This window comes from Oncorhynchus kisutch, linkage group LG26 (genome assembly GCF_002021735.2).
Source record: "Oncorhynchus kisutch isolate 150728-3 linkage group LG26, Okis_V2, whole genome shotgun sequence".
In the NCBI taxonomy this organism is placed as follows: domain Eukaryota; kingdom Metazoa; phylum Chordata; class Actinopteri; order Salmoniformes; family Salmonidae; genus Oncorhynchus; species Oncorhynchus kisutch.
Window position 1 is genome coordinate 4,484,959 of NC_034199.2, and position 121,896 is coordinate 4,606,854.

The 121,896-nt window shown below is 42.1% G+C and overlaps 2 protein-coding genes and 1 long non-coding RNA gene across 30 annotated transcripts; 1 reads left to right on the forward strand and 2 right to left on the reverse strand.

Moving 5' to 3' along the window:
• Positions 1-5,557: 5,557 nt before the first annotated feature.
• Positions 5,558-83,743, reverse strand: LOC109870911 (leucine-rich repeat flightless-interacting protein 2). 27 transcript variants are annotated; one of them, XM_031806078.1, is made up of 28 exons: positions 83,078-83,743; positions 51,865-51,951; positions 40,541-40,558; positions 40,203-40,271; positions 39,114-39,158; positions 36,881-36,931; positions 36,568-36,603; positions 30,129-30,188; positions 29,996-30,037; positions 29,491-29,556; positions 29,170-29,235; positions 27,180-27,254; positions 26,843-26,887; positions 26,398-26,460; positions 24,116-24,193; positions 23,027-23,128; positions 22,263-22,415; positions 21,998-22,069; positions 20,980-21,150; positions 18,912-19,004; positions 18,603-18,695; positions 18,263-18,355; positions 17,967-18,114; positions 9,942-9,991; positions 7,354-7,474; positions 7,117-7,196; positions 6,888-6,992; positions 5,558-6,542 (listed from the first exon to the last, which is right to left on the reverse strand). In XM_031806078.1, the coding sequence occupies exons 1-28, from the start codon at positions 83,165-83,167 to the stop codon at positions 6,435-6,437; spliced, it is 2,280 nt and encodes a 759-aa protein (XP_031661938.1). In that variant the 5' UTR covers positions 83,168-83,743; the 3' UTR covers positions 5,558-6,434. The 27 variants fall into 27 exon arrangements, with proteins under 27 accessions (XP_031661938.1, XP_031661919.1, XP_031661913.1 ...); XM_031806059.1 differs by lacking the exons at positions 5,558-6,542; positions 6,888-6,992; positions 7,117-7,196; positions 7,354-7,474; positions 9,942-9,991 and adding exons at positions 10,495-14,765; positions 14,898-17,018 and having other exon boundaries at positions 83,078-83,742; XM_031806053.1 differs by lacking the exons at positions 5,558-6,542; positions 6,888-6,992; positions 7,117-7,196; positions 7,354-7,474; positions 9,942-9,991 and adding an exon at positions 10,495-17,018 and having other exon boundaries at positions 83,078-83,742.
• Positions 83,744-90,446: 6,703 nt separating this feature from the next.
• LOC109870704 (ras-related protein Rab-17) lies at positions 90,447-104,221 on the forward strand. 2 transcript variants are annotated; one of them, XM_020461309.2, is made up of 6 exons: positions 90,471-90,734; positions 90,854-91,078; positions 96,474-96,625; positions 98,736-98,861; positions 99,199-99,292; positions 102,970-103,870. In XM_020461309.2, exons 2-6 carry the CDS (start codon positions 90,892-90,894, stop codon positions 103,104-103,106), a joined length of 696 nt encoding a protein of 231 aa, XP_020316898.1. In that variant the 5' UTR covers positions 90,471-90,734; positions 90,854-90,891; the 3' UTR covers positions 103,107-103,870. The 2 variants fall into 2 exon arrangements, with proteins under 2 accessions (XP_020316896.1, XP_020316898.1); XM_020461307.2 differs by having other exon boundaries at positions 90,447-91,078; positions 102,970-104,221.
• A 15,189-nt stretch (positions 104,222-119,410) lies between these two features.
• LOC109870723 (uncharacterized) lies at positions 119,411-121,554 on the reverse strand. Its single transcript, XR_002252210.2, has 3 exons — positions 121,323-121,554; positions 119,957-120,105; positions 119,411-119,654 (listed from the first exon to the last, which is right to left on the reverse strand). It is a non-coding gene; the product is annotated as an uncharacterized LOC109870723 (long non-coding RNA).
• Positions 121,555-121,896: the final 342 nt, after the last annotated feature.

The window sequence follows — 121,896 nt, forward strand, 5'->3', positions numbered from 1 at the left end:
GATGCCACTTTAATAATGTTCACATATGTTACATTACTCATATCACATGTATATACTGTATTTTAGACCATCTATTGCATCTCGCCTATGCCACTCAGCCATCTATCCATATACTTACATGTACATTTTCTCATTCACCCCTTTAGATGTGTGTATTAGGTAGTTGTTGGGGAATTGTTAGATTACTTGTTAGATGTTATTGTACTGTAGGAACTATAAGAACAAGCATTTCACTAGACTCACATTAATATCTGCTAACCATGTGTATGTGACAAATAAAATTTGATAAGCTGAAGGAGATGTGGTAATACATTTTGCCATGACCTTGACCAATAAGACACTAACAAAAGTGATGGTCCTCTGAATGGGCGACTAAGCTGCCTGACTAGAACTAACAAGAAAGGATGACTAGAATCAGCTGACTGAAGCTGGCCGTTTTTAACAAGTAGAGAAGCTCTAGCTAATTAACAAATGAGTTTTCATTATCTGTTCTGCCTTGATTAGTGTGCTGAGTTCTACAGCACAGCTGACTGCAATCTTCAACGTTATTGCATTGGCCAAATGTTACAAAGTAGCGAGGCACAGACTCAGATACATTTAGATTTCTGGGAACAGTCTCATATCGTTGGTGCCGTACACCTTCATCAACAAGCTGGCAAACTAGCGATCATATGGCCAGTCAGAAAAGCTTGTGCTAGGCTGCTGGCTGGAGCAAATTTGCTCAGCTGATCAAGCATGGTTTGCAGTAGTAGCCATAGCTACAGAGTGGAGTGATTTTCAGAATGATTTATCTATTGTGTGTGTGTCATTGAAGCAAGGATTACATGGCCAAATAACAAAACTACTGAGAGTCTTATTTGTTTCATGTAGATGTGTTTATAAGGGTACAAACACGACAAATTGGCGACAAGATTGAACCTGCAATTTACCGATGTGCCACCCGATGCATGCAACGTCAGAATGCACCGTCTATTATAGGGAGAGGGATGCGTGTGTCAAGTGAAAAAACACAGAATTACTTTGCATGAAAGTTAGCTAAAGAATGTGAAAACCTTTACCTGAATAAACATTTCAGGATATATTGGAACATTTGCTGCTTTTGATAGCAGCTGTATTGACGATTGGACAACCTATACTGGACAAAAATATAAATGCAACATGTCAAGTTTTGTTCGCATGTATCATGAGCTGAAATAAAATATCCTAGAAATGTTCCATACACACAAAAGCTTATTTCTCTTACGTTTTGTGCAGAAATGTGTTTACATCCCTGTTAGTGAGCATATTATTATTTGTCAAGATAAGAGATATGCTTACTTAAGTCATTCAAGTTCAACATAGCTAGTCAGCTAGCAAGCGATCCCCATTTCTTGCTAGCTAACCAAATGACACCAGCATCTCTAGCTGTAGCCACTGAAAAAAAGATGGGGAAAAGCTGGTCATTCACACACTCCTCCAATGACATGACATCCTCCCAGCAGCTAGCTAGCTAATGTTATACTCCATGTTTTTAGCTTGCTAAATAAATAGCTAGCTACATAAATACGCAAGACCAGGGGTGTCAAACTCAATCAGCTCACGGACCATATTGAAAAAACACATTGAATTCGCAGGCCAGACATAGCCTATTTATATATACAAAAAAAACATGTAACTGCGACCCAAACTAGCAATTGTTTTATTTGAAAAAATGTCCCTTTAATGTCCACTTATGTACATAGGATACTGTATATAGCATTTCCCCTTTCTAGTTTGATTGTATTGACATTCCCAGCCTTAGAGTCATCCATTTTTGTTCAAAATATTGAGTCATTGAAACTGAAAGTGCATCCCGAACGGTTGTGGCAGCAAACAATGTACCAGGCCAGCTGTGATTTACAATCTGATAGCAATATATTTTGACTACCAAAGAATGTATTGGTGAATTATATGAACTGCATCTATCTATTCTGCCAACAATGCCCAACTCTACATCATGGAATTTGTAGTCAAATAGTTGGTTTTAAAGCATAAACTGGGAATTCAATATTTTCGACTGATATGATTGTCTCTTTCATTTATGCAAAGTAGTTAAAACACTGTCAGTTCCACTTTTATAGGATGATCCCTTATAGGATACTTCAAAATGACTCAATCTCTGTTCTGTGGTGTCCTTCCATCTATCCTCGTGGTCAGGGGATGTACAACCTGCTGGCCCAGGTGACGGGGAGGGAGCGTGTGATGCTCTACAGCCCCCAGGATACATTGCACTTCAACCTGATGGGTAAGACCCCTGGAGGGAGATTTTATCTCCTTGTGTCAGGAAAATGGTATAATACTTCCACAGTAACGAAAGCAAAGTTTCTACATGTACATACCCATCTATTTACTTTCACTACTAACTTAGTATCAGGTGACAAATCTGAGGGTCTGGCCATAGACTGTTCAGACCTGGGGTGGTTCCCAGAGTTTGTGAAGGCTTGGTGGTACTGGTGTACTAGAACCTGGTTTTTCCAATCGCTGGTATGGGCAGGCTGGATGATGAAGGTAAGGGCTCTATTCAAATCTGTAAATCTGAAGAGTTACAGACTCTGCACTAGAAATGTAAAGGTCCTTTCCGATTGAGCTGACATATGCAGTGCTTACCGTGAATGCGGTCTACACTCAAGTGGGAACATTGCCTTTAAATTGCAATCACTCTGTAAAGCTGAACTTCTGCTATGCGGATTGAATAGAGCCCTAAATTCTGATTACACACAAGTCAAACAAACTGAATTAAATTAATTAAACACTAAATAGTATGGAATTTACTGTAATTACCAGAATATACACTGTAAACAGAAGTGTGCAGTTATTGTACATGAGTTACATCAGTTCAATATTGTCCCCGTTTCTCCATCAGACCTGTGATTTCATAACACCATGGCGTTACAGTTTGGCATGGGTGTCAACATCTTCTGGTGCCACCTGCCTGCAGAAGGTTACAACAAGAATGACCCCTATGGAAAATGTTGCAGTTTTACAGCTAATTTCCTGCAATGATTTGATTTAAACACTCAACTGCCGGTACAGCATGGTTGGACATTTTATTGCACAGCGATTACAATTCCTTGAGTCTTCTTAAACATTTTAAAGCTTTGTAAACAGTGAAGCAGCGTCTCCCCAGAGTGTGTTTGAGGGTTATCCTATTAACATTCGCCCCTTATTTGTGTAGTCTTCTTCATCACCATAAGCATCATCAGCAGCAGCATGTCTCAACAAGCAAGAGTATGTGAGGTGGCCTTTTTACATTATTGCTTGAGACAAACGTCAGTGAGGCTCTACCTGATTGGAGGGGGGGGGGGGGGTTACGCAGGCTGTCATTGACTGCTTTGAGGCTCACTCATAGCGGTGGCTGTAATAGACAGGTCCTAAACAGTCTGCCCAAACGAATGAACCAAACACCTGGGTCATATTCATTAGGGCACCTGCACACTGTAGCAAAACATTTCAAACCAATGGCAACAGAATTAAAATAAGCGTATCTTATTGGACAATTCTAGGTAGTCCCTCCTTGTTTGAGCTTTTCTTCAATTTGGCGCCTAATAAACATGATCTGGGTACATTCAAAGACACATCAGTCTTTCAATTCTATTATTTTGTCCCCCCCAAAAAACGAATCAAAAAATGAATAAATCTGAAGTAGAAAGCGGGTGAAATCACAGGTGAAGTTAAATACTGTACATTCTGTTTGTGTGACAATGATTATATCAATTGTGGTAAGAAAGAAGGTGTAGCTTGGGAAGGTGGGATGCATACACAACCTCCTGTGTCCTCTAGACAACACAAGCTTTTGGACTTAAAAGGGCAACTACAACTTTTCGACCTCATCTCCATATGGGAAAACACTTTTCTATGACCTGTGGTCTTAAAATAACGTTTCCTTGTGACATTACAGGGTAGTATTAAAAGTTTTTAAAAATAAATGGATTTTCAAAACCTCCAATGAGTTTCTAACCGAAGGTTGGGTGTTTTCTTGCTCCCCACGTCACCACAACTGTTTGAAAATCACTGTTTTTAAATAACTTGTAATCGGGTAGAAATTTTTACTTTATATACAGTTGAAGTCAGAAGTTTACATACACTTAGGTTGGACTCATTAAAAATTGTTTTTCAACCACTCCACAAATTTCTTGTTAACAAACTATAGTTTTGGCAAGTAGGTTAGGATATCTACTTTGTGCATGACACAAGTAATTTTTACAACGATTGTTTACAGACAGATTATTTCACTGTATTACAATTCTAGTAGGTCAGAAGTTTACATAAACTAAGTTGACTGTGCCTTTAAACAGCTTGGAAAATTCCAGAAAATTATGTCATGGCTTTAGAAGCTTCTGATAGGCTAACTGACATCATTTAAGTCAATTGGAGGTGTACCAATGCCTACCTTGAAACTCAGTGCCTCTTTGCTTGACATCATGGGAAAATCAAAAGAAATCAGCCAAGACCTCAGAAAAAATTGTAGCCCTCCCCAAGTCTGGTTCATCCTTGGAAGAAATGTCCAAACACCTGAAGGTACCACATTCATCTGTACAAACAATAGTACGCAAGTATAAACACCATGGGACCACGCAGCTGTCATACCGCTCAGGAAGGAGACACGTTCTGTCTCCTAGAGATGAACGTAATTTGGTGCGAAAAGTGCAAATCAATCCCAGAACAGCAGCAAAGGACTTTGTGAAGATGCTGGAGGAAACTGGTACAAAAGTATTTATATCCACAGTAAAACGAGTCCTATATCGACATAACCTGAAAGGCCGCTCAGCAAGGAAGAAGGCACTGCTCCAAAACCGCCATAAAAAAGCCAGACTATGGTTTGCAACTGCACATGGAGACAAAGATAGTACTTTTTCATCTGGTCTGATGAAACAAAAAACAGAACTGTTGGCCATAATGACTAGCGTTATGTTTGGAGGAAAAAGGGAGAGGCTTGCAAGCTGAAGAACACCATCCCAACCGTGAAGCACGGGGTTGGCAGCATCATGTTGTGGGGGGGCTTTGCTGCAGGAGGGACTGGTGCACTTCACAAAATAGATGGCTTCATGACGAAGGAAAATTATGTGGATATACTGAAGCAACATCTCAAGACATCAGTCAGAAAGTTAAAGCTTGGTCGCAAATGGGTCTTCCAAATGGACAATGACCCCAAGCATACTTCCAAAGTTGTGGCAAAATGGCTTAAGGACAACAAAGTCAAGGTATTGGAGTGGCCATCACAAAGCCCTGACCTCAATCCCATAGAAAATGTGTGGGCAGAACTGAAAAAGCGTGTGCGAGCAAATTCACCCAACTTATTGTTAGCTTGTGGAAGGCTACCCAAAACGTTTGACCCAAGTTACACAATTTAAAGGCAATGCTACCAAATACTAATTGAGTGTATGTAAACTTCCGACCCACTGGGAATGTGATGAAAGAAATAAAATCTGAAATAAAAATAATTCATTCTCTCTACTATTATTCTGACTTTTCACATTCTTAAAATAAAATGGTGATCCTAACAGACCTAAAACAGGAATAGTGAAAAACTGAGTTTAAATGTATTTGGCTAAGGTGTCTGTAAACTTCTGACTTCAACTGTATATGTTTTTTGTACAAATGCGCCATTGACACTGGTAATGTGCTGGAGATCATGAAAACGAGGTTGAAAAGTGGTGGAGTTGCCCTTTAAGAGACAACAGGTAAACACAAAAAGAGACAAACATACACACCCATGTGCTCATAATTTGGCTTTTAGGACACAGATAAGAGAAATGCAGGGTATAAGAGGGAAAAAAATGTAAATACACACAAAAAAAATGCTTTCACATCCACAGCACACCATGGTAACCCAGTTCAGTTCAGTCCACTGAGACTTTGGGCCATGTCCTCTCTGTTTAGTCAAGGTGAACATAGGGGTTTGAGTGAGGAGGAGGATAGTTCCGGACAGAGGGACATTCAGTGTTATTCTGGAAACAGGGGATGGGATAGCAAAATTATGTAGCCCAAGTAGCCAGTCGCGGTCCAAAGAACCCTATCCAGTCCCAGGTCGCCCCTAGTCGCACTGTATTTCCCCAAATTCTCTGGTGCAGAGCAGTGCCTTCCCCCAGAAAATAAGACATACAGACTTACTCTTCCCCGACAATTAGTGCTTGGTAAGGGCTTTCTGGGTGTCATATATACACCTATGAAGAATTCTCATCATTGGAAAAACAAACAAAAACAAAGACATTAAGAATATGGCACATTGCGCGTGTTTGTGTTCTGTGTTGTGTGCGCTAGCGATTAGGAGAACTGAAGTTACTTAAAGTTTTTTTTCATAAGGTTGCGAAGCAGATGGAGAGGCAAGCCCAATGCAAGGCAGGACACTCCTTCCAACGTGGGCAGCCATTGGTGGACAGACAGGATAGGGACGGAGTTATGCTGCCAGGTCATCATTAAGGAGTCGTTGCCGTGGAGCGATTGGCCTTCATCTTGTCCAACCGTTTAGAGAGGTGGCTGTTGTTCGACTCAAGTTCATCTATCTTGTCCAGCGCTGACCGCAACTGCCATCAAGGGACAGAAAGAACAATAATTTGATTTTATTCAGAGATTCATTCAAAATCAACAATGAATCAAAAACACAAATTGTGTACATTATAACCCAAGTGTGCACTTGTTCACTCCCCCTAAGATTCGAAAGGATTAGGCCATTCCTTTTAAATCCATGCAGGGAAGTCTATTAGTGCACACTTCGGGTAAAGGAGGGAGAAACTATTCCATTCTATTCCACATGACCATGTAATTCTGTCCATTTCAGAAGCAATGTTCTGAACATTGCAGACCCCTGACATCTGGTCTCTGCATAGGAGCTTGATTTAAGCCACATAACTGACAGCTGGGGGGCATACTTCTCTCTGCAGCTTGCGTTTCTCAGCCTTCAACTCGTCCTCCACTTTCTCTGAGTTCTCCGACGCACCCTTGTAGCGGGTCACCTGACCCTCTAGCCTAGTAACCTGCAGATTGGTGATTGGATATGAGTACATGAGAATCTCAGCCTATAACGAGTCAAATTAGCAGTACTTGGACCTGTGATAATTATCTCTTTCCAATCAACTAGGTTAATGACAGTACACTTACATTCTGTTCCAAAGCTGTCACTTCCTGCTCCGATTTGACAAGTTTGAACTTTAGGTCACTAAGTTGCCTGCTGGCATCTCCTGCAAATGTGGGAAAAAAGAAAACAAGGTCTGATGTGCCAATGCAGTAGATACTGAATATGAATCCTATTAAAATAACATAGTTAGGACTAACATACATTTTTATCTTGAGTTATTAATTTCAGTCATAACACGTTACAGTGTCTGTGAATCTTACTCTGCAGGTCTTGTATGTGTGGGTCTGTGCCGTTCTCCAGAACCTCGCCCTCCGGGCTGGAATCCTCCTCAGTCTCGTTCCTCTGTTTCTTCTGCTCTACTTGGGCCTTCAGTTTCTTCACCTATAGAGAGGACCACATTCAGGACAGTTAAAACCTATTAAAATGGTAGCTGTATAAAAACAACAAACATACAGGTAACTGCCAAAATAAAGGAAACACCAACATGAATTGTCTTAATAGGGCGTTGGGCCACCACGAGCCGCCAGAACAGCTTTATTGCACCTTGGCATAGATTCTACAAGTGTCTGGAACTCTATTGGAGGGTTGCGACATTAATCTTCCACGAGAAAATACACTTTTGGTGTTTTGTTGAAGGTGGTAGGATTGTTGTGAGAAGCTTGTGGAAGGCTACCCGAAACGTTTCACCCAAGTTAAACAATTTAAAGACAATACCACCAAATACTAATTGAGTGTATGTAAACTTCTGACACACTGACAATGTGATGAAAGAAATAAAAGCTGAAATAAATCATTATCTGTACTATTATTCTGACATTTCACATTCTTAAAATAAAGTGGTGATCCTAACTGACCTAAGACAGGGATTTTTTTAACGAGGATTAAAGGTCAGGAATTGTGAAAAACTGAGTTTAAATGCATATGTGTATGTAAACTTCCGACTTCAACTGTAAACCATGCCAGGAAAATGCACCCCATACCATAACAGAGCCAGGCCGCCCCCAGGTGGTAAGGGTAGGCAAAAACACATCTGCCACGCTGATGCTCAAAACAGGGGCCCCTCAGGGGTGCGTGCTTAGTCCCCTCCCATACTCCCTGTTCACCCACGACTGCGTGGCCAAGCACGACTCCAACACCATCAAGGTTGCTGACGACACAGCAGTGGTAGGCCTGATCACCGACAACGATGACACAGCCTATAGGGAGGTGGTCAGAGACCTGGCAGTGTGGTCCCAGGACAGAAACCTCTCCTTCAACGTGAGCAAGACAAAGGAGATGATTGTGGACTACAGGAAAAGGAGGGCCAAACACGCTCCCAGTCACATCGAGCGGGTCGAGACTTTCAAGTTCCTTGGTGTCCACATCACCAACTAACTATCATGGTCTAAACACACAAAGAAAGTCACGAAGAGGGCACAACAACGCCTTTTTCCCCTCAGGAGACTGAAAAGATTTATCATTTTTATTTTATTTCACCTTTATTTAACCAGGTAGGCTAGTTGAGAACAAGTTCTCATTTACAACTGCGACCTGGCTAAGATAAAGCACAGCACACATACAACAGAATAAACAAAACATACAGTCAATAATACAGTAGAAAAAGAAATATATATATATATATATATATATATATATACACAATGAGTGCAAATTAGGTAAGGGAGGTAAGGCAATAAATAGGCCACGGTGGCAAAGTAATTACAATATATCAATTAAACACTGGAATGGTAGATTTGCAGAATATGAATGTGCAAGTAGAGATACTGGGGTGCAAAGGAGCAAGATAAATAAATAAATACAGTATTGGGGTAAGGTAGTTGGATAGGCTGTTTACATATGGGCTATGTACAGGTGCAGTGATCTGTGAGCTGCTCTGACAGCTGGTGCTTAAAGCTAGTGAGGGAGATATGAGTCTCCAGCTTCAGAGATTTTTGCAGTTCGCAGCAGAGAACTGGAAGGATAGGGGGCCAAAGGAGGAATTGGCTTTGGGGGTGACCAATTGAGATATACCTGCTGGAGCGTGTGGTACGGGTGGGTGCTGCTATGGTGACCAGAGAGCTGAGATAAGGCGGGGCTTTACCGAGCAGAGACTTGTAGATGACCTGGAGCCAGTGGGTTTGGCGACGAGTATGAAGCGATGGCCAGCCAACGAGCGCATACAGGTCGCAGTGGTGGGTAATATATAGGGCTTTGGTGACAAAACGGATGGCACTGTGATAGACTGCATCGAATTTGTTGAGTAGAGTTTGAGGCTATTTTATAAGATTCCAGTCACCCAATTCATAGATTGTTTTCTCTGCTACCGCACGACAAGCGGTACCGGAGCGCTAAGTCTTGGTCCAAAAGGCTCCTTAACAGCTTCTACCCCCAAGCCATTAGACTGCTGAACAATTAATCAAAATGGCCACCTGGACTATTTGCATTTACGCCCCACCCCCTGTTTTTACACTGCAGCTACTCGCTGTTTATTATCTATGCAAAGCCACTTTACCCCTACCTACACATGCAAATTACCTTGACTAATCTGTACTCCTGCACACTGACTCAGTACTTGTATATAGCCTCATTATTGTTATTTTATTGTGTTACTTTAAACAAAAAACTAAAAAACAAATGTAACTTGTTTATTTAGTAAATATTTTATCTACTCTATTTTCTTAACTGCATTGTTGGCCATGGGCTTGTAAGTAAGCATTTCACTGTAAGGTCTACTACACCTGTTGTATTCAGCATATGCGACAAATACAATTTCATTTCATTTGCCTGATGCCTCTATGGCCAATTCAGTTGAAGAGTTCAGCTAGCGTAATGGGTGACAGACTATGGATAGATGGATGTCCTTACTCACCTGTCCTATCAAGTTCTCCCGCTCGTCAACCAGCTTCCTCAAGCGGATCTCTGAAAGAAAAAAATATTGAGCTGATCTGCTTACAGTATTAAAAATTTCACAGAACTTGTCACCATTATCTGTTTAACTTTGAGTAAGCATCTATAACCCAATCAATACACACTTTCATTATGTTCATGCAAGAACAATCATAAAAACAAGAGCATACAGTAAAACCAATGTTAACATACCAGGGGTGGGAGGAGCCAAGTACATGGATGGGGAGGGGCTGAGTCGGGGTGGGAGGAGTTTAGAGTCACTTGATGCATGCAATGGAGCAGGTGTCCATTGGGAGAGCGTAGGTGAGGGGTGGGGTTATGGTTAGCATGCAGAAACTGGAGAGGAGGGCACACAGCCTCTAGGGCATTTTTATGCTAAACAGCTAATGGATGAGAGAAGTTGACCTGAAGAGATTATGTTTGTGCGTCAATGAGATTGCTGTTGACAGGCAGACAACACATAAGTACTATTATACTATAACACTACATAATTAGTATTATACATTACTAAAGTGTATTTCTCAAAGTTTGTAATTACTTATTTTATTCAATCATGAAAAGGGTCAGAAGGTATTTCCTTACAAAAAGTGCACATGAAGAAACATTTAGACCAGTGATTAACAAGAGAGTCATATTCTTGTATACAATTTGTCTAGCAGTCATATCATATGAATTCAGGAACCATGGCATATGCTGAACACAAAGCAATTTTACAGTATGCGCATGATATCCTAGGGCATGGATTTCACCTGAGATCATTGCCTACATGGAATGGACTTGTAACATGGAGGATTTTTCGGCCAATTATTTTATGGCATAAGAAAATCTCAATCGGTTAGTTTCTCTCTTCATCAAAATACACCAAGCAAGAAAATATTTTTTGTTCTGGGCAAACTTTTGACTACGCTTGGTCGGTATACCGTATTTGGAAATAGCCAGGAGAAACTATTTCTTTTAAGTAAAAAAATAATAATTGCAATATGTTAGCAGATACAGTAGATCGCGTTCTTCATTTCACATTATGAAGCTTTACCGTAATTGCCCTGAGAACAGTTGAGGACATTTACAGCAATGTCCTGGGGATGATTGAGCCAATAGGAAGCTGGGGATGATTAGGTGGCGATGATGGTATAAGGGCCAGATTGGGAATTTAGCCAGAACACCGTGGTTAACACCCCTACTCTTAACATGTGTGTTTGTAAATAGCACAATGGGAGAAAGCCGGAGCAGTCCAGCTGTGTATTGACAAGGGTCGCGTTTTATATTTAAAGTCAAGTGTTTTTTGCTTCAAGCGCGATCAGGGAAGTGCAACTGTAGTTTTCCTTCACAGAAAATACATTAGTGCAGCACATTTGACAGAAAATAGCTTCCTTTTTATCAACTGAAGTGTAACGCTATTTGGCTGGCAGCCACAAAAGTAAATGAGCTTGCAATGAAAAAGCAAGGTCTTCCTTGCAAAAACGATGCATTGCCATCATACTGTATTTCGAATGTTTATCATAGAAAGAATGTAGCCAGCTACTTTTCCTAATGTTTCGCTTAAAGTTAATCTCGCATTTTACAAGAGAAAAGTAGTCTGGTTACACTAAGAAAAGGATCAGAAAAGTAGCTACACATCATTCAGAGAACTGTCTGCTGATAGAATGCTCGTTTGTGAATTCTCATCTGAGTGGAGAAGTGAAACTGAAGCACAAAAGTAGTCTGATGCCGAGCAGACATTTTAATAAGCATTTTAGATCTGCATTTACAAAATTCAGCAAGATATTTGTTATGTTTTATATTTTTTTCCTGCGTTAAAAACAGAATTCTGCATTAACTTAAGTTTAACTTGTTAGTTGTCTAAGTAAGTGGCTGAATTAATAAGGTGACGGGGCATAGTATGGTGTTAGCTTTCTGCTGTGTTTGAGAACTCAAAGCCCTTTGGACGAATTATCTGTAATGCTACCACTGCTGGATTTCCTTGCGTTTTTGGTCCTCTTCATTCACGTTCCGTCTGAGCAGGCAGGCCCCTTCCCCAGCGACTCCACACAGACATGCATGAGTCAAAACTTAATTTGCACAAAGTCTGCCATTCACATTTAGCTTGTAAATGTCCAAACTGACCAAAAAATTACATTTGGTAGCTCCTACGTATACCTCCTACGTATACATGTATACCTTTATGAGCTGGATTGCCTGTCTTTGCAATTAGTTTATTTTCATTTGGGATCATTAACATATTTAGCTAGCAGCCTCCATGGAAATTCACTATTGCTTGTGCCAATTATGTTAGCATTCTGGTTAGACAGCCAATGGGTTGTTTTTTTGGCGCCCCCTTGTGTACTAGGCCGGTAATTCCATAAATCACAGGATGAGAGAAGGACGGTATGACGATACGAATATCATGCATTGCAATATAAACATTGTGCCTTGAATAGATGAAGAAAAACATACTGTCATTCAACCAATCAATATTACATTATTACAGTATAGGTATATAGGTGCTGCAGATTTATACGAGAGTATGGGCAATGTACCCTACCAGGGCCAGGCAAGTAGTAACACATTTGATTGATTCTACTTATCAACTACTACTAGTCTTAAATGAATGGTTTTCTTAGTTGAATCAGGTGTGTTACTGCTTGTTTGTGGAAAAACAGCCTGCGTGGTAAGATTACCCACCCCTTATGGCAAACTTCCCCAAAAATGTGCTAAAATACACACATGCTGTGAAGTCAAAGTATTTGGACAGTGGCATATTTGTTGTTGCATGGCCATCATATGTCTAATGTTTATCATAGTCAGCTTTAATTTGAGGGTGTTTTCATCCAAATTGGGGTACCCGTTTAGAAATGACTGCACTTTTCGTACATTGTCCACCCATTTTAGGGAACCAAAAGTATTTGAACAAATTCACATATGTGTATTAAAGTAGTCAAATGTTTAGTATTTGGTCCCATATTCCAAGCAATGACTACATCAAGCTTATACCCAATAGAAACGTATGGTAAATAATGTATTGTGTCATTTTGGAGTCACTTTTGTTGTAAATAAGAATATAATATTTCTAAACACTTCTACATTAATGTGGATGCTACAATGATTATGGATAATCATGAATACTGATGAGTGAGAAAACTATAGAGCCATACACATCATCCCCCTCAACCTCTCCTGTTTAGCATGTTTTGGGGTTATGGTCTTGTGCCTCTAACTTTCTCACTCATCATTATTCGTAATCATGGTAGCGTCACATTAATGTAGAAGTGTTTAGAAACATTCTATTCTTATTTAAAATAAAAGTGACCATAGAAATGTAATGTTAAATAATGTATTGGGCACAACATAATCTGAAACAACAAAAACAAACTGCAAATACATCAAACAAGCTTAGTGTAGTCATTGAGTACTAGGAATATAGGCCCAAATACTACACTTTTGAGTACTTTAACACACAAATGAATTTGTCCAAATACTTTTGGTTCCCTAAAATGGGGGGACCAGTGCATGTACAAAAAGTGCTGAACAAAAAGTACGCTCAAATTAAATTAATGTGGATGCTACACTTTACCTCATAGTATAATTTCAAATCCAAAGTGCTGGAATACAAAGCCAAAACAAAATATATGTCACAAATACTTTGACCTCAAAATACAGTACATCGAATTATAACTTTGGAAGGAATTGTAATGGTACTTGCTTTGGCTGTATTAGTTGAGACTCTTTGCACTTTCATAAATATTTGCTGTTGTTTATATTGAGTGCAGACTTAAAAACTAGGACATTCGGCAGTCCTCTTTTCCCTTGCCTTTTACTTTCTTACTGCCTTTTTTCAAGCCTGTCCTAGATTGCTCGTTGTTGCCCTCTGCACTCTGACTACTTTCTCTTCTACCCTGCTGTGACCCATACTGGATTGCCTCTTCCCCCTCCTCTACTGGCAAAGCCTCTACCTCAGTTGCATTCTGCTGCCTCTCGCTCTCCCCTACACCTTGCTGTTCAACAGTCACACTCCCTCCCTCCTCTGCAATGTCTTTCTGGTTGTATGTTACACTAACCCCCTCCTCTAATGTGATTAGTTGTTGTTCTCCATTCACGTTCTGGCCCTCAACTATGGTTTGTGCTTTTTCTTCATGGCTTCGGAGCTCCTCTGGTGCATTATCCGACCCCCCTTCAATTGATTGCTGTGCCACTATCGTGCTAACTCCCTCTGTGTCCTGCGGTTTGTCATCCTCCTCTTCCTGGTTACCCTTCTCTTTACCAAGCTCTACCTCTATTTTGTATCCTACCGACATCGTTCTCATTTCCTGGCTGACCTCCTCTTGGGATGCTATTGGGAATACATTTGCAGGAACCACTGAAACTAGGTCAGAAAAGTCAAACGATTGACCCTCATTTTCATGCTCCTTGTCATTCCACGGCTTACTGGGTCCAGGTACCTTGTTACCCTCCAGCTTGGCCTCAATGGGATCATCTTGCTCTTCTGCTTTAGCCACCATAGTGCATGGTCCACTTTCATTGTGGCTCTGTTCCCTAAAAGAGTCAATTGTCACCGGAGTTTCTTTTACAGGGTCCTGTAGTCGTGTTTCTGTATAATTCAGCTCGGTCTCTGTAGAGATCCCTCCATTTGATGCCTCTTCTGCATCATTCAGCTCGGTCTCTGTAGAGATCCCTCCATTTGATGCCTCTTCTGCATCAAGTGTTTCTGTATCATTCAGCTCAGTCTCTGTAGAGATCCCTCCATTTGATGCCTCTTCTGCATCAAATGTTTCTGTATCATTCAGCTCGGTCTCTGTAGAGATCCCTCCATTTGATGCCTCTTCTGCATCAAGTGTTTCTGTATCATTCAGCTCGGTCTCTGTAGAGATCCCTCCATTTGATGCCTCTTCTGCATCAAATGTTTCTGTATCATTCAGCTCGGTCTCTGTAGAGATCCCTCCATTTGATGCCTCTTCTGCATCAAGTGTTTCTGGCTTGTTGTTTTCATACAAGTGCCTGTCAGTGACTGGACAACCAGGTAGATCCACCAATTGTTCAGGCAGTCTTATCGTCTCAGCAGCAGGGCAGTTGCGGTCAAGCGATATGCTACAACATTTCTCATCTGCTGAATTGTTGCATTTCTCTACATTTGCTGGCATTGCCATTGAAGTGTCTTCATGTTCAAGTGCATTTGTACGCTCTTCTGGGCTCCCATTTGGTTTATCTTGACCTGCCTCTTTTAGGTCTTGTGTTGCATTTTCATTTGCCTGGTCTGGGTGAGTAGCGACACCATCATGGAAGATAAGGTCTTCAGGTTCCACGCTCTCCTTGAGCTCTGGTCTTAGGACGATGGGACTGTGAAAGTTATTCCCCTGTTCCTTTGAGTTTTGGATAGTTTGTTCCTCTTCAACTGAGACCTTGATTGCATCTTCCTCTTTGACATTGTTTGAATTCCCAACTGTGGACTGTTTCAAGTCCAATGGACATTTTGGGTCAGCTGAAGAGTTCAAACAGTCTCCAAAGTTATCAGGGTTGGTTGTGTACCCTGACTCGTCCTTTTGGGTACCAGTATCTGTTGTCGATTCTAATTCCTCCATAGGGTTATAAGCGCTGGTTATACACTTGGAGTGATCAACAGGATCAGCAATACCAATGTTGGACTCAAGGGATAATACTGATATCTCGCCTTCTGATTTCTCTAATTCCATTGTAGGTTTGTGTTTGTCCTTTTTCATTTTCTTCTTTTTCTTCTTTGAGACAACTTCCTCACTCTTAGCTTGGTCAGTCAGAGATACTTCAATGGTAGGCTCTACTCGGTCTTCTTCTAGTTGTTCTTCCTTCAGGTTCAGTCCCTCAGCTATGGTTTGTACTTTTTGTTCAGGGCTTTGGAGCTCTCGATCTGGTGAACTACTGGTCCCCTCCTCTCGCTGTGTCTCTATTGTGATAACCTCCTCTCCTACCGCCTCTACTGGCTCCTTATCGCTTGGGGTGGAGCCCACATCCTCTTCTGTTGTGCTCATCTTATCTCCCTGCGTTTCATCACCTTGTTTCTCACCCTTCTTCTTGCCTTTCTTTTTCTTTTTGCCTCCTTGGGACTGTGGCTGCATGTCAGTGGTCTCTGGCAACACACATGCCTTTTTTGTTTTCTGAGGCTCAGGTTGAGGCTCAGGGTTTGATTCGACTGGGGTCTTAGGAGTATCAAGGTCTGTCCCTAGGCTAATCTGTGTGCCATTTGTCATGGAGACTACACACGTTTCTGTTGTGCTCTTCTTATGGTCTTCCTGCTTTACGTCGCTTTGTGTCTCTCCCTTCTTCTTCTTGCCTTTCTTCTTCTTGTTGCCTGCTTGGGCCTGTGGCTGCAGGTCAGTTATCTCTGGTAACGCTTCAACCTTTTTTGTTTTCTGAAGCTCAGGGTTTGATTTGATTGGGCTCTTACTAGTATCAAGGTCTGTCCCTTGGCTAATCTGTGTGCCATTTTTCATGGTGTCCTCAATGGTTTCCCTAGGCAGAGGATATGAGTCTAAACATTTCACGTCTTTACTCGATTTGTTTTTCTCTTGTTCAGCTGCTGCACCATATTCTGAGGTAGGCTCTTTTGAGGACATCTCTTTGGTGTCGTCACTGCTCTTGACAACTTTGGTCTCTGCCTCATCTGCCTTGTCATTTTTTATTCCCATTTCCCCTTCGCTTGCAACCTCTACTCTGCCTTGCCCTGTCCCCTCTACACCTGCTGCTTCATACCCCTCCCCCGCTACTGTAACCTCTTCCTCAGGACCTGTTACAAGCACAAGTACCTCAGAATCACAGACCGGTCCACTTTTGACCTCTACTAATGGTATGCCATTGTCAGAGTCTTTGTTGACATCACTGCCTTCAATTTCAACCTCCTCCCCCAATGTGGGTGAGAATGGCTGAGCCTCCCTTGATGTTTCTGTTTCAGAAACACCAACAAGGCTACAGGGGGTGGGCGAGGTCAGATGGTTCTCTTGAGCCTCCTCCTCGTGTGTATCCTCTTGCTGCCTGGACCTTCCTGGATCCACCACCTTATCTCCTCTACTTCCCAACTCCGTCTCCTGAGCTCTGCCTAGGAGACCATGAGGGATACCATGAGGGTGAAATAGGCCAAACACTGTGGCTTGGAGTTTCAAATAAACATTTTTCTGATGATCAAGATCTGCCAGTTGAACCTGGGCCAATTAGCGCAAAGCGTAATTTGAAAGAATTGGATAAAAATCAAACCAGCATGGAAGAGGTGGAAAAGGAAGAAGAGGAGGAGAGCACCAAACAAAACCTTGATCCCAGATTAATCTTCAAGGCAGATGAGCAGGTCAGAGGCACCTTGGCAAGCTGCAAATCTTAAACTCTGAAATGTCTACTGTAGTGTTATATTGCTTTGGGACTGGCCAGAAATTGACAGGTTTGTGACTTAACACAAACAAAACATTTTTTTCCTAATCATTTCCAAAAAATAAAATTGAAAACCTACATTGAATAGACCAATTAATGGATTTATTGATTGTGATCCGTGTAATGATCTGGTGTAAACACCAACCAACTATAACACCACAGCAAACACTTCAAACACCATTGACATTTATCAGGTTGAAGGAAAGAGTTTATAATAGACAAAACACAAAGTCAACATAATTTCGCCAAAGCAATCAGCCTAAGGACCCTGGACTTACCTCAAAATTAAACTACTATGTAGGATACACATTTTGGCACCAAAACAAGGGTGTTTACACCATCTGCTTTAAATCATGGTTCAGATGCATGGATTAGTTAACATGCATCAAGTGCAAGGGTTGCATTGGGTTGGGAGGAGAATCAGTGGAGAAAGCTTAGGTTTTGGACTTCTTCTGTGACTAACTTCATTGTCAGTCAACCAAACTCAGGTTAAGTCTACAGGGTTGCATTAGAACAGGTGTGGGCATGATTTGAGCTTAGAAGTTAGCTATAATTTGGCAAAGCTATGAGGTAAGCAGGAGATGATTACAACATGTAGCGATCTTTGTCCAGTAATGGTGCTTACCAAGCATGCTGTTCCCCCCTTCCATGGGCGACATCTGGGAGTCCTGAGCCAATTGAGAAGCTGGATCTCCACTGGCTGACCCTTCAGTTCCCAACTCCAGCATTTCCCCATTGGCAGTCAGGTCAGGTCCGAGGACAATTCCATGTTTCTGGGCATGACATGAACACAAACTGATGAGAGGCTTAAGAGAGTCTCACAACAGTGCATTATAGCTGCATAACTACAATAGAGAAACCCTGTTTAAGAGGCCAGCGTTGCATATTCCGAGCTCCGACTCCCTAGAGAGGACTAAATACCTTCAGAATGTCTTTCAGCTGGACCACCTCATCCCTGAGCTCATCCCGCTCATTTCGGATGGCATCCGAATACTCCTTTTGCCGCTCTAAGGCCTGAGCAGTTCCCCCAGTGGGGGAGGTGGAAGCGCAGGTAAAGAACAAAGATAGATATGGGTGAAGTGAAAGTGAGCATAGAGAAAGTGAATACAGTATCAAGCATTCATGCACTTAGCTAGCATCAACTTCTCTGCCTAAGTAACACAGGTGAACACAACACAATTATGTGTGGGGATTTCCATTTGCATCCACCAAATTGAACATGTACTAACAAAACGAATGGATTAGAGTTCACAGGGCATACCCCAATCTTTTTATCCTTCCACTCCACGGTTTCCTGCAGGTCAGCGATTTCCCTAACAAAGCCGTCCTGCTTGAGACGCATCTGACGGATCTCCTGGACAGCGGAAACGCAGGAAGATGTGATAGAATAAATAGGAGAAAATGAAGTGTGTGTGAAAGGTGAAAGCAGTGAGAACAATAGACGATCAGCATGGAGGTGAGAAGACAGGGAAGTTCAGAAATAAGAAAACTGAAAGGTGACAGGTAAAGTCATTTTGGCTGTCCTGACAAGCTTTGGGTTTTAATTTTGAGGAGGCCTTGGAGGACTCACTGTTAGTAACTCCTCGCTCTGTTTTAGTGTTTCCTTCATTTCCTTGAACTGGAACTGCAGCACGCCGTGGGCATGTTTCTCACGCTCAAAGTCCTGGGAGAAATGACAGAGGAGATGTTTTAATGGATTTGCAATATATGCAGTGATCATTGTGGCCCAAAACAGCTGCCTTATAATCCAGGTTGTGTTTGTAATCCAGGTCCAGGTTGTAGTTGTGGATGAAGTCAGTTTCAGTCTGTAAACTGATTCTTGATCAAAGTGTGTTGTACATATATTTTTTTACATAAATACAGTTTTACATGTATAAAATCGTACATATCATTTACGTACAATGCATTTGTAAAGTATTCAGACCCCTTCACTTTTTCTACATTTTGTTACGTTACAGCCTTATTCTAAAATTGCTTAAATATTTTTATATAAAAACATAATGACAAAGCGAAAACTTGACATTTTTGCAAATCTACTACAAATAAAAAACATACTTTATTTACATAATTATTCAGACCCTTTGCTATGAGATTGAAATTGAGCTCAGGTGCATCCTGTTTCCATTGATCATCCTTGATATTTCTACAACTTGATTGGATTCCACCTGTGGTAAATTCAATTAATTGGACATTAGTTGGAAAGGCATAGCCCTGTCCATATAAAAAGGTCCCACAGTTGATGGTGCATGTCATAGCAAAAACCAAAAAACCAGGTCGAAGGAATTGTCTGTAGAGCTCCGAGACAGGATTTTGTAGAGGCACAGGGTACCAAAAAATTCCTGCAGCATTGAAGGTCCCCAAGAATACAGCAGCCTCCATCATTTTTAAACAGAAGACGTTTGGAACCAGCAAGACTCTTCCTAGAGCTGGCCGCACTAGGAAGGGGGAGAAGGGCCTTGGTCAGGGAGGTGACCAGGAACCCGATGGTCACTCTGACAAAGCTTTAGAGTTCCTCTGTGGAGATGGGAGAACCTTCCAGAAGGACAACCACCTCTGCAGCACTCCACAGATCAGGCCTTTATGGTAGAGCGGCCAGATGGAAACCACTTCTCAGTAAAAAGGCACATGACAGCCCACTTGGAGGTGGCCAAAAAGGCACTTAAAGGACTCTCAGACCATGAGAAACAAGATTATCTGGTCTGATGAAACCAAGATTGAACTCTTTGGCCTGAATGCCAAGCGTCACGTCTGGAGGAAACCTGGCACCATCCTTACGGTGAAGAATGGTGGTGGCTGCATCATGCTGTGCGGATGTTTTTCAGTGGCAGGGACTGGGAGACTAGTCAGGATAGAAGGAAAGATCAACAGGGCAAAGTACAGAGAGATCCTTGAAGAAAACAGTCTCCAGAGCGCTCAGGTTCAACAGGACAACGACCCTAAGCACACAGCCAAGACAGCGCAGGAGTGGCTTCGGGACAAGTCTCTGAATGTCCTTGAGTGGCCCAGCCAGAGCCCGGACTTGAACCCGATCAAACATCTCTGGAGAGACCTGAAAATAGCTGGTAAGTGACACTCCACATCCAACCTGACAGAGCTTGACAGGATCTGCAGAGAATGGGAGAAGCTTCCCAAATACAGGTGTGCCAAGCTTGTAGCGTCATACCCAAGAAGACTCGAGGCTGTAATCGCTGCCATAGGAGCTTCAACAAAAGTACTGAGTAAAGGGTCTGAATACTTATGCAAATGTTACATTTCTGTTTAGATTTTTAATATATTTGCAAAAATGTAATAAAACCTGTTTTTGCTTTGTCATTATGGAGTATTGTGTGTAGATTGTCGAGGGAAAAAACCTATTTAATCCATTTTAGAATATGGCTGAAACGTAACAAAATGTGGAAAAAGTGAAGAGGTCTGAATGCTTTCCGATTACACTGTATATACATACAGTTCATGTTTATAATCATCCAGTATTACATTACTATAGGCAACTATAGTTTCCAAAAGGTACCACCTAATATCGCCCTCCTCAATACACTTTTCTCTTTCGATCCTAACTTTTCCCTTCATCTTACTGTAATTGTATATTTCTCATGATCTGGCCCTATCCCTTCTCTCCCTCCCTCGGATGTATCCCTTACCTTGCTCTTCCCTTCGTACTCGCGGCGTGACTCGGACAGCAGCTCCTCCAGCTCCATGAGCGAGTCCTTCAGCGTGTCCACCTGGTACATCAGGTTGTTCTTCTCGTTGTCCAACTGGGCGTTGGACACCATGGCCTTGCGGTACTTCTCCTCCACCTCCACTAAGGTATCCTATAGGAAGAGATGCCCGTTGGTGTATGCACATGGGAACACAGACAGACAGACAGACAGACAGACTGACTGAAAGACACAGACCCCAACACAGACACATCAATATCCAAGGGGGTATTGTTACACCGCTGCCGCTGACACTTCCATTTTCTATACTCCATTCTGATGGTTTCAACTAGGAGGAACGATCAGGAACATGATCGAAAATGGAGGGCATGGATAGAATTCAAATGGACATAATTCGTATTCAGAGGGAAATGATGTAATGATGTTAGGACACAAGCAACAGTTGCCTACTGTATGCCTGTGGGGTGGGGTTATTGAATTTGACATCAGGACAGATTAACTTGACTGCTTTGAAAGGAAGCTGAAAAATGCATAGGAAAAGGCAAGCAAGCCATCTAGTCTGAAAATAAAGTTATCATGCCGATCTGGGCTTTCAACATCACTAGTCTGAAATCATAGGTAATTATCACCTTAGTAAACGATTAGAGGAGTCCAAGATTCTGGCAACCATTTAATAGCAAGGTAGGAGTCTAAACCTAAATCTGTAGTTGATAATAAAAGGATAGGTAAGAAAATAATTCTAAAACATTCATTAAATATTAGTCAGGAGGACTAATCATTGCTTAAAAGGAGTCTCTCAGGTACTTTAACACTGGCGACTAAAACTGGACTAAAATTGGTTAATTCTAAGGAAGTTCAAAACGATTATTGGTTAATAGCAGGGTAGTCTTAAAGTTTAGACTCTAAACCTATCATTGGTCAACTCAAAAGCTAAGGAAGACTAAAATCATTTGAATATTAACAGGGCCTCAGGCTGGGTTGCGTCAGTCCAGTAATGTACCTTGACTTCTTTGAGGCTCTGCATGTACTTTGACTCCACATCTTGGATCTGATCCTTCAGCTCATGAATCTCCTGGGGTGAAGAGTGTGGCAGGGTTGAGGAGAGACAGAAGCATGCTGCGACAGGGTTCGACACATGAAGTGACAAGCACAATGATAGGTAGAGAATGACTTGCAGAGCAGTGTGTGCTGTACAGTGATGGGCTCTTAAAGAGTGGAATTGATGGAAGATGGTTCTAGGACACCCATGTTTTTGTAACCTTTACCTTGATCTCTCGTATGGAGGTTTCTGTGTCGCCAGTGATGGACGTTTCACCACTTTCTCCCCGGGAGGAAGACCCGCCCAGCGAGGCGAGGGTGGCTGCCGATAGGGTGGAAGCGGCTCGAGATCCCTTTTCCAGGTAATCTCGGTCCTCCACCTGGGAACAACGGGGAGATACTGTTAGAACAAGGGCAACATCATGACATTAGGGCCTAGAGAAGGTTCTGGAAGGCCATGGATTCACACTCCATCACATACAACATGTTACATGTGGCCATCAAACTGTTCAGAGTAGTCAGCATGCTATGTTAGGTATTGAAAGTGAACAATATGAGTATCAATCGGCATCAATACTGGTTACAGTACATTCTAAAATAGTTGTTGGTACTTCTAGTCCATGACACAGACCATAATGTTGTTAGTCCCATTCTACAAAGACTCAATCTATAAGAAACCAACCACCTGCATGCTATAGATTAGCAATTCATATTTTTTTATTCACTAGTACCCCTGTTGATGACATCTCTTCAGTGGTAAAAACACTTTCTAAAGTCTCCTCTCACCCATCTTCCAGGTGTGACAATGACCATACAGCAGGAGTTGACAACACAATCCAGGCTACCACTTCACACAGCAAGTCAGACAGTAATTAATCTCTTTAGGTCTACCCCCCCACTCCACACAGAAGAAGCCAGTCTTTATATGCAAGTTGAGACCACGCTGCCATGCCCTGGCATGACTCTGGGCGGGCAGTGCTGCCCCACTCACGTCCGATAAATTGGGGATGGTCATGTGATCCAGGTCTCTGGGCAGGCCACTGCTGGTGGCCGCGCTGCGCAGGAAGCTGGCCACAGAGTTGCAGTCATCATCCTAGTTGCCCACCAGGGGGCACAATAGGACAAAGTATATTCAGGTTGGGCACTGTCTGAAACCCTCTCACACAATGCCCTTTTCCAACCAAAACACATCTATGAATGAAAACACAATCATGGCCAAATGGAGAATCTGTGTTAAACGCAACAAGGATCGGCCTACAGCTGTATAGAGTAATGAGCATACTAAACAGGACACACAGTAGCCCACATGTTAATTCCTGCCTGTAAAGAAAGACCTTAAAGTTTGATGATTTGTTAAGGTAGGATGACCCAGCATACCAGATGTCAACTAGTCTTCATATTCTTGCCACTGGTTAATAAAATATCTGCCCAGATTTGACAATTAAAACCATAGGCTTTTTTATGGGCAACCTCTCAACACAAATATATGAGGTACAGCAAGAAGTTGTACTGGGTCTCAGATATCGGTTACAACAATATCAGTCTGAAAGATGCCAGTTATGTATAAAAATAACCGTCATAACATTTATATATATATTATTTGTATTATATGTTATTTTTATATTTCAAAACTATCTGTTACGTGGTTATACAGTAATTGTGTCAGCCCTAATAAATACATAACTGGCATCTTTCAGACTGATATTATATATATATATATACACATTTTTTGGGGTGGAACGAACAGCTGACTGAAGACGGGATGGCCGGTTATTCGACTCTTATCAACGTGATGAAACTCTGTTGCGCCTTTCTGAAATGAGCAAGGTGTTGTAGCAAACATTCTACATTCCACAGTAACGTCTCATTTTGTCTGTCATAGTTGAAGTGTACCTATGATGAAAATTACAGGCCTCATCTTTTTAAGTGGGAGAACTTGCACAATTGGTGGCTGACTAAATACTTTTTTGCCCCATTGTAACTAATCCAGTTTAAAAGAATACTCGGGTTGTGCTTGAGAGAGGGTCGTGCCACTTCAATGCTCCATGGCTGGACAGTGTGACTGAGAAGAGGGGCTCACCACTGGGCTGGCACGGGCTGAGCTGGCCCTGGAGGACGCCCTGGAACCGCTGCCGCGATAACTATTGTACTCTGAATGCTGGGGAGGGCACATACACCATCATCAGTGTGCACAAGAACACACACGTGCACGTCTGTAGTACCCACTCACATACGCACACCAGGCGACAAGTAGAGAAATCCTAAGCCAACAGAGCTATTCAGTGCACTGCATTAACGTTCACAGGGAACTGAACCCACGACCTGCAAGCACCATGCTCCAACCAACTGAGCCACTCCTCACCAAAGTTCCCAAAGGCACCAAAGTTAATGTGTGTCATATCAACAGCACAAACATAGCTAAACACTCTGGAAACTAAAACTCATGACAGAAAAACAGAACACATCATGCAAAAGCTAATAAAATAACCATGAACAGAACATACCTGTCATATACATTCCAGTTACTCACAGACATGCCCTACATACACATTAACCTAATTTAAAAACACTCGCATTGCAATTAGTGACATAATTTCCTCAACCTCAAAAGAAACATTACTGTGCAGCCGTATTCATTGATCTGGCCAAGGCTTTCGACTCTGTCAATCACCATATCCTCATCGGCAGACTCGACAGCCTTGGTTTCTCAAATGATTGCCTCGCCTGGTTCACCAACTACTTCTCTGATAGAGTTCAGTGTGTCAAATCGGAGGGTCTGCTGTCCGGACCTCTGGCAGTCTCTATGGGGGTGCCACAGGGTTCAATTCTTGGACCGACTCTCTTCTCTGTATACATCAATGAGGTCGCTCTTGCTGCTGGTGAGTCCCTGATCCACCTCTACGCAGACGACACCATTCTGTATACTTCCGGCCCTTCTCTGGACACTGTGTTAACAACCCTCCAGGCAAGCTTCAATGCCATACAACTCTCCTTCCGTGGCCTCCAATTGCTCTTGAATGCAAGTAAAACTAAATGCATGCTCTTCAACCGATCGCTGCCTGCACCTACCCGCCTGTCCAACATCACTACTCTGGACGGCTCTGACTTAGAATACGTGGACAACTACAAATACTTAGGTGTCTGGTTAGATTGTAAACTCTCCTTCCAGACCCATATCAAACATTTCCAATCCAAAGTTAAATCTAGAATTGGCTTCCTATTTCGCAACAAAGCATCCTTCACTCATGCTGCCAAACATACCCTTGTAAAACTGACCATCCTACCAATCCTCGACTTTGGCGATGTCATTTACAAAATAGCCTCCAATACCCTACTCAACAAATTGGATGCAGTCTATCACAGTGCAATCCGTTTTATCACCAAAGCCCCATATACTACCCACCATTGCGACCTGTACGCTCTCGTTGGCTGGCCCTCGCTTCATACTCGTCGCCAAACCCACTGGCTCCATGTCATCTACAAGACACTGCTAGGTAAAGTCCCCCCTTATCTCAGCTCGCTGGTCACCATAGCATCTCCCACCTGTAGCACACGCTCCAGCAGGTATATCTCTCTAGTCACCCCCAAAACCAATTCTTTCTTTGGCCGCCTCTCCTTCCAGTTCTCTGCTGCCAATGACTGGAACGAACTACAAAAATCTCTGAAACTGGAAACACTTATCTCCCTCACTAGCTTTAAGCACCAACTGTCAGAGCAGCTCACAGATTACTGCACCTGTACATAGCCCACCTATAATTTAGCCCAAACAACTACCTCTTTCCCAACTGTATTTAATTTTAATTGATTTATTTATTTTGCTCCTTTGCACCCCATTATTTTTTTTATTTCTACTTTGCACATTCTTCCATTGCAAAACTACCATTCCAGTATTTTACTTGCTATATTGTATTTACTTTGCCATCTTGGCCTTTTTTGCCTTTACCTCCCTTCTCACCTCATTTGCTCACATTGTATATAGACTTGTTTATACTGCATTATTGACTGTATGTTTGTTTTTACTCCATGTGTAACTCTGTGTCGTTTTATCTGTCGAACTGCTTTGCTTTATCTTGGCCAGGTCGCAATTGTAAATGAGAACTTGTTCTCAACTTGCCTACCTGGTTAAATAAAGGTAAAATAAAAAATAAATAAAAAACTCTCTCAATTATAGGCCCGGATGATAATATTCCTATCAATCTTTCGGTTGAGTACTCAAACAGTAAGGTTAGTGACCGCATGTAATTTATTAGGTGGAGGGGGGATATAAGATGTTACAAGTAAGGGAATGTCACGTATTTAGGACACGTGGGTTTACTGCCATACACACACAAACACAATCCCACAATGCATCGGGAGTCTTACACGAGAGCTGGAGCCGGTCACCCGTCGAGACCCACTGTACAGACTGTCCTCATACAAAGAGCCCTGCAGGGGTGGGATCGGACGTCACACACACACACACGATTGAAACAACCTAACATTCGCAGCAGTGCTCTCGGAGACATGGTCGCTCATCTACACGACAGTGACATAATCATAGCTTCTTCAGTGCACAGTAACTTCTCCAGTAAAATCCAAAACACCCGAAAGTAAATTGTCGCTACTATAAGTGCGATCAGAACTTCAGTGGCTCCTAAAGCCACTGTGAAACTAAAAAGTACTAGAGTGCTTACATTAAAGATGATCTTGTGATAAAAACAGTGTCTTTCAGGTGACAACAGGCAGAGCAACACGTGTGTTACAGGTAGCATATGAAGTATCATAATGGGTGGGGTCAAAGGTCACACTAATGAATGGCATCACAAACCCTGTGATGGCGCCGGTAGGAGATCTGGCTGAGTAGCCCGGGTGACTAAATGGAGTGTGGGTATAGTAGGGAGGGGGTAAGAATACTTGTCACAACATGTTTTCACTCTGTAGTCAGTGCCTGGGTAACAACAATGGTAAGACCATGTGATCTAGCCTGGTCCAAGATCTGTATGTGCCGCCTTGCCAACTACTACGGTAATTGTCACGGCCAACATGTTGGCAAGACCGCAAAAACTGATCTGGGGAGTGCACAGCTCAGGAGAGGTAATATTGCTTTGATACAGGAGTTGAGGTATATGTGTTTGGGTGTGTGCACGTGCATGCCGTGAACAGACCTCGTAGGAAGAAAGCCGTTGCCTAGAAGAGGACAGACCATTGTTGCTGTTAAGGTCAGAGGAAGCATAGGATGCCTAAGACGAGGGAAAGAGGGAGAGGGATTGAAAGAGAAACACAGCAAGAGAGAGGAAACAGAAATGACTAAGAAACCTTAGTTGAAATGTGTTTAGATGTAAAGGCAAAAGGCCAATGACAATACCATTCAGTGGAACTCCACACAACACTACAGAATGTACACGGAGTACACAAAACATTAGGAAAACCCTCTTGCACCCAGTTACACCCTCTTCTGCCCTCAGAACAGCCCCAATTCGCCAGGGCATGGACTATATAAAGGTGTTGAACGCTTTCGAACAGGGATGCTGGCCCATGTTGACTCCAATGCTTCCCAAAGTTGTGTCAAGTTGGCTGGATGTCCTTTGGGTGGTGGACCATTCTTAATACACATGGAAAACTGTTGAATGTGAAAAACCCAGCAGCATTGCAGTTCTTAACACACAAACCGGTGGGCCTGGCACCTACTACCATACCACTGATGGGTTCTGACTTCTAAACTTGAAATATTGTTCATTATCAGGTATCCTATGGAAATGAGAAGGGCCACAGTCGGATTTCAATACCAAAAGTTAATGGTTATCTGTAGAAGGAATGTATATGGTGGGGTCAATTCATGTTGGATATGAGCCAGGGCCTTGGAATGTACTGAGTAAAGGAAAGGCAATCACATGGTTGTGGTCACTGATAAGGGTGGAGAAATGTGGATTAGTGAGCAATGGGGCGGAAGTCAGGTCAGGCCAGATTAAGGGAGAAGGAACAATTTATTACCCACATCACTTAACTTCCTGCCTAGAAATAAATATATCATGTTTAGAGGGAAGGAGGAGTTCACCTAAATTGGAGTATGTGTATTTGTGCTGGTGGGAACATATATTTTTCAGCTGTCTGACCATTTGGGTGAATAAACTTGGTTTGAGCTTTTATAGATGTCCGTCTGTTATTTACCCTGTTATTTAGAACCTAGCACCCCGTTCAAAGACACAAATCTTTTGTCTTGCTTATCCTCTGAATGGCACACTTACAAAATCCATGTCTCAACTATCAAAGCTTAAAAATCCTTATTTAACCTGTCTCCTCCCCTTCATCTACACTGATTGAGGAGGATTTCACTAGTGACATCAATAAGGGATCATAGCTTTCACCTGGATTCACCCGGTCAATCTATTGTGGAAAGAGCAGGCGTTCATAATGTTATGTACACTCAGTGTATATCATGAATTCAAGGGGTGTCTGTCCATGACCATTATTTTTGTAGCCATAATTTCACATTCACACACATTTACAGTGTCTTTCCAAAGTATCAATGGTGATTCAATTGTTTTTTTTATTTTTTAAATGCTGACTCAAACACACTTCTGACATAAATACATTTGGCATAGATGCTGAACAAGAGAACATATCTCCATTTAAAGATAAAGGCTGCTACTCTAAAGACAGTGTTACAGCAAAATGAGTAAAGAACAAAAAAAACACTCAGTGAGAGGTGTCAGACTTTCTTATATCAATGGTTAGTAGACGAGTGAGTATAAAGTAAGATATACAGTACCAGTCAAAAGTTTGGACCTACTCATTCAAGGGTTTCTTTATTTTGATGATTTTCTACATTGTAAAATGATCCCAAGAGTGTGCAAAGCTGTCATCAAGGCAAAAGGTGGCTACTTTGAAGAATTTCAAATATATTTTGATTTGTTTAACACTTTTTTGGTTACTACATGATTACATATGTGTTATTTCATATGGTTGATGTCTTCACTATTATTCTACAATGTAGAAAGTAGTAAAAATAAAGAAAAACCCTTGAATGAGTAGGTGTGGTCAAACTTTTGACTGGTACAGTACATATCGCTAAACACATTTGGGGTCAGTAGTGGGATCCAGCATTCAGTAGTTAACGCCAAAGTGTTAATGCACAGTCAGTCACACAACACCCACCGGTTGCAGGTCCAGTCTGGAGGAGCGAGAGACCTTGCTAATGCTCTCATCACTGAGTCCGGAGCTCTGAGAGTGGGTGAGGAGAGAGAGAACCCCTGGTGTCTACATCAACATTAAAGCAAAGATGGCTACCAAACAGACCACTTTTTTGCCTCAATTCAAGCCCTTAAGAGTTACCTCCGCAAGTTCCGCTTTCAATCTTATACAGATCAATTGATTGAATATAAAAATGGTTCCTTATTGGTAGAATAAAGGCAGTAGGGCTATTGCCAGAACTCCAAAAGAGAGAGGGAGAGGGAAAGAGGAAGAGCGGGAACCCACCGGCTGCAGATCTAGTCTGGATGAGCGAGAGACCCTGCTAGCGCTCTCATCACCGAGTCTGGAGCTCTGAGAGTGGGCGAAGAGGAGAGGGAGATAAAGCCGAATTAACTGCAAGGCACTTAACTACAGCACACCATGCTAAATAGCACCCCTCTGCCTGCAAAAGAATAACCATAACTACCCTCACTGAAGCCGAATTTGAACAAAACGAAACAGTCAAGAAAGTATCTTGGAATAGTTCAATGTGGTCAAGAATGACCTTTGTCAATATAAACAATGGACTGATGGAATAAGGAATACGGAAACAAACAGTACTGAATTGTGTGGTAAGAAAACCACAGTATCCTGAAATTCTCTCAATGCGTACGTACTAAAACACACACATTTCGTCTCCAATCATTTAACTAAAGTCAACTTTAAACATGTCCACTTGAACCTATTGGCATTCATCCATTCACCCTGCTGGACACTAGCCAGGTACTACAGGTTAAAAGGCACTACTAACCCGACTGGATATAGTACTGTACTCATTGTCATAGCCGTTGCTCTGTAAGGGACAGAACACATGCAAATGAGCAACAAAACTGCAATCATTTTTCAATTTGGGCTATTCTTAAAAGGTCACAGTCTTTACATACGTCACGATCTTTGTGTTTGTCTTTGTGTTTCTTCTTTTTCTTGGACTTCTTGTCCTTCTCCTGTGAAAGTGAGGAGGAGCCATGGGAGAGGGGGATTGAGGAGGCGGGTAAAGGTGTGTGTCAGGACACCTTTCCAGCCCATGGGAAAAGACATCATGGAAACAGTATACGTGGAGCCACATCCACTAATTAGTGACATGTAAAAAAATACAACACGTGCAAGGCAGGATGGGAGGAAGACACCTTGCATTTGCCTCAGTGTCTAGATTTCCATCCAAATGGCAACAGATTTTAATGTGGATATTCCAAAATCCACAAAAAGAAAACATGCACATTTTCCCACAAGTGGTGCGTTTCCACCAAACTGACTTGTTGCAGATAAAAATCTGTGTGAGATTTACTTTTTTCGCTTCAGTTTTCATGTAGTGAATACAAATCAACTCGACCAATAGTTTTGTCACAAGAACTGTTGCGTTAAATAGCTAAATGTGCCTCCTCTGATCTTGACACGTGCTCTCTAGCAAACAGCTCGCAGATCCAGTGCGGGTAGGAAAGTCTACATAAAATTAGTATGGATAAGAATATTTGTATTTGTCAAAACGGCAGTCAAGCATCGATCCATCATGTCACCAGAATAAGACCCTCGATATTTATTGGAAAGGAGCATCTAGATTAGGGTGACGTCCCCGTTTTTGGTGGCCTGTCCCCGGCTGGAGCTGTCCCTGGAAAAGTCCCCGTTTTTAACTGTGCGTTAACTTCTTATGGCTGGGGGGCAGTATTGAGTAGCTTGGATTAATAAGGTGCCCAGAATAAACTGCCTGCGACTCAGGCCCAGAAGCTAAGATATGCATATTATTAGTAGACTTTAATAGAAAACACTCAGAAGTTTGTAAAACTGTTTGAATAATGTCTGTGAGTATAACATAACTCATATGGCAGGCAAGAACCTGAGAAAAAAATCCAACCAGGAAGTGGGAAATCTGAGATTTGTAGGTTAAGTCTTTGCCTATCCAAGATAGTGTACATTTGGTCTGATTGCACTTCCCAAGGCTTCCACTAGATGTCAACAGTCTTTAGAACCTTGTTTCAGGCTTCTACTGTGAAGGGGGAGCGAATAAGAGCTGTTCAACTAAGGGGTCTGGCAGAATGCCATGAGCTAAATCATGTGCGCGGCCGTGAGAGCTGCGTTCCTTCTCATTTCTAAAGACAAAAGGAATTGTCCGGTTGAATCATTATTGAAGATTTATGTTAAAAACGTCCTAAAGATTGATTCTATACATCGTTTGACATGTTTCTACGAACTGTAATGTAACTTTTGACTTTTCGTCTGGACTAAGTGCCTGCGCCTCATGAATATGGATTTGTGAACTAAACGCGCAACCAGAAAGGAGGTATTTGGACATAAATGATGGACTTTATCGAACAAAACCAACATTTGTGGAACTGGGATTCCTGGGAGTGCATTCTGATGAAGTTCATCAAAGGTAAGTGAATATTTATAATGCTATTTTTGACTCCACAACATGGCAGGTAGCTTGTTTTGGTGCCTGAGCGCTGTGCTCAGATTATTGCATGGTGTGCTTCTTCCGTAAACCTTTTTTAAAATCTGACACAGCAGTTGCATTAAGGAGAAGTAGATCTTTAATTCCATGCATAACACTTGCATCTTTTATCAATGTTTATTATGAGTATTTCTGTAAATTGATGTGGCTCTCTGCAAAATCACCGGATGTTTTGGAAGCAAAACATTACTGAACATAACACGCCAATGTAAACTGAGATTTTTGGATATAAATATTAGAGGTCGGCCGATTAATTAGGGCCGATTTCAAGTTTTCATAACAATCGGAAATCGGTATTTTTGGACACCGATTTGGCCGATTTTTTTTTACACCTTTATTTAACTAGGCAAGTCAGTTAAGAACACATTCTCATTTTCAATGACAGCCTAGGTTAACAGCCTGGGTTAACTGCCTTGTTCAGGGGCAGAACGACAGATTTTTACCTTCTCAGCTCGGGGATTCAATCTTGCAACCTTACGGTTAACTAGTCCAACGCTCTAACCACCTGCCTCATTGCACTCCACGAGGAGCCTGCCTGTTACGAGAATGCAGTAAGAAGTCAAGGTAAGTTGCTAGCTAGCATTAAACTTATCTTACAAAAAAACAATCAATCATAATCACTAGTTAACTACACATAACCATAAATGCCTTTCTTCCAATCAATACACAACTATATATTTTTAAACCTGCATATTTAGTTAATATTGCCTGCTAACATGAATTTCTTTGTGCCACTTCCTAGCAACAGAGTCAGGGTAAATGCAGCAGTTTGGGAGGCCTGGCTCGTTGCAAACTAATTTGCCCGAATTTTACATAATTATGACATAACATTGAAGGTTGTGCAAAGTAACAGGAATATTTAGACTTATGGATGCAACCCGTTAGATAAAATACAGTAGGTTCCGTATTTCACTGAAAGAATAAATGTTTTGTTTTCGAGATGATAGTTTCCGGATTCGACCATATTAATGACCTAAGGCTCGTAGAGCGTTGGACTAGTTAACTGTAAGGTTGCAAGATTGAATCCCCAAGCTGACAAGGTAAAAATCTGTCATTCTGCCCCTGAACAAGGTAGTTAACCCACCGTTCCTAGGCCGTCATTGAAAATAAGAACGTGTTCTTAACTGACTTGCCTAGTTAAATAAAGGATAAATAAAGGTGTAAAAAAAATCTTTAAAAGATTTGCCAAATTGGGGTCCAAAAACACAGATTTCCGATTGTTATGAAAACTTGAAATCGGCCCCAATTAATCGCCATTCCAATTAAATCGGTCGACCTTTAGTGGTCATATGCTTAACTGGTAGTAATGGACCAGTCGAGAGAGTGTTCTCCCAAATGAATGATATATGGACAGCAGCAAGAAATAGGTTCACTGTTCCTACCATCAAGGCCATGCTTATTGTGAAGACAAACTTTAACCTCACCTGCCAGGAGTTCATGGAGAAGCTGGCCAAAGACAGAACAATTTTGAAGAAGATACATTCTTCTGAGAAATATACAGATTAGGTTGGTATAAGTATATTATGTAGTTACCAATCTCATCAGCATCTTATGTCTTTATTATGTTGTTAAGTATTTCACATATACTATTGTCTGTTTTTTCAATTTTGCTCATGTTCTCTTCTGCTCTTAGTCTACCCAGACTACCAGGATCACTGAATGGCTGTTCGGACAGTTCTGTCTTGTCTGTAGTGTTTCTGTAGTATAGTTGTTTTCTCTGTTTCACAATGTGCCTGTTAGACTAAATACATGAAACCGGAATTATCCCCCTTTTTAATTTCATAGATAATAACATTGGATATTATAATGATATATTGACCGCCGAACTGGAAATGTCACCTTAATCTAGATCACCGTGCACTTTCACCACCCTGTCAAATTCATCTTAATTAATTTAATCTGTAGCCTAATAAACTGCATTAGTTTCCAGAGTCGTAGTGGGAGGATTATACACTGTGACTATTGCCATGTCTCGCATAATACATTTTCAGGATACAAAAAGATTGTTGAGAGAACAAATGATCTGTCAGCATTTATAAAACTTCCTGTTTCCATCACAGTTGCCATGATTTTTATACAGCATAAAAACTGTGGATGGATTCCCATCACCACCAAACTGATAAAGACACACATTACTTTCTTGTTTGGGTCAAACATGCAAACCATTGCAGCATTCAAGAAAACCCCAAACTCACAACCTTTTTCGGTTTTAAAAACTTGCGTCTCCCTTTAAGGACTTATTTCTCATTTAACTACAGTTCTTTAACACTACGGTATTTTCCATGATTACTCACCATAAAACATTTCTCTATGAGAACTCAGACAACAGTGCCTAAAATAGTTCTGAGTCGGTGTCTAAGTCCCAAATGGCACCCGATTCGCTATATAGTGCACTACTTTTGAACAGATCCCTATGGGCCCTGGTCAAAAGTAGTCGCTATAAAAGGAATAGGGTGCAATTTATGATGCAACTCGTGTTTGTTTTGGAACAGACAGTTGGCAGTCAGGCTAGCCAGCTCTATAAGTCGATTTACTCCATGGCACTAGCTAGGGACAAACATAGTTGTCATAGTTGTCCACTGAAAAAATTAACCATACTAACACCCAAGATCACGCTGTAATGTAACCAAACAAGCTAATTATGGTTTGATTAAATAAACATGTAAGACAAGTGCTTGTTTAGGGTTATTAAGCATTGAAGCACATGCCTCAGGGGGGGCAATCATTAGTGGTTCAGATGGGTAGTTCGAGCCCTGAATGCTGATTTACTGACAGCCGTGGTATATCAGACCGTATACCACGGATATGCCAAAAGTTATTTTTACTGCTCTAATTACATTGGTAACCAGTTTATAATAGCATTAAGGTACCTTGGGGGTTTGTGGTATATGGCCAATATACCACATCCCTCAGGCCTTATTGTTAAATATAACATTCAACTCAACTTTAGAACACAAACGTCAAAGTCAGGCTTTGTGTCACACAGCCATGTCAACATTCTCCAGAGTACACACCATGTCTGAACAACACGCTACAATAAGTCGTCCATGCTAACGTTTGTGACATACACAGACACACAAACCCAAGACTGTATGAAGTGGTTGATCCACTAAAAGTTGAGATTATGTTGCGGACTTAGATGTAATTTGTGGTTTAGTACGGTACCCTGCGTCACCACTTCATTACTCCAGAACAGCGCATGGGGGAGTTAGAGCACTGATTATGCTTTTGGGTCCTACTGTGTCTCTAACTGACAATGAATGGGCGACATAAACCTAAATAGAAACTGATAATTCTGCACTACTTCAGTATTACTTACTAAACCTGTTGTTACACTAAGGTTTTTATTTTGTTAGGATTATTTTGCTCTTACTGTAGTACTGTAGGCCACTCCCAGCCGGTCACATTGTACAGCGCCTGAGTGGTGCAACGGTCTAAAACAGCTGTGTTCCTACAGATGCTGGTTCAACACCCGTGCCGGCCTCGACTGGGAGACCCATGAGATTACCTTAGGTTTCTCCCCCTCTACAAACATAAATAAATGATAAATAACCAACTGGCCTTATTTACAAATTAGTAACAATGTCTCACACCATGTTCAAGAATGGTATTTTACCTCACTCATTTTACGTTATTTGAAAACAATAGTCTCCAAAATATTTAAGGGGCATTGCATGAATAATGGCGCTGACTAGGGAAACGTTCCCGCTGTTCTGTTCTTAGTGCCAGTCTGCACGTTCAAACTAAGACAATGTAACTAATAATGGCATCTTTATGCTTTCATTAATAAAATAATTATTTAAAAAACTTTCAAAATGCCGATGTGTATTTAGTTATGGATCCATAACGAATTACCATGGTAATAAATATCACTGAATTACAGAATTATCCTTTATTTGTAATTATTGCCGGAGAGTCACATCATATTATTCCATATACTGTAGGCCTATCATAGGCAACATGAGTCTCACTAGTGTTGAGTAATGTACTGTTAAAAGTGGTGTAGGTCTTATTTAAAGAGTATATTGAAGTTAGAAGCAACAGGATTTGAAGGAAAAGCCCAAAACTATTTTAGCACTGTTTCCCACTGCTCTGAGACAAGCTTTGGGGACTGGTCTTGATCAATCAATGATATTTTTATTTTCACTGAATCTTCATTTGGGTATTGGTTAGACTACAATTATACAATTAGGGTGTTGAAATGTTATGCTCTTAGTGTAACCTTTATTTAACTAGGCAAGTCAGTTAAGAACAAAATCTTATTTTCAAGGACAGCCTACTCCTTCCTCCCCGTCGTGGAATTGAACCCCGGTCTCCCGTGTGTCTGCATTCACTAGTACAGCCACTATTGAAGGCTATCAAATACTTCTCAAAGATGCCCTCTGGTGGTCAAACTAGCACTAACAAGCATTAATGGTACCAGTGGTTCACATTTAAATAACGTACCATAGAATTCTGAAAGACCATGCAAGCTGCACCGCAGTAACGCTGCATCTTTAAAGGACTGTAGGTTAACAATGCATTGCAATCTTCCCAACACACATTAAACCACGATTAGTAACTATCACATCTGCAGTTAATCAAACTGATGAGTTAACAACGTAAATAATGAACCAACATCTACCAAATAATTTGTAGGCTTTCCTGTGAAACTATTCTACAAAATTATATGGTTGGTGCCTGATCCTGGTATGCTTAATTTTCTCCAAAGAGGACTGTCATGTTTTGGTACGTCATCGTTGCCTTGTTCTGAATAGAGTTTAAATGGTAAACTAACAACTACATGTTGTTACTAAAAACTGACATAAAGACCATTATGGGATGCAGTAGGGTTAGATGACCACTCCAGGTTAATCTCACAGCAGGTTAAGTCTTACCCCTCTTCCGTAGGCCCCTATTGCATCAAGATCCGACTGCTCAAAGACATAAGAGCATCGTCACCAAGGGTTTATGTACCAAGTGATGGTTGTACTTGTTACCCCTTCTGAGCAGCTATGGAAACACACATGCTTACCTCTTTATGCAAGTAGGTTAGAAATTCCCCTAACCACTGGTTTTACCGTCCCTATTGGTGTCACTTAGGATTTGTAACTGGAAAATCTGATCCAAGACCTGTGTTTAGGGGCAACTTCCACCTCAGCCTCTTTACCAATAGTCAGAAATTCTGCAATTGAAGTGAGTGATACTGACCCTCACACTGCCTCGGCTGCCCACAGACATCCGCTCATCATCGTCTGAGATCTGTGTGGGAAACAAAACAATTAAGTAGATGTTCTTCGATTTTCCAGTACAACATCTGTACTTGGGAAAAGATTCAATATGTGGTTTCACAGTCAAATTAACAAACAAAAATTCCAATTAATTTTTTGATACACAATGAGGAAAATTGAATTTCAATTTACTCCATGAATTAAAATGTAATTTCACCCCAACCCTGGTGTTTAACATGGTTCACTGAAACACCGCAGAAATGAAATCTCTCCCCTCCGTCTGTAAATGACTTGACTGTGACCTCTTTCTCTGTGCTCCCCAGACTGGCTGTACAAACCAGATTATGTGCCTGAGAACACAGCACAATGGCCCAGGGCAGTGGAGTCAGAGTGGGCCACACTGAATGACAGTGTGTGAATTATTGGCACCCTTAGCAAAAATGATAATTACTATACTGAGCTATATTGTATGCTCAAAAAGATTGGGAAATTATACTATTTTATAATACAATTGCTCAGGTAAAGAGATGTTTAAAGAGATTCTCCGGTACTTTCGTATACTTTTTAGCCAGTAGTTCTGAAAGTAGAGCTCACGAGCCAAAAGTGGTCCCCAAAAAGTGTGTACCCACATCACATGTGCAGATATGTGCACCACGTCATTGCTCTTTATTTCGCTCTGCTGTGGGTATATGATATGCCTCTTGCTAGATGTCACTCAAATGGCGAAGGGCTGAACCTCATTGGCTAGAACTTGAATTGCTAGGGGGCTGGCACACGCGAGGTAAAAAGCACTGCACAGCTTCATGAAAAACAGTCGCTTTCAAACTAGGGATTTTCTGGCTAATTGAGATGCAGAATTACTGTATTATGAACCTCACAATGACACATTCAGCCCAAAACGGGAGGTTTGAAAAACACTTAGTCGCCGCTAAAGTTCCAATTCATGTCTTTAACAAGTCATATTTTTTTATCATCTCAAAAAAGGTAGGGGTTAAAATTATTGACACCTCTGTTTTCAATACTTCACCTTAAGGATAACGACACTGAGCCTCTTTCTAAAAAGCTTGAGTTGGATAACATATTGGGAGGGATTTTAGACCATTCCTCCATACAGAATCCTTCTAGATCCTTTGTCTGCACTTATGGACTGCCCTCCTCAATTCAAACCACAGGTTTTCAATGGGTTTCTATTTTCAGGTAATCTGACCAAAGCACCAGGTCCAATCCAAGTGCCAATGCTATTTAGGAAACACCAGCGGTGGCTTTGGCATCGAAATGAGAATGCATGAGCAGAAAATAATCCCGTAAAACATGGTGGTGATTATTTGATGATATGCGGCTATTTTGCTTCCACTGGTCCCGGGGTCCTTGTTAAGGTCAATGGTATCATGAACTTTATCCAGCACCAGGACATTTCAGGCACAAACCCGATTGCCTCTGCCAGAAGGCTGAAACTTGGTGCAAGTGGATCTTCCCGCAAGAAAATAACCCCAAACACACCCACAAATGAATTGTTAATTGGTCATAAAATCAACAATTTGTAATGGCCATCTCAGTCTCCAGACCAGAAACCCATTGAATAGAAGAGAGCAGTTCATACAAACAGACAAAGGATATCAAGGATCTGGAAGGATTCTGTATATAGGAATGGTCCCAATGTGTTCTCCAACTCATAAGACATTTTAGAAAAAGGCTCAGTGCCGTTATCCTTCCAAGGTAAGGTATTGAAAACAGGGGTGTCAATAATTTGAACCCTTATCTGTTAGAGAAAAACAGTATTACTTGTTAAACATTTATTTCTCTGAGAAATTGTATTAGTATAAAATTATTTCCCCAATATAACTCAGTATTTGAATTATTTATTTTATACAGTCATTTTTGCTCATCTATATCAAGGGTGTCAATAATTTCAGACCTCACTGTTTATCCCAACAAGCATACTATATGATAAGTCAAAATATTGCCGATCAACCCATACTAAATAGTATCCTAGTATGGATTGGATATTGGACATTGGACCTTGGAGTGTATTGACTGATAGGAAACAAATATCATCGTCACTTGAACAAAAGCCAGCTGACATTGTGACTCTCCAACACCTGAGTTCCCAAGGTATCAAGTCACGGTTCTAAGAAATGAAAGTTGCTTTTGTCAGATGGAGACGGGAAGGTGCAAAGAGAGATGGTGGATGATAGGAGGAGAGGAATACACACCGAAGTATGTCTCTGTGTGGGGCGTGAGTACCTCTCACTGTCCTCCTGGAGGAATGAAAAAGGAAAATAGGACACAGGTAGAGGTCAAGGTTCAAATGACAGGAGAAGGATGAAACACTTAGGACAATGTCAACATTGATGTTCATATAGGCACGTTAGAGAGGGGTTTCAGCAAGCACCCAAAAAATCTGACAAATTCAAACTCGCAACAAGGGCACACTTACGTGCAAAAACTCACACACCATTATTCCAAAGGAGGACTTCTAGCATGTATGCACACTTTTTTCCAATTCAACTGTGGCTATGAAACTGAGGAGAATTGAAAGTGAAGGGTAATTGCCTGCTAACCTTTGAAAGTGAACAATTCTCAATGGTCAAGTGCACTGCATTCATTCCCTAAGCAGCCATGCCTGCAGTTCATCACATCACTGTGGCCATGGATACTGATCCTGTCACCCAACCACTCAAGCAGACATGGTTACACAGACAGGACAGAGATTCGTTCCTGTCCTGCAACTGTAGCTTTCATCACATGCTGTGGTTGGTTACTCGTTATTGTTTCCCATTACCTTCACATAATTCAGCATTTGTCTTTTAAAAACACAATATGACAGGAGAGACATATGTCACACAGTGTCCAGTCTGAACCATCCAGGAAAACTGCAAGAATAAGACCGTCGCTTGGCAGTCAAGGGGATCATCAAAACCCAGGCAGTCTACACGAAAAGGGATAGGACATGCAGATCCAAAACCCATTCAACATGCACATCAATTCTGTGGATTATCATTCGATGTGCGGCCTTATAAATCAACAATCCGCTCTAACCTGTAAGCTAAAGTTATATTGCACACAAAAGGCTCTAAAAAAATATGAAAAGCAAATGCAATATAGGTTTAAGAGGAAAGACCTTTTTTTAAATCTCAGCTATTCCCCATGGCTAAGATCATTCACAACATACCGCTGAAAGAGTGATAGTGAATTACTTTCATGCATTATTCAAAACAATCTATTATTCCACAACTGTTAGTGCAGCTAATTCATTAACAACGCTTAGTTTGTCAAAAATGAATTATTGTTATTGACTGTACCATCCATTGCTCGATGTGTCCCCATTCGCTGTCTACTTTGTCTGATTTGTTGTCCAAGCCGTAATATTTCTGAGGAAAGAGCATGTGAGGAGAGGAAGGAAGGGTGGAAACTCACAGCTCATCGAATAATCATTATTATCTAGCTATATGTACTATGTAGTCTAAACCATGGTGATTTTATATTGGCATAGACATTTCTGTAACAAATAACTAACATTTATACCGGGATGCATGTCTAAATTGAAGAAAAAAACAGAAAATGATTCTTTACTACTGACAAGATGATAATGAAAGTTGAAAAACAGTACAGAAAATGTGGGGGGGGACAAGAATCCTACCTTCTGAACCTGATAGATCTATAAATTAACACCACAGGAGGAGCAGTCAGGGCAATGGAGGAGAGGAACCAGGAATCAGGGACAGAAAGGGAAAGAATACAAGAAAACAGAGTGACATTGAGGAACAGAGAGAGATAAAACATGATAGACCACCGCAAAGATGGCGAGAGAATGTAAAGCTGTATACGGTATGTATGTAAAGCTACATAGAAAGCGAGAGAACAGTACAATAATTAGGGTGGTGTCCACACAGAGGCAGATTATTACTTATGACAGGGACTTGGCTGTGGAATGTGCCATGGACATAGCGTCGCAGGCCAACAGTAACCGACCCCAGGAACGTCTCAAGAGTTCACATGATGGTCTCGGGAGGGACCATGTGATTGGAGTCACCAGGGTAAGCATGATTCTTTCCGACCGTGGCTCCTTAAGGTTAGTGACAGCCTGTTGGCATCTCAACAGTAGCATGACCCGTGTCACCTGGCACACGAGGCAATCAGCCAAAATACTGTACACTTTTCTCAAGTCACGTTTTGACAAGATCCAAAACATGGCCTGTTTCTTTCTAGGAGGGGATGTTCCTCAGCGACAGTGTCAACACATTATTCTATGATTCACCAATATAGCCTTACTTTTAAACTTAATTACCTTTGAAGAGAACCTAAAAAACGACAAGCATTTCAGTCAGTGCTGCTGTACAAATAGGTAGCAGACAAAACCCCAGTAAATAGACTTTCATAGCCAGATATCCTAAAGAACGAAAGGGTACACCTAGACACTAGCTAGAGCAACAGTGGTTCCTCCTTTAAAAGTTGTGTCATACTGCAGCACACCTTGCAGGCTGCTGCAGCACTCTATGGCATGCTATTCGATTGTCTGCCATTTTTTTACATTAATGTACTAGTTTGACCACCAGAGGTTAACTTTGAGAAGCATTTGATAGTCTCCCATATTGGCTTTACTAGAGAGTTTAAAACCTTGGTACATGGGATTGATTAAGACATTTGGATTAATTAATTTGATTAATATTATGGTGTTTCTATTTGAGAAAAACTAAAAATGAAACCCTCCGGGTTTCCGTTAGGATGGTTTGGAAAATATGGCGCTGTACAGCGTGACGGTCAGTAGGCAACAGCATAAGAGGATTAGAGGATTTTAAATTAAATATCTAAACGGGCATAACATTTCCACACTAATTGTAGCGTAACCAACACTCACTTCGCCTATGGTAGGCCTACAGTATATCTAAAAACTCTTTTTTTTTTCAATGAAGTGACTCACCGCCAATAATTACATTTAGAGGATTGGAGGATTCTAAATTAATATCTAAGGGGCATTTTCCGTTAGGATCTGTGAGAACATTTAAAAGGGTCTTTTTTATCTAATTCTAAATTAAATAATAATAATAATAATCACTTTCTTTAAAAAGTAAAGATATTTTGGATATTCTGTTTTCATTTAACCTAGAGTGAGCGATAAAAAGGCAATTCTTGAACATAGACTGCGATAGTCTCACTAATTTGTAAATAAAGTCAGTTATTTAGATATATTTAGATGTATTTATTTCTGGAGAAACCTAACTTGATGATTTAGCAGATATCACTTGCTTATACTCAGTCAACACATATCTTAAGAATATCATGGAAAATAATTCCATGCTCGTCTCAGAGCAGCATTAAACGGTGCTGAAATAGACATCCACAGCGGGAAGGCTATATATACACATAACGATATTTTGGAGATTATTTACTTTTCAAAAACACGACAGTGTTGTAATCTGAATAAAAAGGCCCAAATAATAAAGGCCAAAATATAGCCCTGCTAATAGCCATAATGACACTGTACAACGTGACCGTGTGTTTGAAAGCGTATTTCAGTAAGCAACCATTTGTTTGCCTTCATTAGACAACTTTGTTCCAATATTTCTCTAATTCAGAGATATTTGTTCCCATAGTAATTTGTTATGGATCCATAACTAAATCAACAACTGCATTTTGAAAGAGTATTTTTATCATTATTTTATTAATGAAAGCATAAAGATGCTGATGAAGAAATATAGTACAGTACAGTATATGCTGTTACATTTAGATAAAGCATTTTGAAGATAAGCCACCTGCGTTTGTTTATTAGGCTAATGTGCAGTCAGACAAGTAAACATGGGAAAGTGCCTAATTCCTTACATAAGGATGAGCAGATCATGTCCAGACTTTCTTGGTGACCTCAAGAACCTTCAATAATGGCTGTACTAGAGAATGCGGACACGCGGGAGACCAGCGTTCAATTCCCGACAAGGAGGAAGGAGTAGGCTGTCCTTGTAAATAAGATTTTGTTCTTAACTGACTTGCCTAGTTAAATAAAGGTTACACTAAGAGCATTACATTTCTTCACCCTAATTTTCTAATTCTAGTCTAAACAATACCCAAACGGAGATTCAGTGAAAATAAAAATCTGATTGATTTATCAAGACCAGTCCCCATGCTTGTCTCAGAGCAGCGCGAAACGGTGCCAAAATAGTTATAGGCTATTGCTTCAAATCCTATTGCTTCGAACTTTAATATTACTCTTTAAATAAATAAGACCTAGCACATTACTGAACACTAGCTCCAACTCAGGCTTCATCCATGTTACGAAGGTGGATATTGATCCCGCACTTGTCGCTAACTCAATCCAAGCTAGTAACTGCGTGTAAGAACAGTTATCCTGCAAATTCGGGCTATGAGAAAAAAGCTATTAGACGGGCTGTCTTCATTTCATTACGTGTATCATTAATGCTGTCTTTCTGCTTATCAATGACCCTTTTTCTCCCCACTATCGATAAAATAATAGTATTAACCTCTTGGATTTAGGGGGCGTCATTTGAATTTTTTGGATGAAAAACGTTCGTTTTAAACAAGATATTTTGTCACGAAAAAATGCTTGACTATGCATATAATTGACAGCTTTGTAAAGAAGACACTGACGTTTCCAAAACTGCAAAGATATTGTCTGAGTGCCACAGAACTGATGTTACAGGCGAAACCCAGATAAAAATCCAACCAGGAAGTGCCGCATTTTTTGAAACCACCTCATGCCAATGACTCCTTATATGGCTGTGAATGAGCTACGAATGAGCTTACGTTTTCCACGTGTTCCCCAAGGTGTCTACAGCATTGTGACGTCTTTTTAGGCATTTCCATTGAAGAATGGCTGTAAGGGACCATATATAGCATGTGGTCACATGGTGTCTCACGCAGAAAATCTTGCGTAAAATACTGAGGTAGCCATTTTTCCAATCGCATCTTATGAGAAACCAATTGCCTCGATGGATATATTATTGAATATATATGTTAAAAACACCTTGAGGATGGATCCTAAACAAAGTTTGCCGTGTTTCTGTCGATATTATGGAGCAAATTTTGAAAAAAAAAGTTTGGCGTTATAGTTGTAGCATTTTCCGGTCGATTTCTCAGCCATGCATGATGAAGAAACGGTAAAAAAAAAAATATTTTTGGAAAAAAGGAACATTTGCTATCTAACTGGGAGTCTTCTGAGTGAAAGCATCCGAAGTTCTTCAAAGGTAAATGATTTAATTTGTTTGCTTTTCTTATTTTCGCAAAAATATTGCCTGCTGCCAGCAGAGCTAGCATAGCATTATGCCATGATAAACTTACACAAATGTTTGTCTAGCGTTTGCTGTAACGCATATTTTGAAAATCTGAGATGACAGTGTTGTTAACAAAAGGCTAAGCTTGTGTTTGAATATATTTATTTCATTTCATTTGCAATTTTCATGAATAGGAAAAGTTTAGGGGTATTTATGTCCGCTGCGTTATGCTAATGCATTTGAGGCTATGATTACGCTCCTGGATACGGGTTTGCTCGTCGCAAGAGGTTAAGTCATACGAAGGTTTTACTGCACGTTAAGTTAAATGTATCCTGACATAAAATTTGTAGTGTGACAAGTCTTTCATTATTACTGAATTTAACATAAAAGAACATGAACTATTCTACAGATGAAGGGATGATAATGCAGTCTTTGTGAGAGGGAGGGAATCTGATTTAATTGCTCCTCAACACACCGCCCAGAGACTTCTTTCAGGATAGTGGAGTAGAGTTAACAGGTTAGAGCTGAAGTATTCGTTGCCATAGAAATTGGCCTGGCTAGAAGGTGAGCCACCTTTATGTCAATGGTTATCCCAAGTTGAACTCAGAACTGACCAAAGTTAGGTCCTCAAACCCGCTGTAGTATACCCCTCTGAACATCTTAAGCATTGGGATATTTATAGTTTATACATAGACAAAAACAGTTCTCACTCAGAACGGCACTAGCCGTCTTCATTAGCAGGTACATGCAGTTAAAAAAACTATTCTAATAGACCTGAATTGGGGAAACTACAGCGTTAAATGGTCCAAAACAGACCCCAAAGACAAAGTTGGAGACCAAACCTTCCCACGACACTATGAGATGAAATCACTTCATACAAGCTTAGAAATGTATTTATCATGAAATGCATTAGTTATTGCACTCACCAAGCGAAGTTTGATTAACTCCCTATGAGTGGTTCCTTAAACTATTTGAAATGATATGATCTGGTCTCGGTGGAGGTCCACTTGAGCAAACAAGCTAACTCTTTCCGATTTTATTGAACAACATGTTACACTGTTTTATATGCTGTACCTTTGAGCTCAGTCTAGAAGCTGTGGTCGCTGAGACAAAATCGCTCTACGAGCAATGTGAAAAATGTGCCATATCTTCTATACTGTCCCCCAATCCCCAACCAACAATTATTTTCCTGGTTTTAAAAAGACACCCTACCCCTCCAGTTTCACTGGCCTGTCAGTGGGCCACTAATCCAGATTTAACAGCACTCTCTCGCTTTCAGCCCTGCAGTACATGCTTTAGCTGGTGTGTGATTCTCAGTTCTACAGATCCATCATCAGTTGGGCTGACCCTTTCACCCACTGTTAATCTTCATTCATTAACTAGAAGTGCTGTTTAGACGACACCCTAGCACTTCTTGACCCCACAAGTCCATCAGTCTCAATTAATGTTTTTTCTGCCTGACGTCTATGTCCGTGCTTGCGCCATTGCTCTGGCCAAAAGATCTTGCCCCAACCTTGGCAAAGTCCCCCCACGGCAGATTTACTGACCCTTTGTCATGGTTAATGCCTGAGACCTTTCGGAAAAGCACTTATTGTTAGAGTTAAGCTTTGTGTCAGCATTTCTCTTTCGAAGTTGGTCACCTTCAAAGGACCTGAGAGCTGAACAAATGCGTTTGCCATTTCATCTCCAAAATACCACACAGGAACATGTGTACTTACAGTACCATAAACATATGTCCCATTGCCACAGGTATGCCACCTTTTATGATAAAAGCATTATGAAACAAAGGTGATACTGGAACCTCTTCTTCCAAGCTTTGGCAGCTGAGCTCTCTTTGACCTCAGAGCAAAAGATACCTAGCTTCTACCAACAAAGGAAACGTGACAAGCTTTTCGGCTCAGCGTCTGTGAGGCACGTTGGAGTCAGCATTCTGGAAAAGTTGTTCTGAGAACCAGCGTGCTTACAGCAACATGTCAATCAAGAATACAGATTTTTCTGGCGATTTCATTCCAGAAATTGTTTGGGATTTAAGAAGATTTCAAAGCAGAGATTGCAAATGAAGGTAAAACTTCATATCCAGGTCCGACCAAAGTATTTGATAAATGGTCAAGAACGAAAAGCATCACTATTCATTTTTCAAGTGTAAATAAACACGTAAACAGTTACCTTGCCTCGTTCAGTGCAAGACCATTCATCAGATGAGTTACAGTTACACAATCAGCTTAGGTACTGTACCTCCCGCTTCCCGTCCCAACTAGCTTCAAACATACTGGCTCACCTTTCTATTTGGAGGGGTCCCCGGACGCCCTTTAAGGGCAGCCCGAAACCCCCTCCCCGCCAACCACCGCCCGGCCGTCCTGCTGCGGTCACGATGCAAACTTAAGGTGTTCCATACAGATGTCGCCAATGATGATGGCCTGCCATGCAGACGGGATCAAGGAGGTTAAAAGTTCCCAGTTCAGAGGCTCAGGCGTTGCTACAAAGACAACCTGATGATTTAAGTTAGCACTACTGTAGATATACAGCTAGCAATCCACTCTTTTGGCTTGAGTGTTTCTACAATTAAAGAGGATATCTCCTAAAGTTATCATCCGGACAGTAGTGGAAAGCATAGTAGTGCTGTCCAGACATAACATCATTGGAGCGGTATAAACTAACCACTGTTCGTCAACAAGAGGCTTCACTAAGGAGGACAGCCCGCTAAGCTACTTTGGGACTTGGCTTGAGGGTTTAAGCCACGCACACACATACACATTCACACACACCTCCTGACCAGACTAATCTGAACACTGACTGTTAATCCGGTGAGTATGACAGGAGGGGGTGTGCCTGCTCATGCAAGTCTACCATAACACAGGGATGGTGCAATGTTTGCTCAACCACATGTTTTAAATGTGTGAGCATATGGCATGTGTCTCTCATTGCTGGCAAATTTCACATCTAAAATGGGACAAATGATAAATATGAGAAACTCACATCATAGTACTTTAGTTGTTTAGTGTACTATCACAGTGATCATTCTGTACATTAAGGGAAACACATATGGTTTCTTAGAGCAGGGTAGCAATGTTGGAGTAAGAATGAGCAGTGACTGTAAAGCTTTCTGTAGGATTATTGTGGTCTAAGAATAGTGACCCAAGAAAGGTGAGGCTCCCTTAGGTAGGGATCAGAGGTGCTAAACCACAGCAAGACACATTCACCATGTAACACATCAGAACAAAAACGTAAAATTCTAGAGACTAGAGCCTCTATCGGCAGAGTCAAACCAAATGGTGATTTAATGAACCTAAAAGGTGCTTGGGTCTGCAGAACCAAGAGGGAGGCAAAGCTAGCAGGGAGCATGTATCATTATGCAATGCTTAAGTCCCTCTCAGGTAATAAGTCACTCTGATTTACATAACTTTAATGAACTGAAGATGACCCAATAATAGGAAATATCCAATTCATGTATTGAATTTTGACTGAAATGGAATTTACCCAAGCCCTGCTTGATGGAGTACTTACTGAGAGATTTACAATCTCCTATGGTCCAATCAGAGCCATTACTTAATCTCACAGCTGGAAACTAACCTAGAGACACTGCTAATACAAATCTCAGCCAAATACAACAGCTGAACACAATGTAAACATCTATTGGACCAAAGCAACATGCTTTATAGTTCCGTTACATTAAGAAATAGTACACATTCACCGATGCGTCCTTGGTCATATGACAACTGAACAAGAGCGTCAATTACCGATGCTATTTGGTGAGTTCAACCCTATTACAGAGGCTGAGTACACTGGCTTACTGGTGCTCTTTCATGCCGTCCCTAGGAGGGGTGCGTCACTTGAGTGGGTTGAGTCACTGATGTGATCTCCCCCCCCCCCCTTGGGTTGTGCCGTGGCGGAGATCTTTGTGGGCTATACTCGGCCTTGTCTCAGGATGGTAAGTTTGTGGTTGAAGATATCCCTCTAGTGGTGTGGGGGCTGTGCTTTGGCAAAGTGGGTGGGGTTATATCCTTCCTGTTTGGCCCTGTCCGGGGGTATCATCGGATGGGGCCACAGTGTCTCCTGACCCCTCCTGTCTCAGCCTCCAGTATTTATGCTGCAGTAGTTTATGTGTCGGGGGGCTAGGGTCCGTTTGTCATATCTGGAGTACTTCTCTTGTCTTATCCGGTGTCCTGTGTGAATTTAAGTATGCGCTCTCTAATTCTCTCTTTCTTTCTCTCTCTCTGGCAGGAGCTGAGCCCTAGGACCATGCCTCGGCCAACAGCTCCGCCCCCCCCGCAGCTATTCGCTCAAGCCTCTCCAGGTTCTCCTTTACCCAAATAGCAGATGTTCTGAAAGAGCTGCAAAATCTGGACCCATACAAATCAGCTGGGCTTGACAATCTGGACCCTCTATTTCTGAAACTATCCGCCGCCATTGTCGCAACCCCTATTACCAGCCTGTTCAACCTCTCTTTCATATCGTCTGAGATCCCCAAGGATTTGAAAGCTGCCGCAGTCATCCCCCTCTTCAAAAGGGGGAGACACCCTGGACCCAAACTGTTACAGACCTATATCCATCCTGCCCTGCCTATCTAAAGTCTTCGAAAGCCAAGTCAACAAACAGGTCACTGACAATCTCGAATCCCACCGTACCTTCTCCGCTGTGCAATCTGGTTCCCGAGCCGGTCACAGGTGCACCTCAGACACGCTCAAGGTACTACACGATAACATAACCGCCATCGATAAAAGACAGTACTGTGCAGCCGTCTTCATCGACCTGGCCAAGGCTTTCGACTCTATCAATAACCATATTCTTATCGGCAGACTCAGTAGCCTCGGTTACTCTAATGACTGCCTTGCCTGGTTCACCAACTACTTTGCAGACAGAGTTCAGTGTGTCAAATCGGAGGGCATGTTGTCCGGTCCTCTGGCAGTCTCTATGGGGGTGCCACAGGGTTATATTCTCAGGCCGACTCTTTTCTCTGTATATATCAATGATGTTGCTCTTGCTGCGAGCGATTCCCTGATCCACCTCTACGCAGACGACACCATTTTGTATACTTCTGGCCCTTCCTTGGACACTGTGCTATCTAACCTCCAAACGAGCTTCAACGCCATACAACACTCCTTCCGTGGCCTCCAACTGCTCTTAAACGCTAGTAAAACCAAATGCATGCTTTTCAACCGTTCACTGCCTGCACCCGCATGCCCAACTAGCATCACCACCCTGGATGGTTCCGACCTAGAATATGTGGACATCTATAAGTACCTAGGTGTCTGGATAGACTGTAAACTCTCCTTCCAGACTCATATCAAACTTCTCCAATCTAAAATTAAATCTAGAGTCGGCTTTCTATTCCGCAACAAAGCCTCCTTCACTCACGCTGCCAAACTTACCCTAGTAAAACTGACTATCCTACCGATCCTCGACTTCGGCGATGTCATCTACAAAATAGCTTCCAACACTCTACTCAGCAAACTGGATGCAGTTTATCACAGTGCCATCCGTTTTGTTACTAAAGCACCTTATACCACCCACCACTGCGACCTGTATGCTCTAGTCGGCTGGCCCTCGCTACATATTCGTCGCCAGACCCACTGCCTCCAGGTCATCTACAAGTCCATGCTAGGTAAAGCTCCGCCTTATCTCACTGGTCACGATGGCAACACCCACCCGTAGCACGCACTCCAGCAGGTGTATCTCACTGATCATCCCTAAAGCCAACACCTCATTTGGCCGCCTTTCGTTCCAGTTCTCTGCTGCCTGTGACTGGAACGAATTGCAAAAATCGCTGAAGTTGGAGACTTTTATCTCCCTCACCAACTTCAAACATCTGCTATCTGAGCAGCTAACCGATCGCTGCAGCTGTACATAGTCTATCGGTAAATAGCCCACCCAATTTACCTACCTCATCACCATACTGTTTATATTTATTTACCTTTCTGCTCTTTTGCACACCAGTATCTCTTCCTGTACATGACCATCTGATCATTTATCACTCCAGTGTTAATCTGCAAAATTGTAATTATTCGCCTACCTCCTCATGCCTTTTGCACACAATGTATATAGACCCTCTTTTTTCCTACTGTGTTATTGACTTAATTGTTTACTCCATGTGTAACTCTGTTCACACTGCTATGCTTTATCTTGGCCAGGTCGCAGTTGTAAATGAGAACTTGTTCTCAACTAGCCTACCTGGTTAAATAAAAGGTGAAATAAAAATGCCTCAGGACTACCTGGCATGATGCCTCCTTGCTGTCCCCAGTCAACCTGGCCGTGCTGCTGCTCCAGTTTCAACTGTTCTGCCAACATCTTGGCCATGTTCTGTTATAATCTCCACCCGGCACAGCCAGAAGAGGACTGGCCACCCCACATAGCCTGGTTCCTCTCTAGCTTTCTTCCTAGGTTTTGGCCTTTCTAGGGAGTTTTTCCTAGCCACCGTGCTTCTACACCTGCATTGCTTGCTGTTTGGGGTTTTAGGCTGGGTTTCTGTACAGCACTTTGAGATATCAGCTGATGTACGAAGGGCTATATAAATACATTTGATTTGATTTGAGTTCAGCCATTGCAGGTACTGGTCAAGCTCAGGTGAGGGTTAAGTGCTTAAGACCTCCAGGTCAACTGGATTTTATCATGCTCTCTCACTGGGTCAAAGAGCATAAGCAGATCAATTTCCCACCAATTTGGTATGTACAGTAGCAGAAGTAAAAGGGTAAACCAAAATCAGGGTTGGCAACTAGTAAGCACCATGTGTTCCAGAATATACTAGATGTAAAGATTGTATAACTTCAAGATCACTTTTTAAGATTAGAATCACCTTATTAAGAAAAGATGGTTCCAAAAGGACAAAACTGGAACCCCTAATTCCCCGGATCTCTAATTACAGTGTTCTTGCTTTTTGTTTATACTTACGATATTAAGAGTGTATGCTAATTTGTTTGGTAGAAATCCCCAGCTGTGCACTCTCGTGAAGGATAAAGTGATAACAGTACACCATTAACACTGGTGACCTCTGTCCCCACCCTGGCACAGGATGAAAGGACCCTCAGCTTGATGAAACACTGTGTACAGAGGAAATGCCTTCGTCTTTAATGACCAACCCTGGCCCCATGTGACCCTCCAGCTTCCCGAACCGTCTCCCTGGTCATGTGACGTGACTCATGGTGCCTAAAGCTTGGTGTAGTTTTGGGACCAAGTCTGTGTAAGGTACTATGTGCTGTATAACATACAGTGGGGCAAAAAAGTATTTAGACAGCCACCAATTGTGCAAGTTCTCCCACTTAAAAAGATGAGGCCTGTAACTTTCATCATAGGTACACTTCAACTATGACAGACAAAATGAGGAAAAAAAATCCAGAAAAATCACATTGTAGGATTTTTAATAAATTTATTTGCAAATTATGGTGGAAAATAGATATTTGGTCACCTACAAACAAGCAAGATTTCTGGCTTTCACAGACCTGTAACTTCTTTAAGAGGCTCCTCTGTCCTCCACTCGTTACCTGTATTAAAGGCACCTGTTTGAACTTGTTAGCAGTATAAAAGACACCTGTCCACAACTCAAACAGTCACATTCCAAACTCTACTATGGCCAAGACCATATAGCTGTCAAAGGACACCAGAAACAAAATTGTAGACCTGCACCAGACTGGGCAGACTCTTTTTAAGTGGGAGAACTTACACAATTGGTGGCTGACTAAATACTTTTTTGCCCCAATAAGTGTGTACATTATGTGTAAATTGGGAATATAGTGCCCTCTAGTTGTACCTCTTTCTGTTGTCTCTCCAGCTCCTTCATACGGATTTCTCGGGCCTCTGCCCTGGCCGCCCTCTTTGCTGCCAGCCTGGCCTCTGCCTAGATTAGAGAGAAAGATGGGATGAATAGAGAGCAAGGGAGAATGAGAGAGATTGTTAGTTTAGCATTAACACCAACATATATAAAAAGAGAAGATGTGACCAGACATCCTTTTCCTAGATAGGGCTCCTGTTCCCTAGGGCTGGAACAATTCATGTATAACGTGTAACCGGCAGTTTTGGATGAAGACCATCATGAAAATAAAACAGTCCTAACCATTTAATTCAATTCTTTTTTAAATAATAGTGAAACGAACAGCTGGCCGAAGACAGGACGGCGGGGAATTTGTGCAGTTGATTTAGTTTCTGCCGTAACAGACTTAACGTGATGAAACTTTGTTCTTCCTTGCTGAAATGTAGATTGTTCATTCAAATGATGTTAACTGCTGGGGCTCATGCAATGGAATGTATTTTTTGTAATGTCAGTTGAGTTGAATCAACAAATCACAGCACAGACTTTACTTCCTGCTCTGCTCCTATGGTTGACTCGCAATGGCTGCCTGTCCACCATTGACTTGAATGGGGATACCAGTTCTATTCATTCTATGTCTATGGTAGCACATTCAGTCCAGGAGCAGATGAGGAGAAAATCGAAAAGATTGAAAGATTATTACCGAGACCTCGGCCATTTGGCTGGCCAATTACAGTCATCCAATGACCATCACAGCCCTATATGCAACACTTGATAAAAAAAATCTATATGCAGTGCTCCACATTTATTGTGTATTCTTGTTTGTATATTTACGTGAACACATTACTTTGGGTGTGGCAATGCTTTATGTTTGCGTGTCTGTGTGTTTACGCAAGCAGTGTGTACTTGTGTGTGTTGACTCTGCTTCACTTGAGTGAGAGCAAGGCTTTTTCCTTAAAAGGCTCTGTCTCAGAGGGTGGGTGAGTGACAGAGCGAGAGAGGCGAGAGAGAGCGAGAGAGAGCGAGTGTGTGTGCGTAAGAGATAGTGAGTAAGCACTTCCTTCCTGCCCCTGAGGCTGTCAGAATGTGGCTGGGAACTTGTTGCCTCTAGGCGGGGTCACTGTACAAGCTAGACATGCACAGAATGCTATAACCCCTCCTCCCTCGCCCTTCTGCATTTCCCCAACTGTGGCCCATTTGCCCAAGTAACAGGAAAACTCCCATAAAGCAATGGTCTGGTACACACAAAAACACTCCCACATGCACTGAAACAGAAATATATTACTTATGCCCTGCATTTGATATATAAACATTTCAATGTGTTTAAAAAGGTCCTTCTCATTCACATTATGAGTGTGACATACAGGCCAGAGTGAAAGAACTCCAAGTCGTTGACACATTCTAGACCAGTTTACACTCCACTGCCTTGAACTGTGAACTCCACACTACAGATCTAGGCCCTGTTGAAATTAGCCCTGCCTTCCTCGAAGTAATCACTGATCTCACATGATTAGATAGATGAAAGCTAGCCCCTGCCTTCAACTATTCAACCTTGTGAGATCAGGGATCCCTTTAAGGAACGGAGTAATGAAGGAGGATGCATTTTCGATTGGAATAGGGCCTTTGTTTCTGTACCAGCATACACCACTGGCAGAGGACACAGAGTCCAATTGAGGAAAGGTGGATGACGCAGTAGTGGTTAGAGGAGTGTAAATGTCAACTGAGGGGGTTAAAATAGGATTCTGGCAAGCCCATAAGCCTTATTCTGCGCTTGGAAGCATCTGACAATATGGAGGGCTACTGATGTAGTCTTTGAAAATATCAGGACATCTGGGACTGCTCAAACATGTTTGATTTTATCGGCACAAAATCTGCAATGCTTTGTAGTGTGAGATGTGCAACAACAAGTTTAGAGATCGGTGATTAGTAATAGATAAGAGGCCTGTGAAATGAGGTTGTTTCGCGTCACCCAGAAGGTGTAGACACTCGAGCAGGAGAGATGACTACCACTAGTATGCGTTCGTACTCGCCTTTAACCAAAAGGTAAAGTGTCAAATCGTTACAGCTCTGAAATTCACAAGCAATGTTATTCAATTCAAAATGTTGGCTACATATTTCAACTCTGTATAGCAATTGTGAATGTCTGAAAGATTGAGGCTGCTTTGAAGCAGAGCTCGTAGCTACGTTACAAACTAATCGCATCATTGTTATCACGAGACAGCGTGGTAGGGAGAATACTCAACACCAAGTGAAGAATCTTGACCCTGTCTATGCCACATTGTTTAGAGTGTGCACCACTATTTTGGCAACACAAAAGAAAAACTACAGGAAAGACTTGTTTAATGTGGCTCAACAATGTTAGTATTTTTTATTTATTTTTAACCCTTTTTCACCCCAATTTCGTGGCACCCAATTGGTAGTTACAGTCTTGTCCCATGTGTCAGAGGCAAAATCCGTACCACTGGCGACCGTGCATGAGCCTGGCCCGCCACAGGAGTCACTAGAGCACTATGGGACAAGACATCCCGGCCAGCCAAACCCGGACGACTAATGGGTCTCCCGGTCGTGGCAACTGCTCGGGATCGAACCCGGATCTGTAGTGACATATGTCTCAAGCATTGCAGTGCCTTAGACCGCTGCGCCACTCAGGAGGCTCTATGATGTCAGGATTTTAAAAGTTGTGTAGTGCCTACCCAGCTTAAGACAAAAAGGGATCTTGATCCAGGAGGGGATTGAATGTCTCTGCTGTAACGAATATGCTGGATGTTGACATCTACCCACTTAGCTAGCAAGTTAGCAAACCAAATGCAAAGCTGCAGCCATGAACTGGATATAATTTGACACATCTTAGATGTATTATAGTTATACTTAACTTTTAAGCAGAGGCGTAGCACACACCCCCACAGCCTCTGGTATTGAAAATCATACCACCGTTATTTTGAAATATACAGTATACCGGGGTATTGCCCAAGCCTATAGGTATTTTGTTAGCTCCCTGGGGAGAGTATCAGTTACATAGTCAGAGCTCAGTAGGATGACATTTCCTGCTAGCTCGAGCCTGAGGGCAGAGTTTTCCTTGTGAGCCCTGTAGTATAAGCAGTTGTCATTGTCATTAGCCTAGCCTATACGCGTTTAAAGCCAAGTCTGGTCACATATGTCTCACAGGCTAAGGACTGTAAATAATGCATATTATCATCTTTCGCTGTTTTGCATCGAGTATATAGCATGACTGGCCAATAATTCATTTAAATAAGCACAAAGGCCAGCACATATAGAGATTCAAAGTTACAAGCATCAGGATATGTTCTCATGCCAGCTTAATGACTGGCGACCTAATGTAAAGGAATATTGTGTACAAGTGAAGAAAAAAAAAAACAGGTAACTCCACTATAAAGCTGGCAGTTAGTATGCAAATTGCCACAGCAGCTTTTCCCCCTTCATTTGACTAGTAATCTTTTTTGCTGACTTGAAAAGCCATACTCATGAACCCCTAGTTTGTTTACTTTCAACGGTTGATGACTAAACCAACATTTTGAAACGCAGCTCCTTCTTCAGTGTAACAATTCTTGATTAGATGCTATGCCACACAGTGTGAGAACAAGTAAACAGCTTTACATATACATTTCAGCAGGAGTGGAAAGAGTAGTGAACTATCCTACTCAAGTAGAAGTACTGTTACTTTCTGCCTGCGGCTACGGAATCCTGACCTGTTCACCGTACCTGTCCCAGACCTATTATTTGACCATGCTGGTCATCTATGAACATTTGAACATCTTGGCCATGTTCTGTTATAATCTCCACCCGGCACAGCCAGAAGAGGACTGGCCACCCCTCAGCCTGGTTCCTCTCTAGGTTTCTTCCTAGGTTTTGGCCTTTCTAGGGAGTTTTTCCTAGCCAACGTGCTTCTACACCTGCATTGCTTGCCGTTTGGGGTTTTAGGCTGGGTTTCTGTACAGCACTTTGAGATATCAGCTGATGTACGAAGGGCTACTTAAATACATTTGATTTGATTTTGACTTTAATGTCATTTTACTCAATAAGTAAAACTACTAGTGTTTGGTAGTCTAAATTCAGTGTCCTTGTCTTTAACTAGCATTTCCCGAAAGTCAGACTCTTCCCACACTCAATTTTCTCAGCCTCAGAAGAATCTGCATTCAACAAATTGTGTGTGGTTATCAGACATATTCTCTTCATCTTGCAATCGACATCTTGGAATCGGTTCAGCCACCGGGCTTCTTCATGCGTCGCGCCGACAGAGATAAACACTTCTCTGGGAAGAAGGGCGGGTGTGAATGCTTCATGATTAACGACTCATGGTGTAATCATAACAACATACAGGAACTCAAGTCCTGCTGCTCACCCGAACAAGAATTCCTTACAATCAAACGCCGGCCATATTATCTCCCAAGAGAATTTGTGTCAGTTATCGTCACAGCCATGTATATACGCCCTTAAGCAGACACCACAACGGCCCTCAAGGAACTTCACTGGACCATATATCCGGAGGCTGCATTTATTGTAGCTGGGGATTTTAACAAAGCAAATTTGAGAACAAGGCTATCTAATTTATTTCAGCATACACTCACGCAGGCAATACACTCGATCACTGCTACTCAAACTTCTGCGATGAATACAAGGCCCTCCCTCACCTTCCCTTCGGCAAATCCGACCACGACTCCATCTTGCTCCTACCGTCTTATAGGCAGAAGCTCAAACAGGATGTACCTGTGACAACTAGTCAACGCTGGTCTGACCAATCGGAATCCACGCTTCAAGATTGTTTTGCTCATGCGGACTGGAATATGTTCTGGGCAGCCTCAGAGAACAACATCAACATATACGCTGACTCTGTGTTTGAGATGTTAAGGAAATGCATTGGATATGTTGTACCCACTGTGACTATTAAAACCTACCCTAACCAGAAACCATGTCTGGAGGGCGGCATTCACGCGAACCACCGCATTTAAACATGGAAAGAGGACTGGGAATATGGCCGAATATAAACCGTGTAGTTTTCCCTCCGCAAGGCAATCAAAACAAGTGAAATGTCGGTATAGGGACAAAGTGGAGTCGCAATTCAATGGCTCAGACACAAGACATATGTGACAGGGTCCACAGACAATCACGGACTACAAAAAGAAAACCAGCTACGTCACGGACACCGACGTCTCGCTTCCAGACAAACTTAACACCTTTGCCGGATTTGAGGATAATACAGTGCCACCGTCATGGCCCGCTAACAAGGACTGCACCCCCCCCCCCCCTCTCTCCTTCTCCGTGGCCGACATGAGTACGACATTTAAACACGTGTTAACCCTCGCAAGGTTGCCAGCCCAGACATCCCTAGCCGTGTCCTCAGAGCATGCGCAGACCAACTGGCTGGTGTGTTTACAGACAAACTCAATCGCTCCCTATCCCAGTCTGCTGTCCCCACAGATGGCCACCATTGTTCCTGTACCCAAGAAGGCAAAGATAACTGAACTAAATGACTACCGTCCCGTAGCACTCACTTCTGTCATCATGAAGTGCTTTGAGAGACTAGTCAAGGATCATATCACCTCCCCCCTTATCTGCCACCCTAGACCCACTTCAGTTTGCACAGCGCCCCAACAGGTCCACAGACGATGCAATCCCCATCACACTGCCCTATCCCATCTGGACAAAGGGAATACCTATACTGACGACAACTCAACATTCAACACCATCGTACCCTCCAAGCTCATCATTAAGCTGTAGGCCCTGGGTCTGAACCCTGGGTCCTGGAATTTCTGACAGGCTGCTCCCAAGTGGTGAAGGTAGGAAACAACATCTACACTTCACTGACTCAACTCCGGGGCCCCACAAGGGTGCATGCTCAGCCCCCTCCTGTACTCCTTGTTCACCTATAACTGCCTGGCCATGCACAACTCCAATTAAAATAATCAAGTTTGCAGATGACACAACAGTAGTGGTCTTGATTACCAACAACCATGAAACAGCCTACAGGGAAGAGGTGAGGGCACTCGGAGTGTGGTGTCAGGAAAACAACCTCTCACTCAACGTCAACAAAACAAAGGAGATGATCATGGACTTCTTGAAACAGCAGAGGGAGCACCCACCTATCCACATTGACAGGACAGTAGGTGGAAAGCTTCAAGTTCCTTGGCATACTAATCACAGACAAACTGAAATGGGCCACCCACACAGACAGTGGGGTGAAGAAGAAGACCTCAGGAGGCTGAAGAAATTTGGCTTGTCACCCAAAACCCTAACATTTACAAATGCACAATAGAGAGCATCCTGCCGGGCTGTATCACCGCTTGGTACGGCAACTGCACCACCCTCTGGAGAGCCTTGCGGTTGAGGGCGGTGCAGTCCACACAACGCATCACCGGGGGAAAACTACCTGCCCTCCATGACACCTACAGCACCCGATGTCACAGGAAGGCCAAAAAGATCATCAAGGACAACAACAACCAACCCGGGCCACTGCCTGTTCACCCCGCTACCATCAAGAAGGCAAGGTGCCTCAAAGCTGGGACCGAGAGACTGAAAAAAGCTTCTATCTCAAGGCCATCAGACTGCTAAACAGCAATCACTAACTCAGAGGCTGCTGCCTACATTGACACTCAAACCACTGGACACTTTAATAAATGGATCACTAGTCACCTTTTTGGGATAGGGGGCAGCATTTTCACTTTTGGATGAATAGCAGACTGAACTGCCTCCAACATAACAGAACTCATATGGCAGGCGAAAACCTGAGAAAAATCCAACCAGGAAGTGGGACGGCTGAGGTTCGTAGTTTTTCAAAGCTTGGCCTACTGAATACACATTGAGATATGGATAAAGTTGCACTTCCTACGGCTTCCACTAGATGTCAACCATCTTTAGAAAGTTGAATGAGGATTCTACTATAAAGGAGGGGCTCATGAGACCTCTGAGTCAGTGGTCTGGCAGAGTGCCCCGGTCTCATGACGGGCGCTCCCGACAGAGTTACCTCTCGTTCCAGTGCTTTTCTGAAGACAAAGGAATTCTCTAGTTGGAACATTATTGATGTTTTATGTAAAAAACATCCTAAAGATGGATTCCATACATCGTTTGACATATTTCTAAAGGGCTGTAACGGAACTTTTTCTGGACGAAGTGCCTGTGCCTCATGAAGATGGATTACTGGGCTGAACACGCCAACAACAAGTGGCTATTTGGACATAAATGATGGAACAAATCAGTCGTTTATTGTCAACTGGGAGTACCTTTGATGATCTTCATCAGAAGGCAAGTGAATATTTATGGTGTTGTTTCTAACTTTGTTGATTCCAAAATGACGGATATTCCTCTGGCTGTTTTGTGTTCTGAGCGCCGTTCTCAGATTATGCTTTTTCCGTTAATAAAAAAAAATCTGACACAGCGGTTGCATTAAGGAGAAGTCTATCTTTAATTCTGTGAATAACACTTGTATCTTTTATCAAGGTTTATTATGATTATTTCTGCAAAAATCACTGGATGTTTTGGAATCAAAACATTACTGCACGTAAGGCGCCAATGTAAACAGATTTTTGGATATAAATATTTACATTATCGAACAAAACATACATGTATTGTGTAACATGATGTCCTATGAGTGTCATCTGTTGAAGATCAAAGGTTAGTGATTCATTTGATCTATATTTGTGCTTTTTGTGACTCCCATCTTTGGCTGGAAAAATGGCTGTGTGTTTTTTCGACTTGGCTATGATCTAACATAATCATATGTTGTGCTTTAGCTGTAAATAAAAACATTTAATCAGACACGATGGGTAGATTAAGATGTTTATCTTTCATTTGTTGTATTGGACTTGTTAATGTGTGAAAGTTACATATTTAAAAAATAATAATAATTTTGCGTGCTGCCTTAAGCGGAATGTTGTCGAGGGGTTCCGCTAGCGGAACGCCTGACCTAGAAAGGCTAAACAACACCACTAATAATGTTAACATATCTTACATTACTCATCTCATATGTATATACACTATACCTTATACCATCTATTTCACCTTGCCGTTCGGCCATCGCTCATCTATATATTTTTATGTACATATTCTTATTCCATCCCTTTAGATGTGTGTATTAGGTAGTTGTTCAATTACTTGTTAGATATTACTGCAATGTCGGAACTAGAAGCACAAGCATTTCGCTACTCACATTAACATCTGCTAACCATGTGTATGTGACCAAAACAAGTTTGATTTTTGGGAAATGTTGATATTTTGGCAAATTTTCTTTCTAGTACTTTTTGTATTTTACAGATATGATGAAAAAATATATTTATCCACAAATGGCTTTGTGTACTATAAGTCTAGTCCTGGAGTGTCTTAAGGTGAAACGAAAATATTTAGGCTGACTTGATCCAGTATCTGGAAAAATGAATTTCTGTGATATGCAAATAAGACCATATTTAAAGACATCCCCTAATTTGCATATTTTAATACAAAAAAAGTATTATATTTGTGTCCACATTCAACTAGAACAGTCCAAACTCTTCTCTGTACTGGCACCCCAATTGTGGAACCAGCTTCCCTCTGAAGCTAGGAGAGCAGAGTCCCATCTTCCGAAAGTACCTGAAACCCTACCTCTTCAAAGAGTATCTTAAATAATCCCACTCACCTCGACCACCCCTCCCCAAAATATAAAAATAAAGAATCTTGAAACTTGCACTTGACTATAATGTTGCCAAACACACTTGTTTCATGGTCCTACTGGCAGAAAACCAATGTTTATTCAAGTACTTTAACTATTAGAAGGAAGTTAGAACGCTGACTCATACAGTGGTCATATCTCGCAACCAGTCACACACCCTTTCCTATACCATTTAGAGAGAACAACATGCTAAAAATAGTCTCCCACGCCATCTTTCTATTAGGGTTTCACGTTTACGCAAAAACAATGTATTCCCACAGACACTAGGGTTGCACAGTATACTGAAACTTTTGTACTTTTTCGATACTAGAACAAACTGTTCGGTACTAGAATTTGTTACTTTGGGTAATTCCGTCTGTTTTCTGACACAATTATGTTTAAGGTCACTCAGTCGAGCAGTGAATTTCAAACAGAGATTCAACCACAAAAGACCAGGGAGGTTTTCCAATGCCTCGCAAAGAAGGGGACCTATTGGTAGGAAAATCGTTGCTTGAGCCCAAGGGGCCAGAGTTCAGACAATGACTATCTCAGTGAGCATGGTGAAGTTATTAATTACACTTTGGATGGTGTGTCAATACACCCAGTCACTACAAATATAGTCATCCTTCCTAACTCAGTTGCCAGAGAGAATATTGATAACCAACAGATGTCACTTTGATACAAAGCCTACATATAGTCTACTACTCAATGGGGAGGGCATGAACGGCAACACCGGGACACAGTGCCCTCCGCTCCTGCTTGACAAGCAAGTCCAAACAGTATGGTAGCTACATGTACGGTAGTTGTGTGGTAAGAGACAGTTAAAAAAAAAAAAAGAGCTCAATCAAAACTTTAACCTATAGCAGAGCACTTGACACTACCCTGCCGCCCCGGGCAGGGTAGCCTAGTGGTTAGAGCGTTGGACTAGTAGAGCTGACAAGGAACACATCTGTCGTTCTGCCCCTGAACAGGCAGTTAACCCACTGTTCCTAGGCCGTCATTGAAAATAAGAATTTGTTCTTAACTGACTTGCCTAGTTAAATAAAGGTCAAATAAAAAAAAACACCCTCTCCTTTACAAACGCCCACTACTTTTCTTTCGACCCACCTCTGGTCAACATATTAGGATGCAGCTACCCCCCTCAGATATTAACATTTTATATTCATCCAATGTCTGCCATGATGTGATAACGTTGTCGCTGCTCTCTGTGGGCACTGATTGCTAGTGCACATGTGATGTTGGTCAGTATAAACCGAACGCAACCTGGATATATATGGTCAATGAATCAGAGTATGCGAACGCGAGTTGATTACCTTAAACAACGGTTGGTCATCTTGGAAGCAGTCTCCAGTTCTTATTATATCTTAGTGCTTGAGCCTCAAACTGACTGTGGGTGAATGACATCATGGGTTTTAAAAAGAGACGGCGCACACTTTTTTTAAAAGAGTGCTTGTTCTATGCAAATGTTGTTGACCAGTACAATAAATTAAGTCCCAAAAGGAAGGGATAACAGATTGGTATTCATCTGTAGCCCCATGAAATCAGCCAAAACAAGCTCAATAATGCATGCATAAAGTCCCATTGAATATGCATTCACCTGTATTGTGAATAGGCCTAGGCTACTACTATCTTGATTTACCCAGTTTATCAATAGACTAGAGATTTACCATTCAAATAAAGGATTACCATTGCTTTTTATCAATCTCCATAAAAACAAAGTCAACTTGATTGTATATTTGATTCTTTAATGCATATATTTAAAAATCTCAAAAAAAGGTAATGATATTGAACTCAGAAGATCTGTCTGGATCAAGTGCCATTCTGTGACTTTGGCTAATACAAAAACAATACCACGTAAAAAAAAGTGTATCGAGTATCGTGATGATATCAAGTACTTTAGTACTAAACTTTGTATCGAAGTAAAAAATCTGGTATTGTGACAACACTACCAGACACATACCTATCCAACAAAACCTGCTTCAAATAGCAGGTATGATAACATAAAGTATCTTACCTGCTGCTACTAAATACCACATCTAACTGGGCCAGGGAAGAGCGACAGAGAGAATGAATCTCTCTACCCACTGCTCCCCTTCTGCACAGCTATTTTTAATGACCTACATGGACCCAAGTTCCATCAAAAACGCTCCAATTCAGTTGGATTTCATTAGAGTGACTGTCCTCTGGAGACCCAGAGTTAGTTCACTGCATCAAAAATGGGTGATGTTGACACACCTCTGAGCCATTCCACAAAGTGCTGCAGGAACCATAACCTTGCCTGTCGCTCAATTGTCTACTTTTGGTGTGAGATCCAAAGTGGATGCAAAAAGGTATTGTCGATGGGTTCAAGGATGCAGGGAGAACATTAAGATGGGCTGCACATAAACATGCTGCACATGAGATGGGACCTGGGGAAAAAAACATGGTCAAATAGGTGGGCAAAGTGAGTATGTACGGAGGGTAGGGCTGGGCGGTATCCAGATTTTCACACCATTACTATAACCAGCAGTGCACACAAGGGGCGCTTTCTTTCCAAACATAAAAAAACCCAAAAACATTTAGACAGCAGGGATCCTGATCCAGGAGGGGATCGTCTCTACTGTAAACAAGAAACTTGATCTGGCATGCTAGCCACTTTCATTTTTGGTACGGTATTAAATCTTACCATCGGTATTTCCAAATACCCTGTATATGGTATATAAAGTATACCACCCAGATGGTATCATTTTCAATAACATAATGTCCCCAAAAGGTTGACCATTTAAGTTTAATAATGTGAATATTTCACACACACAGTAGCTACTTAAGTAAATACCTGCAGTCAACTTGTGCAATATGTTAGGAGAAAAAGCAGATCACGTTCTTCATTTCCCCATCAAATTGTTTTTCATTATGAAGCTTAAAAAGTAGTCCCAGTCACACTGTTTCTTTACATGCAAACAACAAAGCAAATCTATTTACAGTATGGAATTCAAAAGTAAATATTTGCCAGCTAGATATCTTAGAACTATTAATTAACTGCCTGAAATGTGCTAAATGCTCTGCAGTTGTGCATATTGTTTGCTAACTTAGTAACTAGTTATTTAGCTTCAAGCTTTTCTTGGTAACAGCAGAGAATCCTCTCCTGGATGAAGAGCTTTGCCGTCTAATATTTGTTTTGTGCGTGAAGCTAAATGAGTAGCATTTCATCCTCAACTTTGATCAACAATTCATAACCTGGCGGTTGGTGATCCCACAACAAAATCAATACTAGAATGCCAAGGAAGATCAGCAAAACCAGAAGGCACCATGGCTCTCAAATGAGGCCCTGCTGCCCTCAGTGCCTTGCCTCTGGTTCTAGGGGCAGGGGAGTTGGCCTGGATCCCGTCATTCTGATCCCATCGCTGACCGCTCTCAGAGTGCATTATTGAGCCCTTATTGCAGGTCTCAGTGCCACCCCAGTTGAATGCCATTCTGGCCGGTGCCCCCAGTGAGGCTCACTCCCAAGCCCCTCCACCCCGACTGCCAGCCAACCAACATGTCCGGGCATTATAAAAAGGCAGAGGGCGCTGACAGACTGGACAAAGAGAGGACACAGAACAACTCCGATATTTGATTAAGTGGAGGTTAAAATAACTTGGGAAAATGAGGTCCAACCAGAAATGGATTAAAGCAGAAGAGTATCTTGATTGGCACAGTCAAGAGTATAATTATAACCTGCTTTAGGGACTATTTCTAAGACCCACATTGATTACCAAGTATAGACGTACTGGTAATGCTATAAACTTGCACAAGCTCTGTTGCTTTCCAACAGGGTGTGGGCTCTGAGCAGGCACTAACAATGACCTAGCAATAGCATCCCAGCAGAGCCAAGTCCCGGCCTATTCTATGCCCACAGACAGAGTGACTCAAGGTTCTATGCCAGACACTAAACAAGAGATAGCGTCACACACAGACAAGGAGTATTATTGGCTAAACAACCTTTTTAAATGACCAAAATATGGCTGAGTAGAGACGTGGCCAGATAAGAGTCAGACTGCCTGAAAAAAAACAGAGCCAGGGTACACAACACGGGACATCCAAAACAAAGTGTCAGTCACTGAGCACAGAGGTTTGAAATAAAACTATTCTCTCACATGGTTTCGTCACGGTCAAATAATTAATTCTGTGGATGAAAAAATTGCTTTGTAGGGAAAGTTATATTTAATATTTTTAAGTTTACAAAATAAAAAAAACTCATGATATACCATTCGTCTAGTTCTGTGGAACTTACAACCCACTTGAAACATGCGTTGTTGAACATTAACAGCGTGCAGATCGGCCTAACAGTTAGGCATGGCTGGTATGATGGTTAGGCCTGGTCTAGGGTAGGATAGAATGTGCAAAAGTTTTGCACAGGCCCCTGGATCAGAGGAAATGGAAAATAAACTGACAGCTGCCCCCCTGTTCTTCAATGACAGAACATGTCACCTGAGGCCTTACCACACACACACACACACACACACACACACACGACCAGCTGCCGCTTTCTCAGCTCTTCAGAAAAACTGGTCAGCAGCTGTGTGCACGCGCGAGTGCACCAGGGTAAAATAAACAGTATGCTTCAAGCTTCCTTCAAGGGGGCAGTGTAATTCAATCTGAAATAGTCCAGTGCAATCTACAAAACTAGACGGCAGTGAAAATAATTAAAGCAGTTTTTGATGAGGTTCAGCATGGTCACAAGACTGCTTACAAAAATATCTCACCTGTTTTCCCAATTTGATAGCACAGTCACCTGCAGACAATGGAGCTTACTTTAGGAAATTCTCTAATGCGTGGTATGATACAGTCGGTAACATGAAGCTGGCATGTTAGTATTTGGCAGAAAAGCAGTTGTGGATACTGTGGAAGAGGCTGCAACCAAGGCAAGCATCATCAAGCTAAAAATTGTTCTGGGAAGGTCGTCCAGATGTTTCTCATTGGTTCACACAGTATGGGCCACCCTGTTGTCCCTGAGGAGAAACAAAATAACTCAGTCTGGCTTTTCATTTCAGGGTAGGGAGGAAAGACCGAGTGGCATTAGATTTAAGGCAGTATCGGTTTACATTGCAACACTAGGGATGTAACGATTCACAGATAAACATTTCAATTGGTCCACGGACCCCAAACCGATCCAAATGTAGCTTACATTGGTCCGAAAATCTATTCAAACATGAAGAATTGCCGATTCACATTTTTTTGCTCATATTACTTTTTCTACATTCCAAAAATCAAAGTAAAAAAAAGATGCATCCTCTCCTTCAGTGTTAAACTAAGCATATAACTATGTTGACAGTCATTGATCAGCATGCAAAATGACTTGTAGAACAACCCTAGGGAAAATCAGTAGCCAAGTCAAACTGCGCACTCTGCCCAGCTTCGTGCACTGACCAACGTAGAGTAGGCGGCCTGTTCCTGAACGTGGAGAAGGCCGCCTGTTTCTGATCTTGCACATTTGCAAGGCACCTTTAACATTCAAATGCTAAAATGGCTTGCGTGATATTAGGCTTTATTAGTCGAGTGACTGAACAAAAATATAAACACAACATGTAAAAAAGATCCCAGAAATGTTCCATATGCACAAAAAGTTCACATTTTTGGTTTGAATTTGTTTACTGTTGGTGAGCATTTCTACTTTGCCAAGATAATCCATACACCTGACAGGTGTGGCATATCAAGAAGCTGATTAAACAGCATGATCATTACACAGGTGGGGGGGGGGGGGGGGAGTCTATGAAGCTTTACTGCATGCTCTATAATACAAGTAGTATTTTGATTTCAATGAACATGTTCTTATATCAACTTAAAATAAACATGAATATTGAAAATATAAATGTTTTTCTTCATTTGGCAAACCTTATATATATATTGATGATCCCATTTCCAGAGCAGGATCTTTGCTAGTTTTTCTTCTTTTTATTTTTTGAAATATTCGAAACATACAATATACTTGCAGTGAAGCCGATCAACCACTACATCGTACCAGTCATCCAACAGATTCCCATTCAGAGTGACACACACAAGCATCCAGGGTCAATGCCCTGCTCAAGGGTACGTTGATCGATCTACGACCAGGCCAATAAACATGATCCCGAACCCTCCAAGATCCTCCCACAGTTCCCCAATAGCTGTCCCTCAACAGTTCGAGACCCCTTCCACAGTACCTCCCCAAGAAGAAAAATCAAAAATACAAATCAAATCAAATCGGCTCAGGATGATGCTGCAAATTAATTCCATTCCCCACCCCAAAGAACCCCCCAGTGCACAAACAACGAAGAGAAAAAAGGAAAGACAAGAAAACAACAAACAATGCAAAAAAAAACAAAAGGACATCAAGGTCAACTAAAATCATAACAGCAATGCTAACTGTATATGTTTGTGTGCATGTCTGACACTATTACATGGCAAAGTAGATCTTTCAACTATGCTGTGACGTTTAACGTACAATTTCAATCTAAATCGACTACACTCCACAGATTGCGAGTTTAAGATAAATACTTTTACAGCATGTTCAGCCATTCCTAAACCTGAGACCAGAAACAGGCTACCTGAGGGCAATACCAAAATAAATGGTCTATTGATTCTGATTTTATGCCAAATATTTCAAAATCCACTATAAATACCATTTCTGGCTTCTTAAACGTTTCATGATGTTCTATTATGTCTAGTAGTTGTAGTATATTATCTCCAATGTATCGTCCATGTAAAAAGAAAAACGGTCTGATCAGGATGAACAATACCTGGTAAAACCCCTTTTAATTCAGAGTGCTATGCATTTCGCTAGTATTTTTGCATCACAACATTGAAGTGTAAGGGGCCTCTAGTTTTTTTTTTTAGATAGACTGGGTCTTTATATTTGCCATCTGGGTCTTGTTTTAACAATAGAGAAATCAGACCTTCCTACTGAGTACCTGGCAGACTACCATTTCTATAGGAGTAGTTAAAACAATCTAACAATGGAACTTTTAGTATATCAAAGAATACTTGATATACCTCTACCGGTATGCCATCAAGCCCTAGTGTTTTTCCAGACTGAAAGGATTTAATAGCCTGAGAAAAAGCTCTTCCTCTGTAATTTGGCCTTTGCATTGATCTTTCTGTACATTTGTTAATTTTCCATTTTTTATATTATTTGGAAAGAATTCCTCACCATAATCTTCATTCAGTGGGAGAGGATGAGACGGAAAAGAGAGTGGGAGAGGGTTAAATTTATTTTGAGAGGTAGTCAGATCTTTCCATGATGGAGTATGTTGTTCCTCCATAGCATAATGTTGTTGGTACGTCGATTTCCCTCAGGATCTCTTTAGCATCCAGGTTGGCTCTTCACTGCAACCAGTTGTTTTACGAAAAGATAACAATGAGTCTTTCCCACGACGACGACAACAGGTGTCTGTAGTACAGCCAGCTAACACTCACGAAATCCATGCAACAACAAAAAAAGGAACAAACTTGCAGTCCCAGCCGTAAAGCTAAGCTCATGGAATCCTTAGCAACAAGTCTTAAGGTGTGATTAAAATTGATTTAATGAAAATGTTTTAATATAAACTACAACCCGAGTGTAGACAGTACAATGTTCTTTTGTGCACTCTGATGGACATACCTCTGCTAGTTTTAAAGTTATGGCCCATTTTATACATCGAAATTGGCAAAGTAGGTAATGTAATCAATAACAAAAAGGGCCAGTGACAGGCATAAGCAACACGAGCAGTAGCTAAGGGCCCCCAGCCACTAAGGGCCGCGACCAGTTGGGGTCTCAACTTACTATTGAGAGTAAGAATAGTAGGATACACCAGGTGACATTTCAAAATTTGGTTGTGCATCAGTTTCTTAAGTCACTGACAGTCACTCAATTTGCCATGTCATCTAACAATTTTTAGATTGGTAGTTAGTCTAGCCAGCTATCATGGCCGAATACCAACCAGGCACACAGGGCACCTGAACTCCAGAGAGCCCCCATTGATTTTGTTAGTCATTCTCACTCAGATATCATATTAACATGGCATAAGTAATTACACAATTTGTAGAAGTGCAGGAAATGTGTTATAAAACTGTTGTCACCCACTTCCCTTAAAAAATAGTTTGCCCTACAGCCAATTCTGTCGAATCAAAAGAATTTGCAAAAAACAGTCCGATTTCGACAGAAATATGGCTGAGACGCAAAGAAAGTTCAAGGAGAGGGGCTACAAGAAGGATCAGATTAATATTGCCATTGAGAAAATTCAAAACGAGACATGACCTTTTTCAAGGTCAGTCTCACAAAAAGACACATTCTTGCGTTTTAACTACCCGCTATTCAAAGTGCTCTGAACAAATTAAGGGAATTGTTCACAAACATTGGCACATCCTAAAATCCGATGATAGTCTCGGTAATGTGTTTTCGGACCTTCCCTTGGTCGTATTCTCGCGGGGCAGAAATCTCAGAGACCAATTGGTAAACTCTGATTTACCACCCCAAGATATTCCTGAACAACGTCTATTTGCGCCCCTACTGGATGGAAATTACAAATGTAATGGCTGTGCTCAATGCAATGGCACTTATAAATGTAGATCCTTCAAACACCCACAAACAGGGAAATCGATCCCAATAAAAGGTGTTATTACGTGCTCCACTAAGGCAGTTATCTTATAACTTGTCCTTGTGGTAAAATTATGTAGGTAAAACAAAGCGTGAATTAAAAGTACGTATCTCAGAGCATCATAGCACCATTAGGTGTAAAAACTTTACTTATCCAGTTGCGGCCCACTTCTTGGAGGCAGGCCACTCGATTTCGTCTCTGCGTTATATTGGCATCGAACATGTCACCCTCCCTAGGAGAGGGGGTGACCTTGATAATTTATTGTTAAAACGAGAGGCTGCCTGGATCTTTAGTTTAAAGACCCTTGCGCCCTTCGGTCTCAACGTAGACTTTGATCTGAAGCCATTCTTGTGATTATTGTGACTTTGCCATTGTAATTGTGTGTAAACTTGTATAGTCAAATTAATCTATGATCGTATGCTATCCATTTGTTTGTATGCTGTTCTTTGTATGACATTTTAATATTTGATTATTAACCAATGATATTAGGCCACTCCTGGCCATGATTACAGACACCGTTGTCTTTTGACACTATATAAACGAGTCATCCCGCAGTGTTTGTGATTATACCCTGATGAAGACAGCTTGGCTGTCGAAACGTTGGTATTCAATTTTTGCATCTGAGCTCCAAGAGTGTGTGGCTTTCTTTTATTTTCAATTTCTATTCCGCTGGCCAGCACCTAGTCTTAAAAGGTGTGCGTTTCTTTTTCTTCTAGATCGTTCTGTTATAAAACTGCAACATTTCAAATCAAAGTTTATTGGTTATATACACAGATTTGCAGATGTTATTGCAGGTGCAGCGAAATACATGTGTTTCTTGCTCCAACAGTGCAGTAATACCTAGCAATAAAAAAACGCAAATAAATTTCAGAACGAGCAATGTCAGAAATAGATGCAGTATATAAAATGGTGGGTTTTGTATGTCAACATCATTTAAAAAAAGTGACCTATGCTCAATGACTACGTACATAGGGCAGCAGCCTAAGGTGCAGGGTAGAGTACCAGGTGGTAGCCGGCTAACAGTGACTTAGGCTAGTGGTGACTGTTTAACACGCTTTGATGTACCTGTAGTGTCTCCGCCTTCTATATGGTAGCGGGGTGAACAGGCCGTGGCTCAGGTAGTTGATCTTCTTGGCCTTACTGTGACACCAGGTGCTGTAGATGTCCTGGAGGGCAGGCAGTGTGTCCCCCTGGTGATGCGCTGGACTGACCCCACCACCCTCTGGAGAGCTTTGCGGTCGCGGACAGTGCAATTGCTGTACCAGGTCGCGATACAGCCCGACAGGATGCTCTCAATGGTGCCTATAGAAGTTTGTGAGGGTCTTCGGGACCAAGCCACATTTCTTCAGCTTCCAGAGGTTGAAGAAGGGTTTTTGCACCAACTATTTCAAGTTATCAGTGATGTGCACACCATGGATCTTGAAGCTCTAGTCCCCCCACTGAGGCCCCGTCGATGTGGATGGGGTGTGCTCTTGCTTCCATCTCCTGTAGTCTACGATCAGCTCCTTTGTTTTGTTGACATTGAGGGAGAGGTAATTTTCTTGGCACCGCTCTGCCATTGCTCCCACCTCCTCCCTATAGGCTGTCTCACCGTTGTTGGTAATCAGGCCTTCCACTGTTCTGTCGTCAGCAAACTTGACAATTGACTTTAGGCTTGGACAGGATCCAGATTGTGATATAGTACCTTCATACCGACCTTGTGCCGATCCCGGCATATATCTGGTAAAAACGCCATTGAAGGGGTGTCATTTTCAAACCCCACTGAGCTGGGGGGGTTAGCAATGGTAACAAGTACACGAAAACAAAAAAGTAAAAAACAAAACGTGCAACAAGTTCATATAAGTTCATATAAGGAAATCAGTCAAATTAAATAAATAAATTAGGGCCTAATCTATGTATTTCACATGACTGGGAAAAAAGATATGCATCTCTTGGTAACAGATAGCTTAAAATTAAATAAAAAATACAAATAAAAATGGGCATCAGGATCTCATCACAGTATCTGTGCATTCAAATTGCCATTGATAAAATGCAATTGTGTTTGTTGTCCGTAGCCTATGCATGCCCATACCATAACCCCACATCCACCATGGGGCACGCGGTTCACATCAGCAAACCACTCGCCCACACGACACCATACACACGTTCTGTGGTTGTGAGACCGGTTGGACGTACTGCCAAATTTCTCTAAAACGACATACAGAAATTAACATTCAATTCTGGCAACAGCGCTGGTGGACATTCCTGCAGTCAGCTTGTCAATTGCACACTCCCTCAAAACTTGAGACATTTGTGGCATTGTGTTTTGTGACAAAACTGCACATTTTAGAGTGACCTTCTATTGTCCCAGCACAAGGTGCACATGTGTAATGTTCTGTCATGTGTACCCATATTGCTTGCCACTTTTCCATGTGAAGAAGAAACCAGACTCCATGAAATTACCTGATCCTTCTAAATATTTGCTAAGTTAATTTTGTGTAAGAGTTCTTTGAAACAAGGGTGGCTCAACTTACTCCTTTGGCTCAACTTACCCACCCTCCCCTACTGTTAATTATTGACATGTCATTTCTTCCTTCTTACCAACCAATCAACAGTGCTCCCTGGGTTTAGAAGCGAATAAACAGGAAGGTATGTGTGATAACTATCTCTACAGGCCCTGTGTGTGAGGTCATCAAGAGGAAGCAAAAGCACAGTGCCTCAACATCCTTTTATGGAAACTTCCCTTTGAGGGTCAGACCAGGCTAGGCTAACCGAACCCACTCGTCCATGTCTAAACATATGAAGAAATATTTCGAGAATTAATGTTTACATATCCATGTTTGTGTAAACCTCAGTTTGCTTCTTTAGTTGGCATACTTTTTAGCTGAGCTAATGGATTTGGAAATGCTGAAGTTGAAACAGGAGTGAAATGACAACTCATTGTTCCATAAAAGAAGGGTATACTTTAAAAAATTAAATCTAGTAGTTTAAAAAAAGTCCTACGCACACGTGTACGCAGTCACGCACAAACATAAACAGACACAAATGCAGAGATTAATTTTAAAACTGCATATACACAGACATCTAGGCTACATTGTGTCATAGACACAACTAGTGTCTATGACACTGTGTCTATGACACAATGTAGCCTAGATGTCTGTGTATATGCAGTTTTAAAATTAATCTCAGCATTTGTGTGTGTTTATGTTTGTGCGTGACTGTGTACACACGTGTGCGTAGGACTTTTAAATGTGCCAATTATCTGGCCTGTCCCATTGATGACAGTGACATTTTTTAAGATGTGGTTTGTGCCCCTCCTAACTTCAAGGTACCAGACTAATCTAAACACTTGATTCTCCACTCCCCTTGGTCTGTCACCTAACGTTGACAAGGCAACTTAATCTGCCAAGTACTTTGTCTCTCGACCGCAGTGAGACAAAACACAATAACGTCAACAGAATTCTCGACAGCCATCAGCGCTGATAGAGGATTTCATCCACAGATGTTGAGCAGACAAGAGTTTTGTTAATTAACGTCTGACTCCGAGTCGATATGCAGTTGATACTTCAAAATTGTAACTCTTCAACCCTTACCATGTACCTATGTTTGTCCTCGGTTGTTGAGTGCCTTTGTTTACTGATATCCATACTTTTTAATAAAACGTTAATCAAATGCAACCACCGACTGTTTCCATGTTGAGATTCAAATTGGCACATGCACATTTGCGCTGAGTTGCCATCTTAGAGCAACAGCAATGAGGAAACAGTATGGATTTCAGCAAACAAAGAAAGGCATGCAACACAGGACAAGCATAGGTACACGGCAGTGACAGTCGGTGCCGTTTAAAATGAGGGAGGACGATGACCGCCTTGCACACTCTTACCTGCATCTAGCTTATCTAGGGTGTAATCATTAGTGCAACAGTTGCAAACGAGAGCTTCTATTGGACAAATTCAGATATTTTATCACCCTTCCTTTGCTTCCATTTTTCAACAGAATAGGAATGAATACACCCCTGATGACCGCACAGTTCACTTTCATAGCAACCACATACAAACAGCATGATTTGCTGGTTGTATAATTCCTTCTCGCATGCATCTACGTGCTCTCCTCTCACCTTTTCCCTTCGCTTGTGGACTTCAGTGCACAATACAACAGCTGTCTGTGACCAGGTGGAAAAAAACTTCAAGCCAAACCTTCACACCATAACCACTAACCTCTACACACAGCCTACTTCATTGTCACCATAATAGCTAATGTTATTTTTCAACAGCTAGCTACTAAAACTTATGCATTAATAAACCTGCTACAATCCTGCAGTACAGTAAGCAGTTACACCCGCGGGCCCCGGTGGCAATAAATTAATAAAACCAAAAGCTTACATTGACTTGGAAAAGGTCCAGTGTTGATAGCCATAGCCAGCTAGCTAGCTATCATAGCATCCCTCTCTGTTTGAGCAAGCTAAACTAGCTAGCTGCATTCACTAGCTAGGTAAGTGAAAAGAAATACAGCTAGCTCTATTGCTCATACTTCTTCATTTTGGAAGACATTTGTTTAACCATTGTCTCTCTCGGAGTCAACTACTCAACACTAGCTAGCTGAAGCTTATGCTTTCAGTACTAGATTCATTTTCAGATCCTTTGACTGGGTTGGCAGTTAATACTGCTAGAGCTCTGATCGGATGAAAAAATTGCTCCAGAAGTTGTCATAATTACTGCGTTAGTCCATGGAAGGGGGTGAGAACAATGAGCATCCTAGGTTGTCCAGAAGTCAATGTACCCAGAGGATGACGGAAACTAGCCGTCTTCTGTCTACCCCAGAGAGTGCTGTTGAGTGCTGTTGAGGCTACTGTAGACAATGTGTTTTAATCGTTTATTTGGTGACATGTGAATATATTTAGTATAGTTTTATCCAAAAAAGACACCTATGAAATGTTTCACAATTTATTTTTCTGAAATTCACTGAGGATGGTCCTCCCCTTCCTCCTCTGAGGAGCCTCCACTGGTACATGGTATGGTTTTAAGAATTGAAATTGTTAAAGTATCGACTGCATAGGGACTCAGAGTTGGAGGTTCATGTTAAAATAAAAAAAATATAAACTCTAGCCTGCGCTCAACTCTGTGGATTAAATCATTGTGTAGTTGAGGTACTTGGCAAGACAGGAGGATGCTCTACCCTGAGGATGCCCGTCCACCACTGTCGTGAATGCTAGCCTAATCCAGCAAAGAGCAATTCAAGACATGTCGGTTTCTAAAGAAAGTGTCAGGCAGGTGCAGCAGGACGAATGGGAACTTATTTGAACCCTTCTCTGGGTTTGAATGGTGTCATATTCCCTCACCATCACTGAGAAAGACATCCCAGTAGAGTGTGGGGACTGCTGCAGTCAATCAACCTCCACTACTGTGAAGCTTTCACCTTCTATAGACATAATCCAGTCATATCCTCTAACAGTAAGAGGACAAGTATTCAATATACATGCTTTCGTGTTCACACTTTTCACTATTTAACTCCAACTACAGAATATAGGACACATATACAGACAGCTTAAAATCAAGGTCACAATGTGACTAATTTTAACTTTAGCTATAATCCCTCAATTAGGACATTCAATGCAGCTTCTAAACACTGGAAACGAATCAAAATTAGGCTAGCATTTGACGTCTATCCAAGGTTGCTATGTAGATTTTACAGGCTGACAATGCATCAAGAAATTAGTTCACTGCAGACATTAACACGGAATAGCCTACATTAAACAGGCGGTGATCCCAGCACACTGTGGTGAACTCTTACCAGTATATTCATGCAAACTTCCCACAGGCTGAGTTCCAGGCCTGCCAACACAGCACTTGACATCCAACACCACACTAGGGGAATCAACATAGCTGGGAGGGCAAATGGAACGGAGGTGAAAGAAGACAGTGGAGCTACTGCGCAATTAACTCATCTTCTATCAAATGCCCTCTAGCTTCTCCTGACAAGGTGATCGATAAATGTTTTAGGATCATCTGACAAACAAAACACTGTGCTTAACTAATCTAACACCTCTGTACACTCTGCACGTGCTAAGTCACTGTTTTGTTTATTGAATGAGGTAAGTCCCTTTACATCCATATTCATCTTCTAATTCCAAGGAGTCAACGCCTCCTTAATCATCAACACTGTGTACTATTCAAAGACTCAAATGTGAGGACACGTTGTCTGCATTTTTTTTACTGCTTTCATTTCCATATCCCACCCTTTGGTCTGAAGAATGCTCCTGAGTTTCTTGTATTGAACACATAGTGGGCTCGCTGTTTGTCATCCATTAAATTTGACTAACTTCATTAGGGTTGGGAATTGCCAGGGACGTCACGATTTGGTATCATGATACTTAGGTGCCGATACGATACGCATTGGGATTCTATATGTATTGACTGGAATACTGTGATTTTCTTGCGATTTGATGTTCCAAACATGTTGCTCACCATGTCTGCTGCTGAGGTGCAAAAGTGAGGTTTGATCAGTCATGGAAATAAAAAATGCTGAAAACATTGTCTCGGTTATTAAAAATAAGGATGGAGAACAAGTTATGAAGGAAAAAGAGAGTTTTGGTGCAGGTACAGCCAACTACTGCAAAAATATTGCTATATTGTCAAAATGATATGTCGTCAAAATATGTATCCAGAAATGTAACTGTATAGCAGTTTTCCCCCTACCCCTACTGTTCGTGTGGATACGTTTTCAATGGTTAATATTAGTAACTCTGATGTAGCCATAAGATCTTTATCATTAATGTTATACAAAGAGAAGTTTAATTCAGATCAACTGCCTCTTAGTGTTAGTTTATAAGAATAACGTGAAAAGTTGGAGTGATGCAGCGTTAGTGCCAAGGTTAATCTTTCAAATGCACCATTGAATTAAACACATTTCAACATTTTCTATGAACTTTTACCAATGCAAGATTTATTATGGTGACGTGCCAGAAATCCTTGTTTGAATTATTATATTGAAGTGTTTGACATTGGCAAAAAGTACAGAATTACAAGTGTGCAAACCTCCTGAGCCAGAACATTCCTTCCGACTGTGTGGTCTCCTCTCCCTTGTCCATACTAAGTCAAGGATACACATATTATAACCATACATTGAAACTTTTCCTAAGCCTAATACTGCTCTGCACAACAACCCGTATAGAAACAAGATACAATTGAACCACCTCAACAGCTCAAGCTCCTGATGCCTCGAAGCCTACACTTAAAAAGGCTCCATTACCAGAGTCATTTGCCATGCCTTTTCCATGGAGTGGCCATTTCCAGTTATCTATTGGCATGCGCCATTAGACCCCCACCCCCCGCGACAGACCCAATCTGAAGGCAGGGTGCAGTAACAGCTGATCTTTAGGGCCTTTCTATTTTTAAAGCCTGTGTTGCAGAATTGGTCTGCTCATCAGGACTGACATACCATCCTGTCAGAGGGCTGCCATTGTGGGACTCGACCCAGCCTGCACTTAAAGGCACAGTATTTCTCTGTGTATAGCAGTTACAGTCCTGAAACTACAGCAAGCCACCGTTCTACGACAACAGCAACCTGTCCACTGACAAAGTGTTTTTAAACACTCAGGAAATGTGCAAGGGCAGCTGTGGGGAACTGCCCCTTAAAATGTACGTATCAAACCCTAAAAACTACCAGCAGACATCACCAACTACAGCATGTTCTCCCCACTGCACATGGTCTACAGCAAGCAACAATGACTAAACTTCAAGAAAGTGTAACCCCAGACAAATACCCCCAGACTGTAAAGTAAATAGCAATCTGCTAACTTTGATACCAGAAAATGATAACATTCAGATAGCCAACTGCTACTGACTTGGCAAGGGTAATCATGAAGCAACAGTCACTAGTGAGTCAGGTGTCTGAGGTGAGACGGCCATTTGATGCAACATCCGGTATGAGTCTTAACAGATCGCACTTCCTTCCATTCAACAGTGCTGTTACTACCCTGGGAGCATAGTGGTAAAGTAAAGTACACCCTGTAGAAATGGACTACTGAAATTGAGCTGTATCACATGTAAGACAGTGACTCAAGATACTTGTCTTTTACAGCATGATAGGACTGTTTAACTAGAACTATAAAAAAAGAGTGTGTTGGCACACTCAGGAAGTCACCATATGGAACTGCATTTCAAGGCCTACATTCAGCCTGCGTGCGTCACACTTCAAACAAAGGTCTCGAAGACCCAGAGTTTATAGTTGAAATGTGAAAGCAGTGCACTTTCACCCCACAAATTAGTGGCCTGTGGCGCCTGAGGCATCACACTTCATGCAATCATGTAGCCAATGCAACATGTTATTTCAGTGTAAGACATTGAATTTTGGCACTGTATACTTTTTAGCCAGTAGTTCTTAAAGTAGTGCTCACGAGCCAAAAGTGGTCCCCAAAAATGACCTACTATGTCACATGTGCACCACGTCATTGCGCTCGCTCTGCTGTGTGTACATGTGCATGGGTTTTCCACTAAGTTGTTGGGTCTGCCCTGCAACCTCATTGGATAACGCTGGGCAGGCCTGGGCCAACCTTTCACTATGCAACCCAGGCCCCCAGTGCCCAGTCTGGAGTGTGAAGTCAAGCTCTGCTGGTCGGCTACTCTGCCCTACCACGCAAAAGGCAGTAACTGCTCATAGTGTGGAAGTGAGAAAAATGGCTTTTATTTACCTTGGTATCACAGTAACTTTATGCAGTAACTGCTAACATGACCCCAATTTTCTCCAAAACACAATAGAGGCAGGAAACTTGTCGACATGATTAAGCATGTATTTCATAATGTAGCAAAAATGACATTGCTCATTTTGTCTAAAAAGGAGTTAGTTACTACCTTTTTGCTTGGCAGGGCAGTACTGTGTAGCAACCTAACGGTGCCAAAAGTGCAGGTCTGCCTTATGTAAATTAGGATTGCCAGAACGGCCAAACCCCCAAAAATATACGGATGTATTGGGCCCAAAAGGTGTTTATGATCAAGATCAATCCCCCACAGTGAATTATTTTGAAGTTTTCTACAAATTGAGACAATTAAATAGTGATCCATTCTGACTACTACATTTGTCGTCACACAGGACCACGTGCTGATAGAGACGAATCAACAACAAAAAAATATTACACTATCCAGTACAAGTCAAAAGTTTGTCACTGGCAATGTATCATATGTCAATGGACACTGTCCATTTCCAATATCTTTAAGCAGCAATTTACCATCACCAAATGGACAGGCTGAAATCAACACCAACGAGCAAGGAAGAAGAACCAATATCACTGCTCGGTGGTCTCGAGTTCAACAAGCATGACAATTGTTAAATTGCTGAAATGCCCAACATGTAAAATTCCTGATAGCAATATATTACAATGGGCATTTACTAATGGACAGAGTCCATAATTATTTTTCCAGTGCCAACATTTCCTACTGCAATTGGACAGTGTTATACAGTTGAAGTCGGAAGTTTACATACACCTGAGCCAAATACATTTAAACTCAGTTTCACAATTCTGACATTTAATCCAAGTATTAATTCCCTGTCTTAGGATCACCACTTTATTTTAAGAATGTGAAATGTCAGAATAGAGAGAGAATGATTGATTTCAGCTTTTATTTTATTCATCACATTCCCAGTGGGTCAGAAGTTTACATGCACTCAGTATTTGGTAGCATTGCCTTTAAATTGTTTAACTTGTGTCAAACGTTTTGGGTCGCCTTCCACAATAAGTTGGGTGAATTTTGGCCCATTCCTCCTGACAGAGCTGGTGTAACTGAGTCAGCTTTGTAGGCCTCCTTGCTCACACACGCTTTTTCAGTTCTGCCCACACATTATCTATAGGATTGAGGACAGGGCTTTGTGATGGCCACTCCAATACCTTGACTTTGTTGTCCTTAAGCCATTTTACCACAACTTTGGATGTATGCTTGGGGTCATTGTCCATTTGGAAGATTAATTTGCAACCAAGCTTTAACTTCCTGACTGATGTCTTGAGATGTTGCTTCAATATATCCACATACTTTTCCTTCTCATGATGCCATCTATTTTGTGAAGTGCACCAGTCCCTCCTGCAGCAAAGCACCCCCACAACATGATGCTATCACCCCCATGCTTCACGGTTGGGATGGTGTTCTTTGGCTTGCAAGCTCCCCCTTTTCCTCCAAACATAACAAAGGTCATTATGGCCAAACAGTTCTATTTTTGTTTCTTCAGACCAGAGGACATTTCTCCAAAAATGGGGAGGGCTACAATTTTTTCTGAGGTCTTGGCTGATTTCTTTTGATTTTCCCATGATGTTAAGCAAAGAGGCACTGAGTTGGAAGGTAGGCCTTGAAATACATCCACAGGTACACCTCCAAGTGACTCAAATTATGTAAATTAGCCTATCAGAAGCTTCTAAAGCCATGACATCATTTTCTGGAATTTTCCAAGCTGTTTAAAGGCACAGTCAACTTAGTGTATGTACACTTCTGACCCACTGGAATTGTGATACAGTGAATTCTAAGTAAAATAATCTGTCTGTAAACAATTGTTGGAAAAATGACTTGTGTCATGCAAAGAAGATGTCCTAACCGACTTGCCAAAACTATAGTTTGTTAACAAGAAATTTGTGGAGTGGTTGAAAAATGAGTTTTAACAACTCCAACCTAAGTGTATGTAAATTCCGACTTCAATTGTATTTCCAATATATTGCTATTGGAAAGTGTCCATTACACATATGATACATTGCCAGTGTGAACATGCTATTCTGCAATTGGACAGTGTCCATTGCCAATGTATAAGGACTTCACATTACAAAATGGACATGCTGAAATTAACAAGTAAGTGTAAGGGATAAGATACACTATGAATAAAGGCCCATTGGCAATATATTGCTAAATGGACAGGGTCCATTACACATATAATATATTGACAGTCTCAACATGTTATACTACAATTGGACACTGTCCATTGCCAATATATTTGAATAGGGATTTACTGTCACAAAATGAGCAGGCTGTAATCAACACTAATGAGAAATTCTGACTCCTTATGATCAAACATGATTAATAGACCTTTAGGCTGATTCAGAACTTAACATACGGATATATACCATTTAATCATTATATAGGCCATTTGGACATGATTCACTGACTTTTGGGTTCAGAACCTGACTTCCTATGATCATATGCGACAAGTGGACATTTTGCCCATTTGGAGTATTATATGCCTGATATGGACATAACATAGGCCTTATGGATAAAATCAGATAAGGTGAAACTATATCCTTATGGCTCTTTAGTAATGGATAATTGATAAACAATTCAACATTTTTCAAAAAACGGCGCTGACGCACTTACCTAACTAATGCTTATGGCTAAATGGAAGCAAGTCTTTGCAACAATGTTCCAACATCTAGTGGAAAGCCTTCCCAGAAGAGTGGAGGCTGTTATAGCAGCAAAGGGTGGGACCAACTACATATTAACACCCATGATTTTAGAATGAGATGTTTGACGAGCAGGTGTCCACATACTCATGTAGTGTAGCTAGCCCTCTCACTCACACAAGCCAGCCATAGAGGAAGGTTCGTCCAGCCATAATTGTACCAAACATGTAGCTAGGATGCTATTGATACTCATGTCAGAGAAAACTAGACTGATCTATCAAATGGTTGGGTGGTTAATGAAATCTAAAGTCGCTAGCTATCTGATAAATGCATATCAGGGAACATCAGTTGTCGGTCTAGTCAAGTCAAGTCAAGATTTTAATATATATATATATATATTTTATTTTGTATTTTTTTTATCACTAATATTCTATTGCCGGAGCTGGGTGCAGACATGCCAGATGATCAAGCATACAAAAGGCCCTTGGCGTCAGGTAAGGTTTGGACTAGCAATCTTTTGTTGATGAAATGTTTCCCACGTTGTGTCATATATGGACTCTGACAAAAGATTTATAGGCTTAGTTTCATAATGTGCTGGCCATTTGCCACTACTCCAGAGTCCAATGGCAGCGAGCTTTACACCACTCCAGCTGACACTTGGTATTGCGCATGGTGATCTTAGGCCTGTGTGCGTGCGGCTGCTCAGCCATGGAAACCGATTTCATGAAACTACCGACGAACAGTTCTTGTGCCAACATTATTCCAGAGGCTCGGTATTGAGTGTTGCAACCGAGGACAGACTATTTGTACCCACTTCAGCATCTGGCAGTCTGGTTCTGTGAGCTTGTGTGGACTACCACTTCGTGGCTGCGCCGTTGTTGCTCCTAGATGAATAAAAGCACTTATAGCACTTATAGAAATTTGACGAACTATGACGGTGCCACGTTGAAAGTCACTGAGCTCTTCAGTAAGGCCATTCTACTGCCAATATTTGTCTATGGAGAGTGCATGGCTGTACGCGTCAATAACTGGTGTGGCTGAATACTTTTGTATATATAGTGTACATCTGTTCATAAATCAGTGTTCCTAAAAGTAATATGCATACCCTGTATACCTTACCTCTTCAGCTGTTGAAAATAATGGCAATTGTTTACAAAATTCATGTGTAGACTCCGTTAGCTACAGCTACAGTCTGTCTCTCATAAATGAAGACTCAAATGCATCTTTCTTGCTGTCACTCAAATGGGAAGGCTCATTGGTTGGAAATTGTATTGCTAGATTGTGGGCCAATCTTGCAGTACATCACCAAATTATCGCAGTAGGTAAAATGGTGGCACAAATGTTCCAAAGAGAACTGTTGGTTTCAAACTAGAGATTTTTTTTATATTAAGAGCAAATTCTTATTTACAATAACGGCATACCGGGGAACAGTGGGTTAACTGCCTTGTTCAGGGGCAGAACGCCAGATTCTTACCTTGTCAGCTTGGGGATTCGATTATAGCAACCTTTTGGTTACTGGCCCAACGCTCTAACCACTAGGCTAACTGCTGGACTTCATGGCTAATTGAGGTAAAACAGTAATTCTGCTCATAGATTATGCATGTATTAACTACACATTGACACATCCAGCCCAAAGCCAGAGGTTTTAAAAATAATGACATAGTTAAACACAATTCGCCAAAGTCCCGGAGCATGTCTTTAAGAATTAAAATGTACATTTAAAATAAAGAAAGAGTTGAGGTATGACAACAAAGGGACTGATTAAAAAAACCTAGGCCTATAGATCACACACCTATCTTATTACAGTGCATGGAGAAAATGTTCTGCTAAATTGAAAAGAAATTCCAGCACACTGGAGATCTTGATGCTCCACGGATATAATGGATCTATTACAAACGATTTGGTCTCAATAGGACTTCATCAGGATTTAATATGTTTAGCATCAAGATCACCAGTTTCTTTTGAATTTAACACAAAGAGACAGGAAGTGCGGGTCCACCAGGAAGAGTGAGTCACAACATGAGTAAGGCACGACTTCAGCACCTGTCAGAAAACCAACAGCATATCACTGCTGCCAAGACTAAACCATACTGGGAAGGGATTCTTGCAGGTTAGCACATGTAATGCAAAATGAAAGTGAAATAAGAAGTTAGTGCTACATGGCCACAAACAGGATAAAGGTGATCATTGCCACCTGCTCCAAGAACATGTAACCTAGTCTACATTCATCAAGGGAAATGTATACATCAGTGCTTTTGTGCACATAAAGTAGGATTAAAACTATACAGTGAGTTAGCCAATGAATTAGTCATTGACACACAATTTGTTATTTATGTTGGGCACGTGTTGGTTGCCAGACTGAACAGGCACCATTTAAATTTGCAACCAAAGCAACAATGAAATGTATATTTACAAACCTATACTTTGTCTAGACTGCTAGAGAAAAGCAAACTAATATAGTATGAAAAGGACATTTTCACTTTTGGGGTCCAGTGGGCTATACTTTATTTCCTCGTGCGCTTATTGTGTCAAAAATATATATTTCTGCCGCTGTGAGAAAGGAAGGGAACAAAACTAGGGTGTAATTATAGAAATACCGAGTAGTGGAAGTTGAATGGAAGTGCAAAGTACTTTCGTATTGTTCTCATCTAAAATACGTACCTCTCTTGATATGAGATTAAGGGCATCATCCTCGGCCGTCGACCTGTCCTTATTGGGATTTCTTTTTCGTCCGGTGCCCTGAGTCCCCATGTCTTGGTTTCTGACCGATAATTTGGCTACTGGTCCAATTCGTTGAACGTAGAAGACAAATCCAAAGCACGTCGAGGAAAGTACTACTGTCACAATGTTGGGAGCAACATTTGTCAAATCATAAATTCGTTACCGCGCGCGACATTGGTCATGGAGTTACATCCGTCTTCAAGACCTCTTCCTGTGTTGTTCCTATCCAAACGCTAAATTGCAACTTTGTAACAAATGTTTGCCTTCGTTTGTATTGAATCCGCAGATTTTTAACACCTGTTCTTCCCAGAGGAATTCACAAATAGTTGAGTGCTTCATAAAGATACGTTGACTGGCAATACATCTATTCAGATATGGAATCAAAATGATTTTATAGCCTATGTAATAAAAAGAGATTACATAAAAATACAATCTAAAAAAAAAATTAAAAAAATTGGTGAACACGCTTGGAAGGAGCCACGATGCTGTCAAAGTATCCTAAAGTTGAGTCGGTCCCGGATGAGGACATGATCGAAATACGGGGCTCATCATGCAGCCTTCTCCTACCGCACTCTCTCACACCCTCTCCGCTATTTTTAATGATGAGTGGTGAGAGCTAAAAACAGAAACCTTATCTTGTAGGCTTCTTCTTAAAGGCGTAGACTGTGACTAATTGATCTGCATATTTCACAACAATATTATATTTGATCCACATATGTTAAAAAAAAAATGGACATAATATATGTTCTGAAGAACATGACCCTTTCCCTCCATGTTCATTCAATTAAGTTCCTATGAAGTATCTCAACGTGATTGGGGTATTTGTATTTTCTTGGAATTATATCATGTGCTTTCCAAGTAGTAGAATATTCAGATTGTAGACTAGCAATAAACTACCAAATATGGTTGGTAATATAATGGTAACTTAAATTCTATTGAGTCATGGTTGTTGTTCCATAAACCAAACTGTTGCCTAAATGTTGATCCGTGTTACCTATAGGAAGTCTGATAAACTCATGGTCTTGATCATAGACGTGATAATACCCAGACAATAACATATTGAGAAGTGTAGTTAAAGTTATTGGAACCCGGAACATTAACCACGTTTCACCCAGTTTCTATGACCATAATAATCATACCCATCATGCCTTTTTATCATATCTATAAAAAAAAATGACAGCTGCGACGGAAAGAGGAAGTTTCGGTACAATTTTATAATTTGTTCGTTCGACATGGTGGGATCTTTTTGTGTTGGTAAAATTAATTGTTCAAGAAATTCCGGTGGAAACGCTTTTTTGCACAAATATTGATAACATATCGAAGTAAACTTGAGAGACACGGTGATGATATGGTCATCCTACTACGACTCGGTAAACCATGCCGTTTATTAGACTAGAGATGAAATCAATTATGATTAACTTCACAGAGGGTGAAAGTGCACAATAATGAGCTTGATGCTACTTTCCAATAAATATCGAGGGTCTTATTCGGGTGACAATGATCGATGCTTGACTACCGTTTGACAAAGAAAAATATTCTTGCTCTTATCCAAAATAATCTCATAATGTAGACTAAACTACCTGCACAGCCTACCTACACTGTATTTACTCTATTTGCGAGCTGTTTGCTAAAGCTATCCGTAGAGTTGAAAATGCGATTTTTAAAAACGTTTTATTCGGTACACTTGTGCGAAAAACTACATTTTGTGTGCACAGTCATCACGCACTGATTTGTATCCGCAATAAATGAATTAGGCTGAAACACCACTGGTGAGAATTCAAATTGTCTTAAATGTGTCGCCAATTGGATGGAAACCTAGCTACTGTCCTGGGTGTCCTCAAACTTGAAAACCTCTCAAAAAATGATAACTCTACTTGGCATACAAGCAATGACTCCCTCTGGTGTTAGCCACATGTCTAGACTAGGGAGACTACAGGGTTGACCATTCAAAAACGTTTAGCAATAAACAAAAAACAGTCATTTTTATAGTGTACTAGTTTTGATGTTCCAATTGTGACAGGGAGAAGGTGTATCCGCTACATTACCTTGTTTAAAGAAGTCCTCGAATAAATAACTGAATACAACTAAACCAAAGATAACTAAACCAAGATAGACCACAGCCTGTCGTTTCCAACAGGATTAAATGACTCAGTGGGCAGAGTAGGCAAGGAGGTGTGCAGAGCCAATCACGAGCTAGCGAGATCCTATTGCTGCGTTCTAGCATTAATTGCATATTTCCGTTAGGGAACGCCGACTCTGTGAAACGCTGCTATGCAGCATTATGTCAATTCACCCTTGCACTCCTGAACAAAGCGCTGTTTAGAACATTTGGCAAAGGTTAAAGTCTATAAAACTTAGTCCACTCTGTTCAGCATGTCAACTACCATTTCAACAGTAACATCTGATACCCCAAATATCTCTTTTACCGTCTCCACAATAACCTTCAACCTGGCATTTCTGCTTTCCACAACCCGAGTCGTATTGATAACCTTACCAATAAAAGCTATGAAATCAACGTTATTCATTATCAAAGTGTCCTTTGACACTGCACATTTATGAGCATAAGATTTCTGAACAGGCCTCAAAACCAAATATTTAAACAGCAGGAGTAAAATAACAAAAGCGAGTCTATATACAGGGGGTACTGGTACAGAGTCAATGTGCGGGGGCACCGGTTTGTCGAGGTCATTGAGGTAACATGTACATGTAGGTAGAGGTAAAGTGACTATGCATAGATAATAAACAGAGAGTAGCAGCAGTGTAAAAGAGGGGTCTGGGTAGCCCTTTGATTAGCTGTTTAGGAGCCTTATGGCTTGGGGGTAGACACGGTTAAGAAGCCTTTTGGACCTAGACTTGGTGCCCCGGTGCCGCTTGCCGAGCAGTAGCAGAGAGAACAGTACATGACTAGAGTGTCTGAAGTCTGACCATTTTTAGGGCCTACCTCTGACACCGCCTAGTATAGAGGTCCTGGATGGCAGGAAACTTGACCCCACTGATGTACTGGGCCTTACGCACTACCCTCTGTAGTGCCTTGCGGTTGGAGGCCAAGCAGTTGCCATACCAGGAAGTGATGCAACCAGTCAGGATGCTCTTGATGATGCAGCTGTAGAACCTTTTGAGGATCTGAGGACCCATGCCAAATATGTCTCCTGAGGGGGAATAGCTTGTCGTACCCTCTTCACAACTGTCTTGGTGTGCTTGGACCATGTTAGTTTGTTGGTGATGTGGACACCAAGGAACTTGAAGCTTTCAACCTGCGCCACTGCAGCCCCGTCGATGAGAATGGGGGCGTGCTCGGTCCTCCTTTTCCTGTAGTCCACAATCATCTCCTTTGTCTTGATCACGTTGAGGGAGAGGTTGTTGTCCTGGCAGCACATGGCAAGATCTCTGACCTCCTCAGTATAGGCTGTCTCATCGTTGTCGGTACCACTGTTGTGTCGTCTGCAAACTTAATGATGGTGTTGGAGTCATGCCTGGCCATGCAGTCGTGGGTGAACAGGGAGTGCAAGAGGGGACTGAGCACCCACCCCTGAGGGGCCCCCGTGTTGAGGATCAGTGTGGCGGATGTGTTGTTACCCACCCTTACCACCTGGGGTGGCCCATCAGGAAGTCCAGGATCCAGCTGCAGAGGGAGGTGTTTAGTCCCAGGGTCCTTTGCTTAGTGATGAGCTTTGAGGGCACTATGGTGTTGAACGCTGAGCTGTAGTCAATGAATGGCCTTCTCACATAGGTGTTCCTTTTGTCCAGGTGGGAAAGGGCAGTGTTGAGTGCAATAGAGATTGCATCATCTGTGGATCCGTTGGGGCGGTATTCAAATTGGAGTGGGTCTAGGGATTCTGGGATAATGGGGTTGATATGAGCCATGACCAGCCTTTCAAAGCACTTCATGACTACAGACTTGAGTGTCACGAGTCGGTCGTCATTTAGGAATGTTACCTTAGTGTTCTTGGGCACAGGGACTATGGCCGTCTGCTTGAAACATGTTGGTATTACAGACTCAAATCAGGGACAGGTTGAAAATGTCAGTGAAGACACTTGCCAGTTGGTAGGCTCGTGTCACTGGGCAGCTCGCGGCTGTGCTTCCTTTTGTAGTCTGTAATAGTTTGCGAGCCCTACCACATCCGACGAGCATCGGAGCTAGTGTAGTATGATTCAATCTTAGTCCTGTATTGACGTTTTTCTTGTTTGATGGTTTGTCGGAGGGCATAGCGGAATTTCCTATAAGTTAAGGTTTAGAGTCCCTCTGCTTGAAAGTGGCAGCTCTACCCTTTAGTTCAGTGCGGATGTTGCCTGTAATCCATGGAATCTGGTTGGGGTATGTACGTACAGTCGCTGTGGGGACGACATCATTGATGCACTTATTGATGAAGTCAGTGACTGATGTGGTGTACTCCTCAATGCCATCGGAAGAATCTCGGAACATATTCCACTCTGTACTAGCAAAACAGTCCTGTAGCTTAGACTCTGCTTCATCTTATCACTTTCTTATTGACAGAGTCACTGGTGCTTCCTGCTTTAGTGTTTGCTTGTAAGCAGGAATCAGGAGGATAGAATTATGGTCAGATTTGCCAAATGGAGGGCGAGGGAGAGCTTTGTACACGACTCTGTGTGTTGAGTAAAGGTGGTCTAGAGTTTTTTTTCCCTCTGGTTGCACATTTAACATCCTGGTAGGAATTAGGTAAAACGGATTTGAGTTTCCCTGCATTAAAGTCCATGGCCACTAAGAGCGCTGCCTCTGAATGAGCATTTTCCTGTTTGTTTATGGCCGTATACAGCTCATTGAGTGCGGTCTTAGTGCCAGCATCGGTTTGTGAAAAATACAGATGAAAACTATTGGTAAATAGTGTGGTCTACAGCTTATCATGAGATGCTGTACCTCAGGCGAGCAAAACCTCGAGACTTCCTTAGATTTCGTGCACCAGCAGTTGTTTACAAATATACATAGACCATCACCCCTTGTCTAACCAGAGGCCGCTGTTCTATCCTGCCAAAAAAGCTTAAAACTTGCCAGCTGAATGTTAATCATGTCGTCGGTCAGCCACAACTCGGTGAAACACAAGATATTACATTTTTTTATGTCCCGTTGGTAAGATGTACTTGCTCGTAGTTCGGCTATTTTATTTTCGATTGATTGTACGTTGGCTAATAGGTAGATTACCCTCTTGGTGACGGATTCTTACAAGGAAGCCTGACCTTCGTCTTCGCTACCTCTGTCTCTTTCTCCTGCGAATGACAGGGATGAGTGCCTTGTCGGGCATCTGAAGTAAATCCTTCCCATCTGAGTCGTTGAAGAAAAAGTATTCCTCCAGTATGGGGTGAGTAATCGCTGTCCTGATATCGAGAAGCTCTTTTCGATCATAAGACACGGTGGCAGAAACATTATGTACAAAATAAGTTACAAATAACGCAAAGAAACATGCTCAATTGGTTACAGGATCGTAAAATGGCAGCCATCTCCTTCGACACCAATCAAAAGCACTAGTCTTGATAGTAGGTCCACTTAATACAGGTATGTCAATGTAAGCTCCATCAGTCCGCACTGTAGTTCTACCAACCTGTTTTACGGCCTCTGCATATGATACATCATGACTGATCCTATATCTCTGAGCATCTCTAGCCTTTCTCTGTACCTGGCATCCACCAAATGCTGCAGGTGTTCTCCCCCAAAATAACCCTCATATTGCTTCCACATTCCCCATAATCATGTTCCCCTCCACACTTGGCACATCATTTCTTTCCTTTACACTGAGCAGCTGCATGTCCAATTCTTTAGCATTTAAAACAACGCAGTGCATATGGGCCAAATTCTCAAACAATGAAACTAAGGAATCCTATCTGTACTTTTCTCAAACCTCAGCATCACTGATAAGCTTTCACTTCTTTGACCCACTTTCCTTCTGATCAACTTTTTGGCCTCAATCACTCTGCCCCCCTTCACATTTTTTTTAATATCACCTGTCGACATATATATTGGGACCCCAGTGATGGTTCCATTCAATCTAGCATAAATACCAGGGACACAGCTTTTAATCTTCTTCCCATTAAGCTTTTCCATGGCTACCACACAATATTAACAATCTACCATTTCCAATGGACCAAGCTAATTTCACTTCACTTGCCTCTTTCTCTACGGCATTAGTTAGTCGGATAGGGTGTAAGTGAGGCCCTGTGGTCTCAAACACTATCACCACTTTCCACTCCAACACATCATTACTCTTGCTTCCTACCTTGACCCTCTTCATGCTTTCTTTACTAGACGCTCCACTGCTTTCTGTTTCATGATCTCTCTTCTTCCTATGTCTTTCCAATATCGGCAATTCCGGTCCTTGACCCTCATCCTCCCGCTTCATACCATCAGAACTGTGACCTATATTGTTCTCATTCCAGCACAGCTGTAGCTTCACCAAATCTTTCCAAATTTCCTCCATTTCGTCCGCACTTCTCCCCACCATTTCTGACCTCCAAGACTCTCTCACACTCCCCTTCTCGCCATTCGCCATCTTGACCGATCCATAGACTATCCGTCCACCCAGCAAGGACCCCAACTCGACCATCTGCTGGACACAGGGAAACACCTGGCATTTACTCACAACCCCCCGCCCCTCACTAACCTGCAGCACCTGGAACTAATCACAATTTAGTTTCCAGTAATCTCTCCTTCAATCTTCTTCTTCTTTGGACTTTATATGGTAATTGGCTACTGTCTTTAAGGTGCATTACCACCACCAACTGGAACTGGAGTGTGGACCTCAGTTCATCCTTCAATCACCCACGTGGGTATATGCTCCTAAAAACCAATGAGGAGATGGGAGAGGCTTGACTTGCAGCGCATCAAGCTTCACAAATAGAAGCAAGTTTAGTGCCTGGCTACCGGACGTTCGTTGACGCGCGCGAGCAGTGTGGGTGCAATGATTGAATAACATGCATGTGTACATTTATTTTGCAATGCTCGCGCACCAGACGCAGGCAGTGTGGTCAGCATACCAAACATTATTATTAGGTTTTACATAAATCTTTCATAACAAACCACATAAAAAATCAGGCCATGCATTCCTGCAGGACATGATGGTTGTGTTAAAGTTGTTTTATTATAATCAACAATAAAGTAGTAGCCAGTGAAATGACTCACTTGTTTTTTGTATTTCTCATTGAAATAAATGTAATTGTCAAGCTATATGTGTATGATGCCTTTCAACACCAGTTCAGCATCCCTTGTGACTGTGGGTATTTTGAAAAGCATGATTAAGTTTCAATTCCTTTATTTTGGTGTCCTATGCAGAAACCAAAGTAAAGAAGCAAAGTTTAAAAAAGGCCATATCCCATTTTTATCAGAATTGCAGCACTGCTCTTGTAGCTGCTCTCTATCTCTGGGGAAATTAGTCTTGTTTTTGCTTTAGCACTTGTATTGCCTTTATCTTGACCTCTTATTTACCGTTTCTTCAGATAGCAGAATTTTTATTAGCTTTACCCTTTTACAGCCTAGCTGGTTTGAGGTGTGTACGAGTAAGTTATATTGTGGTCTGCGATCCAACGTTGGACTTTGGTTTGATCTTCACCTATAACAAGATACATTAAGAGGACTAACCTTCATAATCCTGTAAGATTTTACTGGTTTCACATGATTAATTTAACCGTCTTGTGTACTTGTGAGTTCTAAAGCTGAAACTACAACACCAGATATTTGGATTCTATGACCGCTGGCTTTGTCTGTACCAGCAACTGTGGAGTATCCTGTGGGTGTCCCTCCTCTCTGGATGGGGAAGAGAACTCAAAGGAGGGAATCAACAGGGCCCCGGTCACCTGGGCCAACAACTCCAACAAGAGACACCAGGATAATACGGGTGAAGCTGGTGCTGTTGGGAAGCTCTGGGGTGGGGAAGTCCAGTCTGGCAATACGTTTCAGCAAGGATGAGTTTAAAGGCACTTTACCCACCGTAGGCTGTGAGTACACATATACGTGATATAATTCTGTGTCATTAGTAGTATTACGGTGGATACAAGTGTATTGGTATCATATGCATGGCTATTACAGCATTATGCTCCTAGTGCCAAAGGTATGTATATACTTCTGTGGCATGTTATTTCAGCTGTGCACTTTTAGCGTTTTTCAGGAGCTTGTTTTTTCATATAGTAGTATCTTATTTTATAGCCCTAAGCTAAGTTGTCTCTCTGGTATATTTTGTCAAGAACATTGTTGCTCTGTTGTTATTTGAATACAAGATGGCTTCGCAGTCAGACATCTTTGTCTTGTCTCGTCCCATGTATATATATTTTTATATATTTTTCTTCGCATTCTTTTTAATATTTTTCATAAACCTCAACTTCAAAATACTCTCCTGCAACCCGCCTCACCCAATGTGGTGTGAATCTGTTTTTTTTCCTAACGTATTTCTATTTACCTCCGAACTGGAATACCTCAACTGAAGCTAGCTAGCTACCAGCTATCAGCTATCAGTCAGCTAATCACTGCTAGCGGTCATCAGCTAACCTTTTGCTCGGAAACCTCTCACCAGTTCGTAGAACGGCTAGGGCCGGCTAGGGCTCCTGGGATCCTGAAGCCCACTCCTCGGCTACAATATCCGCACCCCTTCTACTGCCGGTACGGGGCACGGAACCCTGCCGATCCTTCACGACTGGAATACCAACATAATCTGCACGAGGATCCCAACAGGCCCCTCAGGCTCGACACCCCGTGAAGGCCCATTCTGCTAACCGTGGCCTGCTAGCTATCTATAGCATATTGGACTGTTAGCTGATCCACCGGCCAGTTTCTTGGACCACTATACCCATTTTGAGAATTGGACTTGGATCCCTCTGCTCCTTGGAACCCTACTAATTCCACGACTGGTCTATAGACGTCAACGCACGAGGAGGCAAAAACAGACTTTTCCCTCAACGCGACGTCCCTCTAAGGCCCTTATGCTAGCTTGCTAGCCCCGGCCTGCTAACTGTCTGAATCACCGTGTCCCCAGCCAGCCCAACCACTCACTGGACCCATACAATCACTTGGCTATGCATGCCTCTCCCTAATATCAATATGCCTTGTCCATTACTGTCCTGGTTAGTGATACTGTCTTATTTCAACGTAGAGCCTTTAGCCCTGCTCAATATGCCTTAACCAACCATGTTGTTCCACCTCCCACATATGCGATGACATCACCTAGTTTAAACATCTCTAGAGACTATATCTCTCTATATATTACTCAATGCCTAGGTTTACCTCCAATGTACTCTCTTCCTTCCATACCTTTGTCTGTATGCCTTGAATCTATGCTATCGTGCCCAGAAACCTGCTCCCTTTACTCTCTGTTCCGAACGTGCTAGACGGCCAGTTCTTATAGCCTTTAGCCGTACCCTTATCCTACTTCTCCTCTGTTCCTCTGGTGACGTAGAGGTTAATCCAGGACCTGCAGTGCCTAGCTCCACTCCTACTCCCCAGGTGCTCTCATTTGTTGACTTCTGTAACCGTAAAAGCCTTGGTTTCATGCATGTTAACATTAGAAGCCTACTCCCTAAGTTTGCTTTATTCACTGCTTTAGCACATTCTGCCAACCCGGATGTCTTAGCCATGTCTGAATCCTGGCTTAGGAAAACAACCAAAAACCCTGAAATTTCCATCCGTAACTAACATTTTCCGCCAAGATAGAACTGCCAAAGGGGGCGGTGTTGCAATCTACTACAGAGATAGTCTGTACCAAAACAATTCGAGCTTCTACTTCCTAAAATTCACCTTTCCAGAAACAAGTCTCTCACCGCTCCCGCTTGCTGTAGACCACCCGAAATTGTTGCAACCCCTATTACTAGCCTGTTCAACCTCTCTTTCATGTTGTCTGAGATTCCCAAAGATTGGAAAGCAGCTGCGGTCATCCACCTCTTCAAAGGGGGGGACACTCTTGACCCAAACTGCTACAGACCTATATCTATCCTACCCTGCCTTTCTAAGTTCTTCGAAAGCCAAGTCAACAAACAGATAACCAACCATTTTGAATCCCACCACACCTTTCCCCGCTATGCAATCTGGTTTCAGAGCTGGTCATGGGTGCACCTCAGCCACGCTCAAGGTCCTAAACGATATCTTAACCGCCATCGATAAGAAACAATACTGTGCAGCCGCATTCATTGATCTGGCCAAGGCTTTCGACTCTGTCAATTACCACATCCTCATCGGCAGATTCGATAGCCTTGGTTTCTCAAATGATTGCCTCGCCTGGTTCACCAACTACTTCTCTGATAGAGTTCAGTGTGTCAAATCGGAGGGCCTGTTGTCCGGGCCTCTGGCAGTCTCTATGGGGGTGCCTCAGGGTTCAATTCTTGGACCGACTCTCTTCTCTGTATACATCATTGATGTCACTCTTGCTGCTGGTGAGTCTCTGATCCACCTCTACGCAGACAACACCATTCTGTATACTTCTGTCCCATCTTTGGACCCTGTGTTACCAACCCTCCAGACGAGCTTCAATGCCATACAACTCTCCTTCCGTGGCCTCCATTGCTCTTAAATACAAGTAAAACTAAATGCATGCTCTTGAACCAATCGCTGCCTGCACCTGCCCGCCCGTCCAACATCACTACTCTGGACGGTTCTGAAATAGAATATGTTGACAACTACAAATACCTAGGTGTCTGGTTAGACTGTAAACTCTCCTTCCAGACTCACATCAAACATCTCCAATCCTAAGTAAAATCTAGAATTGGCTTCCTATTTCGCAACAAAGCATCCTTTACTCATGCTGCCAAACATACCCTTGTAAAACTGACCATCCTACCGATCCTCGACTTTGGCGATGTCATTTACAAAATAGCCTCCAATACCCTACTCAATAAATTGGATGCAGTCTATCACAGTGCCATCTGTTTTGTCACCAAAGCCCCATGTACTACCCACCACTGCAACCTGTATGCTCTCGTTGGCTGGCCCTCGCTTCATACTCGTCGCCAAACCCACTGGCTCCATGTCATCTACAAGATCCTGCTAGGTAAAGTCCCTCTTTATCTCAGCTCGCTGGTCACCATAGCAGCACCCTCATGTGGCACGCGTTCCAGCAGGTATATCTCTCTGGTCACCCCCAAAACCAATTCTTCCTTTGGCCGCCTCTCCTTCCAGTTCTCTGCTGCCAATGACTGGAACGAACTACAAAACTCTCTGAAACTGGAAACATTTATCTCCCTCACCAGCTGTCAGAGCAGCTCACAGATCACTGCACCTGTACATAGCTCATCTGTAAATAGCCCATCCAATCTACCTCATCCCCATACTGTATTTATTAATTTATCTTGCTCCTTTGCACCCCAGTATCTCAACTTGCACATTAATCTTCTGCACACCCTACTATCCCAGTGTTAAATTGCTCAATTGTAATTACTTTGCGACCATGGCCTATTTATTGCCTTGCATCTCTTATCCTACCTCATTTGCACATGCTGTATATAGATTTTTTCTACTGTATTGTTGATTGTATGCTTGTTTACTCCATGTGTAACTCTGTGTTGTTGTATGTGTCGAACTGCTTTGCTTTTTCTTGGCCAGGGTGCAGTTGCAAGTGAGAACTTGTTCTCAACTAGCCTACCTGGTTAAGGTGAAATAAAAAAATAAAAAAGAAAAGAAAAGAATGTACAGTGGGGCAAAAAAGTATTTAGTCTGCCACCAATTGTGCAAGTTCTCCCACTTAAAAAGATGAGAGGCCTGTAATTTTCATCATAGGTACACTTCAACTATGACAGACAAAATGAGGGAAAAAAATCCAGAAAATCACATTGTAGGATTTTTAATGAATTTATTTGCAAATTATGGTGGAAAATAAGTATTTGGTCACCTACAAACAAGCAAGATTTCTGGCTCTCACAGACCTGTAACTTCTTCTGTAACCTCTTCTGTGTAAGAGGCTCCTCTGTCTTCCACTCGTTACCTGTATTAATGCCACCTGTTTGAACTTGTTATCAGTATAAAAGACACCTGTCCACAACCACAAACAGTCACACTCCAAACTCCACTATGGCCAAGACCAAAGATCTGTCAAACGACACCAGAAACAAAATTGTAGACCTGCACCAGGCTGGGAAGACTGAATCTGCAATAGGTAAGCAGCTTGGTTTGAAGAAATCAACTGTGGGAGCAATTATTAGGAAATGGAAGACATACAAGACCACTGACAATCTCCCTCGATCTGGGGCTCCACGCAAGATCTCACCCCGTGGGGTCAAAATGATCACAAGAACGGTGGGCAAAAATCCCAGAACCACACAGGGGGACCTAGTGAATGACCTGCAGAGAGCTGGGACCAAAGTAACAAAGCCTACCATCAGTAACACACTACGCCGCCAGGGACTCAGATCATGCAGATCCTACAAGTCCAGGCCCGTCTGAAGTTTGCTCGAGAGCATTTGGATGATCCAGAAGAAGATTGAGAGAATGTCATATGGTCAGGTGAAACCAAAATATAACTTTTTGGTAAAAACTCAACTCGTCGGGTTTGGAGGACAAAGAATGCTGAGTTGCATCCAAAGAACACCATACCTACTGTGAAGCATGGGGGTGGAAACATCATGCTTTGTGGCTGTTTTTCTGCAAAGGGACCAGGACGACTGATCCGTGTAAAGGAAAGAATGAATGGGGCCATGTATCGTGAGATTTTGAGTGAAAACCTCCTTCCATCAGCAAGGGCATTGAAGATGAAACGTGGCTGGGTCTTTCAGCATAACAATGATCCCAAACACACCGCAACAAAGGAGTGGCTTCGTAAGAACCCCATAGAAAATCTTTGGAGGGAGTTGCCCAGCAACTGCCCCAAAACATCACTGCTCTAGAGGAGATCTGCATGGAGGAATGGGCCAAAATACCAGCAACAGTGTGTGAAAACCTTGTGAAGACTTACACAAAACATTTGACCTCTGTCATTGCCAACAAAGGGTATATAACAAAGTATTGAGATAAACTTTTGTTATTGACCAAATACTTTTTTTCCACCATAATTTGCAAATAAATTAATAAAAAGTCCTACAATGTGATTTTCTGGAGAAAAAAAAATCTAATTTGGTCTGTCATAGTTTAAGTGTACCTATGATGAAACTTACAGGCCTCTCTCATCTTTTTAAGTGGGAGAACTTGCACAATTGGTGGCTAACTAAATACTTTTTTTGCCCCACTGTATTTGTTTCATAAGGTTGGCAAACTGGCCACTCTAACTTCGTATTAGGGATGTGGATTAAAGTTTGAGTAACATTGTAGTATGTCATTGTGCTTAACATCAGGGATCTAGTTGAAGAATGTTGCCTGTTAGGGTAGGTTACTGTATGTCTTCATTCTACCTGGTGTCACAGTATATTCTGTCCCCCCCAGGTGCCTACTTCACCCAGGTGGTGTGTCTGAGTGATGTCACATTTCACTTTGAGATCTGGGACACGGCGGGACAGGAGAAATACCACAGTGTTACCCCGCTGTACTACAGAGGAGCCCATGCAGCACTGGTGGTGTACGATATCAGCAAACGAGTAAAACTAACACACAAATGCAAACACACGAACACAAACTGTAACTTTTTCACTCATCATTATTCATGATAAATGTAGAACTGTCCATATCCAGGGTAGCATCCACATTAATGTAGAAGTGTTTAGAAATATATTCTATTTATATTTACACTAAAAGTGACTGCAAAATTACACAATACATTATTTATTTATATTGGGCACAAAATAATCTGAAATACAACCAAAACAAATAGCTAATGCATCTAACAAGTTTGTAGAGCCACAAGCTTGATGTAATCATTGTGTGCTAGAAATATGGGACCAAATACTAAACTTTTGACTGCTTTAAAACACATAAGTGAATTTGTCCCAATACTTTTGTTCCAATAAAATAAGGGGACATTGTACAGAAAGTGCTGTAATTCTGAAACGGTTCACCCAATATGGATGAAAATACCCTCAGATTAAAGCTGACAGTCTCCCCCTGTCAGTATACACACTACCGGTCAAAAGTTTAAGAACGCCTACTCATTCTAGGGTTTTTATAATTTTTTTACTATTTTCTACATTGTAGAATGCAAGGGAAGACATCACAACGATGAAATAACACATATGGAATCATGTTGTAATGAAAAAAGTATTAAACAAATCAGAATATATTTAATATTTGAATTCAAATAGCCACCCTTTCCCTTGATGACAGTTTTGGACACTCTTGGCATTCTCTCAACCAGCTTCATGAGGTAATGCCCTGGAATGCATTTCAATTAACAGGTGTGCCTTGTTAAAAGTTCATTTATGGAATTTCTTTCCTTCTTAATAAGTTTGAGCCAATCAGTTGTGTTCTGACAAGGTAGGGTTGGTATACAGAAGACAGCCCTATTTGGTAAAAGACCAAGTCCATATTATGGCAAGAACAGCTCAAATAAGCAAAGAGAAACAACAGTCCATCATTACTTTAAGACATGAAGGTCAGTCAATAGAGCAAATGTCAAGAACTTTTAACGTTTCTTCAAATGCAGTTGCAAAAAAAATCAAGCGCTATGATGAAACTGTCTTTCATGAGGACCGCCACAGGAATGGAAGACCCAGAGTTACCTCTGCTGCAGAGGATAAGTTCATTAGAGTTACCAGCCTCAGGAATTGCAGCCCAAATAAATACTTCACAGAGTTCAGGTAACAGACACATCTCAACATCAACTGTTCAGATGAGACTGTGTGAGTCAGGCCTTTGTGGTTGAATTGCTGCAAGGAAACCACTACTAAAGGACACCAATAAGATGAAGAGACTTGTTTGGTCCATGAAACACAAGCAATGGACATTAGACCGGGGGAAATTTGTCGTGGAAATCTCAAAATTTGAGATTTTTGGTTCCAACCGCTGTCTTTGTGAGATGCTGTGTGGGTGAACAGATGATCTCTGCATGTGTATTTCCCACCATAAAGCATGGAGGAAGAGGTGTTATGGTGTGGGGGTGCTTTGCTGGTGCTTTGCTGGTGAAACTGTCTGTGGTTCAAGGGACACTTAACCAGCATGGCTACCGCAACATTCTGCAGCAATAAGCCATTCCATCTGGTTTGGGCTTAGTGGGAATATAATTTGTTTTTCAACAGGACAATGACCCAACACACCTCCAGGCTGTGTAAAGGCTATTTTACCAAAAAGGAAAGTGATGGAGTGCTGCATCAGATGACCACAATCCTCCGACCTCAACCAAATTGAGATGGTTTGGGTTGAGGTGGACCACAGAGTGAAGGAAAAGCAGTCAACAAGTGCTCAGCATATGTGGGAACTTCTTCATGACTGGTGGAAAAGCATTTCAGGGGAAGCTGATTGAATGCCAAGAGTTTGCAAAGCTGTCATCAAGGCAAAGGGTGGCTATTTGAAGAATCTCAAATATAAAATATATTTTTTGGTTACTACATGATTCCATATGTGGTATTTAATAGTTTTGATGTCTTCCCTTGTATTCTACAATGTAGACAATAGTACAAATAAAGAAAAACCCTTGAACGAGTAGGTGTTCTAAAACTTTTGACCGGTAGTGTAAATGCTGCAGTACCAGAGCAAAAACAAAAAAAAATGTGTCACTGTCCCAATACCTCTGTCACTCACAGTGTGTGTGTTTAGGAGAGCTTCATAAGGGCCCAGATGTGGCTTCGGGAGCTGGAGAAGCACTATATTCCGGCTTCCACCGTGATGGTACTAGTAGGAAACAAGGGGGATCTTTCAGATCTGCGCCAGGTGACATTACAGGTACTGTACTCACTGTATACAAACAACACACACAAATACACACTCATGCATAGTCACACTTGCACCAGCCCCTATAACACACCACATACACTGTACATATTACAGCAAACCAACACATTCACCCAGGCTGTAGGGAGACTCAGTCATACATACAGAATGTCCCATGTGGATATTAACGGTACTCCTATATGATGATCAATCTGACATAAACATCCCTTCCCCCACCACACCCATACATACACATTGTACTGTACTTTCACATTGGTCACCACATGACAGCAGTGCAATGTACCGCTCATATTTGATTAATGCTTGATCCTCTCTATTCATTTCATAGGAAGGGCATAGTCTTGCTGTTGACAGAGGCTTGCTTTTTATGGAGACCTCGGCCAAGTCAGGGAATCAAGTCAGTGAACTGATGCTGGCTATTGGTAAGTAGTCAGGCACTCTAGGTGTGAAAATATTTCTCAATTTATGTTCTTTGATATTCATAATTGTGACAGCTTTGAATTTGTATTTCTGAAGATAGACCACTAGAGGGCAGCAGATAGACAAGCATATATTGTTCATATTTCTTATAATGGAACAATATGGTCGATACAGAAAAGTGAGTAAGCAACAATGCTTGGTGAGACATATCACATGTATTTATAAAGCCCTTTTTACATCAGCAGATTTCACAAAGTGCTTTACAGATACCAAGCATAAACCACAAACAGCAAGCAATGCAGATGAAGAAGGACGGTGGCTAGGAACCTAGGAAAAAACCTAGAGGGGAACCAGGCTCTGGTGGGTGGCCAGTCCTTCTGGCTATTAAGGCCAGATCGTTCTTCAAGATGTTCAAAAGTTCATAGATGACCAGCCAGGTGAAATAATAATCACAGTGGTTGTAGGTCAGTAGGTCAGTGCAACAGGTCATTATCTGAGGAGTAAATGTTAGTTGGCTTTTCAAAGCCAAACATTCAGAGGTCAACACAATAGGTGCGGTAGAGAGAGAGAGAAAGTTGAGGACAAGGTAGCACGTCCGGTGAACAGGTCAGGGTTCCATAGCCGTACATAAGGTTCCATAGGACTCCATATAAGACAGGAGAATTACATCAACCATAACTCTAGCCCCTCAGCACATAGACTATTGTAGCATAGATACTGGAGGCTAAGACAGGGGGAGGTCTGGGGACACTGTGGCCCCCGGACAGGGCCAAACAGGCAGGATATAACCCCACCCACATTGCCAAAGCACAGCCCCCACACAATTAGAGGGATATCAACAGACCACCAACTTACTACCCTGAGACGAGGCTGAGTACAGACCATTAAGATCTCCTCCACCTCACAAGCCCAAGGGAGTGCAAAACCGGACAGGAAGATCACATCAGTGACTCAACCCACTCAAGAGACGCATCCCTCCTAGGGACGGCATGGAAGAGCACTAGTAAGCCAGTGACTCAGCCCCCGTAATAGAGTCAGAGAATCCCAGTGGAGAGTGGGGAGCCGGCCAGGCAGAGACAGCAAGGGCGGTTCCTTGCTCCAGTGCATTGCCTTTCACCTTGGCACTCCCTGGTCTGACTACACTCAATCATAGGACCTACTGAAGAGATGAGTCCAGACCGAGTCTGCATCTCTCACATGGATAGGCAGACCATTCCATAGAAATTGAGCTCTATAGGAGAAAGCCTGGCTTCCAGCTGTTTGCTTCGAAATTCTATGGACAATACGGAGGCCTGCGTCTAGTGACCGTAGTGTACGTGTAGGTATGTATGGCAGGAAAAAATCTGAGAGATAGGTTGGAGCAAGCCCATGTAATGCTTTGTAGGTTAGCAGTAAAACCTAGCACTGGAGTAATATGATCAAATGTTTTGGTTCTAGTTAAGATTCTAGTAGCCGTGTTTAGCGCTAACTGAAGTTTATTAAGTGCTTTATCTGAGTAGCCGGAGAGTAGATCATTGCAGTTTCTCAGTTTTGCAATGTTACGAAGATGGAAAAAAGCTGTCCTTGAAATATTCTTGATACAGTATGTTCGTCAAAAGAGAGATCAGGGTCCAGAGTAACACAGAGGTCATTCACAGTTTTATTTGAGATGACTGTACAAACATCAATATTAATTGTCAGATCTATTTGTTTCCTGGGACCTAGAACACGCATTTCTGTTTTGTCCATGTTGAAAAGTAAAACATTTGCCACCATCCACTTCCTTATGTCTGAAACACAGGCTTGCAGGGTAGGCAATTTTGGGGCTTCACCATGTTTCATCGAAATGTACAGCTGTGTGTCGTCCGCATAGCAGTGAAAGTTGACATTGTGTTCCCAAATGACATCACCAAGAGGTAGAATATATAATGAAAACAATAGTGGCCCTAAAACAGAACCTTGAGGAACACCGAAACATCCAATTGATTTGAGGACAAACCATCCACAGAGACAAACTGATATCTTTCTGACAGATAAGATCTTAACTAGGCAAGAACTTATAGACCAATTAGGGTTTCCAATCTCTCCAAAAGAATGTGGTGATTGATGGTGTCAAAAGCAGCACTAAGGTCTAGGAGTATGAGGACGGATGCAGAGCGTTGGTCGGATGCCATTTAAACGTAATTTACCTTTAATGAGTAGGCTGCATAGATTTCGTGACTGAAACCTCAAAAGGATAAAACACAGCCATTGTCTTTTTTGTAAATTGATATTGCTGTCGTAAATGTTAGCAACACCTTCGCCTTTGCAGGATGCGCAGGGGACATGGTCACTGATGTAACCAGGAGGAGAGGCCTCATTTAACACAGTAAATTAATCAGGCTTGAGCCATGTTTTAGTCAGGGCAATCACATCAAGATGCCCAAGCTAGATCGAGGCACAGACAGTCTGTGGGGATAGCTGAGCTGACTGCACTGACTGTGCTAGTGGCAGACTCCACTAAGCTGGCAGGCTGGCTAACAGCCTGCTGCCTGGCCTGCACCCTCTCATTGTGGAGCTAGAGGAGTTAGAATGAGCGAATGAGCGACACTGGTTGAGCATACCGACAGCATTTCTTTCCAGAAGCCTTGAGAAAATTGTCCGGCTGCTGGGACTGTGCGGAGAGATTTATACTACTCTCTGTACTTACTGGTGGCACAGACGCTGTTTCATCCTTTCCTACACTTAAATTTCCCTTGCCTAACGATTGCATCTGAAGCTGCGCTTGCAACATGGCTATCCTCACCATAAGGCGATAGTTCTCCTGTCTATTATGAGTACAGCGACTTCAATTAGATGGCATAGTGTTAATGTTATTAACGTTACTTAGCTTTTGTGGCTGGTGGAGGTCCTGTAGATAGGCTGGACACATTACATTTTTAACAATGCTTTTTACTGATTAAAAACTAGTGCATTGCTTCCGTCGTGGAGCCCAGTTTCATAATATGACCATATTTACCAGCTGTTTGCCATAGTTTATGCATGTCTGTCTATTTCGCCAAATATCTCGCAATGTGTATATTTAGATTTTTTTAAGTCGGATGCCATCTTTTTTTTCTTTCTTTTTTTTGAATTTTACCCCTTTTTCTCCACAATTTCATGGTATCCAATTATTTAGTAGCTACTATCTTGTCTCATCGCTTACAACTCCCGTACGGACTCGGGAGAGACGAAGGTTGAAAGTCATGCGTCCTCCGATACACAAGCCGCACTGCTTGTTAACACAGCGCCATCCAACCCGGAAGCCAGCCGCACCAATGTGTCGGAGGAAACACCGTGCACCTGGCAACCTTGGTTAGCGCGCACTGCGCCCGGCCCACCACAGGAGTCGATGGTGCGCAATGAGACAAACCCAGAGTCTCTGGTGGCACAGCTGGCGCTGCAGTATAGCGCCCTTAACCACTGTGCCACCCGGGAGGCCGGATGCCATTTTAATCAAGAGAATCTCCTCTTTCTAATTATGTAAATCTGGGCAGCGAGCTCGGTTGTCATCATTCACTAGACCAGAAATAATCAGAAGTTTTAATTTTTTCCCTATTTTCTCATTACCTAGACATAAGCACAGGTGTGATTTTGTGGTTGTGGTAACTAACACTGGCTGTGGAAGTGCTGAGTGGGATATAGAAGGATGCGGTGTGTGTGTGATCCCTCTCTGTCTCAGCCCACAGGGTGAAGAGGTGTACGAGTGAGCATCAAAGCGGTCTGACAGAGTGGCAGGAGACAGAGTTAGTGAACCTGCGCCGCTCTGAGACCCTACAGCACCCTCTTGCATCCTGTTGCCCCTCCATTGGACCCTAATGTGTGTTGTGTGTGTGTGTATCTGATATTTTTGTGAGGAACTGTATGTTCAAAGATTTAAGTTTAAGACAATGACTTCTCAATGACCCAAGATCAGCTCAGTTAATCCCACCATTGTGACAATGAGTTGTCATAATGCTGCATCAAATGTACGTTATCTGAGGGGCGTTGGCAGACACAATGTAAGTAACTTAATTTATGTGCCCCTAATTGCACCGAATACCTCTGTTTATCTTACAGCTATTTTATGCAGTACTCATGTGCCAATGAACCAGAGTTACAATGTCAGCACTGAGGAGTTGTGCCCTAGTAGGAAGTCCACTGTGTGCAGCTCACCATGTACTATCAGCTCCAATATAAATAACATGAGCAAGTCTACTGCTGATAAGCTTCCCAGTGAAGCATTAAAAACAATTAAGCAACCCATAAAAGTGCTAGAAATAGTCAATAACGTTCTTGTAACAGATGACATCTACATTCTGACTGTCTCTGAAACTCACTTAGATAATACCTTTGATGATACAGTGATGGCAATACCTGGTTATAACATCTACCGAAAATACAGAAATGCCAACAGGGGTGGTGTTGTGGTCTATATTCAGAATCTCATTCCTGTAAAGCTTAGAGAGGATCTCATGTTAAATCTTATTGAAGTAAAATGGCTACTAAAGCCCATTCTTGTGCTAACAGTCAGTATCTGGATAATATGTGTGAAATGCTTGATAATGTATGCGATATCAACAGAGAAGTGTATTTTCTGGGTGATTTAAATATTGACTGGCTTTCAGCAAGCTGCCCACTCAAGAAATAACTTCACTGTAACAAACTGTAACCAGTGACTGCAACCTGGTTCAGGTTGTCAGTCAACCTACCAGGGTAGGTACAAATAGCACAGGAATGAAATCATCAACATATATTCATCACATCTTTACTATTGCTGCATAAATTTGCTTCAAAGTAGTATCCAAATCCATAAGATGTAGTAATCGCAATATAGTAGCCATATCTAGGAAATCCAATGTTCCAAAGCCTGGGCCTAATATAGAGTATAAGAGGTCATATAATAAGGTTTGTTGTGTTTCTTATGTTGATGATATAAAGAATATTTTCTGGTCTGTGGCGTGTAATGAGGAGTAACCAGACGCTGCCCGTGACACATTTATGACATTTCTTATTCCAATAAGCATGCACCCATTAAAATAATTACTGAAAAAACTGTTAAACCCCCTTGGATTGATTAGGAATTGAAAAATTGTATGGTTGAGACGGATGAGGGAAAATAAATGGCAAATGGGTCTGGCAGCCCAATCGATTGGCAAACGTGCTGCAAATTCTGAAATCATGTGACTAAACTAAAATAATAATTTAAATAATCTATACTATGAAACAAATACAATTATATGAAGAATGATAGTAAAAAGCTTTGAGCACCTTCAATTAAATGTTGATTCATTGAAACAGATGGCCCATTCATCACCCACGTGCCAGGAACAAATTCTGACACTACATATCCAGGTATATCTGACCAAAATGAAAGACAAGCATTGTACTTTTGAATTCTGTAGAGTGAGTGTGGAAGAGGTGAAAAAAATATTGTGCTCTATCAACAATGACAAGCCACCAGGGTCTGACAATCTGGATGGAAAATTACTGAGGAGAATAGCAGGCGATATTGCCACTCCTATTTGTCATATCTTCAATTTAAGCCTGCTAGAAAGTGTGACGTCATGCCTGGAGGGAAGCAAAAGTCATTCCGCTACCGAAGAATAGTAAAGCCCCCTTTATTGGCTCAAATAGCCAACCAATCAGCCTGTTACCAAACCTTAGTAAACTTCTGGGGAAAAAATTGTGTTTGACCAGATACAATGCTATTTTACAGTAAACAAATTGACAACAGACTTTCAGCACGCTCATAGGGAAGGACATTCAATCACAGCACTTACACAAATGACTGGTGATTGGCTGAGAGAAATTGATTATAAAAATATTGTGGGGGCTGTTTTGTTAGACTTCAGTGCGGCTTTTGACATATTCAATCATAGTCTGCTGCTGGAAAAACGTATGTTATGGCTTTACACCCCCTGCTATATTGTGGATAAATAGTTACTTGTCTAACTGAACACAGTGTGTTCTTTAATGGAAGCCACTCTAACATAATCCAGGTAGAATCAGTTATTCCTCATGGTAGCTGTTTAGGCCCCTTTACTTTTTTCAATCTTTACTATCAACATGCCACTAGCTTTGAGTAAAGCCAGTGTGTCTATGTATGCGGATGACTCAACATTATACACGTCAGCTACTACATCAACTGAAACAACTGCAACACTTAACAAAGAGCTGAAGTTAGTTTCAGAATGGGTGGCAAGGAATAAGTTAGTCCTAAATATTTCCAAAACTAAAAGCACTGTATTTGGGACAAATCATTCACAAACCCTAAAGCTCAACTACATCTCGTAATGAATAATGTGTAAATTGAGCAAATTAACGTGACTAAACTGCTAGGAGTAACCCTGGATTGTAAATTGTCATGGTCAAAACATATTCATACTACAGTAGCTAAGGAGCATTCTATCCATAATAAAGCGTTGCTCTACCTTCTTAACAACACTATCAACAAGGCAGGTCCTACAGGCCCTAGTTTCATTGCACCTAGACTACTGTTCAGTAGTGTGGTCAAGGTGCCACAAAGAGGGACATAAGAAAATTGCAGTTGGCTCAACATGGCAGCATGGCTGGCCCTGAAAAGTAATTGGAGAGCTAACATTAATTATATGACTGTTAATCTCTGTAAGAAGTGTTGACAAGCTGAATGTACCGAGCTGTCTGTTTAAAATAATAGCACACAGCTCAGATACCCCTGCATACCCCACAAGACATGCATACCCCCCCAGAAACCAGAACAGACTATGGGAGGCGCACAGTACTACATAGTGTCATGACTACATGGAACTCTACTACACATCAGGTAACTGATGCAAGCAGTAGAATCAGATTTACAAAACAGGTAAAAATACATCTTATGGAACAGTGGGGACTGTGAAGAGACACACACAAAGGTAAAGACACGCACACGCATACATTATAATATTGTTGTATGGTGGTATTATACATTTTGTATTGTAGTTATGTAGTGGTGTAATAATGTTATATGATGTACTGTTTAATATTTTGTTTTATATGTAATGTAAGTGCTTTAATGTGTTTGGAAGAGGCAGCAGCTAATGGGGATCCCTAATAAATACAAATACACCAAGTCACTCGGCTCTGTCATATCCTCACATGGTCTCTCCTATCATTGCTATGCAGATGACACTCAACTATTTTTCTCCTTCCCCCTTTCTGACACCCAGGTGCACATGCGTGCCTGGCAGATATCTCAGCTTGAATGTCGGCCCACCACCTCAAGCTCTAACTCGACAAGGCGGAGCTGCTCTTCAACCCGGGGAAGGCCTGCCCACTCAAAGACCTCTGCATCACGGTTGACCGCTCCCCAGTGTCTCACTCCCAGAGTGCAAAGAACCTTGGCGTGACCCTGTCGTTCTCTGCAAACATCAAAGCAGTTCCTGCAGGTTCATGCTCTACATCATCCGTAGATTACGACCCTACCTCATACAGGAAGCGGTGCAGGTCCTAATCCAGGCACTTGTCATCTCCCGCCCGGACTACTGAAACTCGCTGTTGGCGACAGAATGCTGCAGCCCGCCTGGTTTTCAACATTCCTGAGTTCTCCCATGACACCTCGCTCCTCCGCACACTCCACTGGCTTCCAGTCAAAGCTCGCATCCACTACAAGACCGTGATACTTGCCTATGGAGCAGCAAGAGGAACTGCCCTCCCTACCTTCAGGCCATGCTCAAACCCTACACCCCAACCTGAGCACTCGGTTCTCCCACCTCTTGTCTCTTGGCCATCCCACCCCTATGGGAGGGCATCTCTCGCTCAGCCCACCCCAATGGTGGAACCAGCTTACCTCTGAACCTAAGACAGCAGAGCCCCTGCCCATCACCCAAAAGCACCTGAATCCCTACCTCTTCAAAGAGTATCTTAAATTATCCCTCCCCCCAAAAACCTTTCCTGAACCAACGCTTGCAATTGTCTCCCCCCCACCCCCCTCTGACTTTACTGATAGCAAGTTTATTGATGAAAAGTGTACTTACTATGCCTGTCATATGTGGTTGTCCCACCTAGCTATCTTAAAATGAATGCATTAACTGTAGGTTACTCTGGACAAGAGAGTCTGCTAAATGCCTCAAATGTAAATGTCAAAATATATCAGCATAGGACTCTTTCTTTCACAATGTTTTTGATTAGATTTTTCTTCACAAGACACTCAAGCAGTATTTTTTCAGAGGATCATTCCAAGTTTCCAACAGTGTTGCATCTTATTTCTTGCTGATTGAAAACATGGTTGGGGGTTGTGTTCATTAGGGCACGCAATGTAAAATGTTTAAAACTTTTTTCAGGGATCCTGGGTGGTGCAGCAATCAAAGCACTGTACTACAGTGCTGAGGTGCCACTACAGCCTGGGGTTCAATCCTAGTCTGTGTCACAACCGGCCGTGACCAGGAGCCCCATAAGACGGGGCACAATTGGCCCAGCTCCGTCTGGGGTAGGTAAGGGTTTAGCCGGTGGGGCTTTCCTTAGCTCATCATGCTCTAGCGACTCCTTGTGACAGGGCATGGTCGCCTGCAAGCGGACTACGGTTGTCAGTCGAATGGAGTTCCCTCTGACACATTGGTGCGTCTGACATCCGGGTTAAGCGAGTAGTGTGATAAGAAGTAGGCAGCCAGGTGGGTCATGTTACGGAGGACGCATGACTAGGCCTTTGCCTCTCCCGAGCCCATTAAGGAGTTGGAGAGATGTGCCAAAGGACCTAATTCGGGAAGAAAAAGTGGCAAATAAACATAAGCTTGTGGCCATACCACTCTGAACACGCTTGTTCAGGGTCGGGCCAGGTTGTACTGGGACGGGAGACCGCCTGGGAATACCAAGTGCTGTAAACAAAACAAAAGTTTTGTGATGGAAAAATGAAACTTGCATTTCTCGTTGGATAAATTAATCCAGGTAATCCGTTTTCTCCCATTTGGTCCTGAATGAGCATGGCCCGGGTCTTTATTGTGTTACAGAACTTGAGACAGAAACTTAGGGCTACTTGCAGTTCTATGACAATATGAGTGAGATATCTCACTTAATGGGGATTTACTCAGGCGTATTCTCCAACGGAAATACCAATCCCACCATATGTTGGAGACAGACAGGTCGAGTGGTGAATGAGGTAAGCCCCTTTCCTCTTCATAAGACGCCACTTGCCCTGCCTTTGGTCATTCTCAAGCGTGCCTCTCTTTCAAGCAGGGAAAAGTGGTAAGATATCTCACTCATATTATCATAGAATCGAGGTTATGCAAGTAACCCTAAGTTCTATTTAAAATATACTATCATCTCTATATCTCACTTTATGTGGATATAAACTCCTCCCGTAACACAGGCATTTTCTCCGAAGCCAGGATATTCCTAACAATACCACCCAACATCGAAGGTTGGATCGGGTAATAAGGTTACTTAGGAAATCCCCTGCCAACAGTAGGCAAGAATGGTGTACTTTCACCTTGTGTAGCTCAATCACTCATTTTGCTGGCAGGTAGACGGTAAAGCGGCCAGAAGGAGAGGTGTTACCTCTCCATGCGTTCCACCAGCGGTCCGGAAGCCCTAAAAAGGCTTCCAGACTAGGTGCAAGCGATGCCCACCCTCTATCAAAAGAAAAGCAAAGGGTTTAACCCAACTATCGGAGCCTGTATGACAGGCTGAGATAGTGGTTTGAATGGACCTTCGCAGTGGAGATCTTCCCTCTGTCCTGAAAAGGTTATGTGATGAAGCATTAAACACCCAGGATACAGAGCATTAAGAAATTATCTGTTCAGGCCAGACCACTTCTGAGCGTAAAAGAGGGGCACTGGCACTCTGGATGCTGCTGATCCCGAGTGGCAGGTGTGTTCAATCTTTATCTCTCACGGGTCACGCCCAGAGGGTCATGGCATGGTTGCGGATGGTAGATTTCTCTGTGCGTATGGGTCTGAGGATCAAATCAAATCAATCCCAGTGTAACTGCAACTGCCAGGGCTGGTTGTAAGCAAGAGAGTGATCTCCGCAACCAAGGTATCCCTGGTCATCGAGGGGGCTCAAGGAAGAGGGATAAGGCTATTTTAATGGAGTGGAGAGAGCCAGGCATGGAGGAGGAATCACCCTAGTCAAAGTGTCAGCGCTTCCATCCTTTTGTCAACAGTATTTGGGAACGGAGCCTCCAAACAACCCTAATAGGGTGGTCATTTCTAACAGACTGTGGAATCACTCTGGATAGACTCTCAGAAGTCGATAACACTGCAGGGGCTGAGAGTGTCCCAGTTAACTGGGGTATCTTTCAATGCGTCCGGGGCATATGAGCATAGTGTATTTCCATACCACGGCTCTGTGCGCCTGGTTTCATGGGGACAAAGAGTGATATATTTCTGGAGGCAGAGTGGTGTAAGAGAGACCTAAGATGACGACATAGCATGGCAGCAACACAACATGACAACATGGTAGCAACACATCTTGGCAGCAGCACAACATGGTAGCAGCACAAAACAACCAGCATGGTCGAATAATAATAAGGCAGAACAGTTGAAACTGGAGCAGCAGCACGGCCAGGTGGACTGGGGACAGCAAGGAGTCATCGTGTCAGGTAGTCCTGGGGCATGGTCCTAGGGCTCAGGTCCTCCGAGAGAGAGAAAGAAAGAGAGAAGGAGAGAATTAGAGAACGCAGATTTAGACTTAGATTCACACAGGACACCGAATAGGACAGGAGAAGTACTCCAGATATAACAAACTGACCCTAGCCCCCCGACACAAACTACTGCAGCATAAATACTGGAGGCTGAGATAGGAGGGGTCAGGAGACACTGTGGCCCCATCCGAGGACACCCCCGGACAGGGCCAAACAGGAAGGATATAACCCCACCCACTTTGCCAAAGCACAGCCCCCACACCACTAGAGGGATATCTTCAACCACCAACTTACCATCCTGAGACAAGGCTGAGTATAGCCCACAAAGATCTCCGCCATGGCACAACCCAAGGGGGGGCGCCAACCCAGACAGGATGACCACATCAGTGAATCAACCCACTCAGGTGACGCACCCCTTCCAGGGACGGCATGAGAGAGCCCCAGTAAGCCAGTGACTCAGCCCCTGTAATGGAGTTAGAGGCAGAGAATCCCAGTGGAAAGAGGGGAACCGGCCAGGCAGAGACAGCAAGGGCGGTTCGTGACAGCATGCATTTGCGATGGGCCTCTGATCCGTCATGTTCGGTTATGCACACATTTGCATGTTTCCAGTCATTAAATCCAGTACAAGTCGCAAATTTTGACATGTTATCCTTTTCTGTGATTGGTGTGTGATTGTCTGTGATTGGTACTTCCGTTAGAAAATCCACCTAAGTGAATCCCCATAAAGTGAGCTATCGAGAGGATATACTTGAAATGGAACTAAATTAAGCGAGGGGCCATCTCTAAGTAGAAGATTATTTAATTGAGGCTGGAAAGTTACACATGTTATAATTAACATGGATTAACCCTGGCTAACAATCAATTTTTGTTTGGTGAAATATGAGCTCATATATTACACCACTCATAATGACAATGATTACATTTTTATTATTCACCTGTCCATTACTGACCGGCTCGAGCTAATATGTTTGCCAATAAATATCTAAGATCAGTTTGTCTTGTCTGGGCTATCACTAAATGTGGAGACTGTTATTTTATCAAATCGATTCTCTATGTGTAATTATTATTATTATTACGTGATTAAACTAATCATGTAAACTTTAATTAACTAGGAAGTCGGGGCACCATGGGAAAATGTTTATACTTTCTATTTCCCGAATCGACTCCTCAGATATTTTCATATCTTATCAATTAGTATTTTATTAATGTATCATTATTACCTCATCAGTTCTCATTACTGAACGTCGCAAACCCTTGGATATCTGCACGAAAACTAGCCTAAATTATGAATTGGTAGACAATGGAAAGGGGTGGGGACAGATAAAAGAGTGGGAAAGACTAAATGGATTCAGTACACACAGTTGATAATTATGTTCATTGAAATGCTAATTTTGCACATGAATGGTCGCTCATTCGAGAATAATTGCAATGTTTATATTTACGCCTGTATGTGGTTGTCTTCTCTGTTGGAATCTGCTGGAGAGTCAGTTCATCAGAGAGTCCCTGGTTACCTTCCCCAGAAGTCACAATGTCTTTCGTAGTTGTCGCTTTCTCACAGGCTCTGGATAGTGTCTGTTGTTATGGATATGTCAGGCGTACAGAAGGTTGTTGCATAGAATAGTTGCTTCTGCAGTTGTTGGTATTCTCGTATTAGACTTACATTATTTTCAGCTGCAGACTAGTAATATTACGTCTAGGATTTGCTCTTATTCTGTAGTGATCGATAGTCTCTTAACCATTTCTTGCAGTGTAGCCAACGCTACACTCTCTATGGTCTCCGTGGCCTATAAAGTTGTAGTTCTTAACCATTTCTCATGTAGCGTCAGCTGCATGTTTTCTAGTCTAATGGTTTACAGAATTGTAGCCATTCCAATGTGGGGACTCTGTCCTGGCGTTCTCTGACTTAATGTACATTTTGTAGGAAGTGGGTTTTATACTCTTTGGAAGAAGGGGTGGTTCTATTATGCCTAATGTGATGTCTGTGATCACGGGGGTGTGGGCACTGACTAATTAAACTTAATATGAAAATCCATACTCTCATTTAGAAGGCTAACATCACATTTCATCTTTTAACAAATAGTTTCATATGTAATCATATATGTTACCCAACTGTCGTGTCTTTGGCTATGCCGGATTAAGTAATATAACATGCCATTCTGTAAAATAATTTATCTGTATTTAATATTACCTGATTAAGCTAATCAGGTAGATAATTAACTAGAAAGTCGGGGCACCACGAAATAATGTTTATAGAGCTGTTATCTTCTGAATAAACTCTTAAAGACCTGGTAATCTTTTACGTCAATAGCAGTCAATACTTAATCATCACCTTGTTTAGTCTCATCTGAAAGTGGTAAATTCTTGATTATCTTCACGAACCCTGGCTAACAAGTTGAATCAGCCATGCAAAATTGGGTTTAATCATTTATTTACTAAATACCTAACTAATCACACGGATTCATATATACCGAATGGATCATACATTGATTACAAATTGCAATAAAGAAAACGTCCCTGGTGGACGGAACAGATGCGACGGCTGATTACACAAAGTGAGGGGGTTGGGTTTGAGTGAAAGAGCGGGAAGGGAGAAGGGAGAAGCTATGCTATCATAAATACAGTATCTTATGTATTCTAAATTACCGCCCATTTGGAAAAGGAAAATGCAATAAATATTTACTCTGAGCTGTGCTTCAATAGGTTGGTGGTAGATGGAAGGCCGTGTTGCCCAACAGAGATCTTCCTTGTCCTTTGAAGAGTGTCCCTGGTGGTAAACTAAAAATGTTGTAGTAACGTCGTTGTGTGGTAAACGGGATAGGTCGTCCGTCCTTTCCTAGCCCACGTTTACAGTGGCTGCTGCTAACTCTATGGCTAGGAAGTATCACTTCTGGTGTGAATAAGAGTTCAAAGTTCATACTATATGCCATGCTATATGCTGATGTTATATTCTGGCTGGTCTAGTCAAAATTCATCCTTTCGGCATGTAGGTCGTCACCTTCCCATTGAAATTCAATGCTAATTTTGTTAGGTTCTTGCTGAGGTTATCTTAGTTCTGTAGGTGGTCTTTGTCCTTCTTACATAGGGCTCTCGCCCTAATGTACACGGAACTATCACGGTCGTCCTCCTCTTCATCTGAAGAGGAGAGGCGAGATGGATCAGAGGACCAAAATGCGCCGTGGTATGTGTTCATCATTAATTTTAATAAAGAAAACACTGAACACTGAAACCCTGTACAAAAACAATACAAAACAAAATAACAACCGTGAAGCTAATGCGAACTATGCTGAAACAAGGAATCAACATAGACAATCACCCACAAACAAACAGTGCAACCCAGGCTACCTAAGTATGATTCTCAATCAGAGACAACTAATGACACCTGCCTCTGATTGAGAACCATACTAGGCCGAAACATAGAAATCCCCAAATCATAGAAAAACTAACATAGACTGCCCACCCCAACTCACGCCCTGACCATACTAAATAATGACAAAACAAAGGAAATAAAGGTCAGAACGTGACAGGAACAGCTTATTATCTGAACACTTTCAACATTGGACTATCGCCCTAATGTCATCGGAACAGAAAGGTACATTTTCGTCAAGGGCTTTAAATAGGAGGGGAGAGAAGGGTGTGTTTCATAGTTTATAACCAATGTCTCTTCACATGGGCGGGCCACTGAGTGAGCAGAGCTTTAACCTTATGAAAACCCAATTCTCTCATTTGGAAGCTGAAATTACATTTCATCTTTTCACAAGTAGTTTCAAATTTAAACATTTAAATTGCACAACAATTCAATGTGAATCTGATAACCAGAATGTGTAAACTTTCCAAGATACCGTTTATTACGTCCTTTCATCTGCCATTATGTCTCAGACGACCAAACTGATCTGGCATCATATTTAATTTAGTACCAACGTGTCACGGCTTCTAGGAGTAGTGGGTGGAGGAGTCAGGCGCAGAGAGCAGGGTAGTTCAAAACGTGGATCTTTATTCCAAGAACAGAGTAATGGTCACGCCACACACAAGGGCGCATAAATACCCGGTTCAACAAACAGGACTAAACTGTCCGTAAAAACGGAATCCACACACCATGAACAGAAAAACAAGCCCGCACAAAAGCCGGCGGGCCTACCGGGTTTAAATAGCCCAAAACAAAACCCAAACAAGAAACAGGTGAAACTAATCAGACAAAATTAACTGAAACAGAAAAGGGGATCGGTGGCAGCTAGTAGGCCGGCGACGCCGAGCTCCGCCCGAACAGGAAGAGGCACCATCTTCAGAGGGATTCGTGACACAAAGTTTATTTTCAACTGGTTGGAATACTGAAATATGGTTCCTTTCCCCCCACCTTTAGATGTTCCCAGACTCTATGTTTAACAAAGGCTTTTCAAGAGTCCTTCGGTAGAGTCAAGAGAGAGGAAAGAGAGAAAGGTATTTATGGGGGGTCATAAACTTTACCCACAGGCCAACGTCATGACACAACCATCAGTAAACCCCATGGCCGCCTCGCTTTGCGTTCCTAGGAAACTATGCAGTTTTTTGTATTTCTTACATTGGTACCCCAGGTCATCTTAGGTTTCATTACATACAGTCGAGAAGAACTACTGAACATAAGAGCAGCGTCAACTCACCATCAGTACGACCAAGAATATGACTTTCCCTGAGCGGATCCTGTGTTCTGCCTTTCACCCAGGACAACGGAATGGATCCCAGCCTGCGACCCAAAACAACAACGTCGTAAAAGAGGCAAACGAAGCGGTCTTCTGGTCAGGCTCCGGAGACGGGCACATTGCGCGCCACTCCCTAGCATACTACTCGCCAATGTCCAGTCTCTTGACAACAAGGTTGATGAAATCCGAGCAACCGTAGCATTCCAGAGGGACATCAGGGACTGTAACGTTCTTTGCTTCACGGAAACATGGCTCACTCGAGAGACGCTATCGGAGTTGGTGCAGCCAGCTGGCTTCTCCACGCATCGCACCGACAGAAACAAACATCTTTCTGGTAAGAAGAGGGGCGGAGGCGTATGCTTTATGGTTAACGAGACGTGGTGTGGTCACAACAACATACAGGAACTCAAGTCCTTCTGTTCACCTGATTTAGAATTCCTCACAATCAAATGTCGACCGCATTATCTACCAAGGGAATTCTCTTCGAGTATAATCACAGCCGTATATATTCCCCCCCAAGCAGACACATCGATGGCTCTGAACGAACTTTATTTGACTCTTTGCAAACTGGAATCCATATATCCTGAGGCTGCATTCATTGTAGCTGGGGATTTTAACAAGGCTAATCTGAAAACAAGACTCCCTAAATTGTATCAGCAAATCGATTGCGCAACCAGGGCTGGTAAAACCTTGGATCATTGCTATTCTAACTTATTCTAATGCAGATAAGGCCCTCCCCCGCCCTCCTTTCGGAAAAGCTGACCACGACTCCATTTTGTTGCTCCCTGCCTACAGACAGAAGCTAAAACAAGAAGCTCCCACGCTGAGGTCTGTTCAACACTGGTCCGACCAATCTGATTCCATGCTCCAAGACTGCTTCCATCACGTGGACTGGGATATGTTTCGTATTGCGTCAGACAACAACATTGACGAATACGCTGATTCGGTGAGCGAGTTCATTAGAACGTGCGTTGAAGATGTCGTTCCCATAGCAACGATTAAAACATTCCCAAACCAGAAACCGTGGATTGATGGCAGCATTCCCGTGAAACTGAAAGCCCGAACTACTGCTTTTAATCAGGGCAAGGTGACCGGAAACATTACGGAATACAAACAGTGTAGCTATTCCCTTCGCAAGGCAATCAAACAAGCTAAGCGTCAGTATAGAGACAAAGTAGAATCGCAACTCAATGGCTCAGACACAAGAGGTATGTGGCAGGGTCTACAGTCAATCACGGATTACAAAAAGAAAACCAGCCCAGTCACGGACCAGGATGCCTTGCTCCCAGGCAGACTAAATAACTTTTTTGCCCGCTTTGAGGACAGTACAGTGCCACTGACACGGCCCGCAACCAAAACATGCGGACTCTCCTTCACTGCAGCAGAGGTGAGTAAAACATTTAAACGTGTTAACCCTCGCAAGGCTGCAGGCCCAGACGGCATCCCCAGCCGCGCCCTCAGAGCATGCGCAGACAAGCTCGCTGGTGTGTTTACGGACATATTCAATCCAACCCTATCCCAGTCTGCTGTTACCACATGCTTCAAGAGGGCCACCATTGTTCCTGTTCCCAAGAAAGCTAAGGTAAATGAGCTAAACGACTGCCGCCCCGTAGCACTCACTTCCGTCATCATGAAGTGCTTTGAGAGACTAGTCAAGGACCATATCACCTCCACCCTACCTGACACCCTAGACCCACTCCAATTTGCTTACCGCCCAAATAGGTCCACAGACGATGCAATCTCAACCACACTGCACACTGCCCTAACCCATCTGGACAAGAGGAATACCTATGTGAGAATGCTGTTCATCGACTACAGCTCGGCATTTAACACCATATAGTACCCTCCAAGCTCGTCATCAAGCTCGAGAACCTGGGTCTCGACCCCGCCCTGTGCAACTGGGTACTGGACTTCCTGACGGAGAGGGTAGTAAGTTTTAAGTTCCTCGGCGTACACATCACAGAAAAACTTAATTGGTCCACCCACACAGACAGGCGCAGCAGCGCCTCTTCAATCTCAGGAGGCTGAAGAAATTCGGCTTGTCACCAAAAGCGCTCACAAACTTCTACATCGAGAGCATCCTGTCGGGCTGTATCACCGCCTGGTACGGCAACTGCTCCGCCCACAACCGTATGGCTCTCCAGAGGGTAGTGAGGTCTGCACAACGCATCACCGGGGGCAAATTACCTGCCCTCCAGGACACCTACACCACCCAATGTCACAGGAAGGCCATAAAGATCATCAAGGACAACAACCACCCGAGCCACTGCCTGTTCACCCCGCTATCATCCAGAAGGCGAGGTCAGTACAATGACGGCCTGTTCCTAGGCCGTCATTGAAAATAAGAATTTGTTCTTAACTGACTTGCCTAGTTAAATAAAGGTAAAAATATATATATATATATGTATATACTGTACTCGATTGCATCTTGCCTATGCCGCTCTGTACCATCACTCATTCATATATCTTTATGTACATATTCTTTATCCCTTTACACTTGTGTGTATAAGGTAGTAGTTTTGGAATTGTTAGCTAGATTACTCGTTGGTTATTACTGCATTGTCGGAACTAGAAGCACAAGCATTTCGATACACTCGCATTAACATCTGCTAACCATGTGTATGTGACAAATAAAATTTGATTTGATAATTGATTGGAAGGTGTACACAACCAGAGATACAGTAATGTAGGTCTCCTGTCCTTCATGAGATCACCAAATTAAACACACTCGTCATGACTTTCCCTTAGGTGTCCACGGACCACTCCCACATTCTCAAAAATAGAAATATTGTTGAATTATTCAAACTTGATGTCCAAGTATCTCTCTGTGTTCCACAGTTTACATTCCAAACTCGAACACTACAGAGCATAGGGACAGCGTATTTTATGACCGACCATAACACAGCCGGCTTCCTGCTCTCCCCCTCTACGAGAGAGAGCACGCTGTAGAGCGGACCCACTGTAACCGGAGAGTTATGACAAGTTACACAGGAGAGTTATGACAAGTTACAATCCTAATGCCTTCCCTCTGTAGAGAACCCCATGTGGCTCCTAAGTGTATAGTCTTCTGCAGCCTTCTCTAACACTCTCATCCTTCTGGTGCCATGATATCTGGCTGTAGAACTCTCTCACCTCCCTGACTTTAGCCAACCGATCCCTGGTTTGTTGTCCTGTAGTCCGGCAACTATGATTCTGATCACCAGACATACTTTTGGTTATTTAGAGCATGTGGACACTTGCTCGTAGAACATCTAATTCCAAAATCATGGGCATTAATATGGAGTTGATCCCCGCTTTGCTGCTTTAACAACCTCCACTCTTCTGAGAAGACTTTCCACTAGATGTTGGAACATTGCTGTGGGGACTTGTTCCATTCAGCCACAAGAGCATTAGTGAGGTCGGGCACTGATGTTGGGCGATTAGGCCTGGCTCTCAGTCGGCGTGTTCGATGGGGTTGAGGTCAGGGCTCTGTGCTGACCAGTCAAGTTCTTCCACACTGATCTTGACAAAACATTTCTGTATGGACGACCTCGCTTTGTGCACGGGGACATTGTCATGCTGAAACAGGAAAGTGCCTTCCCCAAACTATTGGCACAAAGTTGGAAGCACAGAATTGTCTAGAATGTCATTGTATGCTGTAGCGTTAAGATTTCCCTTCACTGGAACTAAGGGGCTTAGTCTGAACCATGAAAAACAGCCCAATACCATTATTCCTCCTCCACCAAACTTTACAGTTGGCACTATGCATTCGGGCAGGTAGTGTTCTCCTGGAAATGCAGATTTCTCCCTCGGACTGCCAGATGATGAAGGGTGATTTGATCTTAGGCTTGTGTGTGTCTGCTCTGCCATGAAAACCCATTTCATGAAGCTCCCGATGAATAGTTATTGTGCTGACGTTCCTTCCAGAGGCAGTTTGGAACTCGGTAGTGAGTGTTGCAACTGAGGACAGACAATTTTTACACGCTATGTGCTTCAGCACTCGGTGGTCCCATTGTGTGAGCTAATGTGGTCTACCACTTCGCTGCTGAACCGTTGTCTCCTAGATGTTTCCACTTCACAATAACAGCACTTACAGTTGACCGGGGCAGCTGTAGCAGAGCAGAAATTTGACAAACTGACTTGTTGAAAAGGTGTCATCCTATGATGGTGCCACATTGAAAGTCACTGAGCATTTCAATAAGCCAGTTCTACTGCCAATGTTTGTCTATGGAGATTGCATGGCTGTGTGCTTGATTTTATACACCTGTCAGCAACGTGTGTGTGGCTGAAATAGCAGAATCCAATCATTTGAAGGGGTATCCACATATTTTTGTATATATAGTGTATCTAGCCAATCAGCTACAGGCAATTACCTGCGGGTTTGGACCCATCCGGATGCATCCGTTTTTCAGTGGAAATGGAAAAAGAGCCTGATGCGACTTCCACTTTTGGATTTGGACAACAAGACACTCCATCTTAACTCCTCCTCCACATTTACTGGGTTGGTTCATCAGTGCAGAAGAGAATCTCTTCCAACAATTCTTATGCTGTAGCCCTTTATCCTTTATCACTTGTACGGTGTTCCCTACTACTTTAAGCCTATGTTACTAGTCTTTATACCTTAGTAATCTTTATACCTTGCACACATTATTAACTGTCTAATAATAGGGGGTGTCGAGGAAAAAAATTTGCCAGTGTGTTAAAAATGCCAGGGATGATTTTTGGTCCAAGTCCGGCCCTGAACCTCCCTGTAAAATGACTGTAATATGAAGCGTAACTACAAATGTTGTCCAGAAATGTTAAAGGTTACAATTTAGAGTCAAAGCCAAGACAAATGCACAATATGAGACAGATGTACTGTATGTAAGAAGAGCAGAATTCACCATGACACGCTAGTTTCTAAATGTTTTTATTCAATCACATCACTTCTTAATATACAAACAACAAGGAGAAATAAAGAGGCAAAACAGTTTCATGATGTATTTAATCCGTTCGCCAGTCTTTGTTTTCCATGTTGGGAACACAGACTATGTGTGGCGAGGGCCAGCCTTTGGATTCTCCCGTTCGTCCGCCGCCCAAAACGTCCTACTGGTCGGATCCCTCGTCCTGTGTACCACGAGGCATTAATGTCTGGATCTGAGTGTCACAAATATTTTTTTTTAAAGGAAAAATAGAAGACGCATAACCTTTCTGAAAATAAATAATGACGTCAACGTTGGGGGAGCTGAGAAATATAGGTGAGGTTGTAACAGAATCTGTGGGGTGAAAGGGACTGTGGGAGAAGTTAGAAGAGAAGGAGAGGAGTGTGCACAAGAACATGGTAGGAGAGAGTGAGTGTGTGAATGCGGTCCAAATAATGAAAGTGGCGAGAGCGACCATATGACTTTATAGTAAATTAGTTTGAGTTAAAGGAAAGATGAGATGGGAAAATAACATACTTATCTCCATGGAGCTCTGTGGATACCCAACGTGTGTCTTGGATAGAGTCCGTGACAGCAGTAACATGAGGGCATAGAGCACCGCACACACCCTCATGGTCATCATACAGATGTCGATCACTGAGTCCTAGGCTGGGGCAGACGTCAATCTGGAACAATAAAGTTTTACTTTAGAATTGAATTCTGCTAAATGAGCATAGGTTCATAGAAAGTAAATATAATTCATCATGCAAATAATAATATAAATCATTGATCAACCAGAACCAATTAACATAACTTTATTGATTATAAAGGTGCTATCGAATAATGTGTTAATTGAATAACAATCAGAAGATACAGTACAACAGAATACCAAACTCCTATTACATGTCTGTCTTCTGTTGCCAAACTATCATAAGCGCAATACACTGACTACCAAACCAGGCATGAAACAATTCTGTAAACGTTGCATGGACTTACAAGAAAATAACACAATACCCTAAGTGTTGAAAACATTGGGAACATTTGCTCTTTCCATGACATAGACTGACAAGGTGAATCCAGGTGAAAGCTATGATCCCTTATTGATGTCACCTGTTAATTCCACTTCAATCAGTGTGGATGAAGGGGAGGAGACAGGTTAAAGAAATATTTTTAAGCATTGAGACAATTTAGACATGGATTGTGTGTGTGTGCCTTTCAGAGCGTGAATGGTCAAGACAGGGTGCATGGGGTATGATAGTAGGTGCCAGGCACACCAGTTTGAGTGTGTCAAGAACTGCAATGCTGCAGGGTTTTTCATGCTCAACAGTTTTCCATGTGTATCAAGAATGGTCCACCACCATAAGGACATCCAGCCAACGTGACACAACTGTGGGAAGTATTGGACTCAACATGGGCCAGCAATCCTGTGAAATGCCTTCAACACCTTGTAGTCCATGCCGACGAATTGAGGCTGTTCTGAGGGCAAAGGGGGGTGCAACTCGATATTATGAATTTTAGGTTGGAAAAATGTTGGTTGAAAAAAAGACAAAATGCCTTCATATTGATTTATTTTTGCAAATCCAATCAGTTTTCCATGTTGATTCAACGTCATCACATAGATTTTTGGGGGGTTAAAATGACGCAGAACCATCATTGATTCATCCAGTTTTTGCTATAGGACTTGGCTATGAAAATGATTGCAGTGCTTCTAAAGCACAATATAAAAATAGCATTGGTAAATCCTGGGGATAGACTGGTCAAGGAGTTCACTTGACATCAAATATGCTTCAGGCGTGTAAAAAACAAGAATCAAATTTGCTCAAAATATAACAGCTATTAAAATAAAACATCTTAGAGTTAATTCAAGGACATTTAAGAGTAAAGAATAGAAGTGAAAACTTACAATGTGGAGAAGAGCCAAGTATGGCTTTAGGAACCTCAGGCTTCAGGTTGTCCCTCTGCTTGAATGGAGAATCTAAAGAGAATCTTCTGTTCCGATGGCTAGCTACTAGAGTGTAAAAAGTAACCAGAGTTACTCAGTGTATTTAGTCTATGGGTCTAGGGATAGCTGAAGTGTCTTGGCATGCCTCTGCTTATCCTGTGAGGTGGATGGAGCTGAGGTGTACGGCTGTAGTGGAGAGTCATTCAGAAAAGGACCTGCTCTGGAAGTAGGTTTATATCCACACAGAGGGGATGCTGATGTCACATTGCACACGTGTGCGCGCACGCGCACACACACACACACACACACACACACACACACACACACACACACACACACACACACACACACACCTTGTATCTACATTGTGTCTCATTCCACTTTTGTGTACATGGATATTAAACATTGACATCTTTCTCATGAGCCTGTTATTACTTGAGGCAAGATAATAAAACAATTTATTTCTCGTTTTCATGCGTCCTACTGTATCTGTACATTTGGTGACGCTACGCACATTAGCTTGCTAAATCTGACC

Coding starts and splice junctions, on each gene's coding strand:
- LOC109870911 (XM_031806053.1), bottom strand. CDS start 83,167: ATGGGGACTCAGGGCACCGGACGAAAAAGAAATCCCAATAAGGACAGG. Junction 26,888..27,179: donor AACGGCTTTCTTCCTACGAG/GTCTGTTCACGG, acceptor CACTCCATTTAG/TCACCCGGGCTACTCAGCCA. Junction 18,696..18,911: donor AGAGCGAGGAGTTACTAACA/GTGAGTCCTCCA, acceptor TCCGCTGTCCAG/GAGATCCGTCAGATGCGTCT.
- LOC109870704 (XM_020461307.2), top strand. CDS start 90,892: ATGGGGAAGAGAACTCAAAGGAGGGAATCAACAGGGCCCCGGTCACCT. Junction 91,079..96,473: donor CACTTTACCCACCGTAGGCT/GTGAGTACACAT, acceptor TGTCCCCCCCAG/GTGCCTACTTCACCCAGGTG. Junction 99,293..102,969: donor TGAACTGATGCTGGCTATTG/GTAAGTAGTCAG, acceptor TCTCTGTCTCAG/CCCACAGGGTGAAGAGGTGT.